This window comes from Ovis aries, chromosome 3, assembly GCF_016772045.2.
Source record: "Ovis aries strain OAR_USU_Benz2616 breed Rambouillet chromosome 3, ARS-UI_Ramb_v3.0, whole genome shotgun sequence".
Classification (NCBI taxonomy): Eukaryota; Metazoa; Chordata; class Mammalia; order Artiodactyla; family Bovidae; genus Ovis; species Ovis aries.
In genome coordinates this window covers 34,057,731-34,196,325 of record NC_056056.1, presented here as the reverse complement: position 1 = coordinate 34,196,325, position 138,595 = coordinate 34,057,731, and the positions used below count along the sequence as shown (strand labels likewise).

At 49.3% G+C, this 138,595-nt stretch overlaps 7 protein-coding genes, 1 long non-coding RNA gene and 3 other non-coding genes across 43 annotated transcripts in view; 3 read left to right on the top strand and 8 right to left on the bottom strand.

The window, feature by feature from the left end:
* The window catches only part of PREB (prolactin regulatory element binding), a 30,940-nt gene extending 18,292 nt beyond the window's left edge, over positions 1–12,648 (top strand). For 2 of the 3 annotated variants that reach the window (XM_042245897.1, XM_004005754.6), the window contains 5 exons: positions 9,456–9,546; positions 10,564–10,629; positions 10,707–10,777; positions 10,917–11,041; positions 11,521–12,648. In XM_042245897.1, coding sequence (XP_042101831.1) covers positions 9,456–9,546; positions 10,564–10,629; positions 10,707–10,777; positions 10,917–11,041; positions 11,521–11,967 — 800 coding nt within the window. In that variant the 3' untranslated portion in view covers positions 11,968–12,648. Of the gene's footprint in view, positions 1–666; positions 9,360–9,455; positions 9,547–10,563; positions 10,630–10,706; positions 10,778–10,916; positions 11,042–11,520 lie in introns of those variants that run through there. The other variant, XM_060411962.1, reaches the window with a different exon arrangement.
* On the bottom strand, positions 9,853–26,621 carry KHK (ketohexokinase). 16 transcript variants are annotated; one of them, XM_042245901.1, is made up of 10 exons: positions 25,996–26,621; positions 22,553–22,669; positions 18,777–18,911; positions 18,461–18,595; positions 16,561–16,633; positions 15,576–15,722; positions 15,170–15,250; positions 14,349–14,437; positions 14,052–14,209; positions 9,853–11,233 (listed from the first exon to the last, which is right to left on the bottom strand). In XM_042245901.1, the coding sequence occupies exons 1-10, from the start codon at positions 26,085–26,087 to the stop codon at positions 11,199–11,201; spliced, it is 1,062 nt and encodes a 353-aa protein (XP_042101835.1). In that variant the 5' UTR covers positions 26,088–26,621; the 3' UTR covers positions 9,853–11,198. The 16 variants fall into 16 exon arrangements, with proteins under 16 accessions (XP_042101835.1, XP_060267950.1, XP_027822407.1 ...); XM_042245900.1 differs by lacking the exon at positions 9,853–11,233 and adding an exon at positions 13,688–13,975; XM_060411967.1 differs by lacking the exon at positions 15,170–15,250.
* LOC114113902 (uncharacterized) lies at positions 17,040–25,613 on the top strand. Its single transcript, XR_003588672.3, has 2 exons — positions 17,040–23,877; positions 24,907–25,613. It is a non-coding gene; the product is annotated as an uncharacterized LOC114113902 (long non-coding RNA).
* A 359-nt stretch (positions 26,622–26,980) lies between the features above and the next one.
* On the bottom strand, positions 26,981–34,960 carry EMILIN1 (elastin microfibril interfacer 1). 2 transcript variants are annotated; one of them, XM_042245896.2, is made up of 8 exons: positions 34,327–34,960; positions 33,259–33,408; positions 32,590–32,816; positions 29,348–31,267; positions 28,846–28,962; positions 28,450–28,467; positions 28,173–28,310; positions 26,981–27,752 (listed from the first exon to the last, which is right to left on the bottom strand). In XM_042245896.2, the coding sequence occupies exons 1-8, from the start codon at positions 34,494–34,496 to the stop codon at positions 27,415–27,417; spliced, it is 3,078 nt and encodes a 1,025-aa protein (XP_042101830.1). In that variant the 5' UTR covers positions 34,497–34,960; the 3' UTR covers positions 26,981–27,414. The 2 variants fall into 2 exon arrangements, with proteins under 2 accessions (XP_042101830.1, XP_027822401.1); XM_027966600.3 differs by having other exon boundaries at positions 33,259–33,384.
* Positions 34,961–42,383: 7,423 nt separating this feature from the next.
* OST4 (oligosaccharyltransferase complex subunit 4, non-catalytic) lies at positions 42,384–43,618 on the top strand. Its single transcript, XM_004005744.5, has 3 exons — positions 42,384–42,467; positions 42,596–42,733; positions 43,381–43,618. Exon 2 carries the CDS (start codon positions 42,597–42,599, stop codon positions 42,708–42,710), a length of 114 nt encoding a protein of 37 aa, XP_004005793.3. The 5' UTR covers positions 42,384–42,467; position 42,596; the 3' UTR covers positions 42,711–42,733; positions 43,381–43,618.
* On the bottom strand, positions 43,482–63,066 carry AGBL5 (AGBL carboxypeptidase 5). Of its 12 annotated transcripts, none has more exons than XM_042245894.2 (15): positions 62,859–63,066; positions 61,290–61,374; positions 59,728–59,988; positions 59,315–59,486; positions 58,912–59,075; positions 58,048–58,225; positions 57,604–57,782; positions 56,735–57,191; positions 56,087–56,256; positions 55,632–55,767; positions 54,739–54,941; positions 53,906–54,120; positions 46,488–46,640; positions 44,944–45,406; positions 43,482–44,450 (listed from the first exon to the last, which is right to left on the bottom strand). In XM_042245894.2, the coding sequence occupies exons 3-15, from the start codon at positions 59,940–59,942 to the stop codon at positions 44,402–44,404; spliced, it is 2,754 nt and encodes a 917-aa protein (XP_042101828.1). In that variant the 5' UTR covers positions 59,943–59,988; positions 61,290–61,374; positions 62,859–63,066; the 3' UTR covers positions 43,482–44,401. The 12 variants fall into 12 exon arrangements, 11 of the variants coding, with proteins under 11 accessions (XP_042101828.1, XP_042101827.1, XP_027822396.1 ...); XM_042245893.2 differs by lacking the exon at positions 62,859–63,066 and adding an exon at positions 62,626–62,677; XM_027966595.3 differs by lacking the exon at positions 62,859–63,066 and adding an exon at positions 62,115–62,460.
* TRNAA-AGC (transfer RNA alanine (anticodon AGC)) lies at positions 61,558–61,630 on the bottom strand. The gene has a single exon. It is a non-coding gene; the product is annotated as a tRNA-Ala (tRNA).
* Positions 61,983–62,071, bottom strand: TRNAY-GUA (transfer RNA tyrosine (anticodon GUA)). The gene is given in 2 exon segments: positions 61,983–62,018; positions 62,035–62,071. It is a non-coding gene; the product is annotated as a tRNA-Tyr (tRNA).
* Positions 63,067–70,029: 6,963 nt separating the features above from the next.
* TMEM214 (transmembrane protein 214) lies at positions 70,030–78,401 on the bottom strand. 2 transcript variants are annotated; one of them, XM_027966594.2, is made up of 17 exons: positions 78,216–78,401; positions 77,022–77,221; positions 76,317–76,467; positions 75,899–76,033; positions 75,571–75,653; positions 75,052–75,157; positions 74,875–74,956; positions 74,497–74,598; positions 73,988–74,129; positions 73,467–73,558; positions 73,134–73,182; positions 72,829–72,942; positions 72,456–72,573; positions 71,849–71,945; positions 71,461–71,629; positions 71,180–71,331; positions 70,030–70,963 (listed from the first exon to the last, which is right to left on the bottom strand). In XM_027966594.2, the coding sequence occupies exons 1-17, from the start codon at positions 78,358–78,360 to the stop codon at positions 70,837–70,839; spliced, it is 2,064 nt and encodes a 687-aa protein (XP_027822395.1). In that variant the 5' UTR covers positions 78,361–78,401; the 3' UTR covers positions 70,030–70,836. The 2 variants fall into 2 exon arrangements, with proteins under 2 accessions (XP_027822395.1, XP_042101826.1); XM_042245892.1 differs by having other exon boundaries at positions 78,342–78,401.
* Positions 78,402–83,157: 4,756 nt separating this feature from the next.
* Positions 83,158–138,159, bottom strand: MAPRE3 (microtubule associated protein RP/EB family member 3). Of its 3 annotated transcripts, none has more exons than XM_015094261.3 (7): positions 137,988–138,159; positions 87,925–88,052; positions 86,822–86,967; positions 85,999–86,200; positions 84,591–84,745; positions 84,322–84,474; positions 83,158–84,083 (listed from the first exon to the last, which is right to left on the bottom strand). In XM_015094261.3, exons 2-7 carry the CDS (start codon positions 88,043–88,045, stop codon positions 84,015–84,017), a joined length of 846 nt encoding a protein of 281 aa, XP_014949747.1. In that variant the 5' UTR covers positions 88,046–88,052; positions 137,988–138,159; the 3' UTR covers positions 83,158–84,014. The 3 variants fall into 3 exon arrangements, with proteins under 3 accessions (XP_014949747.1, XP_027822394.1, XP_014949748.1); XM_027966593.1 differs by having other exon boundaries at positions 86,044–86,200; XM_015094262.4 differs by lacking the exon at positions 137,988–138,159 and having other exon boundaries at positions 87,078–87,977.
* On the bottom strand, positions 98,716–98,865 carry LOC114114217 (small nucleolar RNA SNORA62/SNORA6 family). Its single transcript, XR_003589048.1, has one exon. It is a non-coding gene; the product is annotated as a small nucleolar RNA SNORA62/SNORA6 family (small nucleolar RNA).
* Positions 138,160–138,595: the final 436 nt, after the last annotated feature.

Below are 138,595 nucleotides of genomic sequence, written 5' to 3'. Positions count from 1 at the left end.
AGGGACAGTCTGTGGTGCAGCTGGGATCTGAACCTAGGTCTGGCTGGTGCCATAGCCCTGTCCACTGCACATGCTGAATAGTTGCCTGCGTGTGACAAACACATAGGACCAAGAGGAGGAGAATAAGAGCAATTCATGCAGGCAGGGTTCAGGACCAGGTCATCCTTTTCAGGGCCCACTATTAGAAAAGATTGAGAATTTCAAGACAGAGACAGCAGAGCCTTAGTCTAAGCCCAGGGCTCTTCTAAGAGCAGAGCCCTGTGTGACTGCCAAGAAGCCAATCTATCATTATGACAATTGACAAATCGCCTCAAAGCTTAGTGGCCGAAAACAATAGCATTGACTATGCCTGTGAGTGTACATTCTGGGCAGGACTGTGAAGACAAGCTCAGTTCTGCTCCGGCAGTGTTGGCTGGGATAGCTGGAAGGCTGTGGCTTGAAATCATCTGCAGTTTTGCTCTCTCACCTGCCTGGCCCTTGGGTGGGAAGTGAGCAGCTGGGAGCTGCAGGAATCACAACCAGGACCTGTCAAGCATCCCTCTCCTTATGTGCTTCCCCCACGTGGTCTTGACAGCACAGCAGACTTCTTCCACATTGGTTCAGGGTGTATCTGCATGTCAAGAGAGGGAGAGAGAGAGAGAGCCAGAACCAGGCACAAACCCTGTTGTCTTTTATGACTCAGACTTGGAGGTTACTTGGCATCATTTCCACTATTCATTATAAGTGAGTCCCTAAGTCCGGATCATATACAAGGAAAGGCAAATTTGACTTCAGCTATTTCTCGCAAGAAAGACTTAGTAGATGTGTTTTTCTCTTTTTTTTCCCTTTCCTTTTTTTCTGTATTTTATTTTTATTGGGGTATAATGGCTTTACAGTGTTGTGTTAGTTCCTGCCATACAATGAAGAGAATATGCTATTTGTTGTTTAGTTGCTAAGTTGTGACTGACAGTTTTGTGACCCCATGGACTATAGCCCGCCAGACGCTACTGTCCATGGGATTTTCCAGGCAAGAATACTGGAGTGGGTTGCCATTTCCTTCTCTAGGGGGTCTTCTCGACCCAGGGATCGAAACTGCATCTCCTATGTTGTCAGGCAGGTTCTTTGCTGCAGTGCCATACATATACATGTATCCCCTCCCTCTTGAACCTCCCTTCTACCCCCTCATCCCACCTCTCCAGGTCATCACAGAGCATCGAGCTGAGCGCTCCCTGTGCTGTGCAGCAGCCTCCCACTAGCTAGCTATGCTAGTGTATATATGCCAAGGCTACTCTTCCAACTCATCCCACCCTCCCCTTCCCTCACTGAGGGTAGACACGTCTTTCAAACCAGCGCCGTTGGCCCAATGAGTGACTGGATTAGGGGGATCTGATGGGTGCTTCTCCTTTATGCCTGAACGGCTCCCACCAGTCATTCTTTGTAGTTTCCCAAATGTCCTCTTTCAAAAGACAACTCCTAGTGGTGATAATGCACTAAGCCTGGATAATAGGTTTTGGCAGCTCTGGGGGATTTAAATTATTCCTGTGCCTGCTGTTGGCCCAGGTCCTGACAGTAAACAGATGGGGAGGAGAAAGCAATTTGAAGATATCCAGGTGGGGAGACCAGAATGGTAGGTATATGTGAAGCCCCTGCAAAGCAGTCCAGAAAAACTTCTGGGAGGAAAATGCCTTGTTGTATAATATCACCAGGCGCTGCCTTTTACACATCCTGTCTTATCGAACCTTCACCACACCCTGAGATATGCTCTCGTCATCCTCATGTTACAGATCAAGGTTCTAAAACACAGAAGTCACACAGTTGGTGAGTTGCAGAGTCTGCATTTGAACTTAGGCCAGCCTGAGATTAGGGCCCATACCGTTAAACTTTGGGCTACATCCCCTATTCCTTAGCAATTCTGTGTTTCTGTTTTTCTCTTAAATTGTCGTTTTAAGGTTTGTATCTTTTCCTATTTACATAAATATGTTAAGTGTTACGGAGAAAAAAGAATGAGTAATTTTACCTAATATCATCTTACTTACAAGTTAGTAGGTGCTCAATAAATATAAGAATTGAATAAAGCTAGCCCTTAGTCTATAAACTTATATTGACACTTGCCTTCCCTACGAAGGCTCACCTCCTTGGTCCTTGTCACCAAAGGTCTTGACTTGGGCTGCTGCTTCCCATGGCGTCCTCGGCCGCATCCTATGCCTACTGTCATTCTCCTTCTGGCCTCTTCTGGCCAGCTGGCCCATTCAACCATTTTGTGCCCCTATTTCCACCTTAGAGCCTGGAGCCCTCAGCCTCCTGTCTTCAAACCCACAGCACACTGGGTACCAAGAACTGGGTGAGGCAGCCCTCCTGTCCACTCACCTAGACCCTTGCTAAGCCATTGCTTCCTAACCATAAACCCGCTGTGGGCAGAGCCTTTTCTCTAATCCTCACCCTCACATAATGCTGCAGTTCTTGGATTTTCACTCAGTCTCCATAGGGTTTCCATGGAGATTTCCGTCTCAAAGCCCCCGCTGGGAGTGGTGGTGAACAGCACCATCCTGAAAACCCTAAAGCTTTGAACGCTGTTCCCTCCAGTCCTTCATCACTTGTCTTCTGAACTTGATTCATGGTCTCTTTCATAATACAGAAGTTCATACTTTAAATATACTCAAATATGTCCATTTTTTTCCTTTAAAACAAATTAGAAATATTTATCATCTTTAATGGCTCTGTCACATAGTATGATTTGCTTAGCCTGTCTAAATGTTACACATTCAGGTTGTTTACAGTTCTTTGACTACTATTAATAGCACAGCTATAAATATCTTTATAAGTTCTTTTCTATTTGTGTTCTTCCTTATGTAATCCTCAGGATGATACTGTTGGATCAGAGTTTTATGGCAATTAATTGGCAGGTTGCTCTAGAAATAGTTCAGGTTTATAGCTTTAGTTTATAGTTTATAGCTCTTAAAACAATATAGGTTAATACTCACTAATTCAATTTCTTCAAGGGTTGTAGGACTTTTAGAATTTGCAAAAAAAAAAACAAGACAAAATTTGCTATTTCTTTTGATGTCAGTTTTGATGTGAAGTTTTTCTAGGAAAATGGCTATATCTGCTAAGTTTACAACTTTCTTCTATTTCTACAGTTATGTCTGCTTTTAATTCCTAATGTTGTTTATTTGTGCCTTTTCTCTTTGTTCTTAATGAAAATTGTTGGAGGTTTTCTAACTTATTACTCCTTTTGAAGAAACACAGTTGTTTAGCTTTGGACAATCCTCTGTAGAAGGAAATGACAATCCACTCCAGTACTCTTGCCTGAAAAACCCCATGAACAGAAGAACCTGGTAGGCTATAGTCCGGTCCATGGAGTTGCAAAGTCAAACATGACTGGAGTGACTTAGCACACACAGATAGACGCACACTCCTTTCTATTGTGTTTTAAATTTCTTGTATCTTTTGTTATTTCATTTCTTTTAATTTCTTTGGGTTTATTCTCTTTTACTAGCTTCTTGAGTTGGAAGCTTAACTCATTAGCTTTTAGCCTTTCTTCTAAGTTTTTAAGCCAATTCATTTCCCCTCTAATACTGTTTTAGCTATGTATCTTGCTTTGATGTAAATGTTTCCAATATTATTCAATTTTAAGTACTGAAAATTTTCCATTATATTTTTCTCTGATGTATATTTAAGTGTGCCTTTTACAGTTTTTATATAACTAAGATTTTTTTTTAAGCTGTACTATGCAGCTTGTAGAATCTTTGTTCCCCAACCAGAGATTGAACCCAGACCCTCATCAGTGAAAGCCCAGAGTTCTAACCACTGGACTGCCAGAGAATTCCCTAAATGAGATTTTTTACATCATTTTTGTTACTGATTCCTAATGTAATTGCTTTTAATCTCATAACAGTATGAGACTGATTCTTTAATACTCGTTGAGTCACATTCTTTGGCCTTCTGCTTTTCAGTTTTTATAAATAATCCACATGTGTTGAGAATATGCAGTTGCTAAGTGACTGGAGCTGGGTTCTCTATTTGTCCAGTAGCTCAAGTTTAGTAAATGTTTTATCCAATCATCTGTCTACATTTTTACTAATTTTTAGTCTATTTAATCTTTCAGATACTGTTTGATATATGTTAAATTCTCCCCCATAATAGCAGATTAGATTTTTCTGATTGAGTTTATGCCAGCTTTTTTTCTAAAGACTTTGTTTTAGAGCAGTTCTAGGTTCGCAGCAAAACTGAGAAGTTTCCCATATAATTCCCTATACATGCACAGCCATGTCCATTATCACTGTGCCCCACCAGAATGGTACACGATGAATTGAGAACCTAAATTGACACAGCATAATCATCCAAAGTCCACAGTCAACCATAGGGTTCATCCTTGGTGTTGTACATTCTATGGGTTTGAACAAATTCCCTGGAGGAGGAAATGGCAACCCACTCCAGTATACTTGCTTGGGAAATCTCATGGACAGAGGAGCCTGGCAGGGTACAGTCCCTGGGGTCACAAAGAATTGGGCATGATTTAGCAACTAAATAACAATAGGTGTGTAGTGTTATGCCATTTATCATTTTAGATGTTTTTACGCTATGTTGTTAGGTATCTACAGGTTCAGAATTATTATACCTTCCTAGGGGATTAAATTTTCATGCATTTTATAATGACATGCTTTTATCTATAATAATGCTTTTCACCTTAAGGTCCATTTATTCTAATATTGATAAAGCTATGCTGGTTTTCTTTTCTCTAGTATTGCTTTATGTATCCTTTTCCCACCATTTTGCTTTCAACTTTTCTGTGTTAATCTCTTAATCTCTTGAAAATTGCATGTGATTTGTATGCTGTTTTATGTAATTTTGATAATCTCTATTTCTTAACTTATGAGTTTATACAATTTATGTTTATTACAATTACTGATATACTTGGATCTATTTTACTATCTTATTTTATGCTTTCTACTTGTCTTCCTTTTTAATCATTTAATTAATTTTTAGCTTCTCTTTTTTCTGTTTTCCTGCCTTCCTTTGGAATGATTTTTAAAAATTTCCATTCCTTTTTTTTCTGCTTGTTTGAGGTCAAACATTTCATTTCTGTCTTTTAGTGGTTATTAGAAAATTTTTACATGCATAGTTAACAGTTGATCATTATGTCCACTCTCTTCCCAAACAACTGTCCTCACCTTATATCTTAATGTTGTCCAATAATGTAGCTCACACCATCTTTTTTTGCTCCATATAGTAATATAATTATCATTGTTTAACAATCTTTGTTAGATTTTCCCACATTCTGATTTTGTGTGTGTGTGTGTGTGTGTGTGTGTGTGTGTGGTTGCGCTGGGTCTATTTTTACGAGCAGGCTTTCTCTAGTTGTGCAAGCTAGGGCTAGTCTTCACTGTAGTGCCCTGGCTTCCTGTTGTGATGGTTTCTCTTGTGGAACACAGGCTCTAGGCACATGAGCTTCAGTAGTTGCTGCACGCTGGCTCAATAGTTATGGTTCACAGGCTTAGTTGCTCTGCTCCATGTGGAATCTTCCCAGGCCAGGGATTGAACTCGTGTCTCCTGCATTGGCAGTCGAATTCCTATCCACTGTACCACCAGAGAAGTCCCATTCTGATTTCTTCTTTCACCCTTTTTCCATGCATTCCAAATGTTCCTTCTGGGATCATTTTCCTTCTTCCTGAGTTATATCTCTTAGAATTTCCTTTAATAGAGAACTGTTGGTGGTAAATCCTCTAATTTGTTATCTAAAATTTGTCAAACATTTTTTGTTTAATCTCATTCTTAAAAGATAATTTTGCTGAGAATAAAAATCTAAAATGGCCATTTCCCCCACCCCTTTTTGACACATTGAAATATTATACTACTGTGTTCTGGCATCACTGTTGTTTTTTTTTTTTAATAATATTATATAAGCTTTATGTGTACTTTATATTTATACCTCTGTGTCCCCTACAGTGGGATTACCATCAAAAAATTTAGTTTCCATCCATCAATATACAGTGTATCTCCCTTAGCCACTTTACCCTCCCCCAGGCCCTCCTCTCTGGTAACCATTGTTCTCTTCTCTAGATCTATTTGTTTGTTTTGGTTTGATTTGTTCATTTATTTTATTTTTATTTTTTAAATAATTTTTCATATTCTGCATATGAGTAAAATCATATGGTATTTGTCTGCTCCATCTGACTTATTTCATTTGGTTTAGTACCCTCAAGGTCCATCCATGTTGCCACAAATGGCATTATTTCATCCTTTCTTATGGCTGAGTAGTATTCCATCATGTGTATGTGTGTGTGAGTATACACATGTAAATATATATATATACATGTATATATATCACATGTTTCTATATCCTGGTTATAGTAAATAATGTCATAGTAACATAGGGGTGCATTGTTCAGTCACTCAGTCACGTCCGGCATTTTGCAACCCCATGGACTATAGCACGCCAGGCTTCCCTGTCCTTCACCATCTCCCAGAGCTTGCTCAAGCTCATGTCCACTGAGTCAGTGATGGCATCACTGTTGCTGTTGTGAAATCAGCTGTCTGTCTAATTATGCTTCCTTTTAGGTGATTTGTCTTTTCTGTTTGAGTACTTTTGAGATTTTCTCTTTTTCTTTGTTTTCTATTTTTTCAGAACAGCAATTCTAGATGTGTATTTCTGTTTATTTAATCTGCCTGGGATTGTTGGGCTTCCTGGATGGGAGTGTTAGTGTTTTGCAACATAGAATAATCTCAGCTACTATTTCTTCAAATTCTGTTTTTAATCCAATTTTCTCTATTATCTCCTCCATGCTGCTTTTATATTTTATATGTCTTTGATTCAATTAACTGTACTCTGGACTATTTATTTAGATCTATTCTCCAGTTCACTAATTCTTACATCACCTGTCTAATTTATTTAACTCACTCATTGCATTTAAAAAAGAATCAATCTTTTCTTTGTATAAATTACATTTTGAGAGGATAGCTATTTGAATCCCAACTATATGTAAGGAATCTCCTGTTAGTCTCTTCACATTCAATGGGCCCAAGCATTCTTTATCTCTGGTCTTTGCTATTGCATGAAGCATTCAGCTGATAATTCAAGTTCAGTTGGCTTGGTTTGGCAGATACCCTAGGCAAAAGTTGACTTCAAGCACAGTTTTCCCCCAGGGATTACTGTTTCCACTGTGGCTTTATGCTCTGGGTATTTCTTACTTTCTTGCCAACTAAATGCATTTAAAAATATACTTTCTATTTTTATCTAGCTTTGTGGTTACTTTCATTGGAACGTTTATTCTCATGCTCCCAGACATGGAAGCCTGGGTATTTTTCTAGTCCATCCTTTCACTGAGTGTGTTCCCTGTGGCAGGACCTCTAAAGGTCCCCAAGTAGTATAGAGAGCTCAGTTCTGTCTCCCTTGGATGGGTCCAAGACCTATCTTCTCTCCTGGTTACAATAACTAAAGCCCAAGGATCTACGTTGCCAGCCAAAGTTCATGAACATTCTTATTTTTTTTTTTAACCTATATAGTTACTTATTTTTGGTTACGTTGGGCCTTGGCTGCAGCATGAAGGAACTTCTGTTGTGCTTGGTCTCAGTAATTGAGGCATATGAGCTTAGTTGCCCCACAGCATGTGGGGTCTTAGTTCTTGGGCCAGGGATTAAAACCACGTCCTCTGCATTGGAAGATGGATTCTTTTACTGGATCACCAGGGGAGTCCCCATGAACATCCTTAAGGCAGCTGTGCATCTACTTGGCCACACCAACAAACCATGCAGACTTACTGTATCTTTTCAGGCCAACTTATGCATAGAAAAACGGGGACAGTTTCTATGACTCTCAGTAGCTTCACCTACTCATGGTCTTCCATGCTCAATTTGTGTAATATAAACAGCTCTATTTGTGTAATAGCTACACAAGCATCCACCTGTTGGCCAGATGCTCACCAACTCTAGGAAGATCTCTTAGGAAGATGATATCTTCCTTTGCAGTGGTCCTGAACCTTGTCAGGGTCATAGAACTCCTTGAGAATCGGCTGAAAGCTATGCTCCTTTCTCCAGGAAAATTCAATGCCAGCCAGAGTATAGGGCACTATTTCAGAGGGTTCCTAATTGTCTGCTGTAGACCATCAAGGACCTGTTGATTTGTCTTCCTAGAGATGAGTTTGAGGTTTCAGGCCTCAGCTCTGGAGGGCTTCTGCTTCCTCAGAAACTCACATGATATGTACACGATCCTGGGACTAATGAGAAAGCTTCTTGCTCTGTGCTTTGGTTGATCCCCTATTTGACTATTTTTATTTAATCAGTTGATAGTGCTGCCAATGATCTACACAATGTAGGCCTAAAAGAACATTTTTGTTTTTGTTTTTTTCCTTTCTACTGAGATCTGGTTTCCCCAACTGCATTTAGTAAACAGCAGTTCTTGGGACCACTGTTATATTGACCCTGATTTGTTGTGTTTTCAAGCCCTACCTGAGCATTGACCTATTTCAAAGAGTCTTGAGTTTCTTTTGATTTGTTCTTTAGTGAGTTTTTAATAAATGCAAACAATTTATTTCCCTCCCTATTTAAGGCTTTTTGTGACTCTCTGCATTTCTTTTTTAAAAAATATTTATTTAATTGGCTACACCAGGTCTTCATTGTGGCATGTGGGATCTTTTAGTTTCAGGATGCACACTCTTAGTTGTGGCTTGATGGGATCTAGTTCCCCACCAGGGATTGAACCTAGGCCCCCTGCATTGGGAGGGTAGAGTCTTAGCCATGGGACCACCAGGGAAGTCCCACTCTTGGCATGTCTAGTTCGGCCTTTTTCTTAACCTCTCTGAAGGAAATGGCAACCCACTCCAGTGTTCTTGCCTAGAGAATCCCAGGGATGGCGGAGCCTGGTGGGCTGCCATCTATGGGGTCGCACAGAGTCGGACACAACTGAAGCGACTCTGTAAAATAACTGGACTGAACTAAATCAGACATGCTTAAACTGCACTTCTCTGAGCACTTCCCCAGCCACCCGTTAATGTTACCTATGAAATAGAGATCATTAGCATATCGTTTGTTTTATTTGGGTATCTTCCTCAAGGCTTTGTGCATTAATACTCTGCAGGGGTATGCGGGCTGGAGTAGGGAATGATTATAGGAGCAGCAGTGAGGGCTAGTAGCTGTGACAAAAGTTGCTGTGTAACAGCTTCTGACAGCTCTCTGACATCACGTCTGGAGTGACTTGGGCATGCACTTCTCTGGGGGGAACAGGAGTGGGGTGCAGGGAGAGGCTCCTGTCTGCAGCTCGGCTTCTCCCAACACAGGTCTGCAGTATGCCCTCTACGTGCTGGATCTGAAATAAGATTTACTGGGGATGGCTGACGTCCTGTGTGGCTCCTCCCTGTGCAGGAGTCCTGTCCCCTAGATGGCAGGTAGAGGCAGAGGGAGGCGTTGCTGTCTAATCCACCGATCCCCGCTCTGTGGCAGACCCCTTCCCTCTGCTTCCCTACTCCTGTTCCTACTTCCAGTTACAGGAAGGATGTTACCTGTGATGATGAGAACGTTACTGCTGCTGCTCCTGCCTCTGAGTCAGGCTGCTCCCAAGGATGGCACCATGAGGTAATGGCATTCAGAGGGCAGAGCCATGGGCCGGGAGCAGGGGGAGTCTCAGAGAGTGTAGTGTGGGCCCCTCTGGAATCTGGGAGAGTGGGTATACGCTCCTTGACTTCTGTGTCATCCCCACCACCTCAACCACTGCATTGTGCTTGTCGGAGTATCCTCTCCAAAGTGGGCATCGACATCGGTTTTCTGGATTCACTTGGAACTGGGAGTTCGTTTCCAATGAGGTGTGAGGTTATGTGCTTGGGAAGGGGCTGCCCTTATCAGGAGCTTCTTACAGTGGAAGCTCCAAAGAAATAGAGATCCTTAGCATATCATTTCTGTTTTATTTGAGTATCTTCTTCGAGGTTTTGTATGCGGGCTGGGGTCAGGGGATGGATACATGAGCAGCAGCGAGGGCTGGCAGCAGTGACAAAAGTTGCTGTAACAGCTCCTGACAGTTCTCTGACATCACACGTCTGGAGTGACTTGGGCAAACAGGGATCCCCGTCCAGAACTAAGAGAAAATCTTGAGCGTTATAAAAACCCTTGAGCAGATTGAAACTCTAAGACCAACATCTACGCCTCAACGTGGGGGGTGAAAAGAGTCCATTTTGTGTTATGGAGCACATTGGGTCTATATAAAACTGGGCAGTACCAGGGCTCAGCTAGAGACCCGTCCCTTAGCAACCAACATCACAGGAAAAGAGTTGCCACAATCCACATCGTCCTGCCGCCCACTGTGCTGGTTCCTTGGAGCACTACCTTGTGTCTACTGGGTGTGGCCTCCTCTAGCCACCACCTAACCAGATATTTTATTTGGATTTTCACTTAACATCTAAGCTAGAAATCTGCAAAGGCAGAATCTGGGGAGTAAGGTCGTGCTCCTGAGGTTCCCCCCAAGGCTTTTGGGGACCGGGAGAAGCAGCTCCTTTTGGGCCTGGGAGGTGATCTCTATCAGGAGCTTGGGAGACAAGGCTATGAGGCTGGGCCCTTGGGGAGGCTCTTTGCAAGGCCAGTCCTTCCCTCCCTCTCCAGGTTGGACCCTGAAGCACAGCATCTGCCTCTGCCCAACCCCTTCGAGCCAGGCCAGGAGCAACTTCGGTGAGTAGGCTGGGGTGAGGCCAGGCCTGGGGCTGCAGACTGGTGTCTAGTGGGCTGATTTTCCACTTTTTTGCCAGACTTTTACAGAGCTACCTAAAGGGACTAGAGAGGATGGAAGAGGAGCCAGAGAACATGAGCCGAGAGCAGGGTAAGAGGCTGGGATGATGGGGCCAGTGGACGGGAGGCTCAGGGCAACCAGAGTTGGGACTGATGTCAGGCCATCCCGTGACTCCTGCCTGATCCAGCTGTCCCCTGATGCCTCTTCTGATCCAGCTTCTCTTCCTTAGTTCTCCTCTACCTCTTTGCTCTCCACGACTACGACCAGAGTGGACAGCTGGATGGCCTGGAGCTGCTGTCCATGTTGACAGCCGCTCTGGCCCCTGGAGCTTCTGACTCTCCCACCACCAACCCGGTAAGCTCTTCTTCTTCTCCATGAAGAAGACCCAGCTCCTTGGGGTTTTGGGGTTTATTTTATTTATTTTTGGCTTTACTGGGTCTTCATTGCTGCAGGCAAGCTTTCTCTAGTTGTGGCAAGTCGGGCTGCTCTCCAGTTGTGGTCTTTGGGTTTCTCATTGCGGTGGCTTCTCTTGTCGCAGAGCACTGCCTAGGGTGCACAGGCTTCAGTAGTTGTGGTGTGAGGGCTTAGTTACCCCCAGGCATGTGGAATCTTCCTGGACCAGGGCTTGAACCCACGTCCCCTTCATTGGCAGGGGGATTCTTAACCACTGAGCCACCAGGGAAGTCTGCTTTTGTTTTTCTCATCATGACTTTTTTTTTATAGTGAATCCCCTGTAAAAGGAGGGCTCAGAGCCTGCATAGCAGGGATGTAGGTCGTATGGGGAGGGTCAGGGTTCCTGGGGGCATCTCCAGTCACTACAGACTCTTCCACAGGTGATCCTGGTAGTGGACAAGGTGCTGGAGACTCAGGACCTGAATGGGGATGGGCTTATGACCCCTGCAGAGCTTGTCAACTTCCCTGGAGAGGCTCCAAGGCACACAGAGCCCAGAGAGCCTCCGGAGCCACAAGATGTTGGGATGCAGCCTCTGTTGGCTAAAAGCCCACCGAGACAAGAAGCATATGAAGCTCTGAGTCCTGGAGAAGCAGCTGGAGGACAGGCAGAGGCCAGAATGGAGTTCTTGGAGCCTGTACAGGAGGCTGGGGGACAGGCTGATGCTGTAAGAGAAGCCCCAGGCCCTGGAGGGCAGGTTGGGGGACAGGTAGAGACTGGGGACGCTGGAGGGAGAGCAGAAGAACTTCTAGGAGAAACACTGGGGTCTAAGAACGCCCCAAATGAGCTTGAGATTCATGCTATTCAACTGGAGAATAGTGAGATGTAAACCTTGAGGGTACAGGTTTGCACCACTAGAAGTCTCAGTGTTGGAACATAAGCTCTAAGGGTAGGGTGTGTATATTAGGATGACGACCACCTCTGTGCCCCCTCCTTGGCCCCAGTAGGTGGTAGGTCTTTCTGTGCAGTTCAGTTCAGTCTGTGCAGTTCAGGGAGACCCTAAGTTGAAGGGCAGCTTTAGGGCCCAGATGACCAATAAATAACTGAATGAACCCATCCCCCTGGGCCATCGATCCTCTGGCCCAGCATGCCCTGGCCTCAGACTGCAGGGGTCAGGGACCAGACAGGCCTCTTGGGAGGGCAGGAATTCAGTTTACCCAGTGTTCCCAGACGAGACACAGAAGAGTTCAGCACTAGGCCACAGCCAGCTGCAGACAACTGGGGAAGGGAGCCCAGCCTCTCCCCAGGGCCCAACCGCCAACACACCCTCCTGTATTCAGGGCAGGTCTGCTCCATCACCCTGTATCTGCTCCCCACCCCTGAAAATATTAATAATAACTGCCATTTACAGAGTGCCTAGTGCACACTGGGCATCATGCTGGGCATTTTATAGGTTGTGATTTCATCCTCACCATAATTATATGACCAGATGGAATGATCTCTACTTGACAGATAAGGAAATTGGGGAAGATGGAATTCAGTAACATACCCAAGGTGAAACTGAAAATCACTCAGTTGTGTCCTACTCTTTGCGACCCCATACAGTCCATGCAATTCTCCAGGCCAGAATACTGGAGTGGGTAGCCTTTCCCTTCTCCAGAGGATCTTCCCAACCCAGGGATTGAACCCAGGTCTCCTGCATTGTGGGCAGATTCTTTACCAGCTGAGCCAAAAGGGAAGCCCAAGAATACTGGAGTGGGTAGCCTATCCCTTTTCCAGGGGATCTTCCCAACCCAGGAATTGAACCGGGGTCTCCTGTGTTGCAGGCAGATTCTTTACCAACTGAGCTATCAGGGAAACCCATACCTAAGGTGACATAGGTAATTAGTGGCTGATTTGAATTCAGGTCTGTCTGACTCTAAAACCCATACCTTTGATCACATTCTATGGCCTCACCCTGCTGCCCCAACTCCCACATGGACATCTGCTGATTCCCACATGCCTTCAGTCTGGGTCTCTCCCAGGGAAGGCACCACTGTATCCTGGGTCACATTTGTGGCCGAGGCACTGTCTTGACTCCAAGGAAACTTCCAGAGTAGGGCTTGGGGGCAGTTACTGGGGAGATATTTTTGAATTGCAGAGGCTCCACCAAACCACAGAGTAGGCTCCCTGCCTGCTGGCCTGTCAGGTTGGCTCAGCCACGTGGACGTGCTTGTGGCCACTGGAGTCTTGTGACAGCACCAGCACCCAGAGGAGCTTGTCTCATGGCTTGTGGTTATTGGGAAGGCTCCCTGGGGTGCAAGGGGTTAAGTCTCCCCTCCCACTAGGAAGGCTCCAAGTCAGGCCCTCTTTCCTTGCTTCCTGGGCACTGACACCTACACTGGTGGCTGCTCTTCACCAGGAAGACCTGGGCCTCCAGCAAGGGCACAGCTCATGGCAAGCCTGGGTCGCTTCCTGATGCCCTGGTCTCTGCAGGCCCTCCTCTGGGCCTGGACAAGAGGTGAATTTGGGGAAATAGAGAAAAAGAGGGTGAAGGATTGTTGGATCAAAACCTCTGGAATCCCCAGCCAGAGCAGCTCAGTCATTGAAAACCCACAGACTGCCAGGAGGAAGCTGGCTCTGGGAAGATTTATTTGCTCTGCGACTCTGCCAAGTGAGATGCCAGGTCACAGGTGGAGCCCTCCCACAACCCAGATCGGCCCAGGGAGAAGGGCAGCCCGATGCCAGGCTGGCCGCAGAGGAGAAGGCAACAGGAGCCAGTGACGCCAGCCTGGGGCAGGGTGTGAGCCGGTGCCCACTGCCACAGGGCACTCATACGATGCCATCAAAACCCTGCAGACCGCACTTCTTGCCAGCCACCTGGCAGCCGAACCTCAGAGCCTCCTGCATGCTCTTCCCTGGAGAGAGGGACGAGTGGCCAGGTCAGCCGGGTCTTCCTGGCCCCAGCCCTGTGCCTCCTGCTGGGGTACTCACCCTGGGACAGGCTGAAGATGACTGCCGCGTTGAAGGTGTCTCCAGCCCCCAGAGTGTCCACCACGTGGGGCGGTGGGAAAGCGTCGGAGTGGAGCAGCCGTCCATCAGGGCCCAGCGCGTCGGCGCCCTCCTCCGCCCAGGCACAGACCAGCGTGGCCCTGCGACACCCTCCACTCAGCGAGCTGTTAGCCCAGCCCTGGCCCCAGCCTCGTCCCCCTCCCAGGGCAGACCCTGGATGCGAGGCTCCCTCACTCCTCACACCCGCACCGGGGCGCGGCCTGGCTTCTGCGAGCTCACCCCTTCCTCACGCGGCTATACAAGCCCCTCAGGGCCTCCTCTGCTGACCGGAACCCGAAGTGCTTGGCCACATCTTTGCTGACAAACACCTGTGGGCAGTGGAAGACAGGCTGATGGTCACCTGAGCTCTAGCCCCAGCTGTCCCATACCACCAGCTGCCTGACATTGATATTATAACGCTCCTCCTCCAACATGGCCGCCTAAGCCCTCAGGTAGCGTCCCGCTGTACCTCACGAAAGGTTTTCTCACTCGCTCAAGATATGCTGGAAAGCAGCCATGTAAGCTGTGACACAAAAGTCCCAGCCTATTTGTTCTAAGATCAACGAATCTCCTCACAATTGAAAACCCAGGGTGGGTCTTGAGCGCCATCTTGGGGTGCAGTTTACCATAAGCGGGTTAAATCACGGCTCTGAGGAGGGTTTTGGTTTTGTTTGGCTTTCCTCCTACAACTGTGCCCTCTAAGTCTGATTTCTTCATCTTTAAAACAAAGGGGGGGGGGGCTGGTTTCTAGAGCTTTCTTAACACCAGCTACACATTAGAATCACCAAGGAGTTTTATTTAAAAATACTTCAGGCTCCACCTCTATCAACCAAATTGGAAAAAAAAAAAAAAAATGAAGGTGGAGTTAAGGCATCCACATTTTTTAATGTGCAGCCAAGGGCCCAACCTGCTTTACCATGGTGCTAGGATTATCACCCAGATTCCATTTATGTTCCAAGTTTACATGGACAAGTCCTCTTCCCACCCTCCCCCACGCCCTAGTGGCTCCCACCCCATAGTTGGAAGGCATTGTGCTGTTCTATCCGCTATAGCATCTTCACCTGCTCTGATGCGTTCTGGCCCTGGAGCAGAGCAGGGCAGGGCAGGGCAGGCAGCTCAAAACCAGCCAGGCTCATTCTTCCCTTCCAAAGGAAAAGACAGGAGGCCCATTGAGGAGAGGCTGGCCCTGTGGCTGGCTGTCCTGGCCTTGTACAATCCATCTGGAGATACCCATGAGCCCCCTGGGGTTGAGAAATTTTACTTCTTGGCTACTGTGGAGGTCTGTGCAAGAGCCCAAAGCAGGGAGTCTGTCTCTTTGCTTTGCCCTCACCTGCCAACATCACCATGTGTGAAAGGCAGGATAAGGGAATGTTCAGACTCCATTTAAGAACCAAATTAAGCTGGATGTGGCTGGGAGCTGGGGGGAGTGTGTGGGGTTGGGGGGTGGGTGCTGCAGGGGACGCTTACCACATCTCCATAACCAAACAGCTGGTACAGCTCCTCACGCGGCTTCTCCACCTCCACAGACACCTTGATCTTGCTCTCTGGAGGCTGCCTGGCATTGTGCTGTTCTATCCGCTGTAGCATCTTCACCTGCTCTGATGCATTCCGGCCCTGGAGCAGAGCAGGGCAGGGCAGGCAGCTCAGGACCAGGCAGGCTCATTCTTCCCTTCCTGCTGGAACTATGGGTGATGGGGGGAGAGGAGCCAGGGCTGCTGAGCTGGAAGTCATCCTAAGTCTCAGAATTCCAATGCTGTTATGGACCTTGGAGACCTTATCAACCAGCCCTCCCATTTCACAGATGAGAAGACTAAAGAATAAAAGAGACTTTCCTGGGACTTCCCTGGCAGTCTAGTGGTTAAGACAGCACCCCCAATGCAAAGGGCATGGGTTCAATCCCTAGTCAAGGAACTAAGGTCCCATATGCTACACAGTGTGACCAAAAAAGAGAGACTTTCCTAAGGACTACAATAAATTAAATGACAAAGCTAGGACTAGAACTCAGGACTTCTCAAGATCTCCTTCCATCTAGACTCTAAATGTTCTCTTGGAATGAAGACTCTAGTTTCCTTTATTTGGGAGCTGGGTTGGGGCCTCTCATTCCTGCCTTCCCCAGAGTTAACAGATCAGGTCTCTCACAGGCTGGCTCCTGCCAGAGGCTGAATCTGGAGGGGGTGGGGCAGCCTGTAACAGAAAGCATCCGACTTTGCCTAGAGCCAGCCTCCTGCTTCTGGTGCCTATATCCTGCTGTGTGATCTTGAGTACATTACTGAATCTTTCTGGGCCTCAGTTGCCCACCTGAAAACATAAATGAGGACAGAGAGGGGATGGGTTGGGCAGTGCTGGGCTCATTTATCGCTAAGGAACTCCATGGTTCGAAAACCAAGGAGGCAGAACATGTGGAGGGGCTGGAAGGTTGAGGCCCTCAAAACACAGGTAGGGCAGGTCTTGCCTCAATGTGGATCCACTTGAACCGGGTCAGCTCAACCTTCTCAAAGTCTTTAGCGGACACATCTGGCAGGTTCCTGAGTCACAGAACAGAGAAGGCACAAGGTGAGGTCAGCCAGAGCCAAGATCTCTAACTCGTTGCTAGGGCCCCTATGCCTGGCACTGCCTGCAGCATGGCAGGAAGCTGGATCTATAGCACATGCTTCCGAGGCTCAGCCCTGGAACAGACCCTGTTCCAGGCTAAACTTGAGACCACTCCTTACTCCACTGAGCTCCATCCAGATGGGGGACTGGAGGTAGTTTCCTAGGGTGCCCCTTCCTGTGTTTGAGGCTGTGATATTATCTAAAGGCAAATTCATCCACCGCATGTGTCAAGTAAGGGGCCAATCTGCATGCTTTGGAGACCACATCTCCCCAAATGCTCTAAGAGCACCAGGGACTACAATTCCCAGAATTCCTCTTGCCAGCAGCCCACACAGCTCCCAGCATGCAGTGTCCTGGGAAACTACAAGGGCGACCGCCATTCTTCCTAAAGCTCAGGTCTGGTTCTACTCACTTCTGGCTGCCCCAGCAGTGTCAGCACCACTGTCCTGAGTTTGGCAGCTCCATGTTATGATCCTGAGATCAAGGTTGGTGATTGAGGATGAACTGATTTTTGGCTGACTTAGGTGTGGAAACCTGGGAAGGGTCTGCCTTGATCTTCCTTAGCCAGAGACCTACACACAGCCAGTGGCCTCCCCTCCCTGTTCTGCACTGAATCCTCCCTGGATTTAACTAGCTGCCTAACTATGTCCCTTCTGAGGTGCGTCCCCATTGGTAAACGGGGCTGACCCTTAGCTTAACAGGCCTGCTGCGGCTGGAGATAATGTGTGTGGATATGCCTGGACCGAGGCCAGTAGGCAATAGACAGTTCTCCTTGGAGCTTCTCTCCCTCCCTTCCTGTGAATACCCATATTGTGTCCCTGATCAAAGTTGCTACAGAGTGTTGCTCAATGGGCAGATGACCAAGCATTGCCCAATGGGAAGATTGCCTCTAGGGTATATGCCTACCCACTCTTTCGTTGGGACACAAAGAGCCCAGGGCCACTGGTTATGGCCTATTCTTCTCCTAGAATGACTGCCCCTCCCCCAGGCCCAGTGGTTATGCTGGGCAGTAGGGTCAGCCGGAACCCCAGGGCAGTTGGTCTTGGGCCATCTCAGCCCTAACAGAGTACCTGGCACACACACACTAGGTTCTCAGGAAACTAAACCTCTGAGATTTTTCAGGAGGGACTCTGGGAGAGAGAAGTCTCCCCCTGGCAGCCTGGGACCCTAAAATGACCCCTCCCCCCCGCCACCAGATTAGCAAATCAGATGGCCCTTATCTGCTGACCCAATGTCCCTCTTCCTTCTTTCAGCAATGGCTTTGGATGGTATGTGGTATTTGGTCTAGCCTCATTATGCTGGACCCTTGGGAGTGGCTCATCTTTTTTGAATACCCAAACCCCAGCTCCTGATGCCATGCTGCAGGCTGGCAACCCTGGAAACTCCAGTGTGCCCCCTTCAGGGATCAAGATGGTTTGAATCACATCTCCCATGCCCTCAGAACGACTTACCCACCCCCACACCCAGGCTTCTGATTGGCTAATTATGGAGGAATCACATCATAAATTACATTTTGTACAGGTCTGCCTGCCTCTTCTTGGTGTTGACCAAGGCCAAGTCACCAGGCAGAGCAAAGCTCACCCCTTCCCACCTCACTTGTCCCCTAATTGAAAACAATTCCAAAATCACTGAACAGTATGGCATAGGAACAATTTCTGGTACAAAGAGAGAGGCCACAAAAGGCAGGCAAATGGGATGCCTGTGTGGCAAGTGAGGAGGCTGATTGGTGGGCTATGGCGGGCCAGGCCAGGGGGCCTTACGTGTCGTAGAGTACAATGGTACGGGAGCCATTGGAGATGTTGACGATGCAACAAGAGCACGGGGTCTCCCCTCTGCTCTGCCAGGCCACCTGAGACACATCCACGCCCCGCTGCCTGAAGTCAGCCACCAGGAAGCTTGGTGGGGGGAACCCAAGCCAAGGGAAGGGCAAGGAGACACAGATTAGAGACTCCAAGTGGCCCAGGCCTTCCAGGCCTTCCAGTGGGGAGCACACAGGCCTTGGAGAGAAGGGTCCTGCTCTGGGGGCTGAGTGATGGTGGCGGCGGCAGCTGGCAGGGTGCAAACAGGTGTACAAACCTGTAGGCATGTAGGATGGTGCGGCTACCGCTGGCCTCGCTGATGATGACTGTGGAGATGGGGACGGAGCCCGTGGTCTGAAAGACCATGTAGCGGAGGTCCACAGAATAGCGGCGGAAGTCGTCCAGGACAAAACTGCCAGGGCGGAGTAACCGGGGAGGTGCAGTTCGGCGGGGATTTGGGGATTAGAGGGTAGGTGGCAGGGCCATCGGGGACCCTGGGGTGCAAGCGGAGAGGCTAGGAAGGGACTGGGGTTTGTCACAGGCTTGGGGGGGCAGGAGAGGTGGGAGAGCATGGCTAGAGCTCAGGGAGGAAAACCCTCATGGACATTCTTTTAGGTCCTGACTGACCCTAGCCTTCAGTCTGATTCAAGCAGGAAAGATTTCGCTAGATGGGGTGGATTTTGGGACTGAGGATATGTACACTGTTCGAACCAAGAAGGTGAGGGCACTGTGGCCTGCACTGTGCAAGACAAGGCAGTATTAATAATTACAAGGTGATACTTTGTCCCCCGGAATTCCAATTCAGCTATTTCAAATCCTAAAAGATGATGATGTGAAAGTGCTGCACTCAATATGCCAGCAAATCTGGAAAACTCAGCAGTGGCCACAGGACTGGAAAAAGGTCAGTTTTCATTCCAACCCCAAAGAAAGGCAATTCCAAAGAATGTTCAAACTACCACACGATTGCACTCATCTCACACAGTAGCAAAGTAATGCTCAAAATTCTCTAAGCCAGGCTTCAACAGTATGTGAACCGTGAACTTCCAGATGTTTAAGTTGAATTTAGAAAAGGTACAGGAACCAGAGGTCAAATTGCCAACATCCGCTGGATCATGGAAAAAGCAAAAGAGTTCCAGAAAAACATCTACTTCTGCTTTATTGACTATGCCAAAGCCTTTGACTGTGTGGATCACAACAAACTGTGGAAAATTCTGAAAGAGATGGGAATATCAGACCACCTGATCTGCCTCCCGAGAAATCTGTATGCAGGTCAGGAAGCAACAGTTAGAACTGGACATGGAACAACAGACTGGTTCCAAATAGAAAAAGGAGTACGTCAAGGCTGTATATTGTCACTCTGGTTATTTAACTGATATGCAGAGTACATCATGCAAAATGCTGGGCTGAATGAAGGACAAGCTGGAATCAAGATTGCCAGAAGAAATATCAATAACCTCAGATACACAGATGACACAACACTTATGGCAGAAAGTGAAGAACTAAAGAGCATCTTGATGAAAGTGAAAGAGGAGGAGAGTGAAAAAATTGGCTTAAAACTCAACATTCAGAAAACTAAGATCCTGGCATCCAGTCCCATCACTTAATGGCAAATAGATGGGAAACAATGGAAACAGTGAGAGACTTTATTTTTTGGGGATCCAAAATCACTGCAGATGGTGACTGCAGCCATGCAATTAAAAGACACTTCCTCCTTGGAAGAAAAGCTATGACCAACCTAGACAGTGTATTAAAAAGCAGAGACGTTACTTTATCGACAAAGGACTGTCTAGTCAAAGCTATGGTTTTTCCAGTAGTCATGTATGGATGTGAGAGTTGGACTATAAAGAAAGCTGAGTGCCGAAGAATGGATGCTTTTGAACTGTGGTGTTAGAGAAGACTCTTGCGAGTCCCTTGGACTGCAAGGAGATCCAAAGGAAATCAGTCCTGAATATTCACTGGAAGGACTGATGCTGAAGCTAAAACTCCAATACTTTGGCCATGTGATGTGAAGAACCAACTCATTTGAAAAGACCCTGATGCTGGGAAAGATCAAAGGTGGGAGCAGAAGGGGATGACAGAGGATGAGATGGTTGGATGGCATCACCGACACAATGGACATGAGCCTGAGTAGGCTCCGAGGGTTGGTGATGGACAGGGAGGCCTGGCGTGCTTCAGTCCATGGGTCACAAAGAGTCAGACATGACTGAGCAACTGAACTGAACTTTGTCCCCCGGTTCCCTCTGCCTGCCCATTCCCCGGTACTCCTCTCTTGGAAGTCCTTCCTGTCCTCATGTGATTCCTCTCATTCCACACCTGCCTTCATGATGCCCAGCCAGGAGGTGGTGCTGCCTTGGTGGGGGCCAGGGGCCCCGCTCACTGCCCTCGCCTTCCACAGCATGGTGAGCCCACCCAGTGCCTAAGGCCCCTCAGTATGGGTCCAGAACTCCTGCTCAGAATCCCCTCTGGTCAGAATGAGTTGTGGGGGCAGTCCCTCAGGAAGACTGCACCAGCAAAACAAGGAGACCACCCCGCCCCTCCCAGCTCTTTGGAAATGCAGAGTCCTGTCACCAGGAGCTGGCAACTACACCCAGTAGTGCAGCCACCATCCTGGCCGTTCTCACTATGACTGGACCCCACTTTCAGCAACACCAAAGCTGGACAATACAGATTGGTATAAAGGTACCATATCAGGGCATCATTCTTTGTCTTACACCTTAAGGATCCTTTAAACAGCAGCTTTCCCAGGTGGCTTAGATAGTAAAGAATTTGCCTGCAATGCAGGAGACCCAGGTTCGATCCCTGGATGGGGAAGATCCCCTGGAGAAGGGCATGGCAACTCACTCCAGTATTCTTGTCTGGAGAGTCCCATGGACAGAGAAGCCTGGGGGACTACCATCTGTGGGGCTGCAGAGTTGAACGTGACTGAGTGACTGACACTTTTGTACTGCATGGATGGAAAACAGGATTTGGTTTGCCACATACCTTTTAGTCCCCACAGTGCCAGGCACACGGGAGGTGCTTACACAGTGTTTGCTGAGCATGTGGGGAGAATTTGGAATGGCACACTTATCAGCATGACTGCTACTCAAAGTTGGGCCCGCCACCCAGAGCAAGAGGCCCGATCTCGCTCTAGCTGGAAGGAAAGGCAGCTGCTGAAGAGGGTTGGCAAGTGAGCGGCTGTTGGCTCTGGGTCCCTCTGTCCCACCCCAGAGGGCAGGCTCTAGCCCCATTATTTTCTCCATGCCAGTTCCTAGGGAAAGGAACCTGGCTGCAACTTGGGGCTGGGCTCTAACAGCGTTCAAAGGGCTGTGCTTTCCAGGCCAACAACCTGGCAGCCTGCCCCTGTGCCCACAGTAGGCAAAGTGTGGGCCTCACCTCCTGATAAGTGCTTGCTGAGTTGGCAGTGCCAGGGGTCAAAGAGCTCTTGGGTCCCTGCAGCAGCCAACACAGAGCAAGTGCATGGGCCACTATGGGTGGCAGCCTTCTGGCCAATGGAAGCATGGGTCTGGGCCCAGTTTTAGCACGTGGCATCGGGGTGTCCTTGGGCAGGGAGCTCTTGATGCTTCAGTGAACATCAGGGACACAAACACTGGCCCTGCCCCCTCAGTTAAGAAAGAAACTGTGGGCCTGGACCCTGGGACCACGGATGCAGGACATCCTGGAGGGAGGGTGGGTACAGCATGTCCCTAACCACCTTCTGCCACAAGCACAGGCAGGACAAGGGACGTGAGAAGGGCAAAGTCACATCCACCGCAGAGAGTCTGTTGGAAGCAAGGAAGGAGAAGGTGGGAAGCTGAAGCAGGCTCCAGGGAGTGGTCAAGGAAACAGGCTGTGAAAATGAAACCTTGACAAGAGCAACATTAATGACTGAGCAGCAGATAAGCCACACCAGGGAGAGTCTGGGATGCTGATCCTCCACTCCCCTCCGCCCCACCACCCATTTCTGGAGGTCACAAACCATTTCTCAGAGACTGTCCAAGGCTGTCCAAAACTGGCCAAGGCTTCCTTCTCCCCCCACCCTGAGGGCCGCCCTTCCCTGCTCCCACCACTCACTCCGCAACGTGGCCCGGGGCCAGCGAGCCCATGAAGGCACAGGGGGCTCCAAGCAGGGAGAGGACAGTGCAGGAGTTGGATGCATTGCCTCCACGTTGCCATCTCTGGGACAAGCACCTGCAAAACACAAGGAGGGTCCCTGCAGCTCCAGTAGACTGAGCCCTCGGTAGGGCCCCCAGAATGAAAAAGCCAGGAGGGCCCCTCAGAAAGCATCCAGGCCAGCCTTAGGCTCAGCAAAGGGAAGAGGCCCAGGTGAGGACCAGGTCCATTCCCCAGCCCAGGCTAAATTCAAGCTCACAGTGATTAATATCTGTCTCCCACTATTCTTTTGACATCAGGAAAGCACTCCCTCGGTGTCATCACAGTTTGAGGGTTCCACTGACTCTAGGTTACCTCCTCCTCTTTAACAGTGACCCAGTTCCCCACCTTCCCCCTCCTCCCATCAAGCCTCCTCCTTGAGAGCTGCCTCTTCCCAAAGGTGGCAAATCTACTGCTGCTCCTGCCTTAGGAGAGCCCATTTCAGTAATAATTTAGACTAAAATGATTAAGACAAGAAGCAAACCTGGACACTGTATGATCATTTAAGAAGGTGGGGTGGGGGAGTTGCATGGTAACTTCTACTTGTCAAAAGTTAAAAAGGTTGTTGAGTGAAGACAAATGTTTCTCCATCTTTGTTTTTCTTTTTTTTCAGCTTTATTGTGATGTAATTGATGTATAACATTTTGTACATTTAAGGTGAAGAGAGGGATGATTTGATATATGTATATATTGTGAAATGATTACTACAATAAGGTTAGTTAACACATCCATTCCAGCACATAGTTGCCTTTTATTTTCCTTTGTTTTTCTCCATCTTTACTGAAAATATAACAAAAGGAAACGAAGTCAGGATACACCTGATGGGCTATCATCATCAACAAAAATGATAACTCATGCATATACAGTCAAAGCACTGGAATGATTTTTCATTTGTGTTCCAATAATACTGTGAGGTAAACAGTGCAGGCTGTTATTTATATTCTTCCAGTTTAAAAAAGGATAACAATAATAACTGCGGTAGCTTACCATAAGGGGAACAAGCACCAATGAACCACTAATTAAGAGAAATAAGTAGAATTTTTAGACTAAGGTATATTTGTACACAAAACTTAACACTGAAGTTCCCTTTAGCCTTTGGAAAAGGGGGCCATGATCCCGTGAGAAAGAAGGATACTAATCTGTAAAGGATCCAACATTTCTCAAACTCTGAGCTTTAGAGAGATTTTCATGCTGTGAAGAGAGGAGAAGCCTGGAGGGACTGGACTTGCTCAGAGTCACACCAACAGGTAAGGACAATGCTGATACCAGAACTCAGGTTTCCTGACCCCAAACCACTCCAAATGCTTTGTATTTTTAACTGGGTCCCAGCCCGAGGAGGTTTCAGAGAAAGAGGCTATAACTTTACTCTGTGGAAACCCTTTAAAGTCACATGGATGCCCAACTTTGAAGATGCTTTCTGGAAGGCCCTTTAGGCTTGGACTCTGAGAGGCCAGGCCATTCCTCAGGGGTCTGGATGAGTTCCAGGTAGCACCTCCTGAGGATTCTCTGCTGCCCAGGGAGAGAGCGTAGGACAGGAGGGGCCGAGACACTAGGAAGGCCTGGGTCCCCACTCAGGTCTGCCCATCTGGGAGGCACAACAGAGTCCAGGAGCTGGGCTGGGTGGGATGGACGCATGAGAGAGAGGCCCTGAAGACAAGCAAACTGCTCCACAGAGGAGCAGAACCATGGGTCTGGGGGATGAGGAGGCACCCCCTGAAGGGCAGGGGGCGGGGAGGACATGGTAAGGGTCTCTTCAGAGAGGCACTTCGCTTAGTGCCCACCATTGGAACCGGCCCCCATCGGGGTGACTAGTAGGCTCTGGTCCCAGCCTCCTGACAAGCAAGCTCAAAGGGGCTGGGACTCAGCTCTAGTGGAGCAGGCACTCTGGGTTCCCCCAAGGTCTCCCACAGTTCATGGAGAACCTGTAGCCCTAGAATTCACTGTTCTCCTAAGAGTAAGCCTATCCCTCACTGTGTACCAAGTTCTGGGGCCGACTTGACCTTGGCAGGTGGGTGAGGTCTATACAGCAGCACACCCTTGTGCCCAACCCCCACTGTGCCTTCACCCTTTGTCGGGGGCTCTAAAGTCTGGCAAACAAAGCAGCCCAAAGCAAAGGGTCACCTCCATGAGATGGGCAGCAGCAAAGGAACAGGGAGCACCTGAGAGGACAGAGGGCTGGAGACCTAGCATTAGGACACGTGAGTTTTACTACTGCTTTGCCACTCATTAACTACGTGGCCCCTTACAAAAACTGTCTCATTTCTCCAAATCCTTAGCTTCCTCATCTATAAAGAGAGAACAGGACTGATCCTTACATGCTTTCCATGGGCTGCTGTGAGGAAAGCATGTAATAATGCCTGTGATAGTGCTGTATGGATCCAAGCCTGAACTCCCAGCGCTCTCCCCTCAGTGAGCCTCATGGTTACTGGCACTGTAGCATCTTCCCAAGCTCAATCTTGAACTCGCCTTTCATCCAGTTCTTGGCTGAGAAAACTGAGGGCCAAGAAGCAATTCCTCTCTCTATTCTAAGCACTAGACTACCCCAAGAGAAAGTCACACGTTCCACTGCACTGGAGTGTCTTGGGATAACGTGTAATGGTGCAGTTCTTATCAAGAGTAAATATAGGAACCAACAAACGACTCTTCAACTTCCACCAGACAACCAAGAAGGGTGTTTTTCACTATGCTGTTCACTGAGTACTGACTGTAAAAAGGACTTCTGGTAAACTCCTTTTGGAATTCAGCACAAGGAAAAAGTCTGTATGGCTCATGAACCAACTGGACCATAACTCATAGCATCTCCAAATTTGCCTGCAGCGCCAGCAAGCCCTGAGATACAATGAAGCTCAAAGACCACGGTTTTCAATGTTTTTGAACAGTCTAACTGCACATACTTCTTATTGTAAGCTACCTCGAAAACACTGTTTAAAAGAAACAGATGAGATCTGTAAGTGGTAAATAAATTAGAAGTAAATGCTGGTGATAGGCACGTGCACGGGTCTTGTTAAAAAGGAAGGCACTGCTTTTACACCTTCCTAGCTGTGTGCCCTTCAGTTAAGTCACTGCGTCTCTTAGGGTCTCTACTTGCTTAGTCTACTTGGTAAAATGGGGATAATGATGTCTGACAGGTCCCAGGGTTGGAAATGGGAAGTGGAGAACACAATGCTATCCAAAGCCTGGAGCTTAATACTAAAGGCCTCAATTCTTTCCCCAGGTCCCGGGCAGAGGTCATGAGGCACCGGCTCCCAAGGCGACTCTCATAGCCTCGCTGCGGCCCGGCTTCGCATCCCTGCAGTCTTGGCCGCCTGGCATAACGCGGGGCTGCAGCGGCCCCTGGGGTCACCAAGGGGCCCGGGCGCCCCTACCTGCTGTCCGTGTCCTCCTCTGGGTATTTGTCCATCACATTGATGATGTCCAGCACCACTAGCCCCACGCACAGAATCTGTTTGTCTTCCATGAAGCTGCTCCCGGAGCTTTCTGGCCACCTGGCTGATGGGGTTCCTCCCTGGTTCTGCCTCCTATCCGGGTGAATGGTGTCCCGGCTCCCAGAGTCTGGCTCCTCCTCCGCGTTCGGAGCTCCTCCTCCGGGGAGCCTCCGGCGGCGGCTAGGGGTGCCGTGGGGTGCAGGGGACGGAGCTGGGCCCTTGCTCCCCACGACCACCCACTCCAGAGGACCTGGGAGCGCAGACCGCAAGGTCTCGGTATCTGGCCTTTCCTTGGCAATCTGCGTGGCCCAGGAGATGGCTACGTCTTCCACTTCTTGCCCTCAGTTTCCTCAATTGTCAGAAGGACTCGGAGCTGATGCAAAGCTCTCTAAAGCGTAGCTAGGCAACCTCCTGAACGCCAAGAGAAAGTACAGCAGAAGAGCATCCCGTGCCCCGCCCGCTCCCGCACCAGCTGATTCTCCAGACCCCAGGCCCGCGGGGTTGAGTCGGGCCTCGCAGCTGCGGCCTGACCCGCAAGCATCCCTAGCCGCGGCTCGCGCTGTCCCGGCTGCCCCGCCCCGCCCCCGAGGTCGAGCCAATCCCAGGCCGAGGCCTCGCCTCTGCGGCGGAGCAGCCGGGGCACGCAAGGTGGGCCGCGGCAGTCACGTGACGTGAGACCCCGCCCAGCGGCGCCGAGGTCGCGGGTCTCGGCGCCCTCTGGCGGACTCGGGCGGAAAGGGTGCGATCAGGAGGAAGGCCTGGCTGGGGCTCTAAGCGGGGGACGTGCTTAGCGCTCGCGGGTCCAGAGCAGGTGCAGGCAGAGCTCCTCCGGTCGGAGCTGAGGGAGCGAATCTGGTCAGGGGCTCCCTCACCCCTTCCCCTGTGTACTCCTGTCGACCCATGAACACATAGTAGAGCAGACGGCTTGTTTAGTTTTAGTTTTTGTTTTTTTAGAAAAACCAAGTGTCTTTATTCCTGAATAGTTTAGTATGGCAGTGGGGGCCGGAGCCCCCTCGAGAGAGCCCTGGAGCCGAGGTACTCGGCCTGGAGGCCAGTTGGGGGAGCAGAGGGTGCCAGGATGGGCCCCTCCGCAGTCCGGGTCCTGCAGGGACGGCGATCAGGCCAACGGTCTGGACGAGGGGACCCCAGAGTTCCCGACTCGGTGCACTCCAACCATGGGGAGGACGCCACTCGGCTCGGGGCGCTTCTGCTGCGGCTCCCTGGGGGTCGGCGCCGCGTCCCAGGCGCGACCCCGGGGAGCCCGGCCCCTGGCTGGCTGTTTGGCTGCGTAGACACTTCGGCCCGTGGGACCCGGTCCCCCCGCCCCCCGCAACCCCCGCTCTTCCCCCACCCCGCCGTCTACGCCTGTTCGAGCTCCAGGTCTTCGTAGAGCAGGGCTCCGCTGAAAATGGTGAGCGGTTCCTCCGAGTGCGCCAGCTGCCCCATGACCAGGTCGATGCAGACCGTGTCCCCGACCTGCAGCGGCAGGATGAGGCTGAACACGCCTAGGGCGCCCGGGCTGGGCTGGCTCTCGGCCACCGGCTTATTCTCCAGGCCCTCGGGCTCGTAGCCACCGGAGTCTATGCGAGCCACGCCCAGGTTGGAGCGGGACAGCACGGCCTCCACCTTCTCGTGCCGGTGCCCCGTGAGCACCGCGCTCAGCAAGTAGCGCCCTGCCAGTGGCGCCGTGAACACGCCTGCGGACAAGAGAGACAGTGAGGAGGGGAACAGGTGGCAGGGGCCGGGAAGGCGTCCGGGAGCCCTTCCAGAACTGTACTACGGAGGGACCCTCTGGGTCTTTTCTACCTCTGCTACCAGGACCTGAGCTCCACAGACGGCAGGGGAGTCGGTGTTTTTGTTCATTTCCGCATCCCCAGCACTTGAGGAGTGCCTGGGCAATAGCAAGCCCCCAGAAAGAGCTGTGGAAGGATAGGCTCTTCCCCTCCCCACCCACCCCTCAATCCAAGTTGTGGTGAGAAGGGATAAATGAAGGAGAGAACAGGGTTTTCCTAAACCAGAGAAAGGATCCAGCTTGTCTGAAAGGGAAAGAATGGGGACATATCATCGCACAGCCTCCCCGATCCCCCCAGTGCCCAGCTGCCTGCTTCCAGGCTCACCAGTCTCTGGATCGTAGTAGCCCCCATCGTTGAGCAGGACTCTGTCGAAGGGCACCGTGCCTGGTTCAGACCTGGGCAAGCTCAGGGCAGCTGAAAAGGCTACCCGGGGCACGGAGGCTGCTGGTGCCCCCTCGGGTCCTGGGGTGGGGGGAGGGTGTCAGAGTGGATGCTCAGTGCAGCCCCCTTATTCTCCACCCCCCAGGGCTGCCTGAGGCCCTCCATCCTCCAAATCCTGGTTCGGGTCCCCTCCCGCCAGCACTGAATGAGGGGAACTTACCCTGTTCACCTTGGGGACCTGTGGGGAGAGAAAAGGGAGCAGTGAGAACTAGGGCAGCTCTCGCTGAGTCACTCAGCAAACACCTGCTTTCCCACTGTGCCAGGCGCTATTCAGTCCCCCAAAGCAGAAATGGGGAAGACAGATGGGATCTATTTTTTTCAACCTTGTAGACTCAGCCACAGTCTTCAACACAGCAGGGAGGCCACCCATAGTCAACTAGCCAGCACACTGACTATCCTATCTCCTAGTTACTTTCCTAGTCAATGTCAGCCATGTAGGAGCCCCAGTTCCTCACACTTTCCCCCCTTCTCTGTCAAGTTCAGAGTAGAATGTCAAGCCCAGGGCTGCCCAGGGGGATGGCACCGCTGGCTGCAGCAAGTTTCTCAGCCCGCTCACCTGGTGGCCCCATAGGCCCCTTTTGTCCATCCTTGCCTGGAGGTCCTGGAGGCCCAGCAGGGCCAGGGGGTCCCTGCATCCCAGGAGGCCCTGGTGGCCCAGCCTCACCTGCAGGCCCTACGGTGACAAAACTGGGTTGAAGGAGAGCCATAAAAATGAGTTTCCAAAAGACAAGGAAGGTGGTAGATCCAGGGACAGGGTGATGGGGCCCCTTGCTGCCCATGCTGGGTACCTAGGCAGCAGAGCAGCACCCCACCTCCACCCACAGGCCTGTTTGAGCCATCAAGGAGGGTGGGGAGCTGGGACCTTGGGTCATCTCTTGTGGACAAGCCAAGCCCTGGGACAGCGATGGTTATGCAATTCATGCAGAGCAAGGTAAAGAGCAAGTAAACGAGATTAAGGCTAGGCTGTTGTAGGGTCAGGGGAGGGGAAAGAGAAGACTTGAAAAAGGTCCTACCCGCCCCCCCCCCCCCCGCCCCCGTGCCTCGTCTTGCCCGCTCACCGGTGAGGTCCTTCAGGCTGAACTGGTGAAGCTGGTCCTCCAGCAGCAGCAGGGAGCTATTAAGGGCACCCAGCCGCTTGCCCAGCCCGGCCTGCCCCTCTAGCAGCTTCTCCAGCAAGGCTGCCTGTGTCTGGCTGGTGCTGTTTGTTTCCCGTAGCCCAGCCCAGAGCCCAGCCACATGTCTGGAAAGGCCTTCACGCAGGCCCTGCAGTCCCCCGGCCACCGTGTCCAGCCTCTCACAGACTCCCTCCAGGCGGCCCAATCGCCCCTCTAGGCTGGGGCACTGGCCGGCCTGTGCCTGTCCCTCCTCCAGGCCTCGGAAGCGCTCCTCACTCTCTGTGGCGTGCTCTGTGGCCTCCTGTTGCAGTCTATTGATCTCAGAGATGATGCGGTCCTTGGTGGCTCCCAGGTCAGCCAGATCAGCACCCTGGCCCTCCACGGTGGTCTGCAGCTCATGCAGCGAGTCATTGAGGGAGCTGAAGGTGAGAATGACCTCAGAGAGCTCTCCTTGCAGGGCCTGGAGGGCTGAGCCTGAGCTGCCCCCGAACACACTGAAGCCATCCAGCGGCCCACGGCTCGGTCCCCCGACCCCAGGGCCGGCCCCAGGGCCCCGGGGAGGTAACAGCGGGCAGGAGCAGCGCTCCACGCCATCCCGCAGGCGGCCGAGTTCCTCTTGTACACCTCCGCAGGCGCCACAATCCTCCTCCCCACGGGCCTGCAGCAGCCCCTCCAGTTGGCCCAGCCGTGCAGCTGTGAGATTCAGCTGCAGTGCAAACTCTGCAGCCGTCTCGCCCAGGGCATCGACGCGACCATGGAGCAGGCCCACCGCCCCTTGCAGTTGCTCCAGCGCGGCCTGCTGGGCCTCCCCAGCTGCTCCCAGCTTGTGCAGGTCTGAGCCCACCAGCCTCAGCTGCCCCTCATTGTCCAGCACCCTGTGCTCCAGGGCACTGAGGATCTCCCTGCCCTGGGAGTCCTGCTCCCCAGGGGCCCCAGAGCAGAGCTGCCCACATGCCTGCACTGCCCCTGCCACCTGCTCTTCCAGCTGACTCAGCCGCCCCCCTAGCTCTCCGCTCACATTGGTCAGCCGCCCCTCTAGCTTCTCTAGTTTGCCCCGGGCAGCAGGTAGCCAGTGGCCCAGCCCCCCAGGACGCCCCGGCCAGCCCTCCTCCTGTTCCTCCGAGGGGCCCAAGGTAGAGTTGAATCGGTCCTCCAGGCGGGAGAGGCGGGATGCTAAGCTGGTGTAGCCTGGCGGGTGGCCCCCCTGCCCAGATGCTCCTCCCAGGTGGGTGCCTCGCCGCCCGCTCAGCACTGTCACCGAGCCAGCCACAACGTCCAGCCTCCTCTCCAGCTCGGCCAGTCGCCGGCCCAGCTCTGGAGGGCAGCATTCCTGAGGGGCCCAGCGGCCCAGGGCCTGCCCCGAGAGGTGACGCTGCCGCTCCTCCACGGAGGCCAGTAGCTTCTCCAGCGCTCGAAGCCGCTCCCTGTCTTGCTGCTGCTGCCGTCGAAAGCCATCCAGCCCTGCCAGGCACACAGAGCACGACTCCTGCAGCCGCTGCTCCAGCTCCCGCAGCAGCTCCTCACTGTGGCCAGGAGGGGCCGGGGTGGGGTCCGGAGCCCTGCTGCTGCCGCCGCCACTGTGATGGTTGTTCAGATGGCCCAGCTCCTGGTCATGGGTGGAGACGCGGTTGTCCAGGAGCTGCAGCTGCTGCTGGATCTCACTGAGGGTTTCGTGCACACCCGGGCGGGCTGCTGCATCTGCCGGTTGTTGCCTCCCATTAAAGGCCGTCTCCACGGCCCTCTGGACGTCTTCGGTCAGGCGCCCGCTCAGTCCCTGCAGGACACCCCGAAGGCCCTGAAGCTCCTTTGTCAGGCTCTGCACCTGCTCTTCCAGCTGCTGGATCTTCTCGGACTCCCCAGGACCTGGCAGAGAAGGGGAGGGATAAGGCTGAGGGGCTGGTCCCTACCTCCTAGGGACCTTCTCTCCCCAGCTCCAGCGAAAGGGCAGAGTCCCAGCTGATTTGGCCATTCCTTAGCTGGGTGACCTGGGCAAGAAAAGATGGAAGGAAAGAGAAAGCAAAACAAAACCCCAAAAAAGAAAAGATGGAAAGAAACTCCATTCACTGAATGCCTCTAAGTCAAATATGCACCATGGCTCCTTCCCCTTTACAACTGCATTGCACAAATACCATTGTGTGTTTTAGTCGCTCAATCATGTCTAACTCTTTGCGACCCCATGGACTGTAGCTCGCCAGACTACTCTGCATGGGATTCTCTAGGCAAGAATACTGGAGTGGGTTGCCATTTCCTCCTCCTCATTCCTTCCTTCCCAAACCAGGAATCAAACCCAGGTCTCCCTCCTTGCAGGCAGATTCTTTACCATCTGAGCCACCAGGGAAGCCCATTAGCTTTTCCCATTTGATAGACTGGGAGATAGAGGGCCAGAGAGGTTAATTAACTAGGCCATGGATTACAAGTTTAATATGGTTCTATCATCCAGAATGCCTCCTAACTTTATGGAAACTGTTTCTGCAGCTGAGAAAAAGGAACTGACAATACATCGCTTCCGCAGGGTGAGTGAAATGTGAATGTGGGAGGCCCCTCTCCACACCACCACAGGGACAAACACAACTCTGAGGCAAGCTGCAGGGGATCTGGCTGGGTGTTGGAAGAGTCAGCCAGCAGTTCCTGTTTCCATAATTACAGCACGGCTATCTCCCTGGCAGGCAACACAACACATCTGCAGTGCTGGGCAACGGGGACTGCTGCATTCTGGGACCTGCAGTCTCTAGAGGCCACTGGGGCACCTGGGACCTGTAGTCAGCTGCAGTGCATGCTAGGACTTGTAGTCCCAAGTGTCTATCCCCTTGGACCAAGCTTGTCCAAGGAATTCCCCGTTCCTCCCGCAGCTGTTCCCAACTAGGAAGTATCTCGGCCACACGTGGGCGTGTGCGAGCACATTCTCTTTCTCTGCCTTCCTTTTCTCTGGGTCTCACTCAATCTCTCTTCTCTCACACACTCACACACACATACACACAACCCCCACACAGACATTCTCTCGGTCTCTTGCTCTCAAGTGTGGAAAGGGACCTCAGGGATCTCATTAACTATCTTTTGTTCTGTGCACTCCTCCACTCCTCAGCCCCCAGCCCTGACCTGGAGCAGGGGTCTCCCCATAGCAGCCTGGCTCCATGCTTTTCCCCAGCATTGTCCCCATTCCTCTCCCCAGCAACTCCCATACTCACCTTCCCCTCCCAGTCCACTCAGATGGCTGCCCGCACTGGAGCCGGAGAGGTTGGGGCGGGCCGGCTGGGGCTGGGGCCGGGGCCGCGGGGTGGTGGGTGCGGAGCCCAGCGCCGGGGCAGGGCCCTCTGCACAGTCATCGCCCCCGTACCCCTGGCAGCACCTCCATTCCATATCTGTCACCGTTTTGTAGGCCACGCGGTAGCGAGGGCGGAGGAAGCTGCGGTACCTGGGAGAGGCAGAGGGAGGCCCCCTTACTCCTCCTGCACCATCAGTGATGCTGGCCCCTGTCCTCAGAGATGGGCCGCTGTTCGTGGGCTAGGTCTGTCCCTCAGGCTGGGTCCCCCTTACTGGCCAGCATGTGGCCTTGCTCAGTTGACAGTTGTCAGCCAGTTGGCCGAAGGCCAATCCCTGTTCTTCCTCCCCTTGTTCTGTGCTGGAGCTTTGAACTCCTCTCCTTGAATGTGGCCAGGCCCAGAAGACACATTCCCAAGGCTGGCAGGGTGGTCCAAGTGAGTGTGCCCTCAGTATCACACCAGCCAAAGAGTTGCCTCAGCATCTCCTCAAATGGCTCTCAGCGAAGCCCCTGGTCCTGCCCCTGGCTACCTGCTTTGTACAAATCCCCCAGGTTGGCAGCCCTGGCCCCGCCCCCACCAAGTACCCATCCTCACATGATGCTGCGGGAACACTGGGGCTGGCCCCAGCCACAGGGCTGGTAGTCGGGCTTGACGAAAGTCTCCACTCCATCCTCAAGGACACAGCTGACTGTCCGGGTCACCACATAGGCACACCAGTTCCTGCAGGCACAATCCCACCTGGGTCTGAGGGCCAGAGACACACATTCCGTGGGGAGGCCTAGGGGCTACCAGAGGGGCTGAGGGAGGGTCACAAGATGAAGGGCCTCTGGGGACCAGGGGGAGCTAGGGCTTTGGCAGGGACAGCTCCTCACCCCACCCCACCCCCCACGCCTTCCCGTGTAGTAGGAGGCAATAAAGACTTTTCAAGATGGGAACAGGAGGCCCAGAAAGTAAAACCACAACTACGGGATGTTGATCCTCATGGCTGGGCTGCCTGGGGAGCATCTGAATTCACGCATTCATTCATGTCCCTTTCTGTCTCAACCCCCAGCTTGGCGTGGCCTGTGTGAGCTGGCTGGCCAGGTTCCCTGGTGAACCCCTGGCTTCTCCTCACCCTTCAGGGGAGTGGTCAGAGCAGGCAGGGGTCCAGCTCAGGGTTAAGGAGAGAATAAGCCATTGATGAGCCCTGCCCGCCCTGGGGCTTTCAGTTCTACACTCTTGGCCCCCCACTCCCCCACCCCCGACCGGCCTCCACTCCGTGTCCGCTGGAGAAAGGAAAGGAGCAGAGAAGTGATGTGGGAAGCGTGGGTTTCTGCATGGGGCTGAGGGGGCCCTAGCATGGGATGAAAGGTCTGCCGAGACTCCCAGGCTGGTGTGGGCTGGCAGTGACAGGAAGGCCTGGCCCGTGGCCCTCAGGATAGCTTCCCTGGGCACCTAACGTGGAAGTGATTACTCCTGAGGTTAGATGGGGTAGGGGGGTGCCTATCTACTCCAGGGGGCCCTGAAGGAAGGCGGGCATGTGAAGAGCCACCTGGTGGCTGGGTTTCCTCTTACCCCGTCCTTTGCCCCAGTGGACAGCTCAGAAGAACGTACCCGGGGCAGGGGCCAGGACACCCACCCTCCCACCTACCTCCAGCCTTGGGCTAAGACCCAGACTCCTACCTGTGGCGGCTGGCAGGTCGGGGGGCACTCTGGGCCTGGGTGCCCCCAGAGCTGAGGGCCCCGCCACTCCCAGTGTAGAGGCTGTAGCCGCGAGGCGGGTAGCTGGCTGCCCCCACGGCGGTGGTCAGCAGGCAGCAGAGGTAGCAGCTCCAGAGGGTTCCGGGGGCCATGGTGGGGGCGCTCTGCGGCGGCCCTCAGAGGCACATCCTGGCCTGACCACTGGCGCCTCTGCCTGGAGCGAGGGTTGGGGGGATGCCGCTGCTCTGAGGGACAGCAGGTCCTGTCCCCAGCTTCCTGCTGGCAGCCCCCAGCCACACACCTCCTCCTTGGCTGCCTGGCCTGACCCCTCTCCCCCTCCTCTTTCCTCCTCAGGCTCCTGTCTGTCCCTCCTTCGATTCCTTCCGCTCTCCTCTTCTCCACTTCTGAGGGGAGTTTGTTCTCTGTGCCCCCCCTACACACAGCCCAGCCTCCTGCGCCTGGTCCCTGGCCCTCTCAGATGCTGCCTCCTGGGCCTCCACCCCCTCGCTCCATCTGGCCCTCCTCTGGTCTCCGCTGTCGGTTTTCCCCAGTGACCAGATCCTGGGGGTGACAGGGCTTTGCCCCTGTGGCTGCTCAGAGGCGCAAGAGTGGCTGTGGGGCGGGCCCTGGCCTCCCGCCTCTCTCTCCCTCACTCCCCTCCCTTCCCCCCCTGTCTGGCTGGCGGTCCAGCCTCCCCCTTCCTCCCCCCACCTCTCCAACCATCGTGCGCCACATCTGCTTCTTGTTAACTCCGGGAAAGAGAGAGAGAAAAAAAAAGGAAAAACAGAGAAATGTGGAGTTGCCGCCGGGCTTGGGGCCAGCCTCTCAGACAGGCCACATGGAGCGGAGCCGGGGCCAGAGCTGGGGAGGAGGCTCAGGGCTGGTCACTTAGACAGGGAACGGGAGCTGGAACCACAGCTCTCCTGGGGCCAGGGCAGGACCCCCGCCTCCCCCCTCCCGGGAGAGGAGCCCTAGGAGAGGTGGAGAGGAGAGCCGTAAAAGGGAGAATGAACTTGCAGGGGCTCAGCAGAACTGCCACTCACCATCTAGTCCAGCTGCCTCCTTTTATAGATGTGACAACTGAGGCCCAGAGTGGGAAAGTAACTTGTCCAAGGTAACACCGCAAATCAAGAGCATAGCTCAGATTAGAATCTAAATAGTACCCAGGTCAGTAGCTTGGGAGGAAAGAGGAGGAGAGGAGCAAAAGCTACTGGACCAGGGAGCAAAATGAGGACTCCACTGAGGCTGGCAGGAAATTCAGAGAAGCCAGAGGAAGAAAGGAGTCCGGCAATGGAGAGCAACTTCTGTCAAGCATGGAGAGGACATGGGCAGGAGGAGAAAGACTTCATTCTCCAAAGGCCAAGTGATCATGGGCGTCAGGCTTGTCTTGGTGAAAGCCATGAGTGGGGGAGGGGAGGCAGGGAGATGAGTTGGGCCCTATCTGTTTAGCCTAAAGGAAGTCACTCCCTACTCCAGAGCCAAGTCTGATAGCCTCTGAGGCAGGCAAGGAAGTTGACTCAACCACCAGCCTGTCTGGTAGGCTCCTCGTGAGATGTCCGAATCTGTCAGCTGGCCCCCCTCACCATCTGGCCCTCAGCATTGGGTTCTGTCCAGGTCTCCCTGCGTGGTGGGCCACTTGGGAGACAGAGGCAGAAGTACTAAACTGAAATCAGGCGAGAGTGCGGGGTGTGGGTGCTGACGAGGTGCCCAGGGAGCAAAGGCCCACGAAGGACTCAGTAAGGAGCAGCTGGTCCTGTTGGTGGACAGGACACAAGAGAGAATGAACACAGGCCAGACGGACAGAAGGCCAGGGGGCCAGACAGATGGATGCTGTGCTCCGGTTAAGAGGAGGAGAAAGACAGCTGACTGCTGCGGGGAGTCAGAGAAGAGCTGTTGGAAGAAAGAGAACCTGATCCGTGTTGGAGGGAAAAGTGAACCAGAGACAAGGGGAGGGGAGAGACTTCAGGTTGGCAAAAGCGCTCTGTCTCAGTTTCCTCATCTGTAACATGGGAATCATAGTACTCTCCTCCTTCTTCATTTTGTGATGATTCAGTTAATCCATGTAAAGCATTTGGAATAGTGCCTGACATGTGGTAAATGCTACATAAGTGTTAGCTCTTCTCTGTGTCAGAAAGTCAATTGTGGAAAAAATCAGAGAGAGCCTGAGAAGACTGGTTAAGAGCTTGGGTTATAAGTTTTTAGTATGGGGGTGAATACGGACACAGAAAGAAGATATTCTCGGCAAGAGCAATGGACTGGGTGTGAGAGCACAAGAAAGCAGGTTCCAGCTTCTCTACATAGTGTTATCACTTTGAAAGAATCCCCTGACTCCACTGTGGGTCTGTTGTCTGTCATCTCAGGTCCCTTCCAAATTCTACGTTGCAAAGTGATGCCAACCTGGGAGAGCAGGCTGTGGCTGCTTGGTGAGTGCCTGGGGGATGAGGGACCAGATTAAGGGAGAAGATTCCAAGGTTTGAGCCAGGATGGGAAAGTTGAGAAGAGGAGCTGGTTTGAAAGATGATCTTAGTTTGGGCATTCCAAGTTTAAGAGGAGAGTAACCAGTGATCTTCCCAGTGGTCATGTATGGTTGTGAGAGCTGGACTGTAATGAAGGCAGAACACCAAAGAATTGATGCCTTTGAACTGTGGTGCTGAGCACCACACTGAACTGTGGTGCTGTGGTTAGGCAGCCCATTCCAGTACTGTTGCCTGGAAAATCCCATGGACGGAGGAGCCTGATGGGCTGCAGTCCAAGGGGTCGCTAAGAGTTGGACACAACTGAGCGACTTCACTTTCACTTTTTATTTTCATGCACTGGAGAAGGAAATGGCAACCCACTCATGTTCTTGCCTGTAGAATCCCAGGGATGGGGGAGCCTGGTGGGCTGCTGTCTATGGGGTTGCACAGAGTCAGACATGACTGAAGTGACTTAGCAGCAGCAGCAACTGTGGTGCTGAAGACTCCTGAAAGTACCTTGGATAGCAAGGAGATCAAACCAGTCAATCTTAAGGGAGATCAACCCTGAATAGTCAATGGAAGGACTGATGCTGAAGCTGAAGCTCCAGTATTATGGTCATCTGATGTGAACAGACAACTCATTGGAAAAGTCCCTGATGCTGGGAAAGATCGAGGGCAGGAGGAGAAGGGGGCTTCAGAGGATGAGATGGCTGGCCAGCATCACTGATGCAATGAACATGAACTTAAGCAAACTCTGGGGGTGAGGGACAGGGAGGCCTGGCATGCTGCAGTCCATTGGATCGCAAAGAGTCAGACATGACTGGGCAACTGAACAACAACACATCTTGATGGAAATAAACATCCAAAGGAGATGGTTAGCAAAGTGGGTCTTGATTCTGAGAATCATTTGCAGGGCAATAGTTGGAAACTATGAGAATGGGTAGGGCTTCCCAGGTGGTGCTGGTGGTAAAGAACCCATCTGCCAATGCAAGAGACATAAGAGACACGGTTCGATCCCAGGGTGGGGAAGATCCCCTAGAGGAGGGCATGGCAACCCTCCAATATTCTTGCCTGGAGAATCTCATGGACAGAGGAGCCTGGTGTGCTACAGTCCAAAAGGTTGCAAAGAGTTGGACATGACTGAAGAGACTTAGCACATACATGAGAATGGGTGCCACCATGTCAACGTGACTCTGAATGATGCGCCCCTGGGGTCCTATGGCCCAGAATATGATCCTGAGGACTGGCAGAAATGTTGCCAAAAAGACGTGATGGTGAAAGCAAACACAGAAATGGAAATCTGTGGATGTTCCTTAGAGGTGAGGGGCTCAAACCTAGGAGACTTGAAGGAAATGATCTTGGAAGGTCCTGATTTCAAAGTCGCTTTCCCTGGAAGGCTGCGGCTTTGTCCCTGGTCTCTGCATAAGTTCTAGGCCCTGACTCTGGCCCCGGTAGGAAGCCAACTTGCTTCCCCTCCAGCAGCCTCTGGCAACCTGAAGTCAGCCTAGCCATCTCGTCACCACCCAGTTGTCACCCATTCCTTTGACTGACCCCTCAAGTTAAAAAATCTGTTGTATCTTAAGTGCGTCAAGTTAAAAATGCTGGCTATGAGATATAATGGCAGTAGGTTGCATTTTGTTTAGTCCTGTAATTAGGAGCCAAAATCTAGGGACTGACATGAATGTTTATGAGATCTCAAAGAAATCAGTGGCTCCTGGTTCACTGCCGGCTGTGGGGGGGAGACAATTCCTGGGTTCACTGGGGAGGCCTGAGGTGTTGGACAAGCAGGCTGCACTGGAGACTAAGTTTTCAGGGAAGGCAGTGGCGGCAGCAGTGGTATTGATAGGCAGCCATAAATTTCCAGAGACTGGCAAGAGAATTCTTGAGACCAAAAAAGGCTAAGCGTCCCTGGGGCAGTAGGACAAGGTCTATTTTATAACCACTCCAAGATAGGAAACTGCCAAAGGTCTAGTGCCAATAGGAAATCTTGGCTACAGCAGGGGACTAACTCATTCAGTCAACCATCACTGACAGCAGTAAGCTCCTACATCAGGGCCAGGACAAACAGGGGCATGGGCAGTAAGGAGTGTTTTATGGCTACCGCCCTCTGTCCGAAGGCTGAATAGTGGGAGGAAAAAAGGGGGAATAATATGAACCAGGCCTTGGGTCATACAAACCCAGAGGGGAATTCCAGCTTGTGGGGACTCTTAGGCAAAGGTCCATTCCAGCACAAATACACACACTTACCTTTTCCTTCCAATCCTTCCCACAGGTGTCATATTTAGGAGCCAACCTCCCTGGACTCAGAACCCAGTCCCCTTTTCCAGGTCTTGTTGCTTTTTTTCACTCCTGAGCCTAATCCTGACCGTGACTTCTTGAAAATGTCACATTAATCACAGAGACTAAGCTCCACATTGCCCCACTCTTTGCCCCCCACCCCAATTCTCTCTCTCCCCTAGTGCCCCCCAGGATAAGGCTTCACCTGACTCACTTCCCTCATGCTTTTTCACCCAAGATTTTTTCAGGATTTGTTAGTCCCTAGCTTAGTCCTCGGAGAAGGCAATGACACCCCACTCCAGTACTTCTGCCTGGAAAATTCCATGGACGGAGGAACCTGGTAGGCTGCAGTCCATGGGGTCGCTAGAGTCGGACACGACTGAGCGACTTCACTTTTACCCATTGGAGAAGGAAATGGCAACCCACTCCAGAGTTCTTGCCTGGAGAATCCCAGGGATGGGGAAGCCTGGTGGGCTGCCGTCTATGGGGTTGCACAGAGTTGGACACGACTGAAGCAACTTAGCAGCAGCAGTAGCAGCAGCTTAGTCCTAGGCTTCCCAGGTGGTGCTAGCGGTAAAGAACCCGCCTGTCAATGCAGGAGACATAAGGGATGTGGGTTTGATCCCTGGGTCAGGAAGATCTCCTGGAGGAGGGCATAGCAACCCACTCCAGTATTCTTGCCTGGAGAATCCCATGGACAGAGGAGCCTGGTGGGCTACTGTCCATAGCATCTCAAACAGGGAGAAGGCAATGGCACCCCACTCCAGTACTCTTGCCTGGAGAATCCCATGGATGGAGGAGCCTGGTGGGCTGCAGTCCATGGAGTCTCGAAGAGTCGGACACGACTGAGCGACTTCACTTTCACTTTTCACTTTCATGCATTGGAGAAGGAAATGGCACCCCACTCCAGTACTCTTGCCTGGGAAATCCCATAGATGGAGTAGCCAAGAGTCAGACACGACTGAAGCGACTTAGCAGCAAAGTGACTTAGGACGCATGCACAGCTTAGTCCTAGAGACCATTCTTATTTTATTTAGGTAGTTTTGGCTGCACTGGATCTTTGTTGCTGCACTCGGGCTTTCTCTAGTTGAGGTGAGCAGGGGCTACTCTTTGCTGTGGTATGAGGGTTTCTCGTTGTGGTAGCTTCTTAAGGTTGTGGAGCACGGGTTCCAGGTGTGCGGGCTTCAGTAGTTGCAGCACATGGGCTCAGTAACTGCGGCACACAGGCTTAGTTGCCCTGCAGCATGTGAAATGTTACCAGACCAGGGACTGAACCCGTGTCCCCTGCACGGGCAGGCAGATTCTTCACCACTGGACCACCAGGGAAGTCCCTGGAGACCAGTTTTAACTTGGTTAAAAAGTTCCTCCAGGCACTAGGCCAAGTGACCCATTCAAGGCTGATTAAGACTTGCTGAACTAGGCACAGGAAGTTCTGGGAGGTGAAGGACATTTCTGGATGATTCTAAAAAACAAATCCTATTCCGCTTGTCCCTGACCCTATGCCAATCTATTGAGTCCACTATCTGACAGGGAGTATGGAACAGAGGAGCAGGAATCAGGGGACACTGTCTTTAGCCATTTGTAGAAATTTGGTCAAATCAATTACCTTCTGGGCTCCAGTTTCCTGCCTCATAAAATGACCTTGAAGGCCCCCTTCAGCTCCAGAGGGGAGTTTACTTTGCACCCGGGTCAGCTGGTTTTTTAGGAGAGCCTTGAGAAGTTGAAGCACTTCCAAGGTCTTCCCTCGTGTTCTTTACAGTCTAGAAAGTGTACTTTCTAGGATCTAGCTGTTTCAACAGTAGATCTAAATGTTTGGCTGCACTTGGATCTGCTTTAAGTTTCCAGGAGATGCAAAGCATAACATGTGTAATCCCTTAAGACCCAGACCCTCATTCTCCCAGAGCAGAGCTAGGAACAGACTGCTCACTGAAGGACACTTGAGGGAGTGAGTACACGGCTGGGGTTTCACTTTGTTATGTGCAGGGAACATGGGCTTGGGATTCTAAATAGGAAACTTCTGGGAAATACTGGGTGGGGGCTGGGTGATGAGGTAGGGGAGGCCGGGGAACTACAGACCGCTAAAGGCAGAGACGGAGTTTAGGAGTCACTGGGCTGGAGCGTGGAGGACAAACTGCTGATGGTCACAAGTCAGGGAAGCCCACTCCCGGCTAGTGAGTGCACCCTTCACTCACTGTGCACACAGGGAGCAGTCAGCCCCCTCACCCAGCTATTCCAGCCCCATAGCAGCTCCTGTAGTTTTCTTTGGCTCAGAGAACCAGAGGCGTCCCCTGAGCCCTGGCCCCCCTCTACCGCAAAGCAACTGGCTTCCATTACCCCTGACAGCTCCAGAGCAACAGCCCAGCCCCCGGCCCCAGCCTGGCTTAGTGCCGTTCCCTTTTATGGTGAAGCTGAGGGAAAGCAAGAAGTGAGGGGGAGTAGGTTTGGGCTGGGCAGAGGGTTGTAAAGCCCCGGGCTGCCTCTCCCCTCAGGAGAGACCCTCGGACATCTACTCACTGTCATCTTTTTTTCTCCTCGGAGGCCCACTCTGCTTACCACCCACACGACCCCTTTTGCCGCTCCCAGCCCTTCCTCCTTTCCCCCCTCCCTGACATCCGGGGGGTGATTTCCCACTTGGCCCAAGTCCCACGGCTTGGGTTTTGATTGCAGGAGGGTCCGCCCTATTTCCGACGCCCACCTCTTGGGGTGGGATGGAGGGAGGGAGTCCGACTAAGGGAGGCACCGGTCAGATCACAGGCAGGATCGTTCTTTTTGGCGTATGTGGGGCAGAAAGGCTGGCGCGCCAAGGAGAGGGACCCGGCCGCCCCACTCCAGTCCCCATTCTACACCGCCTCTCATCCCTCTCCCCGCCGCCCGGGCCAGGGAGGGGGCCCTGAGGGCAGGGCGCAAAGGAAGCACCTGGCCGGGCCGGGAAGGGAAGGATGGGCAGCAGCGAGGGGGCCCGGGACAGGAGAGTGGCGGGGGTGGGGTGGGCAGGGAAACCGTCTAGGCTCAAGCCGAGCTCCTTGCCCGGCCCGGCCGCCGCACCCTCACTCTAGCCCACTCCTTAGCTCCAGCGAGGTTGCCCTAGGGCCGCTAACCTCGTTCCGGGAAGCGCCAGCTGCAATCAGCTGCGCCGCGCGGCGTCTGGAGTGCGCGTCCGCCCCGCGACCCACACGACGGCCCCTCCCTCTTCGGCCCGACCCAAGACCCCGCCCCTCGCGAGAGCGCCGCGGGAGCAGGCGAGACGCTGAGGCTAGAGAGCCTTACCGGCCGAGCCTCATACCCGGAAATGCCTGGTTTGGAGCCGAATTGGCGCTGCAGACTTCCGGTCCAGGTTTACTACCTCAAGCTAGTCCCCAGACCGCGTCGGAGCCGAGCCCTGCTGATCAGGTAAGAGGCAGGCAGGCTCGATCCCCGACCCATAGGCGGCGACTGGACCAGGGCGGGGGCCAAGGACGGGTCCTGGTTTGGGCGAGGAGTGCGCTGGCCCGCGGCTCAGGCCCTCCTCTTCTCCTCAGCATGATCACGGACGTGCAGCTCGCCATCTTCGCCAACATGCTGGGCGTGTCGCTCTTCCTGCTTGTCGTTCTCTATCACTACGTGGCTGTCAACAATCCCAAGAAGCAGGAATGAGAGTGGCGCTTTTTCTGCCCCAGGTAACGGTCCGGGGCTGTAGCGCCTAGTCCCTGGAGAGTGAGCGGGAAGGCCGCGCCAGGGCCGGCAGGGTTCCAGACTTCAAATCGGAACGTGTTGGGCCAAGCGTGATACAGTCCAGAAATGGGCCCCTTTATCCGCACAAAGTAGCGATTGCCCAGCCCCCTTCCCCCTTGAACTGCTCCTTGCTAGAACGGAGTGGGTACCGTCAACCCATTCAGTCCCCATCTTCATGTCGTTCCCGATTTCCAAGTGGATAGTATGGGTGCAAGGAGGTACTGGCACCCTAAGGAATAAAGGTAATGAGGATGCCATCCAAGTATGAGGATTTGGGCTCTTCACTTAAAATAGTCCTTACTTTTCCAAGGTTGTTAGGTCTTTAGGCATAATTTTTTTATGGGGGGGTTGCAGAAATAGAGAATTCTATTTCAGGGGCACAGGGCGCTTATGTAGGGGGTGGCTACTATAGACCTAAGTCATAGATAAGAGTGGGATGGGGGAGGTTGTATGAAGGGCTTGTAAACCAACCTGTAACAGTGGGTGAGAACTGTAAGGGGGAACAGGCTGGATGGGAGTTGATTCTGAAGGATAGCCCCAGAGGAAAGCTGCAGCATTTTCCTTACCTCAGGTCTTTCCCCCTCTTTTCTAGGGTTCCAGGACATAGTCTGAGGCAAGATGGAGGGTGTGAGGGGCCTTCACACTTCACTTCATCCCTTCTACCCATCACAGCATACAAAGCAACTACACCTGGATTTTTCCAAACAACTTTTATTTCCTCAAAGTCTTCCTTAACCCTATGGAACAAGAAGCTGCCACTGAATAGGGCCCAGTATAGGGGCTACTTTCTTTTCTACTCCCTCCCCCTAATATAAAAAAATATATATATATTTGTGGTCCCAAAATCTTGTGCTGTGGAGGGAGGGAAGGGGTGGCAGGTCCCTGCTTTGTCCTGTCTCAAGGTGATGCTTTGCAATGTCTCAGAACAGTGTGTTGGGTGTTCTAAGAAGTTACATAGAGTTGTCACATGGAATCAGCAGCTGAAAAAGGGGACCAGCACATTTGTCACTGTGTTCCCCATTGTGGGGTCATATCCTGGGCTTGAAGGCATCAGACCCGGGGAGAAACAGTGAATGGGGGAGATTTAGGGACAAAACAAACCTCGGTTTGGCCCAAGGGCCCCCCACTATAACAAATCCGAGACTGGGAGCCAGACAGACTACAGGAAATAGGAGAAAAGGCGGGGGCGGAGCGGGGCCGTGGGGGCCCGGCCTGAGGCAGCCTGCAACAGAGAAAAGAGAGGAATCAGGGTTGAAAACTCAGCCCTTCTTCTGGTCTTTTAGCCAGGGGCTGGGACATGAGACAGGCAAGATGGGGTGGTCTGATAGGGGTGCCTGAGGCCCTGACTGGAAGTTGTTCTCTTGTCTGCTGAAGACTGAGAGCATGATGGAAAAAAAGTCAGCGACTGGATTCTTAATGGAGGTACATTTAGTCTTTAAGGGGTCAAAGGGAGAAGGGGAGGAAGAAAATAGTCCTGAATGGCAGAAATGGGAATAAGAGGTGGAATGAGGGGCTGGACACTGGTGCTCACCGTGGTGTGCAGCGGGGTCCCAGCTCCGGCTCACTGTTCTTCTTGGTCTGGGGGATAGGGGATGTGGGGCCCGAAGAGCCTCTCATCCCTCTGCGAGTCGGCGGTGAGCCCTGGGCCAACCTGGGCCTAGCCTGTGTGGACAGGGGGAGGCTAAGAGGCTGGATTCTTCCTTGGACATTCTTGCTTCTAGGTTTCCTTCTAGTTTCCACGTGTACGAGTGTAGTATAGGGGTCAGCATGGGTACTAGGACCTTGAGTTCTTGGGCATTATGCCTAGCTGAGAGGGTCAGGCAGGATAATAGCTAAAAAACTCGGGTTCAGTCTATGATTATACAGTCCAAGCTTTACTTAACTAGGGGAGGCGAAAGGACCCAGCATTTATCCTTCATGGCTATACCACAGCCAAGATCTGGAGGAGTAGAAAAGCACGATGTGGAAAGATGTTGGAGTATTAGTAGGTCTGCTTCAGAGCCTTCACTGCCTCAGCCGCTGCTAGAGCAACTTAAGCTTCACCCATCCAGGCAGCTTCTGCCTGTACCCAACTTCAGTCAGCCTAGTATGGGGATCTGGACTGAATCGGGGCGGGTGGCACAGCTGGTCCTAGGAGCAGCAACCAGAGTGTTACCTGGGGAATCCGGGACCCCTCCTGGCGGGTAGTCTCCTCGGGCAGGTCTGGGCAGAAAGAGAGGAGAAGCTAAGGGCAGGGGCAGGCAAAGCCAAAGCTAGCAGGCTGAGGTGAGGGTATGTCTGGCAGGGATGCTGGGACTGGAAGCAAGCAAGAGACCTGGCTGAAGGGGATGGGAGGCACTTGACAGACAGGCATTCAGGCATCAGAGCAGCTCTCTGCTGTGGTTCTGGGGCAAGGATGTAAAGCAGTGCTGGGCATTTTCCCTCCCGCTCCCCAGGTGAATAGCGCCTTGCTGGGCTCTGCCAAGAGTTGTTAGCTGGGGGCTGGGGAAGACCCCAAAATGTTACCTGTAGTCGGGTCCTAATACAGGGGATCCGAGGTCCAGCCCCCAGCAGACCTTTCCCAATCACCATGACAGCCTCTGTCTTGTCTCCTGAAGACAGGAATGAGCAGCTGCTCCCTAGGGAACAAAGGAACCTGGGATCAGGACAGGGCCATGGAGAAGAGGTAACTTCCTTTCCATCCGGGTTTCTCAGTGCTGGCACTGTTGACATTTTGGATTGGATTATTCTTGGTTGTGGGGGGCTGCCTTGTGTGTTTCAGGATGTTTAGCAGCATCTCTGGCCTCGACTCAGCAGATGGCATTTCTTCTGCCTCCTCCTCACTGTAACAACCAAAAAATTTCTCCAGACATTGGCAAATGTCCACTGTTGTGCAAAACTGCCCCTCATTCAGAAGCACTGCATGCTCTAGTCTGGTCCAAGGGGTGGAATGGCAACTTGGAGCTTGACTCAGAACCCACTCAAGCTGAACTGCTTTGAATTTGTTAGTGTTATCCCAGTTGTGTGTGTAAGCATTTAAGGATCAAGCAGCACCAAGACCGGTGGATTCAGGGCTACCCACCGAAGAGTTAACAGGTTGGGAGTAGCAGGCTCTGAGGGAGGCAGAAGATGTCAGACTGGAGTCTTAGAAATCATCCCCATCCAGTCCCTTACATGGCTGGGTCTAGAACCTAAAAGGAAAGGAGATGGTCTAGGCTCTCTATGTGAATGACATGATCCCGTAACATGTGTGGTGATGATGGGTGAAAAGGCCTATGCTGTTTTCATTCTTCAGTTTTGTCTAATGTTGCCCAGCTCCTGGAGTCAGGGAGTGTAAATAAACAGCAGATAGGAAAAGTCCTCAGGTTCAACTGTAAAAATAAGATTAAATGAGATAATGTGCTTAGAGCAGTGCCTGGCACATAGTAAATGCTCAGTAAGTGGTAGCTTATTTTATTATACAAAGACATTCATAAAATTCCAGCTTCCTGTACAAGGGCATGGATATTAGTTTAGGGATTTAGGATAATCCAGGAGGATAACTGACGGCCCTGGTCTGGAGCGGCCTGCATAACAGGAAGTCAAGAAGGAGGTGCAGGTCATATGTCAGCAGAGCTGGAGGGGTTTCTTCAAGCCTAGTCAGGACTCTGGCCTACACCCTGGGAGGTAGAGAAGGAAGGAGGTTGACCAACCCAGATTTCAGTGGCAGTGAGTACAGACCTGATATGCTGAGTGAGTTGGGCAGTAGGCAGGAGCCCATGTGTGAAGAGGCTAGGTTAGAACTAGCAGGAGTTGGGGATGGGGCCAGGCTGCTTGAAGTAGGGCGATGGGTCACTGGCTGATGCCGCTGTCTCCTGTCCTGGCTTCGGGGCTCTGAGTAGAAGGGACACAAGCAGATAAAAGGGCAAATAAATGAGGTATTGTCACTCCACTGCCCCACTGGCTTTCCCTTGTCAGCAGATGCCTGTTTTCCAGCTTGTTATCATACCAGCATCCCTCTTCTGAAGTAAATCTAAGATGGGTAGAAAGACCTCATCACTTACTCCAGCTCTCCTTGTTCATCCAGCCCTCATCCTGCTTTATCTCTGTAGCTAACTAGCCTACTCACACCAGTTCCTTCTTAAGTTACTGAGCTTGGCTTTTTCTCCTCCCTCTAAATGCCCCTCTTCAACTACTTGTCCTGTCCCTAAATGCCAGTATCCCTCACCATTTTATCCTTCTCTCCTGCTCTTTGTGGTCAAAACTAAGTCTCCCTCTCGCCCTTTTTTCCTGAGCAGCAGTTCTGTCTACTGGTTGTTTCTACCTAGCAGTGTCTCATGACCCCTTGCTTCCTTTCCTTCTCCGTATCTTGGTGAAAAATCTGCTAGAAACTTTTGTTTCATCTTTCGACTCCTTCACATTTAGATTTGTATTTAACCCAAAACTGGACAGTTCACCCACTGCCTTCTCTTGAATTCCCTCTTTTTCACCTTTGCCATTACCAGTGTCCAGATACAATCTTTATCTCTTATCCAGGCTTTTAAAAAAATATTCCCCACTGGCCTCCCTAGCTTGAGTCTATTCCCTTTTATAATTCATCCTTCACACAGGTGCCAGAAATTATTATTCTAAAATACAAACCTGATCAAAAATCATTTTGACTCAGACAGTGGGGAGATGCTAAAGGTCTTTTACAGGATAAAGTTCAAACGTTTGAACATGGCATTCAAAGCCCCACCTACTGTGGGTCCAGTTTACACACCCTCAGTAGGATGCTGACTTGATCCTCTGCTATAGCTTCTGTGGCTACTGGCTATGCTCTTCCTCTGCAATGCCTGTTTCTTCTTCCAGTGAACTCTGGACATCTTAATGTGTTCCATCTCAAATGTCACCTCTTTGAAAGCCTCCCTGACCATTAATAGTAAAATTAATTGTTCTCTTTTCTTTAAATGTTCTTTGTTCCCTCAGCAAGTAACTATTTATGGTTTCTGTCTCCTTAACTAAATGTTAGTATATGTAAAGTACTTATAACAGTGCCTGGCACATAGTAAGCGCTCAATAAATGTTAGCTAATATTCTAATAGAAACTTTGAGTTTCTTGAGGGTAGGGACCTGGTCTTTTCCAACACTATGTTTCGAACACTATATCTCAGGGCCTGTAAAGTACTGCCTGGAAAAACAAAGACCTTAAACATTTTGTTTGCCTGGATAGCAGACACTCACTGCAGACCATGAGCTGACTCAACAATCCCTGTCTAAGGGCATATGGTTATACTCTTAAAGGGCAGCTCTCTTGGTCCCTTCTTTGTGGCTAGAGCCTCACTGCTACAGATTCTGAAAGGTGGGGTCCCAGTTGGGTAGATGGTGATGAGAAGGGGCAGGGAGGTGCTCAGGCATGGCAGGTCCCTCTTCGTCATAGGGGGACAGCAGGTACCAAATGTTCTCAAACCAAATGAGCCATTAACTTCTGTGGAGCTGACTTTGATGCTGGTTATAGGATGCCAGCTGATTTCTGATAAAGCAACATGTGTTACGTGTAAAAAGCCTCATGTAAAAAGTAGGAAGTAGGTAACAGTTTTATCTTGTCTAACTACACTAGCAGTGACAAGGGTACTTCAAGAACATTCCCAAACCAAATTTTAAAAAACTGATACTTGTATGAAAAAGGACGAGAAGAAAGGGAGAGATCTCAGAAGGAAGCTACTCTAGCTTTGAGGAGGTTGCCGAGATGCTGGGTACCAATTAGAGTATAAGACCACAGACAGGAGTCAAAAACAACCAGACCTTAGGAGCTAGTAAGAGTTGGCACAGCGATGCCAACAAAACAACCGAAGTCAGGGACTCATGGCCACAGTTAAATAACTTGAAACTTTATCCACCTCCAAAGACTCGAGAGATGCTGCACAGCCTAGATCTTGGTAATGGCTTCAGTTAAAACAGGGATGTCAAGATGATGTCAAGTGGCAGTGCACTTGGGTCACTTCAGATAATGAACCTTATGACAGAGGGAGAAACACCAAGAAATAGATGATCTGACACAGAAGGATGCTGGAACCGTGTTAGGGGATGAAGCTTCACCCTACCCCAATAAAGGATAAAAGTGCAAGCAAGAGAGTGAAGGCCTCTGGGACGTTTGTAGGTTCCAGTAAGGAGCTAAGTGACACTCAAGATACAAAGCAAAATGAGCAAATGATATAAAAAATGCCAAGTGAAATCTAAAGATCAAGGGAAAGATATTAAGGATACATCCCTGGAATCCTGCCACTAAAGAGAGTTTCAGGATAGGAAACAAGTTTGGTTTAGGAGAGAGGCCTGATCTGAAAAATGGGAGGCATTTAAAGGTAGCACGTCATCACTTAAAAGCCTGTCTTAAGATGTGGCGGGGCCCTCTTGTAAATTTGGCAGCAAAAGCACACAGCCCAGCTTCTCATGTTTTGACTTCTGGGCCCTGGTGTCATCTAGGCTTATCCAGTCTCATTGTGAGAAGAATTAAAAGGAGGAGCTCCAATTCTTCTTGGTTCTAAACTATAGAAACGGCAGCTTAAGGCAGAGCGCAAGTGGTGATGGGACCAGCTGTGCATCTGTGACCAGTTCGGAGAGGGTGCAGCATGGTCATCAGCCCCAAGGTTCCATCTGGGAGTGGCAGGTCAGTCCTGGGCAGAGGCCCAAGACGCAGAGCTAGACTGCATCTCACCACCATTTGAGTCAGAATGGATATTCTGAGGGCTCACAATTCTGGAGCAGTTGTGTACCCTTTGCCTAGGTCCGGCACCATCCCCACTTTCCCCAGACAATCTTTAGAACTGTCCCTCCAAGTAGTACTCAGGTCTCACTGGATCCCTAGGACTATCACAGACCTGATTAATGCCCTTTGAGGGGTGGATAGGCAGGCAAGCCTCCATTCACCTCCCAGCTTCTTGCCTTTTATTTGTTCAACAAATATTTGGAAATCATTTAATAAGTGCCAAGCATGTTGCTAGGTGATAAGGGAATAAACAGATGTGTTAGGAAACATTTCCTGCCATCAGGTAAGTTTTAATCTAAGGGCATATGGCTATTTAACATGAAACTTTTGTTTTCATGGGAAAAGGTAAAAGTGGTAATGGAGCTAGAGGCCTGGAGGCTTCCTGTGTCCTTTGACTCACTTCTCAAAGGAACCTCTACTATTCATTGGCCTTGAGGTGCTCCACCAGAAGCTGCCAGCCAGCTGAGACAAGGCATCACGGAGGCCAGGAAAGAGTTCTGGTAATCTCAGCTTTAAGTGCCAGAGCTGGGATGGATTAGAGTGGCCTGGCCGTGGTAGGCTGATGGCTGAAGGCTCCCTGCTTTACTCTTAAGCCCCTGCCTGGTCTTTACACCAGTAGCCTGCTGTGTAGGCCGGAAAGGGAGCGCCTCGGGTGCGGTTTAGGGAGCTCCAGGTCCTTGCCTGATCCTGAGAGCAAGTGCCTTCTTCAGTCATGTGTCCTAGGCAACTCGCTGGTGTCTCTCTCCACCCCCAGCCCCACGCCCGCCAGGCCTTGTTTTCGTGAATGCGTAGCCAACAGGAGGAGGAGCTTGTTTATTCTCCGCCCTCTACCCAGCAGGTCCTCTGAACTGTCTGTCTTTGTTTTCACACCCCTAAACTGCCCACTTCAGCAATGACATTAGCTATTCCCCAGTGATCTGGCACTATAGCCAGGGGGGTGCTGGGAGGCAGGGCCTACTCAGGCTCTTTCAGCTTCCTGCCCCCGCAACATTTCTATTCACCCCAAGTTGGCTACTTTGGGGCTTCTAAAATGTCATTCCCCAGCCTCTGAGGACAGGCCCAACCAGACTAGTTAGTTCCCTGAGGCCCTGCCTTAAGCTGCTGGCTGGGATACCTAAATCGTTTTCTAGATAGCCCAACCTCATGTTCTGTTCTAGCCAATAAAGGACTGCCATTAACTAATCTACAGTTACATGGGATATTTTTTATGTATTAGTGGGAATTTTCTTAAAAATAAGTTCATAAGTAAAAAAAAAAAAAAAAAAAAAAAACCTTCAGCAATCCCAGTTTGGGGATTTGGAAGGTGTATTTACAGATGCTTTTTAGTTAGATCTCCATAGAGATGAGGGTCATGGTTTTCTTATCTTAGAAGACAAAGGGTGCCTAGATGTGGTGAGGGCCCAGAGCCAGGTGTGTAGAACCAGGAGATGTCACAGAGCTACAGCACAGGACAAAATGAAGAAGTTTTCCCAGTGTGAGTTGAAGATGCCAAGTCCAGTACCACAGTATGCATCAGAGGTCCCTATCCCACGCCAAGGCTAGTCTCCCATCCTGGAGTCTTATCAGGGCCTTTGAGATGGAAGTGGCAAAAACTGGAGCAACAGCAAATCCTCAGGAGAACACAGGAGTCAAGATCCCTGGGTCTGCTCTTTCAGCTCCTTACAGTATTCCTGTCTGGCATTATTAGGAATCTTCCTGACCTCTTCAGAGATAGTTTCTTGTTCCTACAAATATTTATGCAAGTCCATAGGGTGTCCTGATTCTCAAACCAGCTCTCTTTCTGCATCTAAGCTCATTTGCTGCTGCTGCTGCTAATTTACCTGGGGGAATATAGCTTCTCACTTGGTTTCACCTGCACCTGTATGTGGAAGACTCTTAGATACAACCCTGATATCACCTTTCTGCATTTTGGCCTTTTCTGCCTGTGAAAGACTCAATTGTGTCCGACTCTTTGTGACCCCATGGACTACATAGTCCATGGAATTCTGCACACCAGAATACTGCAATGGGTAGCCATTCGCTTCTCCAGGGGATCTTTCAAACCCAGGGATTGAACCCAGGTCTCCCGCATTGTGGGCAGATTCTTTACCAGCTGAGCCACTAGAGAATCCTTTTTCTTCCTGTAGGACATCTCCATATAGGTAGCTCGTGATATCCAAGCAGGTCTAAAATAGATAAACAGCACTCTTCTTCAGACAATGTCTTAATGTCATCATGACATACTCCTTTAGCTTGTAACCATGAAGCTCTCTTAAGTCTTTCTCTTCCACCACCACTGAATCCCTCCATTTGTTTCTATTATATACCTTCATAGACCCTGGTACAGGCACTCGTCATCTCATGTATAAACTACTGCAAAGGACCCCATCTCCCATCCCTGCTAGATTTCTATATAAACAGTTCACAGACAGCTTGCTTAAGCAGATCTTTTGTTCCCATCAGGAGAAACACAGTCACTGCCATATTGTCTTTGTTAACACATAATCTTTTGTTTTCAAGACATTTCAGCTTCCTCCTCCCACCTTTCTTCCCGATTTCCACAGGGAAGGGTTTGCTCTTTGAATCAGCTAGTGTGCCTGCTTGTCGTCCTCTCTACACATAGAGGTCCTGGCTATCACTCTCATCTCTGGAGTGTTCTTATTAAACCATAAACCACACCCATTCCTCAAAACCACTTCTCAACTGATCATCCTTTGGGTGATTACTCTTGTGTTTATCTACAACAGTGGCTCCCCACCTGCTTACAGTGCACTTTTCTGCTGTGTTTACAGCCCTGTGTCCCTTAGGAAGTTTTGAGTCAGTCCATCAGCAATTACTCTGTACTGACTGTGCCTATTTTCTATTAGTTATTTGGGGAAAGTAACAAAGAAACAGCATAGGCTTCTCACTCAAGGAGCTTAATACAGCACTCTACATTGGGGTGGGGGTGAGGGGGTGGAGTAGGGAAGATGTTAATAAAATATTGACTAAAAACTGCCTAGAATCCTCCAATGATGACCTAGAAAAGGCTCTTTACTGTTTCCCTTTTGTAGTCAGGGAAGAAGATTTAGGGTTCATATTCCTTCATGAGTTAAGAGGAAAAGAAATTAAAAGAAGAAAAAGTATCCAGATTTAAGATAGGAAACTCAAGTATGCCAGAAGGCAAAAAGACCTAAGTTTGAATAACTACCACTTAATAGCTGTGCAACCTGGGACCAGTGAGCCTTCAGCACCCTCAGCTTCCTCATTAGAAAAATGGAAATACCACCTATCTTCAGGGTGCTTGTAAGGATTAAATAAGTATGTGGTACTATTTTGTTCACTGTTTAACGCTATTTAAATATAAGGCATTATTACTGCTTTAATACTCAAACAGTGTACAAAAGTGTCCTTTCTCAATGAAGACAGACTGTCTTGAGTGGGGCTTGGAACCTAAGCAGAAGGTAACTATGGGGTCTGCCAGGGACAACATCTTATTGGTCAAAGCTGCTGAGGACCACTGCTCTCTCTCCTGTGGCTGCTCTAATTAGCGGTCATTTCCACAGCCAATGACGCCAGGGCATGTTTCTGCTCTGCACCAAAAGCTTTGTTGCAAGCTGAGCAGCTGTGAAGTGCTGACAAGGACAAGTGCAGCTTGAAGACCAGCAAAGCTCAGTTTTTAGTGTATGAACCTCTATACTCTGGCCAGACTGCTGTAGCCCAGAATCCACATACAATGTTGCTTTCTGATCTAGTGTTATTTCCAGGAACAGCACTGTAACAGTCGCCCTACTCCAGTCCAGGTCACTCCCAAGGAACAACTCTGAAGTCCCTTCCTCTTCTTTTTCCTTAAAGGCCCACCTGTTTCTGGTCAAGCAGGGTCTTAATGGCCAAACCTAGGGGCACAGTTGAGGGACTGTGGCTACTGCTGGAAGGGACTGGATTGTAAGCCTAGTACAGAAGCTGTCTGTAGTAGTTCCATGTTTCTTTGGAAAAGCTAGCATCCTTCCAACACTTTCTGAACAGGCTCTGAAGCCAGGAACAAGTTCAGCCATAGAGACCCTGGGTAGGATCTCTGCATGGTGCTGTGACTGACTGTGAGGAAACCTCCTTATCCTTCCTGTTCCCAAGACAGACCAGCCCTGTCCTTGACATGGAGGCTCCATGTCTCAGCGTGACCCTGCTCTGGCCAGTGATTCTTCCTTGGGCACTTCCTGCCTCCCAGCATTGATGAAACCCAAGACCCCGGACTCCCGTCTCTACCACACAGTACCGTCTGGAGCTCGTGCCGCAGGGAACACCAAGGTCGCAGAAGAGGCTGCAGATTCTGCTACAAACTAATTTTATTGATTCACCCCTTGGTCCCAGGCCGAGTGTGCATCTTCAAGCTCTCACTTCCCCCAGCAATGCCCCAAACAACCAAACACCTGTTGCAGGGGCTCCCAGACTAGCTTACCTCTGACGGGGCCCAGCACCCGGTGGCTGACCTTTTGGGTGCTAGAGCCCAGGCCTGGCAGCCCCGCAGGCCGGCTGCCATGAAAAGGAAAGCTGGGGGAGTTCTTCATCTGTGGAGAATTTTGCTGGCTGCTGCTGCTGCCACCAGCACTTGTGCCAGTACTAAAACTTCGTGTGCGGCTCAAGGTGTTTTCAGAGCAGGAAACAGGCAGTCCGCTGCAAGAAGCAGACACCAGTTAATCCTGGGCCAGGAGGTTGTCTTGCATTGTCTTCCCTGGTCTGATACTCAGTACAGCATCACCTCTGTGGTAAAAAGTCTCAGGGACTCATTCTGAGGTGGCAGGGAGGAGTCTGTGTCCATGGATAAGGAATCTAACGTGGGGCATCTCAAGCTGCCTGGGGGCCCCTGTTCACATGTGCACGTTCCTGCTGAGAATATACTAAGAGCCATGTGGGCTAGCCCTGGGCAGCTTTAACTCCCAGTGAGGTCCCCATTGTCACCCTGGTGCTGCCCTGGCCCCTCAGACATTCACAACTACAGGAAGGTGAGACCCACCCCTGGGGACCCTCACCCTAGTTCTACTTGATTTTGAGCTCTGGAGCAGGGAATCCCCTAACCTGCTTTTCCGACATCTTGGAAGTATGTAGTGCTACATAAATGGGAAGAGGATCCCATTCCGAAAAATGCACTAACCTTCCTAATCTGAATTCACCCTGGAAACATTCACCACATGGTTCTTTTGGAAGTTGAGAATCACACAAATTCCTTGGAACTCTTTGCTCTAGAGCCCTGTTCCAGTGCCCCAGCCTCTCCCTCCTCGCTGCTTATCTTACTTGTTACTTCTGGGTGGGGTTCGAGAGCCTCTCTTCTTGCTGACGCTCATGTTCACAGTGGTGCTCAGGCCTCGGCTGCTGCGCACGTGTTTCAGCATCCAGGCCCGGAGGTTTGTTAGGCTGCTGTGCTCTGACAGCACGATCCGGGGCCACGGGTTGCACTCCGCCATGTCCAGAGCTGCAATGGCCATAGCTCGTCCCACCTGTGGGGAGTCCAATTTGGCTCAGTGTCTTGGTCTTCCAACCCAGGAAGCTGTTTCCATACATGGGTGCTGTGTTGGCTTGGGATGCACAGCCCACTGGAAAGGAAGGAGAGGCCAGCCTCACATTTGCTCAATGACTGTGTCAACTGTGGTGCTCAGGCTGTTTACTGCAAAGTGAATTTAGGGCTGTCCCCTAAATGGCTGCCCATCTGGGGCCCTCGTCCATTATGAGCAGGGGCAGGTGGGCTTTCGGGACGGCCCCAGGGAGGAGTTCCACCAGCAGGAGAAGGCACTGGGATCTCTCCTATAACCCACAGTTGTTTCTGTTCCTCTCATGTGCCCCAGGACACCGGGATCATCAGGACCTCTGTAGAGGGGGTACTTTGAACTCATGAGGGAACTATCCAATAGAAGGGGGAAGATAAGCTCACAGGCAAAGAATGTGACTCAGCTGTGCTAGGAGAGTCTCTACGGCAGGGCTGGGGGTCAGAGTAGCGCCCATTCATCCCGATACCTTTACAGTCAGAGGCCTAGTGCCTATTAACTGAGGAAAACCGCCACCATGGTTGAGAGGTGAGATGGCGACAGTGGTGAGCCTTGCCTCAGAGGACCTGAGAGTCAGGTGGCAGAGGTGAAGGCCTTTCCAGACTTTGAGGTTTCCCTTTCCCCACGCATCCCCTGCATTCGTACCTGCTCAAACAGTTCCACAGTGTATCTGGAAGGGAAGGCCGGCGGGGGAGGGGGGCTGGCACGCCCGTTGTCATGGCAGGCGGCAGGGATGCTGTTTACTGAGCGTCCAGTGTTGTAGTTGCATTCAAGTGTGTAGCTAAGACACGGAGACCTTTATCAGACAGAATCTGGACAGAACCATGGGGGACAAACTAGGCGGTCTATGAGACAATCAGCTGGGGTAGAGTGCACAAATAGAAAGGGCTGATCCCCAGCAACTAGCAACTGACCCTGGCACTTCATCACAGAAGAAAGGTCCCCCCAAAGGTAGTGTCCCAGCCTAAAGACAACCACACAGTTGTGAATCTGTCCTCTGGAAAGACTTCATCCATCCCCTGCCCCTCACACACCCTACACTGGGTTATTGTTTTCTTTGGGCAGCTATTTCATCCACTGTATCTCAGTTTCCACCCAACCTGTGGATTATCCCTGAGGCTTTGTAGATTGCAACCCGGCCGCTTCCCTCTTTAGACTGGCCATCTCTGCGGTCTCGGGCATACATGTTCTTCTCTGAGAAATTGCAGCCCTGGAAGTCAAAGTGGGCTGAGTTCAAGGAGATGAGCTTTGGATACAGCATATTTTCCACCTGTTTGGGTGAGGAAAAAGGCAACTCAGACGGAGAGACAGAGAGAAAGAAAGGATGGGGCAAGGAAGAGATGCCTAGTGTGGGGTCATGTGCCTTCACACAGCAGACAGACACCTTCAGAACCCTCAGCAGTAGTCAGCATTGCTTACATCCTCACTGAACGTTTGACAATATTTCTAGGTATTGGGAAGGCTACCTCTTTTTAAGCCCTTCTCTCTGATAATATAAAATTCTCCTTCTCCCCTGGTGTTTGAAACTCTAGAAAAACTATGATGCTAGTAGCTTGACCTTTCATAGGTCATGATGTAACACAAGGTGCTGCCCCTTCTTGGCCCCTGGAGTTCGCTCAGAATAAGCTGCCTCTTGTCAGCCCCAGGCCTTCCTGCCAGAAGGCCCTCTTTCCTCTGTTCATAGCCTGAACTTCATCTCCTGACTTGTAACACTCCCCACACTCACATGACATTCTGCAGATTCCCACCTGGGTGTTCTCGTCACTAAAGCTGTTTCCATACATGAAGCAGCCCCTTTTGGAAGCATGTCCGTGCAGGTCCACGTAGTAAGCAACACCACTCTCTCTTGGGGGGATGGCATCAGGGGCCGGCTGTTCCACCTCAGCTGACTCCTGTGGCGTAATCCACACGCTGTTGGGCTTCTGCTCGGCTGCCTCAGTCTGTGTCCACGCCTCAGGTTTATCCCCGCTGGACGAGCGCCCAAGGTGAGCTCTGTTTTGGAGACTGTCAGCTTTCTCAGGGTCAGAGAGGGGAGCATCAGGAGGGAGATGGGAACTGTGCTGGTGCTCAGAGGGACTCTGGGAGTTCAGCCGGGAATGCACGTGGTGGTAGAGAAGCACAGCTTTAGCCCCATAGATGGCCGGGTGCAGGACTGCATCAGGCTTCAGGTACTGACGGTTCAGATTCACTCCACGCGAGTCTGTGCTGCAGGGAGACAAGGACCAAAGCAGGGGCTTGAGGGCTGGGCCAGTGAAGGAGACACGTGGCAGATGGAAAGGAAACTGACTTATGAAACGAGAGGCTGAAGCTGCAACAGGAAAGACAGAACTGATGCTGGCCCTCTCCCTGGTCAGCTGTTATCCCTCCTATAGAAAGCTAAAAGACAGCTCCCTCTACCCAGACGCACCTATGGATATGCTGGCTTTACTCCCCTATAAAGTGCCACTGGATGGGATCCTATTTGTTCTCGGCTCACTGGATGATCACAGGGACCTGCCTGTGTTAGGGTGCAAGAGGACTGGGAACACAGACACTACATACGAGGCTAACAGCTGGCACTGAGATTCAGGTTATAAGGGGACTGGGATCAATCCACGTGGCTGGGCACGCCTCTTACCGGTAGTGACCCCGGACGACCCCATCAGGATTCAACATGGGAATCAGCTTAAAGACAAACAGGCGACGTAGGGTTTGGGCCCGGGGGTCGTCAGGTCGAAGAATGAAGTCCAGAAAACCGTTGAAGACAAAGCTAGATGGAGTCTCCCCGGGGTGTACCCTACTGCTTAAGAAGAATATCTGAGGTGAAGAGGAGAGCAGTTATTAGGTCATTTGCTCTATATACCAGGGTAACCATGTGGGGATGGCGGTGGGATGAGGTGCAAACAGCCATTGGATTTCCAGCTGGTTGAGTATGCAACTGGAATAGGAGCTGTCACACCTGCCTCAGAACGCAGGCTGAGGTCGTGTCTACGGGGCCAAGGGATAATATGGCCTCAACCTACCAGCAGTGCCTGCGGCTGGGCCAAGGCCAAGGTACTACCTTTATGCTATTTCTACTCACTCTCTTGCCTGTGAAACGGAATGGTCGGGGGGTGCTGGCATCAGGAAATAGCTGCTCTAGACGGGGCTCTCGATCTTCTCGAAGCCCATGGCAGGAACTGATCGTCAGTAGATCTACACGAAGTCCATCCAGAGAATAGCAGAGGGTCTCCCGGTGGTAATAGATGGTATCCAGGGGGCTGTAGATGTGAAAGTCATGAAGCCAGAAGTCCCTGAAGTCCTACCAACCAGTGGGCATGGTCACCAGCCCAGGATTTGTAGGATCTGGTCCTTCACCATAACCTTTGGGGCCTTCTAGTCCCTCACAGTGTTAAATGAGCCTGAGGATTTGGGTTGGGTCTAAATTGTCAGTGGAGAAGAAAATGGCAACCCACTCCAGTATTCTTGCCTGGAAGATCCCAGGGACAGGGGAGCCTGGTGGGCTGCCGTCTATGGGGTCGCACAGTCAGACATGACTGAAGCAACTTAGCAGCAGCTACATTGTCAGAATGCAGGGAACAGGACAGGATGAAGTTAAAGTTCTATTCCCCAGTTTATGGTGCCCTAAGGTAGGCTACTTTGCATAGACACAACAGGTGGCCTCTCTTGGGGCAGGAAAAAACAAATGTGTGCTGCACAGTGGCAATGCTGGCTAAATTCTGGGTGACTGATGGGAGCTGGGATATTAAGAGACTTGAAGTAGGCAGGTGATGAGTGGATGGTGGGATGCCAACGTCAAGGTCACACAGAAACATCTGTCAGGGGTACCCGAAGTCCCACATGCTGTACAGAGGTTTGGGGTCAGGGCTCTGAGGGCAAGCTCCAGGAGTACCAGAGGTGCTCTGCGGTCCAGGACTATGTGACAGGAAAAGAATGGGGTTGGCACCTGCTGTGGGTAGGGCTGTTCTCCAGAAAGCGCTGGTCTAGCTGGCTTAGCAAATCCTGGCAGTCACTGTAGGAGAACGGGTAGCAGAAGGCGAAGAAGGTGGTAGCCCCACGGCCTTCCACGAAACGGTGAATGAAGGATAACACAAACTGTGTCTCTGTCATCTGAGGAGCAGAGGAGGAAGAGGGAGGGGCAACACGCCATTGGTGTCAGAACTAAGAGCCTACTGGGTCGACCACCAGGAGCTGACCTCACACCCTCATCACTTTTACCAACACTCTTCCCTCTGCAACACGCCGTGACAACCAGCTCCTTCTGGGCTTCCTGAGGCAGGGGCTTATCATGGACTCCAGCTGGCACCAGAGGGACCCAAGTCTGTCTTTCCTCCTCATGGAAAATTTACCTCAAAGGTGGGCCGGTCTCTAATGCGTTCCCAGCGTGGCCGAGTGGGCAGTGTACGCACAAAAGGAGCCATGCCCTGGGAATACAGCTTGCTTTGCTTGTTCATGTTCATGATATTGATCTTGATGAGTTTCCCTGGAGTTCCTCCTCGGACGCTGAAGTAGAACCACGACCTGAGGGCCAGAGTAGGAGAGACATATCATTCTACACAGGAGGGTTGGAGAGGGGCTATGTAGGGGGGGTGGGAGTGGGGGACTGGAGCAAGCCAAACTGGGAAAGGGCTACTGGGTAGAGAATGAGGGGGATGGGGTGGGAGAGGAAGGGTGGCGTGCTGGCACGAACTCTCAAAGGGCTAACAGAAGACGCAGGGCCCACCTCTCTTCCTTCTTCCACCCTCCATTACTTTCTTCTTACCTGTTCCCATTCTCAAATTCTGTTTCAGCACAGTCTGGTCGGGTCCACACATTGAATTCATAGTCAGGAGAAGAAGCAATGCTGCTGGTGGAGGCTGATGCCCCACCCGCTACTCCTTCCCCATCATTAGACACAGATTCCACCTTCTCCACATGGGCTAGGTTCCCTGAATCAAAGCGAGAACTGAACAGCAATCCCCCACAGCGCAGCTCCATGATGGGGCTGGGAAAGCATCCTCCTGCACCACTCAGGCCCTGAGAGCTGGGGAAAATGTGGGGTAGGCAGGAGAGGGAAGAAAAATGAAAACGTGTTCTTTGGATATCGCTGGGTAAATCAGAGCTCCTCTAAGGGAGTACCATAAGAAGAGGCTCTCTTCCCCTTTAAAAAAGGAACATGTGGCCCTCCAGCAAAGGCCAAGAATAAGCAATATTCTGTCCCCACACTAAGGATTATAACTGACTTCAAAGGACCCTATTTTACCACAGTGTGGCTATTCCAAAATGAAATACTCAATGACTTAAGTATGTCGAGAAACACTAGACTCTAAGCTTCTTTGCAGCCCTAAGATGAGAGTAGAGAGGTCCAACCGCCCAAATCTAGCCATGATACACCAACTACAACATAACGCCAGCTTGAAAGATGGGCCACTCTGTACCTCCAGTTAAGAGCAGAAGGGAAAGAACCAAGTTTCTAACTTGAGATTGACAGCGCTCTCTCTCCACTCCTCTGCTTTCCCAAGTACTGACCCGGCATTTTTCTGCTGCGCCCTGAGCCCTGGAAGGGCTGGTTCTTTTTTTTTTTTTTTTTAACCCCATGCCTATTAATTATGAAAGAAAACTAGACATGTGGCCTTTGCCAAGCCAAAGTTAACTGGGCAGAAGCCACCTGCTCACATGGAGACTGCAGCTTAATCCCCCTAAGGGTGTTCCATACCGCCCCCTAAGCACCGAGGCCCCTGAAAAAGATAACCTGGTAGTTGTGGGTCAGTAATCGGTATTCTGAGCATCTCTAAACAAAAGTGGCCCATAGAGACCTACTTGGGGACAGGGGATGGCTTCTCGACCCACGACTCCGAAGGACCCTCACACCAGGACCGAGCTTGCCCCGGCTCGTTGGCTTGGGATGGGTAGGGGCGGACTCACACTCGAGGGAGGCTAACAAGGCAGGGCGTAGGTGAGGCCACGGGAGTGGGGGCGGGGCGGGACCAGCCTGAGCGAGGGGCGGGGTGGCCCAGCCGGGTGGGCTTCCAGAGGGGCTGCGGGCCGCCGAGGGCTGAGAAGGGGGCGGGGCCGGGGCCCGCACGCCACGCAGAGCCCCTCACCTCTCTCCGGGCCGGTGATCCCGCTCCCTCTCCCGCTAGCGAGGCGCCACCTGGGCCCCGGCACCCGGGCCCTCCACCCAGGACCCAAACAAAACCCGAGCGCCGCGGTGCCGGGACCCCGCTCTGCCAGGAAACAAGAAGTCTCACGCCTATTGGCCACGGGCACAGCTGGCTACCCGCCCAGTAAGGCGCGCTGCCATTGGTCAGCACACCGGGGTTCCCTCGCACGTTTAGCGGGTACCTGAGCCGGTGTTTGCGGGCTCGACCCGCAGGCGCGGCTGGAGGATTCCACCTGCGTCTTCTCGGAAGACGGTTAACGGCCTTTGCTACCGGGAGGAGAAAAAGGCAGTGATCAAAAAGGACCCTGGAAAAGACTCACCTGCAAAATAAAAGGACCGCGTGTGAAGCTGGTCATTGCCTACCGTACTCCTTTGTGTATTACAAAACACCCACAAGGTTCAGCCACTCGCGGTTGGGGAAGTCTTCCAATGCATGGGGCAAAAACCGATTGGAGGATGCGGGCATCGATCCCGCTACCTCTCGCATGCTAAGCGAGCGCTCTACCATTTGAGCTAATCCCCCAGCTGCTTTTGGCTGCTTTCCTTTTGCCTTACAGGTTGTTCTGCAGTGTCCGCTGACCAGTGGACCCGCCGTGGTTGGGGAAATTCATTTGGCTTAGCACCGAGTGCAGTGGGACCCCGGACAGGATTTTTAAAAGCAGGCATATAATAATTACACATAAGCAATAATAAACCTTATTTAAAAGCACAGATTAGCAGCAGTCCTTTGCATGTAACCCACAAGACAGCATAACCGTACCTCGAGTGTTTACCGCATATATGTTTCAAGGAACACCGGCAGTGCGCAAACTCAGTGGGTTTCTAGGTAAGCTTTTCTCTTACGAGGAAGAGAAGGTTAAAAAGATCTTACGAAGTCCTTCGAGCCGGAATCGAACCAGCGACCTAAGGATTGCCACAGCTCACTCACTACAGTCCTCCGCTCTACCAACTGAGCTATCGAAGGCCCCGCTGCTAATGGTGGCTGCTGCTGTCCCTCTAATACTTACCAAGGCCACACTCCAGGGTCTCAAAAGCTTTGAGGAGGCCTAGCGCCCACCTTCTAAAGAAGCTCTTCCAGGCTGCACAGAACAGAGGAACCTGGAGGCAGAAATGCGAGCAAAGGACTCTGCCAAAGGACCCGCTTTCCAACCGGGACCAAGGAAACACGGACCACACAGGTCCCTTCCGTTTCCGTGCTTTTTACAAAACGATAGCCGCCGACACTCCACCCGCGGTGGCTTCTACAGTACTGCGGACGCTTAGAGACCCGGCCCACGACCCTGACTTCTGATCTCTCCAGCCTGGCCAGCATGCCCACTTGCTCTACTCTCGCCAGGCGCCTGCGGGGTTTGCAAAGCCGAAGGCTTACGTTCGCTATTTCCGCCCCTCGTTTCCCTCCGCTGTCTCCGCGGTCGCTAACATAGTCCTACTTTCCTCCTGATAGGAAGGACATTCATTCAGTCAATTAACCCATGTTTGTCGGGATCCCTTCCTCCTATGAGCAAGAAAGATACAAACCACGGAGCTGCTGGAGGCGAGCGGGGCGGCCCAGGGGCGGACGGCGCGGGACGCCGAGGGCTTAGCTACGCCCGACGCGGCCGGGGGCCGGGCGGGAAGTCGGGCCGCTTGCCTCCCCTAGACCCTCGCCCCTGCCGGCCTCACACCTGCGTCTCCTTCCAGGGGCCTGGCGTGCCAGCCCACAATCCTTTGCCCACCAGAAGCTCCCGTAGTTTTAAAACAAAGAAACGCACCTAGAACCCATTTCCTGTGTGCGGCTCGGCTTTCTGTGTGGCAGGGTGGGTGTGCGGGGAGACCGATCTCCACTGCCTGCTCTGCGACCACCGCCTGAGCTACCCCGGGTCACAGTCTCCCCGGGCGAATCCAGGTCAGACGAGGGTTTCAAGCCCCTGGCGACTCCGACATTTTGTGGGGTCCCTCAGCTCAGTTCAGTTCAGTCGCTCAGTCGTGTCCGACTCTTTGCGACCCCATGAACCGCAGCACGCCAGGCCTCCCTATCCATCACCAACTCCCGGAGTCCACCCAAACCCATGTCCATTGAGTCGGTGATGCCGTCCAACCACCTCATCCTCTGTCATTCCCTTCTCCTGCTCGCAAACTTTCCCAGCATCAGGGTCTTTTCCAATGAGTCAGCTCTTTGCATCATGTGGCCAAAGGATTGGAGTTTCAGCTTCAACATCAGTCCTTACAATGAACACCCAGGACTGATCTCCTTTAGGATAGACTGGTTGGACCTCCTTGCAGTCCAAGGGACTCTCAAGAGTCTTCTCCAACACCACAGTTCAAAAACACCGATTTTTCTGTGCTCGGCTTTCTTTATAGTCCAACTCTCACATCCATACGTGACAACTGGAAAAACCATACCCTTGACTAGACGGACCTTTGTTGGCAAAGTAATGTCTCTGCTTTTTAATACGCTGTCTAGGTTGGTCATAACTTTCCTTCCAAGAAGTGTCTTTTTATTTCATGGCTGCAATCACCATCTGCAGTGATTTTGGAGCCCAGAAAAATAAAGTCAGACACTGTTTCCACTGTTTCCCCATCTATTTGTCATGAAGTGATGGGACTGGATGCCATGGTCTTAATTTTCTGAATGTTGAGCTTGAAGCCAACTTTTTCACTCCCCTCTTTCACTTTCATCAAGAGGCTTTTTAGTTCCTCTTCACTTTTTGCCATAAGGGTAGTGTCATCTCCATATCTGAGGTTATTGATATTTCTCCCAGCAATCTCAATTCCAGCTTGTGCTTCATCCAGTCCAGCATTTCTCATGATGTACTCTGCATGTAAGTTAAATAAGTAGGGTGACAATATACAGCCTCGACGTACTTCTTTCCCTATTTGGAACCAGTCTGTTGTTCCATGTTCAGTTCTAACTGTTGCTTCCTGACCTGCATACAGGTTTCTCAAGAGGCAGGTCAGGTGGTCTGGTATTCCCATCTCTTGAAGAATTTTCCACAGTTTGTTGTGATCCACACAGTCAGAGGCTTTGGCATAGTCAATAAAACAAAAAGATGTTTTTCTGGAACTCTCTTGCTTTTTCGATGACCAGCGAATGCTGGCTCTGGTTCCTCTGCCTTTTCTAAAACCAGCTTGAACATCTGGAAGTTCATGGTTCACGTATTGCTGAAGCCTGGCTTGGAGAATTTTGAGCATTACTTTAGTAGCATGTGAGATGAGTGCGATTGTGCGGTAGTTGGAGCATTCTTTGGCATTGCCTTTCTTTGGGATTGGAATGAACACTGACCTTTTCCAGTCCTGTGGCCACTGCTGAGTCTTCCAAATTTGCTGGCATATTGAGTGCAGCACTTTCACAGCATCATCTTTCAGGATTTGAAATAGCTCAACTGGAATTCCATCACCTCCACTAGCTTCGTTCATAGTGATGCTTCCTAAGGCCCACTTGACTTCACATTCCAGGATGTCTGGCTCTAGGTGAGTAATCACACCATCATGATTATCTGGGTCGTGAAGATCTTTTTTGTGCAGTTCCTCTGTGTATTCTTGCCACATCTTCTTAATATCTTCCTCTTCTGTTAGGTCCATACCATTTCTGTCCTTTATCGAGCCCATCTTTGCATAAAATGTTCCCTTGGTATCTCTAATTTTCTTGAAGAGATCTCTAGTCTTTCCCATTCTATTGTTTTCCTCTATTTCTTTGCATTGATTGCTGAGGAAGGCTTTCTTATCTCTTCTTGCTATATTCTTTGGAACTCTGCTTTCATATGGGGTATATCTTTCCTTTTCCCCTTTGCTTTTCGCTTCTCTTCTTTTCACAGCTATTTGTAAGTCCTCCTCAAACAGCCATTTTGCTTTTTTGCATTTCTTTTTCTTGGGGATGGTCTTGATTCCTGTCTCCTATACAATGTTACGAACCTCCATCCACAGTTCATCAGGTACTCTGTCTATCAGATCTAGTCCCTTAAATCTATTTCTCATTTCCACTATATAATCATAAGGGATTTGATTTAGGTCATACCTGAATGGTCTAGTGGTTTTCTCCACTTTCTTCGATTTCAGTCTGAATTTGGCAATAAGGAGTTCATGATCTGAGCCACAGTCAGCTCCCGGTCTTGTTTTTGCTAAGGTCTTGTTTTTGCTAACTGTATAGAGCCTCTCCATCTGTGGCTACAAAGAATAAAATCAATCTGATTTCGGTGTTGACCATCTTGTGATGTCCATGTGTAGAGTCTTCTCTTGTGTTGGTGGAAGAGGGTGTTTGCTATGACTAGTGTGTTCTCTTGGCAGAACTCTATTAGCCTTTGCCCTGCCTCATTCTGTACTCCAAGGCCAAATTTGCCTGTTACTCCAGGTGTTCCTTGACTTCCTACTTTTGCATTCCAGCCCCCTATAATGAAAAGGACATCTTTTTGGGGTGTTAGTTCTAGAAGGTCTTATAGGTCTTCATAGAACTGTTTAACTTCAGCTTCTTCAGTGTTACTGGTCAAGGCATAGACTTGGATTATCGTGATATTGAATCGTTTGCCTTGGAAACGAACAGGCTAAACTTTAAATCTGAGGTTTGTGTTGTTACCGAACGCACACCAGGGTTCACGTCTGTGGGCATCCACAAAGCAGGTTAACCTCTTCCCAATGATTTAACTTCATTCTGCTGCTGCAAAGGCTACCTACCATTGTGTTGGAGAGCGTTAGCTCCGGGCGGTTTTCTTGGAGCGATGTTTACCACGCTCTCTTTCTTGGGAGAAGGTGGCGTCAGAAAGCAGAAGCTATTTAATTACGTTGCTTGGGGCTTTTGTTTCTGAGGGAAATTCACATAACATACAATTAACTATTTTAAAATATGAACAATTCAGTATCATTTAGTACATTCATAGTGTTCTGCAAATGATCACCTCTCTCTGATTGAAAAACTTTTTCTCACTCTGGAAGAACACCTGTTAACCCTGAAAGTAAGCACTCCCATCTGCATTTCACCCAACCCCTGGCAACGACTAATTGGCTGTCTCCACGGATTTACCTTATTCTGGAGAGTTCATATAAAACCATAAAATATGTGACCTTTCGTGCTTGATTTCTTTCACTTACGTTTTGAGACTCATGGACATTGCAGCATGTACTGGTACTTTGTCCCTTTTATGGCTAAATAATATTCCATTCGGTTGTCCATTCTTCTGTTTATGTCTTTCCCCACCTTTTGGCTTTTATAAATAATAGTGCTACAAACATTCATGTACAAGTTTCTATGTGGATTTATATTTTCATTTGTCTTGGGTACACTTAGGAATGGAATTGCTGAGTTTTATGGTATTTGTATGTTTAACTCTTTGAGGAACTGCCAAACTGTTTTCCACAACTGTTGAACAATTGTACATTCCCACCACCAATGTAAGAGGGTGGCGATTTCTCCACATCCTCGTCAACATTTATTTTCTGTATTTTTTATTGTAGGCCACGTTTCAATACGTTGAGCTCAATTAGTAATAAGCAATTTTCTGTCATTAAAGCTTTTTAAATCATCATTTGACTAGTCATTTCTCATCTGCTTTGTACCAAAATTTACTGAAATATTCATCTTATTGTTGGGACAATTTATATCCAAAATTTTCATGATTAATACTGCTACAATAAATGTTATATGTAAATCTTTGTTCACACTTCTGTTTACTTCTGTATCTTCTAGAATATATACATAGGAGTGGAACTACTTGGTAAAGTAATATGAAACTTTCTAGGCTTTTGACAAATGTTACCAAATTACTTCCTAGAAACATTATACCAGTTTCTATCATAGCATTCTGGAGAAGGAAATGGCAACACACTCCAGTACTCTTGCCTGGAAAATCCCATGGACAGAGGAGCCTGGTGGGCTGCAGTCCATGGGGTCTCGAAGAGTCGGACACGACTGAGCAACTTCACTTTCGCTTTTCACTTTCATACGTTGGAGAAGGAAATGGCAACCCACTCCAGTATTCTTGCCTGGAGAATCCCAAGGATGGTGGAGCCTGGTGGGCTTCCATCTATGGGGTCGCACAGAGTCAGACATGACTGAAGCGACTTAGCAGCAGCAGCAGCATCATAGCATTCACTGAATAAATCACTGAAAAAATTTTTTTGTCAACATGAGAGGCAAAAATAAGTGGTTATCTTAAATTTGCATCTCTTTGGCAGTGAAATGGACTTTTCCTCCCGAGTCTATTGTTCATTTGCATTTCTTTTATAAAGTATCTTTCATCCACATTTTTATTGTTGCTTAGTGCTTTTCTTACTGCTTTGTAATTCTTCAATGTTTATGATAAGCTCAATAAGGCAACAGAGGCCTTGACCAGCCTACCAACCAGACCATTCCATCTAACAACAGCAGAATACATATGCTTCTCAAGAGTACATGGAGTATTCTCTAGGATAGCCCACATATTAGGTAATGTCTCAATAAATTTAAAAAGATTGAAATCATGCAAAGTATAATTAAGGTAAACTACAGACTTCAGATGAGTGCTGGGTGATAGTGGCGTGTCAGTATAGGTTCACTGCTGTTTACAGTGAGGGAACCTGAAGTGCCGGGGCAACGACACGGTGCTTTTTGCTGAATTTTGATGTGAACTTAAAACTGCTATAAAAAAAATCTATTAAAAATTAATAACTTGTGTACTAAAATAGTAAAAGTATATACTGAGGTATATCCAACATGTTTCAACTCTTAATTCTAATAGGTAAAATATTCAATAGGTATTTGCTCATACACTGAATGATGAAAATTCTTTCTTATACCTCAGGTCTGGGCAATGAAACCACAGCTTAAGAACGGAACACGAGATACAGAAAAGCAAGGTCCTTTGCACCCTCAAGTCCTTCGGGGAGCAGAACCAGGAAGGTGATTAGAAAATGAATTCATCACTTTAAGTGTTCACTTAAATCCAAACTCCTTCAGGAGAGATAAGACATATTAAAATGCTCAGAGGTCCTCCAACCATTGAAATTTCTGTATTATTGACAACTGGGTCACTCTGGAATAGGGCAGAGCAGGAATGCCTGTCTTTGTGGGCAGCGCTCCATTCTGAGAGTGGTGACATTTGGGAACAGGCTGGCAACGCCACAGGCATGAGTCCAGCAACATTATCTATCCATAGTAAGTCAGGCTCCCCCTCCACCCACCCTGCTCTAAAGCTGAAGTTGTAGACAGGGTACAAGTAGCCAAAAGAAACCAAAAATATGCATTGAGACTTAGATAAATGGAAAGAAGTGTTGAGATATAATATGCAAGAATAATATGTATTCTGCTGTTGTTGGACAGAATGGTCTGGTTGGTAGATTGGTCAAACTAGTAACTAAAGCTAGTAAGAGATAATAGTACTCAAACTGCCCTTCAGTTACATGATGTGTTATCTGTAGAACTCCAGCTATGTGTGAAAAGTAAAGTTAAAATGTCTAGAAGTGATCTTCAAGATGTCAGTTGACTTCCAGTAACACCAGTCGTCAGTGTGCCTGCCTGCCTGTCAGCACCAGTGTACTCCACCAGTCTATACTCGTGCAGCTAACTGGCTTGGCTTGGATCCCTGCAGAGTTGTGCTAAAGTGAAATATCTACATGTCTGATCTAGCTTTAATGGATAGCAGATGCAGTGGATAGAAGAAACATTCTAACCATTCCAGTATCAGGTATCTATCCAAAAATGCCGATTGAGGTGTCAGTAGCGTCCCTGTGAGAGGCTGTGGAGAGCCCAGTTAACCTGAGTTAAAGAAAAATGTTGTATCCCAGGATTACGTTAGACATTAGATGACTCCAATAAGGTAGTAGTGTACACACTAGAATCCAAGGAAGCACTTGTAAGTGGGATTCTCTGAGTTGCTGGATTGAAAGTCCAGTCCAGCAGCCTCGGTTGGACTTGATGTCATTGTACGGGATGGCCCTGCACTGGTGCCAACCCAAGCTCACACCGGCTCATTTCCTTCAATTTGTCTTGAATTCAGGCCAGTTACTAGGATTCACTCAAGAATCGACGCCATCCAAAACTGATTTTAGGTAAAGAACTGAAGCAATGGAACATGTCTGGGGACCTGTGGACAGTCCCGCCGGCAGGCCTACACTTTGGTCCTTCGTGAGGTGGGGTTTCTTTTTTTTTTCTGGGAAAAATGGCTGACTGCCACTACAAAAGCAGGCTTCTGCCCAGTGTGGTAAGTTACATCCTAACAAGGAAAGGAAGATGTTAGTCCTCATGACTTCCCTTTGTGTCAAAATTTTGCTATGCTTGTTGCTGGATAACCCTGGCGCTGAAAAATGGAGGCAGCACCACAGGGCCACCTGTGAAAGGGAAAGTGGCAGCTGGCCATCACCCCTGCTAGTCATCCCAGGCATTCGTGATGGAAAAGGAACTCAACCCATGGACGCTGAAGTGGGCAGTGCACCTCTAGGACTGCTTATATTCTTTAAACACTCAAGGAAAGAAACTTCAGGCGAGAACTGAAAAACCCGTGCAGTTAGCTGACTTGTAGTCTCAACTCAAATTAAAAGGGACATGGGTGATAAACCATTGACTCGTGTGTCTCTTGGAGTTCTGAATCTTTCACTCACTGCCTATAAAATGAACCAATTAATAAATGAAGGTCCTGGCAAGGAAGGAGGCATCCTCTGATTGCTGGCCAAAAGTCCTCTAGGACACTCTCCCCGACTTTTCCCGGCATATAATCCTCAAGCTACAAAGGCAATCTTGGGACATGAATCATAGGACAAGTGAGACGATAAGTGAGCAAGTAGGGTGTCTAGAACCCTCGACAGGCCAAACTTTAGAATGATGGAAGCAGGCTTTCCTTGCCAGAAGCTCAACTACAGCCAGAGGCTACAACCTTTGGGAGGGCAGAGGGCCAAAGAATGTGTAGGAGCTCACATTTTGTCATCCTGTCCACAACTGTAGGAATTTCTATATGAAACAGCACAGAGAAAAACCAGAAATCAAATCTGTGTCCTTTATTCCACCAAGTGGGCACATCCACAAGCCACATGCTGTGTCCTGTCTCAACAGGTTGCTGGATGGTTTCCTGGGCCTGAGGAACATGACGACCTGGGCTCTGCTCTCCAGACAGATGGCAGGGGTGGGCAGCAGAGAAGGGCTGAACACGGAGGTTGAGACCTCCCCAGCACTGAAGGGGGACAGAGAGCAAGGATGCAGGACCATGATGGCAGGGACAGTAGGCGCCTTGAAGGACCTAAGCTGAACATTTCGAGGTGAGAGGCCTCTCCACCCAGGCCTCCATGTCCACGGACAGCCACACCCAGACTGTCAGTAGAGACAAAGCTGCTACCACTCACTGTGGTGCTACATTCTTCTAGATTCTTCTAGAAGTCCCTTTTTTTTTTCTGCCGTGGTTAAGGTCTGGGAGCAGGAATCATTTGTCAGAATGCAGAAGCCACTTGCTGAAGTCCACCTTTTCAAGATGAGCTGTTTGAGGCTTCAAGAATGAGAGAGAAGGAAGTGGAGAGCAGAGACAAGAGAGGCTACCAGGCCCAAGGACAGAGGCTGGGAGCCATGTGCAGTCGGGCAGAGCAGTGGTCAGTGGAGTCGTGGGTTGGAGGCTGAGATACCTCTGGGCTCATTGCCACCAAACCAGAAGAACCGAGGCAAAGGCAGCCTACCACCTGCTGAGGAGATAGAACTCAGGCACCAAGTAACAAAGACTCCGCTGCAGAATTGCCACTCTCTGCCCCAACAGTCTCCACTGGTCTGCTCCAGACAGAGCCCCGTGGCCAGGGAGGCAGGGCCTACTGCTGGGATATCATGGCAAGTGCCCAGTCCAAGAAAGCCACTGTGGTGTCCTGTAGTCTGAGCCAGGTCCAGTGGGCAGCCTCACTGAGCTGTGTCTTCATGCAGTCCCAAGTCACCTCGCCTCTGGGAGGAAAGCAGACATTTTGGGGGTTGGGAAATTGTGATGTGCAGCTGTGTCAAGTCAAAGAGCTCTAGCTCATACTCACAACCGGATCCCAAAGTGCCCAGGGGATGCACAGGGGGCAGGGCAGAGTGAGAAAACCAAATGGGGAGCTGTGTCCCTGGAGAAAGGGCCTGGGGCCACAGGCCTCCTGCTGGAGCCCTGGGGTAGGGTCTCACCTGCATGCCTCGTGGCAATGCTCCTGGATCTGGGCCAGGGCCTCAAGCAGCATGTGCCATGTGGGCAGCAGGATGCTATGGTAAAGAAACAGGAGCAGCTCCCTCAGAGAACGGACCAGCTGGTTCAGGGTGTCAGGGAGCTGGGTCTGCACCTGGACCATGGAGAATGGACAGGTTAGAACGACAGGGAAGGCAGTCCACGTGGGGCTGCACCTTCCCAAGAACACAGCCCATCTGGCGAGAGGTCAGAGCCTTCTCCGACCTCTGTGTCTCCGGCTTACCCTCTGGAAGAGGTTAGCGAGGCTGTCACTGAACCAGGCAAGGTGTGAGGCACAGTGGGCAGAAAGGAAGCTGACGGTGGCATTGGTGTGGGCCCAGGCCAGCTGCAAGCCAGGCCTCACCACAGTCAGCAGGTGGGAGCCCCAGGCTGGCAATGTCTTCTCCAGCCAGCTGTAGGGGAGACACAGAGGGAGGAAGAAGGTGTCTGGAGTTTCCCAAGCAGGCTGGCCTAAGAACAGCTGGGGCAAGGGAGGCCTTGGGAGGGGAAAACCACAGCGGCTTCCCATTGACTGTCAATGCCATCACCACCCTTAACAGGCAAGCCCTCTCTCTTCCACGCCTCCCTCTCCCTGCCAGGTCCCCTCCTACCCCGACCCCCGGAGGTCTCACCTGTAGCCCTGAAGGCTGTAGGAGTAGATCTTGGTGCATGCTTGTTGGCCAGCAGGCAAGATACCAGATGACTGAAGCAGCCGGCCAGAAAGGGAGGCTGCAGAGAGGGGGCCTCGGGTGAGTGGGGAGGTTAGCGGGGCAGGGACTGCGGAGGTAGGCACTACAGGCCTCAGAGCAGGCCCAGTGAGGGATGGGGCAGAACTGGACATGCTCACGGGGTCGCAGAGCTGGCTCCACTATGCTCTGGAGCACATGTGGAGGGAGGGATGCAGGCCAGGGGAGCAAGAAGGGTGCAGCCAGGTGGAGCTGTGGACTTGGGCATTAGGAAACCTCGGGTTTGAGGGTCAGCCTTTCTACTTCCTAGCTGTGATCTTATGCTAATTGGTAAATCTTTCTGAGCCTCAATTTCCTCAGAAATTAAAAACAAGATAACACTACTCAAATAAGACCATGAATATGCAAGGATTTCTACAATGTAAAGCACAGACACATCTGTTAGAAAAATGTCTGTTCTGGAGTGTGTGCGGGGGCAGGGAGTGGTACATCCAGCTCTGTGTCCCTACAAAAAGCCCCTGGCTATCTCCTTTGCCAGCCAATCCCTGCTTACCCTGGAAAGAGCTGTGTGACCGGAAGTCATGGCATAGGAAACCTATGGCAAAGACCAGCACCAACAGGAGTAGCCGTGTCCAGGGCAGCTGGAAGCCCCGAGCCTGCTGCAACAGACTCTAAATACAAGGAGAAGGGGCAGGTTGCAGTGGTCAGAAGGGAGAGGGGCTGGCCCTGGCCTCCTAAGGCAGGCCTCAAGCTAGGCCTTCCACAGAGAGGATCCAGCCCTCACACTACTCCAGAGGTGGTGGGGGCTCCAGCGGCAGGTGGGGCAGGAATGTTATACAGGTCCAACCCAGGGTGTGCAGAGACCACGAGGAGAACAGTCTATGGGTGGTGGTGGGAGGTGAGGGCAGCGGGCTGGGCACTGGCACCTTGCAGGCCGAGTCACAGGTGACGACATCCTGATTGCTACCGCTGCCCTTTCTCAGTAGATCCTGGTTGGTAAGCTTGAAGGACTGAATGGTTTCTTGCAAAGACTTCTGCGTCTGTAGAGTAAGAGAAGTCTAGGCTGAGAATGTTAAGATTTAGCCCACGAGGGAACCCTGAGCTTCCATTCCGCTTAGTATTCCACGCCAGAAGTGCTAACAGAGTGCCTTCCCAGAAAGTGGGGCCAGTGGCGGAGGGTACAAACCCAGAACCCAGACGAGGCCTAACCTGCCATGTCTTCCCAGCTCACCTTCTTGGGAATACGCTCCCAGGACCTGAGCAGGTGCTCCAACAGCAGGCTGTGGGGAAAGCACAATCCTTTCCCATCAGGAGGCCCACCTGGCCCCTCCCGTCCTCCATAGGCCCCAGCTCCTTCAGGTTGAAAGACCCCCCCTATGCCCCGTCCTCCACCCCCACAGAGGAGCAGCTTCCTGGAAGCCTCCCTGCAAAGCCCCCACAGGTATGAGCCTGAACAACAGTGATAAACATCCCCCTTCTGCTTTCGGACAGGACACATCACGAAAAGTGAATTAAGGTTTCTCTGTGTGGATCGGAGGCAGGTGACCCCCACCCCCCCACCTGCCTGGACTGTGACAGGTGCTTGGGATAGAGCTGCCGCCATACGCTGGTGCTGAGGGGGTCCACCATCAGGCACTCGGTCAGGCTTCTCAGGAGCTGCACAGGAGATAGAAGGGAGAGACCGCCGGACCCCGGGCAATGGTGGGGAGTGCTAAGAGCTAACTCCCCCTCTTAGTGCCAAGTGGGGCCCCCCAGGCAGCACTCCACCCTGAAGGGTGGAGAAATTGTGCCCATACCCTCAAAATCTCCAAGAGGCTGTAAAGGGGAGGAAGGGGCTCCTGAGATCAAAATTCACTTGTCTGCAAGGGACCATGAGAGACTGGTCAGATCTGAACAGGCTGCCTTTTCAGCTCCATTCTTCCGAGGGTGAAGCATTAAGGGAGCCAGCAGTTGGCTGTTGGGACCAAGCTGGGGAGGGGGGCAGAGAGGGGAGAAAACAGGCTCCCAGTGGCAGGGCCTGTCAGCAGATAGGGACCTCACAACAGACCCCAAGAAGGAGAAAGGCACCTCCCACCAGCTCCTCACCTCTTTCTTCATCTCTGGAGGGCAGCCAGGGGTGGCTCTGGACAAGAAGGAGGGGAAGTAGGTATGTAGTGTGGATTCCGGCTTTGCCCCAAATGCCAGCACCTTCAGTCGTGGGTACAGCTGACATAGCTGCTCCTGCAGGCTGTGGAGAGGGTTGAGAGGAGAGCTGAGCATAGACTCTAACTGGCTTTGTGTGCTGTGTCCCTTGTGCCTGCTGCAAAATCCACACCCTGCCCAAGGTGGTGGTCATGAAGGGCCTTGTAATGGTTCTGCATCTTTCTAGACTCAGACTTCTTGGAAAATCTGCTCAGTCATGGGTCCCCTCCCCAGAAAATGCCCACAGGCCAATCACCATTGAGGGCCCATGTAATTCCAAGGGTTCAATGATCCCGTGAACATGTGGGTTGATAATCTCAGACTGAGGGTGGCAGGAGGTGAAGGGACAGATGTAAAGTCCTAACCCTCTGCTGGGGTCCTTCGCAGCAGGTTGTGCCCTGGGACAGCCCTACCTGGGAGTCAAGGAGTTGTTGGGCATATAGGCAAAGTCCAGAAGTGGGAAGAGGTCCTTGGGGCCAATCATGCCAAAGCCCTTGGTGAGGTTGGGGTGCATCCTGTGGGGGAGGAAAGAAACAGGCTTACTGGGGAACACCTGCCCTGGCTACGGTCCCAGCTAAGAACATCTAAGAAAAAGGGCATAAACTCCACTCTATCCCCCCAACTTCCTGGCTCCCTCCCTTTCCTTCTTCACCACCATTCTGACTTGGGAGGAGCTGGTCCTGATGCTTCTTCATATCTATGGAAACCAGGATCACAGCATCCCATTTTGCTGAAATAGCTACCTGAAAACACCCTGGGCTTGCTCTTCCCCTACACTCCCAATTACTCACAGGAGCAGCCGATCCAGGTATGCAATGGCGAAGGGAGACAGAGACTTGATGCCCAGCACAGGCAGCATAATCCCCAGCCACACTGTGGAAACAAAGGTCAGGGAGGAAGCCTCAAGCCTGGATCCACTGGGGACATTAAAGAGGAACTTCCAGCTTCAAAACGTTTCTTTCTTTTACCTCTCAGTCCCTCGGTGAGGTTGGTAAAACCCGCTTGACCCAGGGCCCACATGATGGTCAGACACTTGGCTGGTCGGCTCTGGTGGGACCTCAGCAGTTCTAGGAACTGGGGAGACCAGTGAGGGAGGCAGGTTGGGAAAGGGCAAAGCACCAGAAGCACCCCCAAAGCCAAAGAAGACAGAATTCAACTGGGAGAGGACAATGGAGCCGTGCGGTAACGTGGCGGAGTGACTCAGAGCACAGACTCTGGCACCAGGCTATGGTCTTCGCTCACATTTATCACTTACTAGTTGACCAACTCTACAAAGTAACTGACCCCTTCTGTGGCTCAATCTTCTCATCTACGAAATGGGAACAACAGCGGTACCTACCTCATATATGCACATAGTGCTAATGCCGTTAGCTAACTACTTGTCTTACAGAACCTCCCGCATCCCTTAACTGGGTTCAACAGAGTCAATTCTGCCCAGTCTCCCCAGTCCTGGCCTCCCAATGGCCCCATCACAACCCTGAGCTCACCTTGCCTAGGTTCGTGGTGACAATCTTGGGCTTGTCTTGCAGAATGGCCTGGATACAGATGCGGTAACCGTGCAGTGACTCCCCTGGAGATACACATTCTCAGACCCATATATACTAATCAGCACCCCAAACCTGTAATCTCCCTTTTAACAGCTGAGAGCCCAGAACCCAGACCCAGGGAGTCCTAGCATCCTCCTTCTTTTCCAAGAGTGCTGGAATTAGCATGTTTCTCTGCTGAAACAGAACCTCTTCAGGTACTCTAGAAGCAGGAAAAAGGGGATTAGGTTCCCAAGATAGGACTGGCCTAATTCTCAAGGGACCCTCTCACCTGGAGTCTTATCCAGTTCTTGTAGCATGGTGAATAGACAGTGGTCAAAAAAGAGCTCCAGGGATCCTGCAGCCTTTGCCAGTAGCCCTCGGATGATGCCACGCAGCTCCCGGCTCACCAGGCTGTAGGGATAATCTGGGGTCGATAGGCCTCACATGAGAGCTAGCACCAGAAGCCTCTGCTAGCTCTGAGGCCTCTGCTTTGCTCCCTGAGAACTGTGAGGGCAGAGGTCACTGCACTGTGGCTGGCATCCTCCCTATTTCAATGAGGCCCAGAAACTTTGAAGCCATGCTAATCTGAGGACAGCTCAAATCACCCAGGTAAGTCAGGGCAGTGGGGGTCATGGGGCTCAATTACTAAGTAATGCGCTTACATACAGCCCTTTCAGAATTTTCTTCAACTCATCTGGAGAACTAACCGTGAGGATGCTGGCTAAGTGTGGGTTCACTCGGAGGTACTTGGAGCTTGTAGTTGAGATAGCTGGCCAGGTCCTTCAACCACACAGATGGGTTCCCAGAGAACACACTCTGGCTCTTGTCCAGTTCCTTCTGCAGATCTGCCAGGTCCAGCTGCCAGGAACACAGGCCCCTCATGGTGAATTGCGGGTGTAGAGTAATGGGGTAGAGGTGGGGAAATGGCTGAACTAGGTGGTGGCAGGAAAAACAAAGGGTTTCTGCTTTTCGATGCAAGTATGTGGAATGCCATACTTTTGTTGCATCCAGATCTTCAGGAACTAGAGAACAAGATAATTGTAACTGGTGATCTCAAGAACTAATACTCTTGGGTCCCTCACATGTTCAAGGGGAGAAACAGAAGACCGAAAGTGAAAGATCATTCCTTCCTTGGCGGGAGGAACCAGTTTTTCTAAACCCTCTGTGTATCTCTGGATTTTCCAGGTTTTCCTCTCACTAATCTATGGTTCTCTATAAACTCATTCCCTTTCTATCCTAAGCGCGGACACTGCATCCCACTGGGTTTCCATCCTTTCCTGAAGGCCTCCTCTTAGTCAGCAGTGTCCCTCATCCCACAGGTCCCTCAGCAGCCCGTCCCTGTCCCACTTCTTTCATCCTCTCTACTCCTCGGGTCCTCATTCTTCCCCTGCCTAAAGTCTCGGCACACTCACAGCTTTCAGTGCCTCCTCCAGGCTGCGAAAGCGGCCCTGCTTCTGGTTCTGGTTGGTGAGGGTCGCCACCTTCTTAGCCTGCTTCTTGTTCCCCGGTTTCTTAGGCTCCACAGCAGGAGGTGGAACCTGCTCCTTATTCTGCCGCTTCATGATTTTCTCAAAGCCCCGCTCATACAGAGTGCTTGTCGTCTGGATTGGAGCTGGGGTAATGACAGGCAGAGAAAGGGGGGCAGCCCTGAATCAGGAGGGCCTCACAGAAACAGTGGTCCCTCCCCACACACTGGCACTTAATCTCCAGAGAGGAGCCTGCCTCAAAGCCCCTTCCTGCATCCTGCTTAAGGACCCCTCCTGGTGGCTTCTTTCAGTTCCCACAGCTCTTGAGTTCATGGGCTCTTTCAGAGATAAGGCATTTCTTTATTAGGAAATCAGAGCATGGGAAAATTGGGCAGGTGGGCGGTGTCCAACACAGAGGGCTGGCTTCTTTATTGAGTGGCTACCAGTTTGGGAAATTAGTTTTCCCATCTTGGTTCTACGCCAGTTCCTCTTGGTTCTGATGTGACAGTTCTATAATCAACAAGTGGCAAACATTCTCTGCTCCTCCAGGAGGCTTTGAGGAAACAGGCACCGCTTGGAATAATACCTGATGGGTGTGGAGATGCGTACGGTGGATCATTTTCTCCCACTGCCGGGCATCATGAGCGTCCGGGTCCCCACGCCCACCCTCTACCTGCAGGTTACTTAAGGCGGGGGCCCAGTGTGTGATGAACCAGACAGCCTCTCCGCAGTTCCCGGACACCTGCCCGGCGAGGCCAGGCTATAGGGCTCGGGGACAGCTGGCAGGGAGTGTGTGCTGTCTGCTGAGAGTCCAAAGACCGGAATCCCGGTCCCCTCAAACAAGTGATCCTGGGCAAGTCGTCTAACTTCGTTGGGCCTCAGTTTACTCATGTGAGTGGCGAGGACGGCGACCTCCCTCGCGCTGTCTACCTCTTGTGAGGGTCAAGAGAAACGCCAGGGGAGCGCCGGCTGAACTGGGAGGTACCGATCCGCAGGAGAGCTCGCGACTCCAGGAGCTCAGGGGTGTTTGGACCATCTGGGTCCCGGTAGCTGCTCGCTACCACCCGGGGTGGGGAGGTGGGCGGCAGACCTGGGGCGGGGCGAGGGCTACACGGGGCGGCGGGCTGGGTGGGTACTCACGGGTCAGGTCGTACTTCCATACTCCGTTCGCCTCCCCGAGCGCCCGGCGGTCCCCTCCGCCGCCTTTACCACTGCCGCCGGCCCCAGCCCGCCGCCCCTTCTTCACCACCTCCCAGCGCCCCCCACCTGCCGTCTTGGCCGCCATGGTTCCGACCCTCCCGCCACGGCCACCTCCCCGAGCTTTCCGGTCCGGCGCGGACGCGCCGCGCTCTGCCACGTCTCCTCGCAGGGCTTCGCGGCGCGTGACGCCACCCGCAAGGCAGCTTGGTACTTGTAGTCGTTGGTGTTTGCCGGGTTCTTCCACGCTAGGGGTCGGCGCGGAGTCAGGAGCCTTTCTCAGCAAAACAAAACAAAACAAAACAAAACAAAACAAAACAGCCAAGCAAAAGATATTGAGATGAGAGGCTACTGCTTTCGGACAACTTTTATTGAGCCAACCAGTCCATCCTAAGGGAGATCAGTCCTGGGTCTGATCAGTCCTTCATTGGAAGGACTGATGTTGAAGCTGAAACTCCAATCCTTTGGCCACATGATGCGAAGAGCTGACTCATTGGAAAAGACCCTGATGCTGGGAAAGTTTGCGGGCAGGAGGAGAAGTGGACGACAGAGGATGAGATGGTTGGACGGCATCACCGACTCAATGGGCATGGTTTGGGTGGACTCCGGGAATTGGTGATGGACAGGGAGGCCTGGCGTGCTGCGGTTCATGGGGTCGCAGAGTCGGACACGACTGAGCGACTGAACTAAACTGAACATGGAAGTATTGGGTGACTTGGTGAAAATTTAACTGTTTCTGGTTTTCTTTCCGTTCTAGCTGTGCATAAAGGATGGAATGAAAATAATTCTTCTCAGCTCCTGGGAGAGTTTGTGGATGAAATGCTCCCTTTCTTCCAGGAAAGTGCTAGTTTTTCTGTTGCTAAAGATTAAACTTTGAGTTTAACGAGCTATTGAAAAAAGCTATTGTGAAGGAACAGGGAAGAGAGATGGAGCTTGAGGATTCCTCGCCTTGAGGCAGTGTTTGGAGTGGGGTGGGGCAGGAAGTGGAGTGCGGAGAGTCCTTCGAAAGGAGGCAGAGAAAAGTTTTGGCCCTGGGACAGCCAGCGCTGGGTTTCCCCTTGTGGGAAGTGGGAAAGAAAAGGCTCTGACTCCTTCCGCAGAAGTCAGTCCCAAGTCCCAGGTGTGGCAGGGAAGCGATCAAGAACAGAAGACCTGAGGAACTACTTAAGCAGGTTACCTGCTCAGACACTCCCTATCTCTGGAGGTCCCTTGGGCCATGCTTGTTGTATCACGTGAAACCTCAAAACTGGAAGCATCCTGGCAGAGGAGTATGAGTGAACGTGAACTAGAAGTGATTTATCATGATTAAGGAAATGTGCTATTTCATATGCCCTGCCATGCCAAGTTTTTTTCAGTCCTATCTGACTTCATTTGATCCTATGGACTGTAACCTGCCAGGCTCCTCTGTCCATGGGATTCTCCAGGCAAGAATACTGGAGTGAATTGCCCTTCTCCAGGGGATCTTCCCAACCCAGGGATCAAACCTGCATCTTTTAAGTCTCTTGCATTGACAGGATGGTTCTTTTTACCACTAGTGCCGCATGGGAAGCTTACTACTTAATGTACAGTCCCACATTTGACTATGAGATTCATACCTGCCATACTGAGGAACAGGCCAGGCAAGCATTTATCGTAAGAACTAGAGTCCAGCTTCCCACAGGATGCATAGTTTAGGGAGTGATGAATTCCTTAAGGAAGGAGATTAGAGAAGGCTTCCTAAAGGAGATGACACTGGAAATGTGTCCTGAGGAATGGGCAAATAGTCAATGGTTGGGGATTAGGGCAAGTGGAGAGAACAGGCCAGGTGTGTGGACTTGATGTAAGCAAAGGCCTACAAAGGTGGGACAAAGCGGGGCAAGTCTGGGAGACTGGAAGTAGTTCAATGTGACAGTGCTTCATGGATTTTGGAGGTGATGTGGTTGGACAGGGACCTGAGCCCTTATGCCAAGGTCCTTGCCTGTCACATTTTAACTTTGTCCTGCAGATCGTGGGAAGCCAGTAGGAAAGTGGCATACCTACTTTTGGAAAAGTAAGCGGGGACAGGTAAAGGATGGGGTGGGCTGGAGGCAGAAAGTAGGAGATAACCACCTCTTGCTTCCTTCTGCCTGCCCTCCAGCCCCTGCAGACCTGACCATCGCTGACTTTGCCTCAGGTCAAAGGGTCTGAAATGAAGTGCTTTTGCCTAGGACCATATTTGAGATAAGCATTAATCAATTCATTTTTTTCACATAATTGGTTTAGCTTTCCTCAGACACTGTCTTCTCTTTGTTCTACCTCTTCTGTGTTACATGTATGGTCACAAAAGCGATACTGATTTTGGAAGAGAAACAGAAAGGGCTTTCCAGAGAGGCAAAGAAGGGGGTGTTCCATGGTGGAAATATAGAGAAGGGTGGGGAGGGGCTTTATTTCCTGTCTTAGAATAGTCCAGCAGGTCATCAATTGCACCTTGGCACCTACGGGATAGAAGTCATTCACTTACTTATCCAGTAGCATTTCCTAAGCCCTTTCTGCACCTAATAAGCACTTAGCACAGTGGTAGGTGGGAGCTAGAGGACACATGTTACTTGCTTGAGAGGAACTTGAGAAACCTGTGTGGGAGACAGACAAAGCAGAAAATTGTAATTCACTGTCTTAAATGTTCCAGAGTTTGGGGAGAAGGCAATGGCTTTACATCCTGGAGCTCTAGGTCTTCAAAGAGCAACCTTAGGCACTAGCCATGAAGGGTGGGCTTGGGCAGGTACCCATGGGGTAAAAGGGAAGAATCAAAAGACTGGGTCAAGTTTGGGATGGACATGTTCTGCTATATTTAAAATGGCTAACCAACAAGAACCTACTGTATAGCACATGGAAGTCTGCTCAATGTTATGTGGCAGCCTGAATGGGAGAAGAGTCTGGGGAGAATGGATACATGTATATGTATGGCTGAGTTTGTTTGCTGTTCACCTGAAACTATCACAACATTGTTAATCGGCTATACCCCAATACAAAATTTTTAAAAGTTAAAAAAAAAAAAAAAAGACTGGGTCAAAGAGGATGGGTGGCTGTCTGGTGTGGGGACAAGAACAGTAAACTCATTGAAGCAGGTTGACCTCCTTGGTTTCCTATTGCTGCTATAAGAAATTGCCACAAACTTACTGGCTTAACACAACACAAACTTCTTGTCTTATAGCTCTGAAAGGCAAAAGTCTGTCAGGGTCTCACTGGGGTAAAATATGGTATCCATAGGGCAGTGGTCCCTTGTGGAGACTCTAGGAGAGATTCTGTTTCCTTACCTCTCCCGGCCTCTGGAGGCTGACCAAATTCCTTTGCTCATATCTCCCTTCCATCTTTAAAGCCAGCAGCAATGGGTCAAGGACTCCTCACATTGCATCACTTTGACCCCTTGCCCCGCCCATCCCAATTTTATGGACTCTTGGCAATTACACTGGGCCCTTCTGGATAATCCAGGATACCCTCCTTATTTTAAAGTCAACAGATTAGCGATTTAATTCCATCTGCACCTTAATTCCCCTTTGCCATGTATTAATAACCTAACATATCCACAGGTTCTGGGGATTATAATGTGGACATCTTTGGAGGGAGGCGTTATTCTGCCCACCACACCCATTTAACCATCAGGGTGAGGTCCCAGCCTGAAGATGAACACTGGGCATCACAGAGAAACTACCTTCTCCTTTTACTGTATCTACCTGGAATAGCCTTTAAAATTAGGCAGAAGAATTAAAAATGGGAAGATTTAAAAATCACTAAGATAAAATAATTTTAATCATAAAAATAAAAGCAGGCTAGGAACTTGGAGGAGAAAAACAGGAGAATAAGGAAATTCAAAAGTCTCTGTATGTGGGGAATATGAGTCAAATGGAGAAGGTGAAGTGAATGAGGAATGAACAGACATGGTTTGCTTATTTCAGGTTTCTAACGAGTCACTGGAGAAATGCTGGTGGTCTGGAAGGAGGGTCTTGGAGCAGGGCCATGGAAGAAACAACATCCCAGCAGTGTCTTGGGCACACTCAGGACCGTGAGGCAACATCTACCACGGCTGGTCAGAAGCTAGAGGAGAGTTCTGGAGGTCACACCTGTGTGGTCTTTGGGGATGAGCACAAAACAATGAGTCAGGAGGTCTCAATTCTAGTACAGGTTTTTACCACCTTGAGCAAATCATGTCACATGTAGGTCTCAGTCCTTTCCTCAGTAAATAAGTGGCTGTTCTAAAGGGCAATCAAGACTCTGTTTAAACCGGTCTGGTACCCACATTCAGCTAAGTGCCCTTGGTCCCTGTTGAACCTTCAGGACACTGGTTATCATGGCCCTTGGCCGGCACGCACCAGGAATGCAGGGCTGTGCAAATATGATGGGACAGAGTTTCCAGCTCCTGGCTCCCATGAGAGCCTGTTCTGTGGAAGCAGCCCCTTGGACATTGCTTTCCTCCTGGGCTTCAGTGCTTAGAGCCCTTGCTCTTTGTAACCCACTCAGCTCTGTCACGTGAGCCCTTGTCCCCATATGGATCACTGACATTGGGTGTGTGGACTTTGACAAGGGTGGTGGACAGTATGTGGTCATACTGGCCCAAAGGGACAGAAACAAGGCACCTCTCAGCCACGGCCCCCTGCCACCCGACAGCTGCTTGACTGGGTTGCCCATTATCACAGCCATGGTCTTGAATTCTGTTCCTCTTCGGGCAACGGGAGTTTGGGTCTCTGTGCCTTCCCTTAAAGCCCTGGTACCAGCATTGGGAGATGGGGGCTGGGTCAAGCCAGTGAAGCTTTCTGGGCCTAGGGGAGGATGGCAGTGGTGCTGTGCCCCGTGGCTATCACCTCCGGGGAGGGGGTCGCTCAGAGAAAAGCGCTGAGACCCAGGCTGTGGCTCAGTCGAGGGAGACATAGTATGGACTTTTACCACACAAGTTTATTTAAATAAAAGTGAACACATATGCAGGCTGGGTGGCCCGAAGGGCTGGGGTTGGGGAGGCGGGCAGAGAAAAGGCAGACGTACAGGAGGTCCGGGCAGAGTCTGTGTGGTATGAACCAAGCTGCAGGGGAGTGGCTGGGAGCCTCAGGGCAGTGCCGGGCTGTGGTGCTGGGGGCCAAGGGTGGGCGAGCCTGGTGCCAGGAGGTTGTTTTCATCCCTCACATGCTCCCCTCCCTCTCCCTGACCACCAGGGCCTTAGGTACCGCCCCCGCTCAGTCCCCCATCCCTCTCCTGACATCAGCCTTTCCCTCAACTACTGGGAAGTCGAAAGACAAAATAAATAAGAATCGGTGAGTCCAGTCACGGCCCTGGCAACGGGGAAAGGGAAGCCAAGCCAGGCACGCTGCCCCGGAGCCCGTGCTGCCAGCCCTGGGAAAAGAACAGGTAAAGTGCAAGGAAAATCCAGTAAGTAAAAATATACCAATGACTTTGTCAAATATACAGCTGCTGGCTGTCAGGGGAGCGGGTGGCTGGCTGGGCGGGTGGCCATGGCACCCTGGGGGAGTGTTGGCCGACACAGCATAGAGACAACGGAAATAAATAGGGGTGGGGAGTGGGCAGGGGTCCTGCGCACTGGGCCTGTGCCACAGGAAGAGGGGCCTCCGCCTGCTCACCTGCCCCGTCCCCCTAAGCCCTGCTTGCCAGGCTCCCCAATGCCGCGGCACTGACACAAAGCACCGGCCGACTGGCTGTCAGGAAAGGATTATAATGTAGGGGTGGGAGCAGGGTGGGGAGGCACGGAAGCCGTGCAGTCAGCCAGGGCTGGGGCCGCCCTCAGTACTCGTCCTGGTCCTCCTGTTGGTGTTCCTCAATCTCATCGTCCTCAGGGGGTGCAAATCCTTCCTGGAGGGTGGAAGGGAGAGAGATGCTGAGCCAGGCAGGCAGGCCGAAGCTGCGGACTCCTGCAGGTGGCTAGGAGCCGGCCTGGGTTCTGGCCCCCTGCCACTGCACATGCTCTGTAGGACCTTGGGCTGGTGCCTTCAGCCGGCTGCCCTCACTGGCCCATGCTCCCCAAGGCCCCTTCTGGTCTCAGGGTCTGGTGGGAATGGGAGAGGCCCATCAGGTGCCCAACAGGACTCACCTCCGTGGCGTAGAGGATGCCAATGATGCCCGAGATGACGGGGCTGTTCTCACTTTCGTGTTCCTGGCAGATGAGCTCAATGTCTCGAAGTTTGCTGAAGTAGAAGTCGCGCTCCTTCTCCAGCCCATCCACTGTTAGCTTCAAATCCAGTAGCTGCTCGGGTGGGGGAGAAAGTGGTGTACAAGCAGAGACCCCGGTGCCAGCCTCCCTTCCCGCCCTGACGCCCCAAGGGCCTGGCTTTCTCAGCTGCCCATGCACACGCCATTCACCTGCTGGTTGAGCTCAAGAATCTGGGCATCAGTCTCGTGGCCACCATTTCGGGCTGACGGAGGATTCTTCCGGAGGATACAGGGGGGAGCCACGTTGCTCAGCCGGCCGGAGGTCTGCATATTTTTGGGGCCTGTGGGGGACGTCCTCTGTGGAACTGTCCAGAGGAGGAAAGTCAGATGGGGCTGCATGAACCCACAGCCCACAGACGTGGCATGAGACAGCCTGGTGTGATGGCGGGGCAGGCCCATGCGAAAGGCAGGCACTCTTGCCCTCCCCTCCTCTCCCACTCTACATCTAGGCCTCAAGCCACGGCCACACGCGACACCACAGCAGCTGGGCAGCCCTCTGGCAAGCCTGGGACAGCAGGGATGACAGGGAGCTGAAGAAAGTGTAAGGTGTGGGGAGGGAGGGGAACTGGGACAGCGAATTTGGGGAGTGGGGCTGGAGGGGTGAGGGCCCTCCTGTACTGACAGCTGGGGCCTGAGGAAAAGCAGCGGGCACAGGGCCTCAAGTCTGGCTCTTGCTGGGTCTTTCCTAACAGAAGCCCCAGCCCACAGCCACCCTCTCTGGGGGTGACTTCAGAGTCTCAAAACTGCAGGAGACCACAGAAACCTTCCCCTGCCCCTGTGGGTTGCCCGGGCCTCAGGATGGGCTTGGTGCCCTCTGCTGGGCCTGATTCGGGCATCCCAGCTCCTCCCCCGCACACCGTCATGCTTTGGCCACTTATTTTCCAGCTAAAGGCAGCTCCCAGGACAGAGCCTCTAATGCAAAGCAAGCAGGAGAGTGGGAGCAGGCCCAGGGGGCAGCAGCGCACACGGAGGAGCCGCTCTGCTATGACGGGTTCAGACGCGGGTGGGCTGCTCCTCTTCCCTGGCCAATTCTCTTGTCTCCCTGAGGCCCTGTTGCTTTTCCCCCTTCTCTTCTAGAACCCAGACAAAGCCTCATTTCCAGAGATTGTCTCTTGAGGACTTGGGGCTGTGAGATTCTGGAAACGTGGGAAGATTTGGTCCAGCTGGGCAAACTCCCATCCCCGGGGAATCAGGTGGGCAGAGGGCAGAAGGAGTCCTTTGTGCCAGCCCCAGGTCCTTGGCTGAGATGACCTGGACACAGGAACTGTGCCATGGGCTGCCCCGTCACCTCAAGGTCAGCGAGTTAGCTTGGGCGGCAGGAAGAAGTAGCTTGGGTCTCCCACCACCAGCAGCCACCTGAGCGGGCTCCGGGGGCTCTCCTCCCACTGTGACTCCCCCTGGTCTAAGTGGGCAGCAGGCGGCGTCATCTGAACTCCGTGATAACAGTCTCCTTTAGGCTGGCGGGGGCCGGGCGGGCCGGTGGCCCAGGGGGCGGTCCTGGCTGTAGAGCCCCGCCGGCCCGGCCCCCCACACCCTCTCCCCAGCTCGGGCACGTTACCTGCTGTGCCAATGAGTTTCTTGGATTTGTTGAAGATCTGATCACCTGGGTTAGGAGGTGGTGCTACGTCCTGGCCCTGCCGCGCCAGCAGAGGGTTGTAATCCTTTCCATCATAGTTTGCGTCAAAGAATTTCTTAAACCACTGAATAAACTCAAAATTATCTTGGAATTTTCCTTTCACTAATTTCTCTACAGGAATGATCTGAAATAGACCACAGAAGCAGAGAACTTTAACCTCTGGCTGCTGCACAGCTGCCGTCCTTTGAGGGAGGGCTGCTGCTGTCAGGAAGGCCAGCCCTGGGGCTGCAGTGGCCCCACCTTCTCTGGGGCTGCCCCCCTCCCGTGCCAACAGAGCCAATGCGTAGGCTCCAGAGCCCCCCGCCCAGGGTCCAGAGACAGCCCTTTCCTCCAGACACAGGAGGAAGTACGTGGGGAGATGTCCCTTGGTGCTGCTCCCTGCACGTGGGGTGGGGGTTGCTGGAACCGGGGTCCTGGGCCATCGAGGCAGCAGTGAGCCAAGAGACTTCTTGGGCCCTACAGAGGAGGAACTTTACAGAAGCAGTACACCGAGACGCTCAAGTGTAGGATCCAGAGAGGAGGAAGGGATGGGAATGCGGTCGGGATGGGAATGGGGTCAGGATGGGGTGTCAGATGTTGTGGGGTTTTCCACTGAGCCTTGAGCTGGGGAAGCACTCCCCCTGGAGAGGCAGTGGGTGGAAAGTGGCATCAGAGCTGGAAGGACCCCAGCGGCCCCTGCTGCGGGCCATCTTCTTCCCTGGGGTCACAGAGCTCCTCGGGGGACCCTCAGAGCTCAGGCACCTACTTTGTCAACACCCATCTTCTTGAAAGCTGCTTGCAGCACCTTGAAGTTATGGATGTATTCGTGCTCTAGCTTGGCCTGGAACTTCACCTTCCTCAAGTGCACGCAGCCGGGGAAGAGCATGTCCATGAACTGGCAGTAGGCTGCCCCTGCAGAGCAACATGGGCAGCTTGCTTTCACTTTCCTGGGCCCACTGGGGCTACTCCCCCAAACCTCCCCATTTCCTCTTCTCTTTCTTTGGGGCCAGGGCCAGTCATACTTGCACAATAGTGAAGGGAAAGTCACTCAGTCATGTCCAACTCTCTGTGACTCCATGGACTGCAGCCTGCCAGGCTCCTCTGTTCATGGAATTCTCCAGGCAGGAAGACTGGAGTGGGTTGCCATTTCTTTCTACAATACTTGCAGGATAGGCACAACCAGAATTCCCAAGAATGGGAGCAATTACTATATAATGATACAATGAGGTACCAGCACCATATCAAACACGGGCTTCCCCTGGTGGTTCAGGGGTTAAGGAATCTGCCTACAGTGCAGCAGATACAGGTTTGATCCCTGTGTTGGATAGATCCACTGGAAGAGGGCATGGCAACCCACTCAAACCCCATGGACAGAGGAGCCCGGTGGGCTACAGTCCACAGGGTTGCAAAGAGTAGGCCATGACTGAATCGACTTAGCATGCACACACCATATCAAACACTGAATGTATGGCATTCAGTCCTAACAGCAACCCTACTTATACAGCTGATGTCATCTCCATTTATGGACCGCAAAACTGAGACCTAGAGAGGGGTGCTGACTTGCCCAGGGTTGCACTACAGGAAGAGCTGAGATCGGGATCTCCTGAGTGGCTGGGCTGGACCTGGTGCCGGTGATCTCAGGTTCACTGCTTGCCTCTCCTGCAGCCCTGCACTGTACTTCTGCTGCTCTTTGCTTTGGACTTTTTCCACCACATGGAGACCCCCATTTCCTTCCTTCAACTCCAGAACCTTGGCTAGTTGAGGGCTCTGCAGGCCTCCTTAATCCTCAATGTCCACTGAGGCTGTTCTGCCTCCCGCCTTCGCTGCCCTCCCCTCCGTAGTCCCCCTTCCCCGTTCCCAGCCTCCAACCTGAGCAGAGCTGTTCTATCTTGGTATAGTTGAGGTGCAGGGAGTCGTTGACCCATGCAAGCATATCATGGCGACTCAGATTTTCACTGGTCACAGATGTGGAGTACACATTGACGGCCATGCCCCAGCTGCAAAGAAAGAGGAAAGGCAAGGTCAGCTCCTGGGGGCCTTGTGCTGTTCTTGGGCCCAAAGGAGAGAAGGGGCTGGAGGGTCCCTGGAAAAATGAGAAGCATCTTCCTCCAGACTAGTAGCTTACCTCCTGGAGAAGGGGTACTTACTCACCCTTGAACATCTGGTGAGTACCTACTATAAGATCTCCTGGAGAAGGGAATGGCAACCCATTCTAGTATTCTTGTGTGGAGAATCCTACATACAGAGGAGCCTGGCAGGCTATAGTCCATGGGGCCACAGAGTCAGACACGAGGAGCACACACACACACTATACAGGGTGTGTGTGTGTGCTCCGCTGTGTCTGACTGTCCATGGAATTTTCCAGGCAAGAATACTGGAGTGGGGCGCCACTCCCTACTCTACGGGATCTTTCGGACTCAGGAATTGAACCTGTGTCTCTTGTGTCTCCTGCACTGGCAGGCAGATTCTTTACCACTTTGTTGTTACTCAGTTGCTCAGTTGTGTCCAACTCTTTGCAACCCCATAAGTTCCAATATTTTGGGCACCCGATGCGAAGAGCCGACTCAGCAGGAAAGACCCTGATGCTGGGAAAGATTGAGGGCAACAGGAGAAGGGGGCAGCAGAGGATGAGACGGTTAGATAACATCACTGACTCAATGGACATGAGTTTGAGCAAACTCTGGGAGATACTGAAGGACAGGGAAGCCTGGTGTGCTGCAGTCCATGGAGTTGCAAAGTTGGACATGACTGAGCGCGCGTGCGTGCGCACACGCACACGCGCGCGCACACACACACACACACACACACAATACAATGGACCTGCGCTAAGAAGGGGTGAAGTCAGAAGTGGTCTCTGCCTCCAAAGGATTTACAGACAGGCAGATGTCCAGAGCAGGGAGTGATGGGGCAGGAAAAGCAGGACAAGCAGAGTTCAGGGGTGGCACAAAGAAAGGGGTGACCTTTTCTGCTTGACAGGGTCAGCGAAGACTTCAGAACAGTCTGAAAGGGGTAGGAATTTTCTGAATGTATGGAGGGATGGGGTGGAAGAGCTGTGCAGGCCCTAGGACTAGCAAGAACAAAGTTATGGCTTATTGCTGGGACTCTGAGTTGTTCAGCAGGCAGGGGAAATGGTGTTCATGTTGGGGTGTGGTACAAAGAGGCCCAAAGGGGCTGGTTGCCCAGGGCTTTGTTTACCATGAGGAGGAGTCTGTTTAAACAAGGAAAGCCATTAGAGGATTTTAAGCAGATTTGACCAGATTTGGGTTCTAGAAAGCTGACTCATCTTCACATCTGCTCTGACTTCAAACTCTATATCCCTGTGGCTTGCTGATGGATCCACAGACACCTGGATTTCGCTTATACAGAAACTTCCCTTAATACATGCTCTGCTTCTGTATTTGTTATCCCAGTGAATGTCACTACCAGTCACCCCATCACCCATGCTGGAAACCTGTGGGGTCAGTCCAGATAGCTCCTCCCCTTCATCCTCAAAGTCCATCATTCAGCAAGTCAGCGCTGCCCTCCAATGTGCCTGCTGCCTTGGGGTTTCTACATATCCATTCTCTCTGGCCAAGGCGAGCAAGAGCCTCCTAGGGGGCCCGTCAGCCTCCAGGCTCTCCCTTGCTTTAGTCCATCGCTGACACTGCTGCACTCAGACTCTTGGAAAGCAGCCCTGGTCTCTCCAACCCCTAGCTCACAAACGAGCTAGTCACAAACGAGCTAGAGACACAAACGAGTGGTCACAAACGAGACACCCAGTGGCCGGACTTGCCTTGCAGACTTGAACGGTTTAGCACTCACAGTGTTGGAAACATTTTTGAGTTAGTACTCGAGATTTTTCTGGAACAGAACTGAACTCAAGATTTTAAAGTTGGGATGTTCCACACAAGCAAATTGGGATTTCTGGCTTCTTTTGGCAACCCTGAGTCCGTGTTCCCGTGCAGCAACCTACAGCTGGAGCTGAGCAGAGGCGCCCCTCCTCGGGCCAGTGGGTGTGAGCATGTCCTTACCCTCCCCTCATCCCCCCGCACAGAGGTCAAGTGTCGGTTGCTGTTTATTACTGTTAAGAGGGAAAACTTTCTTGTAACTAGGTCTTTTATCAGAAGTGGAGAAACAGGACTGCATATTCCCAGAATTGGGAGAGTACGTATTTCTGGAGTGAAGAGTATTTTTTAGGTTTAATATGCAAAGTGTCTCCCTGAAGGAAGAATACACCCACCCCACTTCCCCATCCAGAGGGCATCTGTTCTTGTAACGTGACCTGCTTCCCACCACTTGCCAAGCTCATCAGTGGGCCCTCCCTCTCCAGCCCTGTCTTCTCTGGTCCCCTGGTTGGGAGTCATGGGCAGCTCTCTACTCGACTTCTGCCTGGAATGCAGTCCCACCCCCACAGTTCATTCATTCTCTGCTCTGCTGCTGCTAAGTCGCTTCAGTTGTGTCCGACTCTGTGCAACCCCATAGATGGCAGCCCACGAGGCTCCCCCGTCCCTGGGGTTCTCCAGGCAAGAACACTGGAGTGGGTTGCCACTTCCTTCTCCAATGCATGAAGGTGAAAGGCTCTCAAACTGTGGTCCCTGGTGCACCATTGGTGCTCTGTGGGCATCAGCTTGTTAGAGATGTCAAGTTAGAAATTCCTGTTTTTGAGCTTTGCCCTCGACCTACTGAGTCAGAATCTGCACTTGACCAAGAGGGTCTACAGGCACAGTCAAATTAGAGAAGCTGTTTTAGAAAGGAGGCTCAGTTGGCATCTGCTGGGCTGTGCTCCTCCACAGCCCCACCCAAGTATAGACAATGGAACTTCACTAGATGCACATTTAATTTCAATATATTTTTTGAAAAAAAAAAAAAAAAAGGACACCCTCCTGTATATTCCTAGTCCTTCCTCCTTTTAAAAATAGACTTTGTCCTTCATTGCCTAAAGGAAGGAAGGCCAAGATAGGGCTGGAAGGCCAAGGGAAACAAAAATTATTGTCTTGGGAGCTTCCAAGGACTCAGGAGCTGACAATTGCGGAGATTTCTGAGGGTAATTTTGACTGCACTTGAGTGTCCTCTTACACAGCGGTTCTGAACCACTACCCTGTAATCTGACCATTGCACTAACCACTGGACTTGTTGAAATGCCTGCTTCTCTCATCAGTAAGCACCTCAAAGCCAGGAGTGGTGTTTCTAGGCCTGTCACAGGGAAGGAAGGTATTGAGCAAATTTGTTGAATGACTGAGTGACACCTTCTCTCTTCTTTCTGAATCCTCGTATATCACCTTCTGGCCTGGACCCTCCCTCCCCAACTCAACCTTCAGGACTTAGCTGGGGCTCTAGCTCCTCTAGGAAATGTTCTCTGGGCCATTGCACAGGGAGACATGGCCCTGCTCTGTGTCTGTCGCCCTGAGCATACTCAATCAATGCCATTGATTCAATTCCCTTGAAACCACTTGTGTGTCTGCCCCTTCTACCTGACTGTAAACTCCTCAGTGACCAGCCTGTTTCATTCACTTTTGGGTTCTAGATAATTCTCAATGAACAATAATCACAGAGATTGGAGTTGGGAGAGTGCCTCTTGGTTTCCAGGGAGCTCACCTAAAGTAACTTCAGCAGGCAAGGCAGGAGTGTGTGGACACCAGACCTGACTAGGGAGGCATGTGGGGAGGGTCCCAGACTTGACTGGGGAGGCAGGTGGGGAATGTCAAGGCAAGGGTATTGTATTTTGATGAGTATTTAATTAGGAACTCTGAGAAATAGATTTGCCCCATCCTCAAAAAGTTTAGTCTTACTGGGAGACCAACATACAGGAGAACAAAATAACCAAATGCCCCAAAGTGTGGTAAAAACAGTAGATGCTCCAGGAAGACAGGATGGAGAAGAGTGTGCAGAGCTGGAGAGTGGATTTGAACGACCCTAATATGAATGGTCAGACCCTGCCAGGCCTTCGGGGGGAGAAGGTGTGCAGAGGCCTGCAGGACCTGAATGCAGAGGGGACAAGGCTTCTCACAGGCTTGGGGACTCATTTCTCCATGAAGCCTTGGGGGCTCTTCTGGACCTGGGCTCCTGAGGCAGAGTCTGAACTGGTCAGGGGTGGTTCTGGGAGGCATAGGGTGGTCTTAGGTTGGTCCTGGGAGCTCCTGAGGCACTTTAGGGATTTGTTTTTTCCTGTTTACTGTGTATGGTCTTCAAGTGCTGATTATTGAAAAAAAGCAGAGGCACTGGTCCCTGTCTAAACTGGTCCTCCAGTTTTTGACTGAAATCATTTGAGCTTCAAAGATCTTCCAACCCGCGGGCAGCCTTCCTGTGGGTCCTCAACATCTCTATATTATATATGGCCATTCATGTGTATTATTATATAATATATATAGTACACTATATAAATATACATTAATTATATTTATATATAGGTGGCTAAAATGGTAAAGAATCTCCCTGCAATGCAGGAGACCCAGGTTCTATCCTTGGGTTGGGAAGATCCCCTGGAGAAAGGAATGGTTACCTACTCCAGTTAATATATAAGTTAAATAAATCACCCTGCTTATTTAACTTACATGCAGAGTATATCATGCGAAATGCCAGGCTGGATGAAGCACAAGCTGGAATCAAGATTGCTGGGAGAAATATCAATAACCTCAGGTATGCAGATGACACCACCCTTATGGCAGAAAGCGAAGAAGAACTAAAGAGCCTCCTGATGAAAGTGAAAGCGAAGAGAGAAAAGGCTGGCTTAAAACTCAACATTCAAAAAATGAAGATCACGGTATCTGGTCCCATCACTTCATGGCAAGTAGATGGGGAAACAGTGACAAACTTTATTTTCTTGGGCTCCAAAATCACTGCAGATGGTGACTGCAGCCATGAAATTAAAAGACGCTTGCTCCTTGGAAGAAAAGCTATGACCAACCTAGATAGCATATAAAAGGCAGAGACATTACTTTGCTGACAAAGGTCCATCTAGTCAAAGCTATGGTTTTTCCAGTAGTCATGTATGGATGTGAGAGTTGGACTATAAAGAAAGCTGAGCACCAAAAAATTGATGCTTTTCACCGGTGGTGTTGGAGAAGACTCTTGAGAGTCCCTTGGACTGCAAGGAGATCAAACCAGTCAATCCTGAAGGAACTCAGTCCTGAATATTCACTGTAAGGACTGATGCTGAAGGTGAAACTCCAATACTTTGGCCACCTGATGTGAAGAACTGACTCACTGGGAAATACCCTGATGCTGAGAAAGATTAAAGGCAGGAGGAGAAGGGGATGACAGAGGATAAGATGGTTGGATGGCAGCACCAACTTGATAGACATGAGTTTGAGCAAGTTCTGGGAGTTGGTGATGGACAGGAAAGCCTGGTGTGCTACAGTCCAAGGGGTTGCAGAGTCGGACACGACTGATTGAACTGAACTGAACTGACCTACTCCAGTTTTCTTGCCTGGAGAATCCTATGGACAGAGGAGTCTGGCAGGCTACAGTCCATGGGGTCTCAAAGAGTCAGACATGACTCAGCGACTAAACAATAATACATAACATAGTACATATTCATATATAGTATGTATATATGGTATATATGAATATATTTATATATGATATAGTTGGCTGTCAGTGTCCATGGGAGATTTGTTCCAGGACCACTGTGGATACCAAAATCTATAGGTGCTCAAGTCCCTTATGCAAAATGACATGGTATTTGCAAATAACCTCTGTACATCCTACTGTATACTTTAAATCATCTCTAGATTATATATAATACTTCATACAACGTAAATGCTATGTAAATAGTCGCTGTTTCATGGTAAATTCAAGTTTTACTTTTTGGAACTTCTTGAAATTTTTTTCAAATATTTTCCATTTGTGGTTGTTGAATCCGTGGGTACAGAACCAACAAATATGGAGAGTTGACTGTGTAATATATTTGGTGATACACACACACACACACACACACACACTCACACTCACTCACATATAGCTTTTATGTCTATATAATTTAAAATATACTCCTGATACACAACCCGGTATTAGAACCACAGTCCTCATCTGATGCATTGCGTGGCCCACACTGCAACAGCACAGGCTATATATTGGGGGGGTGGGTCGCATGAAGTAGGGTGGCAGGGTGGGGTGGGTACGGGGGGGCAGCTGATACGTGGAACAGAGCCTTGTCTCCACTCAGGACTGGCTCTGGTTCTTTCAGGTGATGCTACCCTCTGGCCCAGCTGGGGTTCATTTTGGCTGAGGACTCAACCAAGGCACTCAGGGCTCTTTGCAACGATCTCCAGTCACACTTGCTGGGGGTCATGAAGAAACTCATCTCCTTTTTCTCTTATTCCTTGTCAGGATGTGGTGGGAGGGGAGGATACCCTTCTTTTAATGCTCCTCTCCTAGATTTTGCCCTATAAATACAGCTTAATTGTGACCAGCAGGGGGCACCAGGTCCTGGGCAAAGACTCCTTTAGAAGTTTCTCCCATCCTTAAATTCCTTTCTCCATAGCTCAATTCAGACAAGGAAGAGCTCCTGACTTTGACCCTATCCCTCAAAGAGGAAGCCTGGTTGGGTCAAAACGTGGTGGTACCAGGACAGCGGCTTGAGTGGAATCCTTGTTCTTGACCCAAGTGCCCTCTAAGAACTGAACGAATTGGAATTGGCTAGGGCATTGGGTCAACTCTAAGATTCTGGACTCAACTAAACCAACCCCCCAACTCCCCAGAGCCATAAGTTAAATGCATCAATGGATCCAACTTCCAATGACTTTTTGTACTAGGGGTTGACTCAGGCCTAGACTCAAGCCAGACCAGCTTCTTGGGGTGAAGGTATATAAAGCATCCACCCAGGTATCTTGCCCTAAGTGAACCAGTTACCCACCACTGCAGCTGAGACAAAATCTGAGACAACTCTTACAGTGAATGCACTTGTAACCAAGGGCTGGGTCACCTCCCCTGAGAGAACAGTAGGCAACACCTAGAGGAGGCAGGCTCTGTTCCAAGGGCTACAGTAGCCAGGTCTTGTTCCACCCCCATCCCTGTGTTTCTACCCTGGCCTCTGCCACATGGTGACTGTCAGGAGAAATAGCTGACTGGGTTGTAGCATGTCACCAGCCAGCCTGAAACCCCATTCAAGAATCAGACTGAGGATAATGGCCTTGGGAACAATCTGCCCTGCAGGGTCTTGACTCCTGCTACCAGGACTGCGGTCAAGGGAAAGAAAAGTTGAGGAAGTTTAGTCTGGTGATATGCAAAATCACTTCCTACGCGAAGACCGTCAGGTTCACGATGCAGTCACTGGTAATGGGATAGACAGTTATCACTCATCAGGAGAGGTGGAGCTGTCAGTCATTCCACAGCCGGAGGCTTCCAACATGGTCATCAAGACCAAATCTGAACATCCCGTGGCTGGAAAGAGTTTCTAGAGACCATCCAGTTCCTTCCCAGATCCCTAGGACTATACTTAGAGCTAGGCATTTATAATGCCTAATCATAAATAAGACTGCATAACCCTGAAAGCTCACATTCTAATGTTTAATAACCTTATCACTGGCCTAAATCTAACTTTGACTTTTTAAGTCTTCAGTGGAGCTCTACCTTGCACAAATATGTCTTGGAGATCACCCAGGGGTTATCTGCTCAGTCTTCTCTAATTCTTTGGTCCCTAGAACTCCTTGCAGTTCCCAGTTCCTTCTGCTCCCCACAGCTATGAGGGACATACTGGGTCTTTCAGCCCTGTAGTGGGTGTTGGACCTGCCTCCAGCAGGCTCCAAAATGGTTGCTTTAAGAATACCAGATCTCCAGTCATACACCTTGAGCTTAAATCCTGGCTCTAACATTTCCTAGTTGCTTGACTTTGGGCCTCAGTTTCCTCATCAATAAAATGGGGACAATGAGAGTCCCCACTTCACAGAGCTGTTTCAAGAACTAATTGAGTCATGTGTATAAAGTTCTGGACAGAGCCTGGCACCTGGTAAGCACTTGGTCAGTATTATCGGCATTATTAAGGCAGACACTGAGATCTAAGGTCACATTCCTGAGAAGCAGGCGCCCAACACACATCCAGCTTTAGGCCTCCAAGATCCTGGAATGCCAGTCTAGAAGGGAGACAGACCACAGAAGTGTGCATTTCTCTGCCCTTTCTACCTGGGAAAAACCATCTGGGCTACCTGAAGCTGGGGCTTCTAACCACGATCCCTCCCCAACTCCAGATTTCCCATACATTCTGCTTTGTAGATGCCATCCTACCGGTCAGGAAAACTGGAACAGGCACTGTGGGATCAGAGGAGAGAGAACTCTGAGGAGCTTGCCAAAATGTTTCCTGCTCCTGACATGGGGCAATGCCCATTGTCATCGGGTTACCCCTTCCTGCCTGGGCCCAGGGGGCTGAAGTCACCTGTTTGGAAAGTCTGCAATATTGTTACCCCTTGCCCCCTGGGTTACACACCCAAGTTATCCTGGGATTGCATGGAGGCAATAAGTTCAGGCAGGGAGGCAGGGTTCTGAGGGACTGGAGGAGCCCTGCTGGCGGGTCACAAAGCCCTGGCAGACCCAGCCAATCACCTTCTTCTCATGGTTGACCCAGGATCTGACCCATGGGGAGGCTCAGCCTCCTGAAGCTGAATTTAAAAAGGAGAGATGGGGCAGGAGTAGTTCCAGGGCTGCTGGGGAACACGCCCACTCCAGCAGATCCAGGACATGGATCTGGACCATGCAGGCTCAGGTAGGAACTGGAGCTGCTCCAGGATTCTGTTCTCATTGCACATTTAGGTCATGTAGCTCTTCCCCAAGATCCTGAACCCTGCTGAGGTCCCAGCCACTGGAGTTCTGAACACGCCTTGCTGACTGTGATCTGAATTCTAAAGAGGCAGGTCCACATAATGGGGCTCTGCCCTTGCAGCTGCTGTCCCAGGGAAGGTGTCCTTTGGGGAGTCCTAGCCAGATTGCTCTATGTGGTCATTACTCAAAGGGTTAATGGAAATCCAGGAGGGGAGTACACAGAACTCCTCACTTGCTAAAATTAATCATTATTTGTAGGGTCTGTGTCGGTGGGCAGGTAGAAAGGCAAACCTTTCTTTCCAATGGCTCTCTACTGAAGATCTTTAAGTTCCACAAACACTTAACTTTTTAAGCCAACAAACTTTCATGATGGGATCTGCCATCAGAGCAAGATTACCAGCAGCAGACTCCTGGAGCTGTGGGATGTGGGGAAGCCAGGTTGAATGGTAGATGTGGCTCAGCTATGGGCTCTGCCACTCACTGCCCGTGAGACTTTGAGCAAGTATCGAGTTGGCCAAAAAAGTTCATACTGATTTTCTGTAACATGTTGTGGAAAACCCAAATGAATTCTTTGGCCAACACGATAGTTTGAAGTATCCAAGCCTCAGTTTTCAGGTCTGAAGGGTCAGGATGATTCTCTTGAGCATGGCGTAGCTGTGGGTTTAATAAGATACCTCGTGCCAGAGGTTCATCATCTCCCCACTTTGGGGGTTGAGCAACCTTGATGACAGGCAGAGGATGATCGATGTGTCTGACTCATGTTCTTCTTCCCAGGACCCTGGCAAACTCCCCACAGAGCTCCCCAATCAGGTGCTTGAGGAGGGGGAGAGTAGGGGCAGGTGTGGCTTTAGGTTGTGGTTCTTCGGCAGCTGTGGTGGCACTCTGGTGCCCGTTTCTTTCCTTCACTAGTACTAGCCTGGGGCCCTGGACACAATAGCTGCTCAATAAACACTGCTGGATGAATGAATAAATGGGAGCGGCTGAACTGCAGTGTGGGGTTTCAGGTGGCAGGTGGGTTCAGAAAGGGTGGTTTTCTGGCCATATTTCCTTTCTGTTGACCACAAGGAGCAGGAGAGGAGGAAACAGGCTGCACCTGCTGGCCACATCCAACCAAATGCAGCCTGAAGCCCCTGTATGCTCAGCAAGAGATTGAAAAAGACCTCTTCCTCTGATACAAGGAAAAGAGAAATGAGGTGAAGTGACAGTCCCTCAGTCGTGTCTGACACCATGGACTGTGGCCCGCTAGGCTCCTCTATCCATGGAATTCTCCAGGCAAGAATACTGGAGTGGGTTGCCATTCCCTTCTCCAGGGGATCTTCCTGACCCAGGGATCGAACTTGGGTCTCCCGCATTGCAGGCGGATTCTTTACCATCTGAGCCACAGGGGAAGAAGCCCATATAGCTGCCAGACTCCCCAGAACAGGGCTCTGGGATGGTTCTGAGAATAGAACTTGATACCTGTTGGGAGGATGCCCCAGTTGGGACTGGCTCTCAGTCTAGCTCTGTGCACACTTCAGGGGAGGGGTATGCTAGCCCACCTGCAGCCTGAACGTCGAGAGGGAGGGGGCTGCAGCAGCAGCTGGGATGCGTGGGGTAGAGAACATTCATGTCTGCAGCCCTAGTAGGCTTGCTGTCTCCTTCCTGATCTTTCATGCTTCAAAAGCAGCTCTGGTCTTTGGGGGCACATTCAAATCATGTCACTTAATCTTTTCACAGGCTGTTTCTTCAGACTGTCTGTATGGCTGACAGTTGTCATCTGGCCAAGAGGCATGTTCTCCCCTCCTCTGAAACTAGATTCTATGAATCATTCAGTCTATTCTCCCTCCAGTCCAGGCCCAGGCCTTTCTCTGCTCTCAGAGCCCCTCTCCAATTCCCCCACCACAGCCAATCCACCAGTTTTATTTCCTGGCCTTTTATTAAAATAAATACTCTTGTAGCAAGTATTATTATCAAACTCCACTCATTGGGCCAGCAACCCTTGTGGTGTTAGAGAAAAACTTGCCTCTCACATAGCACACCACCTATACTTGTGAGTTCATCAGCCAGCGGCCTCGGCTCCAAGCTCTACTAATGTGCATCTCCTCGCCTTTTGGACAGGCTGCTTATTTCATATTCTGACCTTTCCACCAGCAGGTCTACCTGACAATGTCCAAAACAAACCTGGCAACGCTCAACATCTGAGTCTCTTCCTCTCCTGCAGACTCTCATTCTTCACATCCCCAAGACTTTACCTGCCCCCACTGCGGGCAACAGTCATTCCCCCTCAATGAGGATGTGCAGTGAGGGGTACCTTCAGGCCTGTCCGCCTTCAGATAGCTTCTCTCCTGATCTACCATGGTGCTTGATGTTGCCACCACGAATGTCACTCTTGTGAATTATATAGCATTTGTCTCCAAAAAACCTTAGTTATTATCTCAGTTTTAAATATGAAGAGATGAAGTTTCTGGGTTCAAGGTACTCACTAAGATTTAAGATCAACGACTGGTGAGGCCAGACCATGAACCCGCCATCTGCACCCAAATCCTGTGCTCCTCCCACATCATGGCACTGAGGCAGGAAGACTGACTTGATTTTGCACAGTGCTAGTGCAGGATGGGCGGAGAAGGCAATGGCATCCCACTCCAGTACTCTTGCCTGGAAAATCCTATGGACGGAGGAGCCTGGTAGGCTGCAGTCCATGGGGTTGCTAAGAGTCAGATACGACTGAGCGACTTCACTTTCACTTTTCACTTTCATGCACTGGAGAAGGAAATGGCAACCCACCCCAGTGTTCTTGCCTGGAGAATCTCAGGGACGGGGGAGCCTGGTGGGCTGCCATCTATGGGGTCGCAAAGAATCGGACATGACTGAAGCCACTTAGCAGCAGCAGCAGCAGTGCAGGATGGGGCTGCTCTGGTCAGTAAAGAATCCGCCTGCAATGTGGGAGACCTGGGTTTGATCCCTGGGTTGGGAAGATCCCCTGGAGGAGGGCCTGGAGAATCCTATGGACAGAGGAGACTGGAGGGCTACAGTCCACGGGGTCGCAAAGAGTCGGACACTACTGAGTGACTAAGCACAGCACAGCGCAGGATGACTTGTCCCGATTTCGGCTCCTGAGCGTTAGGAGAAAGGAAAGGAAATGTCAAAGGTTTTCTACTTTATATTTCTCTTTCCAAGCTACTGCAGCGCATTGCTCACTCAGCAAGGGTTTATTGACCATTTCTGTAATGTGCTAATCCCTCCACGAGGTACCATGAGGACACACGATATTTTAAATCATGGGTCTTCTCTTCAAGGAGCCTTTGTTTGGTTGAAGAAACAGGAGTAACTCATAAAACAGCACAAGATTCCACAAACCAGAATATATGAAGCACTAACTTGTGCGAGTGCATTTGGCTTTTAAGTGCTCCAGGAGAGTATAGAGGATGAGAGGGGCCTTAGTAGTTAAATGGCTTCTGGGGGAAAGTGGCACCAAATTTAAGACTTTAAAGATGGCAGGATGCTAGAGAGAAGTGAAGAGAAAATGGAAAATTTGGGACATGGGAAACATGTTTACGATTACTTTCCTTTGAAAAATGAGCATGAGACCAATGATCAAATCTTAGAGGAATGTTACAGGATGCGCTCAAGAGAGGAAATGGGAGAGGCAGGTGGTGTCCCTGGTGCCAAGGGAGCGACCAGTTTCGATGAGGAGGTTACCTGCCCTGTTTAATGAAGTTACCAGACCTTGGATGGAGAAGTAGTCATTAGATTGTGCAAGGAGAAATGATGAAACTCTGAGTCGTCATGTTGGAGTGTGAGGACTGAATCTCGACCTGAAGATGATTATGGAGCCCCAGGTGATTTGCCTGAGGATGTGGAGGAGAGAAATCAGGGGCTTGTCACCAAGGCCGGTGGGTCTGCTGCAGCACGGCAGGTGGACTTGACAGCTTGCGAGGTGACCACCTTGCTTCTTTCAGCAAAATCTGGAAAAGTCACATCCTATCCTTAAATTCTACGTTGTATCTGTCTAAGGAGGCTCATGAGTGCAACCTCATGGTCTTTCTAAAGTTTTACAACATGGTATCGTGAAAGAATGGAGAAGGCAATGGCACCCCACTCCAGTACTCTTGCCTGGAAAACCCCATGGATGGAGGAGCCTGGTGGGCTGCAGTCCATGGGGTTATGAAGAGTCGGACAGGACTGAGCTATTTCACTTTCACTTTTCACTTTCATGCCTTGGAGAAGGAAATGGCAACCCACTCCAGTGTTCTTGCCTGGAGAATCCCAGGGATGGCGGAACCTGATGCGCTTCCATCTATGGGGTCGCACAGAGTCGGACATGACTGAAGCTACTTAGCAACAGCAGTAGCAGCAGCATCATGAAAGAAATGAGGGAATGAACAAGAAATTCAACATAATAATGTCTTAACTAAGTTGAACATTTGGAGAATGTTTTAAATATGAATATACTGTTATGTTTAACTGTGGTTAACCAAACCCCCTTTTGGGGTTTAGTTTTGAAAATTACTCTATTAAAGTAGGGTTACTAAGGACTTTTCAGAGCCTCCGATTCACTTACTCACTGATCACCGTTTGTGGAGTGTGTGTTTCAGGCACTGAGCCTGGCATAAGGCCTATAGGAAGGAAGGGGACCTACTCTGTGTCCTTGAGGATTTCATAGACTAATCAGGGAGCTAGACAAGTGGACGAAATAAGCAAAGGGTGACACATTACACTACAACCCCAGATGCAGGAAAGGCATGCTGCTGGAGTCACTCTGCTGTCTGGGTCAGGGCTTCTAGAAAAAGCATAGTTTGAGTGGGGTCTTGAAGCAGCAGTTTATCAAGCAAACAAGAGTCAAGACAAGGGAAGAACAGACTGGGAGGAGGGAGTGGATTTTGAATAGTTTACCCCAAAACGTGTGCTGGAGGCAGAAGAGGATGTGGTTAGTGGTAGAAGCTACAAGCAAGAGCTCCATAAGAGAACTGGGAGTTATTTCATCCTGGGAGAAGCTCATCAAGGGATTTTTTGCCCCCCACGTATACAAGATATTTGCAACAATGCAAAAATATCCCTTACACTACTATAGTTAAAATAGTTGAGCATCGTTTCCAAATCAAAAATACAGCAAATGAAATTACAGTGCTTAGAAACTACATTAAATGTATAACTCTTGGGGCGTTAGCTTATATTATCTTTTCTGGCAAAAACTGAAGCAATTTCCAAGTGCTCCTTGTAGAAATCAAGTGTCCCTCCAAATTTTTGTCAACTCTTTATTTTGAAATGATTTTAGACTCACAGCTGCAAAACAGGACAAAGAATTCCCATGTATCCTCGTCCAGCTTCCCCAATAACATCTTACATAACAATTGTTAAGGCCAGGAAATTGACGTTGGTACATTATTTACTGAGTTACAGACCTTATTTGGATTTCATAAGTTTTTACACACCCTCTTATTTTGCTGCTGCTGTTGTACAGTCTAAGATATGTTATCACTGTATAGATTCATGTCCCGAGGACACAGACTGTTCCATAACCTCCAAGAAACTCCCTCATGCTACCCCCTCATAGGCATGCCCTCCTCCTACTCTGATCCCTGGCAACCAGAGATGCTTTTTATCACTATAATTCTGTAATTTTAAGAATGTTATAGAAATGGGGGCTTCCCTGGTATCTCAACTGGTAAAGAATCCACCTGCAATGCAAGAGACCTTAGTTCGATTCCTGGGTTAGGAAGATCCACTGGCGAAGCGACAGGCTACCCACTCCAGTATTCTTGGGCTTCCCTGGTGGCTCAGCTGGTAAAGAATCTGTCTGTAATGTGAGAGACTTAGGTTTGATCCCTGGGTTGGGAAGAACCCCGGAGAAGGGAGTGCTTCTGGAGTACTTCTGGTACCACTGGAGTGGCGACCCACTCCAGTACTCCAGTGTTCTGGCCTGGAGAATTCCATGGACTGTATAGTCCATGGGATGGCAAAGTATGGTCCAAGTACATTGCTGAATAATGGTGCAAGTGTGGACATACCACGGTTTATCCATTCACCCACTGAAGGACATCTGGGTTGTTTCGAGTTTTGGATGATTATAAAAAACCCTATGAGAACCTTCCTCAGCTTTTCTTGCTTTGTTCATGACAGTCTAGCTTTGGCAGTTCAGTTCAGTTCAGTCGCTCAGTCGTGTCCAACTCTTTGCGACCCCATGAACCACAGCACGCCAGGCCTCCCTGTCCATTACCAACTGTCGGAGTCTATATCCAAACCCACGTCCATTGAGTTGGTGATGCCATCCAACCATCTCATCCTCTGTCGTCCCCTTCTCCTCGTGCCCTCAATCTTTCTCAGCATCAGGGTCTTTTCAGATGAGTCAGCTCTTTGCATCAGGTGGCCAAAGTATTGGAGTTTCAGCTTCAACATCAGTCCTTCCAATGAATACCCAGGACCGATCCTTTAGGATGGACTGGTTGGATCTCCTTGCAGTCCAAGGGACTCTCAAGAGCCTTCTCCAACACCACAGTTTAAAAACATCCATTCTTCGGTGCTCAGCTTTCTTTATAGTCCAACTCTCACATCCTTACATGACCACAGGAAAAACCATAGCCTTAACTAGACAGACCTTTGCTGGCAAAGTAATGTCTCTGCTTTTGAATATGCTGTCTAGGTTAGCCATAACTTTCCTTCCAAGGAGTAAGTGTCTGTTTATTTCATGGCTGCAATCACCATCTGCAGTGATTTTGGAGCCCCCAAAAATAAAGTCAGCCACTGTTTCCACTGTTTCACCATCTACTTGCCATCAAGTGATGGGACCAGATGCCATGATTTTCATTTTCTGAATGTTGAGCTTTAAGCCAACTTTTTCACTCTCCTCTTTCAATTTCATCAAGAGGCTCTTTAGTTCTTCTTCACTTTCTGCCATAAGGCTGGTGTCATCTGCATTATCTGAGGTTATTGATATTTCTCCCAGAAATCTTGATTCCAGCTTGTGCTTCCTCCAGCCCAGCATTTCTCATGATGTACTCTGCATATAAGTTAAATAAGCAGGGTGACAATATACAGCCTTAACGTACTCCTTTTCCTATTTGGAACCAGTCTGTTGTTCCATGTCCAGTTCTAACTGTTGCTTCCTGACCTGCAAAGAGGTTTCTGCTTTGGCAGAGATCGCTCCAAACTTTTCTGTCCTCTGGAACTACAAATCTGACTGGGTTCTGTAGGTGGGGGACCTAGGCAATAGGTTGGGGAGAAGCTGAGAAGACACAAGTATACAAGCAACTCTTTGGACTGACTATTCCAAAAATTATGGGTTTGTCTCAGTTTAAACCTAAGTTTGTGCCCCTCAAGGCCAGGCTCCTACTTCTGGTATGGTATGGCTTCCATACCATAACCCAAGTCTGTGAACTCATCTTTCTAGATGCATGATTTCAGCAAGGATACTTGGGGATCACAGTGGCAGTTCAGGCAGCCTTTAATTTGAACAAAATTGGTGGCTCAGACGGTAAGGCGTCTGCCTGCAATGCGGGAGACCTGGGTTCAATTCCTGGGTCGGGAAGATCCCCTGGAGAAGGAAATGGCAATCCACTCCAGCACTCTTGCCTGGAAAATCCCATGGACAGAGGAGCCTGATAGGCTACAGTCCTTGGGGTCACAAAGAGTCGGACACGACTGAGCGACTTTCACTTTAAAACAAAAGGGGGACAAAGCTTCAAACATCCAATTGATTGCAGGAGCATTGGAGCTGAATCCATTAAGGTTCAGAAAGACCTGTCTAAATTTCTACCCAACTTGCACAAAATCTTCTTAAATCAGAAGCCAAGGAAAGACTAAAATAGTCAAAAGCATAACAGAGAAAGGACTCATCGTACCTTGAACAAGAAAGTCTTCATAATACCTAATGTGTGGGGATACAGATTTACTCACGACCTTGGGGTAATAAATAGGATAGTAATTTCCTGACCAGAACCAAATACTCTTTCATCTCTAGTGCCTCCTGAGATTGCATATTTTACAGTCACAGATTCATGTTCTGCTTCCTTAGTGTTCCTTTAGGTCAAAACAGTCAATATTTGTTTGCCTCTTTTGGGGAAAATCAACAATTTACCTGGACTGTTATACCTAAAAGATTTACTGAGGCAATTCTTACTTTTTACAAGTCCCCAAACACAACCTCAAGGATCTTAAAATTTCCCTGTGATTCTTTATGTGGTTGACCTTCATGTCCGACTCTTTGCGACCCCATGGACTGTAGCCTATCAGGCTCCTCCATCCATGGGATTTTCTACGCAAGAGTGCTGGAGTGGTGTGCCATTTCCTTCTCCAATGATGAGAAAAGCTCTAAGACTGATTCTAGCTAGCTATTGTTCTCTTTCAGAAAGAGCATAACGTGTTTTGTGTGTGTGTGTGTGGCCGCCCCGTGTGACATGCGGGATCTTAGTTCTCTCTGACCAGGGATTGAACCCATGCCCCTGCAGTGGAAGCACAGAGTCTTAACCACTGGACTGCCAGGGAAGTCTCAAAGCGCATAAGGTTTTTTAAGAGAAGTTACAATTTTGTCCAAGTAAAGTTTATTATGCAGGCATGATTTATCCCAGAAAGGTAAATTCTTTACTTCTGATTATAGGCCATTTAGAGAGTTCCAACTTTTCTGAAATTATGACACTTACAACTTAACCACGTCCTTGGTATTCAAGTCCCTTCCTCGGGAATCTCAATATGAAGAGGCCTTTTGTGAGTTAAATTAGCCCTTCAGCAGCCTCCTACTCTGGGCTCACCTAATTATCATAAACATTTCTGTCTGTGTTTTGTGAGATCTGGACAAACTGTTGGTGTTATGAGTCACTTTCACGGGACTCATCAGACATCAAGTCTACCGCAGACTCTCTTGACTGTGGCAAGGCCTGCCTACTCAGCTCTCTTAAGGGAATTAGCCCTCGTGGCTAAGCTAGTGGGGGCTTTTGTCCACTTGGTTTCAGGGTGTCCTTTAAATCTGATGATCCTTCATGCTGTACAGTGTTTGTAGCTCACTGAAAATACACGTGTCTCAGTAGGCAGGCTTATCCCCAGTGAAATCCTATTATGTTCTCTCCCACATACTTCAATTCACTGTAGTATTTCTTCGAATTTTGCTGCTCTACTTTTACATGTCTTGTTCTCAACGAGGTCATTTTGGTCTATTGGTTTCTGCTCTAGGAAAAAGAAATTGCTGGATAATTCAAGGAGAAAAACTGGATCTTGATTTAAGAAACAAAACTTTGGCCACTCAAGGGTAGGCGGGCTTTCTATTCTTGTAACGCCAAAGGTCTTGTTTAGACCTCACATGTACATAAACATATTCTTCCTTTCTTTTTCCTCATGGTGGTAATAACTGAAGGTAGCTTGCCCTCAGAGGGACTCAGAGAACTCAGTGTCCTTAGGACAGTGCTTCTCACACTCTGCGTGCCACCTCTCTGGAGGTCAAGGTAAGGTCATGATGGGACCATCTAAATAGCATCCTTATCATTTCCTTCCTGGAATCACGATTCTGGAGTTTTTTCTTAGTCTGGATGGCGGTAGTGTGGTGGTGGGGCCTGGTCTCACTGAACACAGACTCACTTGGGTTCATCAGTCATTTATTTGTTCACACATGAATCTCTGCTTCCATGAATGAGTAATGAAGCACCTACTGTGTACACAGACATGACCTGGCCAGAGGAATCCTTCTTTCAGCCCTAGATGACTTCTCATTTGAGGAGGAGGGCTGTACGCAGTGGTTAACTGCTGACTAGTTAATAACTATCTCGAAGGGATGTGCAGGGATAAGTCACTTTTCTGGCTGCCTCCCCAGGAAACTGCAGCATGTCCCAAAAGCAACTTCATATGATTAAAATCCCCCCTCCACCACCAACAGGCAGAATCTACCAATTCTGTCTTCTCAGCCTTCTCTCTGTTACAGATGATGAAATAGGTCTGGAACGCCACCTCACCTGAGGTACCTCACGATGTGGGGGTGTAGGGCTGTTTCAAAAGAGGCCAAACCCCAGAAGCACCTCAGTCCCATGCAAGCCAGGATGGCCTTGACTTAGAACTAAGATGGGACAAATGACGACTCTGGAGTGGCAGAAAGGACTTTCAAAATAAAGGTAGATGAATGAGGCACGTGCCCAACATCACAAGTCCTCTGCAGGATTCGTCAGGACAGGGACCTGCATCTGCCACCTGGAAGCACAGAAAGCCCTGCAGACCCGCACCTCCGGGCAGGGGCTGGCTGAGGTTCTCAGCGTCCCTGCTCTGGGCTCCCAGAGGCTGTGGGCGCTTCAGTCTGGTCAGGGCTAGAGCAAAGATAAATCCATGTGATGGTCCTAGGATAACAGCTCAGTGACAAACAAAAACCTGCTGTTGTGAGTGCAGGGGACTGTACTCCATTAAACATGGTTGGTGAGAGTGGAATTCAGTACAATCTCTTTGAAGGGCAATTTGGCCAAAAAATGGTATTAAAAGCCCTTCACATTTTTGGTATACTTTTCCACCTTAATTCTACTTATAGAATTAAGGAATTTTACACTAAAGCAATAATTACGGGTATACATAAAGCTCTTATGGTCTTCTCTGGTGGCTCAGACAGTAAAGAATCCACCTGCAATGCGGGAGACCTGGATTCGATCCCTGGGTTGGGAAGATCCCCTGGAGGAGGGCATGGCAACCCACTCCAGTATTCTTGCCTGGAGAATCCCCATGGACAGAGGAGCCTGGCAGGCCATGGTCCACGGGGTTGCAAAGAGAGTTGGACATGACAGAGTGATTAAGCACAGCACATAAAGCTTTTATAATAAAGAAAAACTGGAAACAAGTGAAATGATCAACAACAATGAATTGTTAAACTAATCATGGTACATCTACACTATGCAGCTGCTCAGGACAATGGTGCTGTAAAAGAATATGTAGCGACTCTTTGGCATCACTCGCTGGCTGGCTGGCTTAGCACCCACTTCCGACACCCGTTCCCCTCGCCTTTCTCTACTAGAGAGGCCAGAAAAATGAAACACTTGTTTCCCAGCCTCTCCTACAACTAAGAGCCACCTTGAGACATAAGGTAAAACAGGCTACTGAGCTGGGCTCTCCTTGATGACATCCTTGAATTGTTCTCCCAGCCTGGATCTCCTACTTTCAGACTCTTGTCATATGAGGAACATATTCCTATTATTTGTTTAAGCCACTCTTGGTTTGTTTTAGGATTTGCTATTACCTGTACCCAAACATAATCCCAACTGAAAGACATGGAGAAATGTTTACAATATATTAAATCGGGGGAAAGTGTTACAGAGCAGAAGTATACCCACAGGCATAGAAGAATAACATGAAGGTGTATTCTAAAATAATAATCGTAGTTCTGTCTGATTTGGGGGTTATAGGGGATTTTGATTTCCTTCTTTGGGTTTATCTGGATTTTCTAAATTATCAAACATGGATAATTCCTGTGGCAAGGAAAAAGCTCAAAAAAAAATTAAAAATAAATAAATAAATAAATAAATAAATAAATATATTTTAAAAACAGGGTAGAGAAGTAATGGAAGAAACTTGTGGTCAGGCAGCAAGAAGTCTTCGACAATAATTGCCCAAATAATCATTTTACAGCTTCTATTACTGTCTGGGTGGTTCAGGCTCCCTGGAGTGGTGTTTCTTACCCTTTCTTGCTGGTTTCTCTGGTTTTGAAAGGCCCCCACTGGGTTATAACCAGGCTCGCTGAGGCCCACCTCCACCAGCAGGGTACCATCCACAGGGACAACCCACGAGGCCACATGGGCTCTGAGCACTTTCAACACATCTTTCTCTCCTCTTCACTGAGGGGCTTGCTTCCCATCCCCTAACTTCATCTCATTTCTTGCTTTCCCCTAAGCTTCTTGGCAGAATCAAATGAGACAACTTATCTAAAAGTACTTTGTACAGTATAAAGTGTAACAAAGTGTAAGTTGTTTTTCTTATCTCTGTCCTTTCTGCCTCTTCTCCCTCCCTGCTTTCACTCTTTTCTTTCTCTTCTTCCCTTGTTCCTTTTCCCATCCCCTCCCCCTGCCACGGTATAACAAGGACACGAGGAGCCTGCACGGCCTTGAACCTGGACTTCTGTCATACTTCACATGATCCTGTCCTGTACTTATTTGCTTACAGGCTTCTTGCCCTTGCTCAGCAGTGAGCTCCTTGAGCAGGAACCATGTATTTCGACCCCCAGAACCTTCTAACACCTGGCTCACAGTACACTCCTGGAAAATGTTTGCCTGATATCACTGAAGTTCATTTTTAAGATTGTTTTGTTATCTGGATAAAGCACAAACACTCACTCAGTAATGTCAGTGTAAAATCAGTCTTCCATCTAAGTAAGTAGAAATGTGTTACCTGCATCTAAAAAATTAAAGTCTCACAGAGTATTTTTAAGAACTGAGAATTGACAAGATTAGCAGGTTGGAAAAACTAATTTTCTCCTTCCAAACTACAGTATTGATAAATGTATTTAAAACCAAATGGGAACATTAATGATAACAAACATTTCATGGTAAAATATTAAAACTAATTTATAGTTTAAATCTGTTATACACTAAAATGCCAAAAAAAAAAAAAATCTGCAAGGAGCCATGAAATGCCACATTAAAAGAACATGTATTTGAATCCAATCCAGCGTCTCCCATTCTGGCCAAATTGTCAAACCATTTTTCTCATCCATCTCATCCTTTCCAGTCTCTCTGACATCATCGTTGTCCAAACTGTGACTTTGTGACTTGATGGTATTCCTGCCTTTAGTTTCCTTTAAACTTTTTCACCCCTCACTGCAGGACAAACTTTCTAAAAACATCGCTTTAATCACCCCGAGCCATGTGTGGTAAGTCTCTTCAGTCATGTCCAACTCTTTCCGACCCTATGGACTATAGCCCGGCCGGCTCCTCTGTCTTTGGGAGTCTCCAGGCAAGAATCCTGGAGTGGGTTGCCATGCCCTCCTCCAGGGGACCTTCCCCACCCAGGGATCGAACCCACATCTCTTATGTATCCTGCACTGGCAGGCAGGTTCTTGACCACTAGCGCCACCTGGGAAGCCCTTTAATCCTCCCACCCCCTGCTAAACCTCCAGGGGCCCTTCACACGTATGCGTATTCTATAGCATAAAAACCAGACTTCTTGGGCTGGTGCTCACAGTTCCACTCCATTCCTTCCCTCCCATTCTTTCCTTTGGATTCTCCATTCCTTAGACTCTCAGCCTCAGACTGGTGCTCTCTTCCCACCAATCTCCCTTACACTGAAGCTCTGCTAGCCCTGATTGTACCCAGATGCCTTCTTCCTTTTAAGGTGAGGCTCATGTTCTGTCACTTTCTCGACCACAGCTGAGAGAGTCAGGATCCCAGATTGCTGTGATGGGATAATGGCCAAGAGGCTAAACCATTCAAAATACACGAGATTCTGCATTTGGATCTTATAAAACCAAATCTAAAGAAATGATGTGGCAGGGGACATAAGGATCTGCAAATAGAGTGTGCAAACATGTAAGGGGTTTGAACTGATGGCAGCTCCATGGGAGTTGCCACTGTGCTGGGACTGACAGAAGGCAATGGTGGCAGAGGCTGGGGAAGAGGACCCCACTGACTGAGCCCATCGTGGCCCTGACCTACTGTGTATATTATTTACCTCACTTCTCACAACATGGAGAGTACCCTGGGCTGAGGGTACCATCAGCTCCATTTTCTGGGCTTCATATCCACTACTTTGCAGACTACTATTGAAGTAACCCCTGATTTAATGTCTTCCATTGCCCTCTAGCCGGAGAAGGCAATGGCAACCCACCCAGTACTCTTGCCTGGAAAATCCCATGGGCGGAGGAGCCTGGTAGGCTGCAGTCCCTGGGGTCGCAAAGAATCAGACACAACTAAGCAACTTTACTTTCACTTTTCACTTTCATGCATTGGAGAAGGAAATGGCAACCCACTCCAGTGTTCTTGCCTGGAGAATCCCAGGGACGGGGGAGCCTGGTGGGCTGCCGTCTATGGGGTCACACAGAGTCAGACACAACTGAAGCAACTTACCAGCAGCAGCAGCATTGCCCTCTAGCATGTTCCCCATGATGGACACCTGTCTGCCTCTCCAGCCTCCCACTACCACACCCACTCCCCACACCACGTTCCAGCTCTAAGGCACTGTACCAGGCCAAGCCAGACTTCAGCGTTATTCGTTCACACTTCTGTTGGAAACGCCTTTCCTTCCTTGCCACTGATCTTCACTTGGAAAGTGTCAGCCTAACCTCTGGATTCATCTCAAGTGTCAGTTCCCTGATTCTCACCCTCTTCTGCTGGGCTGAGTTAGGTTGGCCTTCTAGGAGTTTCTCTTATACATGTTGGTGCACTTCTAACACAGTAATTATCTTTTCCTTCCACTTCACCACGACCTTTCTGAGGGCTGGGATTAAGTCTCTGTATCCCTATTGTCCTGTGTGGCACCCACCACTCGGTATGTTCTGAGATGTTAGCAGAACTACACTGAGGCTTGGAGAGCTTAAGTAACTTGTCCAAGGTAACAGAGCTGGTAAGAACAGAACTAGTTTGAAGCCAGATACCTAATTATAAAGTCCTTCTTCTAGGATGAAAAAATGATAATATTGCTCCCCTTATCAGACCACACCTGGAATACTGAATTCAGTTTCAGGAAGCAAACTTTTAGAATAACATTCATGAGCAGGGGTAGGTTTGAAGGAGAGTGACCATCATAGTGGATGCAGTGAATATACTCAAATCCAGGTCACGTGAAGATCTGATGGAGAAACTAGGGGTTTAGTTTAGAGATGGAAGAAAAACTCAGACTGATCCGAGAACCTTCTGTAATGACCTGAAGAGCTACCAGGGGAAGAGTAAGAATTAGACTTCTCTGTGGGCACAAGGGATGTAATTCTGACCAAAGTGTTGGAGGTACAAAAAGACAGATTTTGACCAACTGGAAAAAAATTTCCAGCGGAGCTAAAGGCAGCATAGCTTTTCCAGGAAGGGGTAAAGTCCCATCACGGCAAGTTCTGAAGCTGGATAATACCCTCTGGGGATGTCTTAGTGGGGCCAAGAACCAGACTGAAGGCTGGACTAGGTGAGTTTTACTTTCAGGTGACCTCTTAAGATCCTTTCCAATAGATGCTGACTATATTACTCTGTCTTCTCTGACCTCTCCAGCCTTTGGCAAGCCCTTTACCCCTCTATATTGAAGGAATTTCATGAGTTTACATAGTTCACTTGGTGATTAAGTATACATGTGGCCTGCCACACAGCATTTAAGGTATCAATCTATCCTTTATATTGTCATTTAGCTTATCCACAATATCTTTCCAAACAGATATGTGCCTTGAAGTCAGGGATCACATATCATGTAATATACATCTTGGGCCCCACATATCTATAGTTGTTCAAGCAAGAAAAAAAATGTTTTAAATGCTCACTTTACAACTTTTTTGCTATAGGGTTTGAACTTTTTTCCTAAAAATTCACTGGAAAGTAAGAACTAATTCTTCACTACTTTTTTTCCAGGTTTTTTTTTTTTTAATAATTATTCGTTTTGGCCGTGTTGGGTCTCTGTTGCCGTGTGGGCTTTTCTCCAATTGCGGGGAGCAGGGGCTACTCTCTACTTGCAGTCCCCGGGCTCCTCACTGCTGCAGCTTCTCTAGTTGCAGAGCAGGGACTCTAGGGTGCGCAGGCTTCAGCAGTTGTGGCTGCTGGGCTCTACAGTTCAGGCTCAATAGTTGTGGTACAGGGGTTAGTTGTTCTGCGGCATGTGGTATTTCCCCAGACCGTGGATTGAACCTGAGTCTCCTGCATTGACAGGTGGATTCTTTCCCACTGAACCACCAGGGAAGCCCCTCTTCCAGGTATTAATAATTTCTGTTCCTCAGGTGAAGAGCTTAAAATGGAAACATTATAGGAAGTGGTCTCTGCTAGTTAGGGAAACTTCAGTCTCTATTTCTTATGGTTGCCCAAGGACCCCAGAGGCAAGAGCTCTACTTCTGAACCCACCAGTTGCCACGAAGACCAAACACTCTGATAAGGATAACTGAAGGACTAGACATGATGGGCAGGCATGAGTGAGCCAAGCACACTGAAGACACAACCCTTGCGTCTGCTGTCTTTCCATTGCGCTATACAGCCCACACATCAGTGGTCTCCAAACAGGGAAGCTCAGCAGTGTCTCCCAGAAAGAATTCTTCCAACACACACACAGCCCTCTCTAGAAAGAGGCTTGGTATGTGGAAAAGCTCCCCAAGTGATTCTTATTTGCCCCTCAACCTGTGTGAGAACCATGTTTTCCTCCTAACACCATCATTAACCCCATCATTCCTCCTCCATTTATTTTTCATTTATCTCTTTAGATCAGTACAAACTCATAGATTATTTTTATTCAATGGGCTATGATACATTACTATCATTTATTCTGATGCTCAGACTGTGCCAGTATTGGCCACTGGGAGCCCCCTTCAGCTGGCTTTTCTGTCTTCTATGACATACCCCCATCGTTCTTGGAGAAGTTCCTTAGTTCCTGGTGGTAAATAATGCTCAAGGCTCAACTTGCACTTCTCATGCCTCCATCTTGGAAGAAGTCATTTTTCTAAGGATTCCTGGTCCTCTAAGGGGAGAGTAAAAATCTTTTTTGAAGACTTAAGCATCATATTAATATTTATGGTAAAAGAGGACTGAAGTAAAGTCAAGAAAGGACAAGAAAGAGCCCCCTCTGTGATTATGACTAACAAATAGGGGTCAGCACTTAAGAGCTAGAGCTCCTTTTTTTTTTTCCAAACAAAGCTTTATTGGAAGACAACCACACTCACTCAACTGTACACCCTACAAAGTGTAAAATACGTACTCTCTGGCCCTTACAGAAACTATCTATTGATCCCTGCTAACACGTATCTGCACATTACAGACAGGATTACCTAGCATGAGGAATAGTGAGGTTTGGAAATATGTAAATAAGACATTTCCTTAGAGGTCACAAGGCAGCACTTTTAACAATGCAAAAGAAGCTACAAACTTAGAAAAACTGCCACATGTCATCATGTAGAATCTGGTTGAAAAGGTAATTATAAACAGAGGGCTGGTTATTGTGGAATCTGAAAAAAAGATGACCGGAAAATAAAACTATGTTACTGCAACTTCAACATTATCCAAGGAGTGGAACTCTGTTTAGTTGGCATTGGCATTCTGGTCACTAGGACAGTGTCTCTTCTGGCAGAGAAGGGGGAGTTAATCAAGCTTGACCACAGTGTGGATGATACATCTTTTCTTAGCATTGTGCAACTGTACTTGCTCTGATTTCACATTCACAAAGCAAGCTCTGATTATTTTTCTTATTTTCAAGGTATCATGATATAGGGAAGAAGGGTATCCCTTGCTATATTAAATTTACTTTCTGGTACAAATGTGCCTGAGCAAGTAAATATAAATCACTTTTCTTGGGACTCAGTGACCTTAAGGAGAGCTGATCTTTATCTGTCTTAATAATCAGAGGACAATTGCTTTACAATGTTGTGTTGGGTTTCTCCCACACAACAATGTACATCAGCCGTATCTTCCCTCTTGAGCCTTCCTCCCACCCTTCCCCCATCCCACATCTCTAGGTCATCACAGAGCACTGGGCTGGGCTCCCTTAGTCATACAGCAACGGAGAGCTGATCTTTAAAGCATCCAATATGAGGACCTGAGAGGCTAGATCCCAAACTGTGTCAGTTCCCTTAGAACAGGGCACAAAACAAAACAGTCAAAACAGATTGTCACTACATTTCTTTCAAAGTGGGCAGATGCAGGGAATTTCCTGGTGGTCCAGTGGTTAGGACGCTGAGCTTTCACTGCTGAGGGCCTGGGTTCAATCTCTAGCTAGGGAACTACTACTACTACTAAGTCGCTTCAGTCGTGTCCAACTCTGTGCGACCCCACAGACGGCAGCCCACCAGGCTTCCCTGTCCCTGGGATTCTCCAGGCAAGAACACTGGAGTGGGCTGCCATTTCCTTCTCCAATGCATGAAAGTAAAAAGTGAAAGTGAAGTTGCTCAGTCATGTCCAACTGTTAGTGACCCCAGGGACTGCAGCCTACCAGGCTCCTCCATCCATGGGATTTTCCAGGCAAGAGTACTGGAGTGGGGTGCCATTGAGACTAGGGAACTAAGATCCCACAAGTTGTGTGGTACAGCAAAAACAAAACAAAACAAAAACAAAAACAACAACAACAACAACAACAAAAACGAAACCCCAAACCAAAAAAAACGAAGTGAGCAGATGCAAAAGTCTGCTGAAATGTTGGACAGCTCCTACCTGTAAAGATTAGGGCTCAAGCCAAACTCTGGGTTATCCTGGAAGCATTCCTTAAAGTTAGTGTTCTCAATAAGTCTCTGTCTTGTGAGAGAAGCTCACCCTCTACTTAGGAGAACATGGTTCTTAAGGTGTCCATTATAGTTCTGGCTTTCCTGCTAAGCATGAACTTTCAGACCCAACCAGTGGCCAAGACTAAGCTGGGCCCACACTAGTGGGATAAAAGACTGGAACTGCCTTACTTCCTAAACCTAGCAAGCATCAGTGTTGGTAAGGCTGAGAAGGGGGCAGAGGGCTTAGCAGCTGATCCTCAACCGGTCATGTTACTGGGCAGGGAATCATACCCATGTGCACCAAGTGATTATAGCAGAGTGTGTTAAAACTACAACATGAACTTGGGGGCAAGGGCAGTGGCTCACATTTGTATTTTTAATTCTAAAGCATGGTTCAAAATAAGTGCCATCGTCTTTTGAGTGACCTGTTTTCTCTTCCCCTCAAACCATCCATCCATAACTTCTAGAACAGGTTAGTATTAAAAAAAAAATCTAAGAACATTACTCAATGAGAATGAGTGTCCTGCTTTCCATAAAATAGGACTTTAAAATCACTTTCTGGACAAAATGTATTGCTGCAGCTTTTAGATATAAATATAGACATGTCTCATATATTCTTCTCCCTTAATTATAAAACGAATAACAGCTTCTGATTTCCACAAATCATGAGATTAAACAACTATACACATCCAGTTTCCAATAGGAAGCTGGCACAAAGGAAGGGTGTGTGGGTTGGTGGTGGTGATGAAAGACAGGACATCAAGTCTCACTTATGCGGTCCTGGGGCTGATCAACCAAACCTTCCCAGACTCTGTTTTTGATCTTTTAAATTCAGTAAGTACATCCTGTGCACCCACCATGTGTCAGGGCCAGTGCGGAGCACTGCCAACAAGCAGATGAACAGGATGAGGCCCCTGCCACCAAGAAGCTCACATCTGAGCTGTGGAGGGAGACCTCGCAGAATGACATGCACAAGGGCTATAACATCAATCCATTCTTCCCTGGTGATCCTTTGAGCAATTACTCTCTTGGTAATCACTTTAATCATTACTGAATTTGAAAAAGTAAAAAAAGTGCTATTGAAATTAAATAATATACATGGGTATAAAATAAAAAGGTAAAGTTGCCTCGTATCAGGTATGTGTGTATTCTTCAGATCTTTTAATATAGATACTGAAGTTAGGTATACATATAGTTGTTCCATTGTTTAAAGAAAATATAAATATTCTGGGACTTCTTTTCCCTTTAAACGTATCATGGTTACTTTTCCATGCAGTGCACAGAGATTCACCGCATTGTCTCACGGTTACATAGCCTTTTGTACCTAAGAATCATTCATTTCTCTCAAAAGGTTAGGAAAAGTTTGGGGCAAATGGTGATCTGGCCTTGAAAGGCGAGCTGGAGTTCATTTCATGGTAAGAAAAGCCAAGAGACGATTCTTGTGATGCAGGAAGTGGGTGGGGACAGCCTGAGTGTGCCTGGGAGGTATGGGGATGGTAGCATCCTTGAGGACCCTCAGCGGTCTGGGGAGGACATGGTATTCTCTGAACTTTGGTTGGCATCATAATCATCTTGAGAATTTCTTAAAATTGTAGCTATGCTGTCTCCTACATTGAGACTCAATAGGTTCGTGACCCCTTCGTCTTTGCTCTTGCCAGGATGCTAGTCTGCCTTCCCTTCTACAACAATGTGTACTCGCACCATCCTTCATAAGATAAGCGAGGCAGATGAAGGCCCAGAAAGGCTCCATGGCTGCCTGTGGGAAAATCCTAGCATCCTTACACTTTGCTCTCACTGGCCATTTCAGTCTCAGTCTTCTCACATCTTCTCCTTCACCAACTTTTTGCTTTGTAGTTTTATATCATCTTTCATCTGAGATGTTCAAAGTATTCCCAATGCTGACCTCATGGTTGGGCAATGGGAACAGGTAATGACCTAATTTTATAGAAGGATAAACAGAGGCACTGGGAACCTCACTTTCCTACCACGGTGAGTCAACACTGAAGCTGAGAACAGAATCCAAACCTGCCTTTCGTTCTGCTCACGATATTATTGTCCTTTCCCCTGAATTATGGATTTTGGATCACTTTTCTCATTAATCGAGGCAGGGTGTGGAAAGCATCCTGCATAGCACCCAGCTCACAGCAGAGACAAGCCATTTCTCTCCTCATGGCAACCAAGTGGAGGCTGCCCACAGCCTCCAGAGCTTAGTAGGCAGTGTTTCTTTATGTGCTGCTCAGTCCAGTGGACCAAGAGACATACCAGGAACAATGGCACTGGCGGTCAGAGCCTGGCCCCCAGCAGGTCTGCCTGCTTCGGAGGTAAGGGTAATGGTCTACAGAGAGGTGGGCCTAAGTGATGGATTTCTTCTCGTCCCTTGAGCTTCATGTGCTAAACTACAGCATGGACCCAATAAGCTGCTTCTTTTTAAAGTGAAATTTTCATTAATTGGAGTCTCAGACCTTTGTGTTGTGAAGAGAGGAGCTGAAGCAGAATTAAGCCCGTTTAATTATTTGGCGAGGTTCCGAGGCCCTCACCAGAACTTCTCATTGTGTTTCACCAGCATGTAGGGCACCTCTGTTTAATGCTTTGTCCTAGAAATGAGTGGTTAGGAACACAAACATTGCTGTCCTAACAGACTCTTCTCTGATCTCTTTACTGGTTGTCAAATCTCCTTTTAAGATTCTCCAACTTTATATTCAACCATGAAAACCCTTTTCAAAATGGGCCTTGAGTGTTTTTTAGTAGATAATGTTAACGCTGAGAATTAATTATCTTCCCTAACCCTAGATCCACTTCTTTGAAGTCAGCCTTTCATCTGTAGATATGAAAGTAAACATTAATAATTAACGATTTGTCATCCTCTCCAAGTAGGAAGTTTTATTTACTTCTGAGGAAGAAATAAGTATTTCCTAGAGTCAGAGAGACAGGTAGGAGCAGAATGGGAACGTGGCTTTCGATGTTCTTCATGTGGATTCAAGCTGACTCAAGTAATTCCATCTGCCTTCAGGAGCAACTGGGTCACTCTGGAGTTCTGACACGTCTCGATGGAAATATGCTTTAAATGGTGGATCTGCAGCTTCTCATTCTCCCTTCTGACCAACACCCCTTGAACCACTTCCTTCTTTTCTGGGAGCATCTCCCACACGCCCTGTACGCTCAACTCCCCAAGCTGGCACAACGCACTTGCCCCATTACCTCTAGACCCAGTACCATGTATACTTCTGGTGACTCATCCTTTGGTTCATCTCTAAGAGGCTTTGTCTCCATAGCAACAGTTCTATGACTGATGGCTGCATGAAATGCCCTTACAGACCCATTCAGCTAGCTGGCTTGATAAGCATCAAAGGCAAATGCTGCAGGAGACCCTCCTCCTCGTCACACACATACATTATCATCACCTCAAAAGCTTAAAGGGAGAACTTCATCTTGCCTATGGAGAAGGAAATGGCAACCCACTCCGGTATTCTTGCCTGGAGAATCCTGTGGACAGAGGAGCCTGGTGGGCTGCCGTCTATGGGGTCGCACAGTTGGACACGACTGAAGCGACTTAGCAGCACCTCGTCTAGCTCACCTTCGTACTCCATCTTAAAAAAAACCAAACAACTATTTATTTATCTATTTATTACCATCATATGCCTGGAAGAATCCCTTCTGTAAATGTGAGGGTAACACATTCCATGTTTACCTCTGCAAAAGAAATGTTTCCTTTGATACTGCATTTCTCACTTCAGGGAATAGCATCTAAATTGAACACTCAGGGATGTGGTAAACAGTTCCACCATTCCTATCCACACCCCTTAGGATTTGCAGATGCCCCCATCCCCACCCCCGCCAAATGTCCCTGTCCTAATCCCTGGAACTCGTGAATATGTTATCTTAAATGGCAAAAGGGGCTTTGCAGATATCATTAAGTTAAGGATTCTGTGATGGAGAGATCAGCCTGCATTATCCAGGTGGCCCTAACATTACCACAAGGGTCTTTATAAGGGGGAAGGGAGGGGTCAGAGAGAAGATGTGACGATGGCAGCCTAGGTCAGAGTGATGCAGGGCTACAAGCCATGGAATGCAGGTAGCCCCAAAAAGCCGGAAAGGCAAGGGCAGGATCCTTCTCCTGGAGCCTCCAAGAAGGAACAGAGCCTTGCCAACACCTTGATTTTAACCCACGACTTTAGCTTCCTGTGGCTGCTGTTGCAAACTGTCACACACGGGAGAGCTTAAAAGAACAGAAATTTATTTTCTTACTGTTCTAGAGGCCAGAAGTCCAAAATCAAGATGTCAGCAGGGCTGTACTCCCTTTGAAGGCCCTAGGAGGAACCTGTCTTTGTTCTAGTTTCTCGTGGCTCCAGACATTCTTTAGCTTGTGACCACATCACTCCACCAGGGCCCACCCAGATAATCAAGGGTGAGCACCCCTTCCCAAGATTCTTTTTTAAAAAATTAATTAATTAATTTTTGCCTGTGCTGTGTCTTTGCTGCTGCAGGTGGGCTCTTCTCTAGCTGCCACGAATGGGGGCTACTCTCTAGTTGCAGTACTTGGGCTTCTCCGTGTGGTGGCTTCTCTTGTTGCAGAGCATGAGGTCTAGGAGTAAGGGAGCTTCAGTAGTTGTAGCTTCCCAGCTTCAGAGCACAGGCTCTTTAGTTGTGGTGCACGGGCTCAGCTGCCCTGCAGCATATGGGACATTCTCAGACCAGGGATCTAACCGGCGTCCCTTGCATTGCAAGGTGGATTCTTAACCACTGGACCACCAGGCAAGTACCCCAAGATTCTTAATCACACCTTTGGTCATATAAGGTAATATTCACAGATTCTGAGGATTAGGACTTTTGGGGAGTCAGCATTCTGCCCACTATATCTACTTCAGACCCCTAGAACTATAAGATAACAGATTTACATTGTTCTAAGTAACTACCTTTACGGTAATTGTTACAGCAGCGATAGAAAATAAATATGCAGACCAACTGTATTTCCTCCCACTTGGACTCTGTAAGCTGAAGAGTCCCTCTTGTTCTCCCACTCTGTGGAGATTGCTCTGGTCTATGGTGGTGGACTGGGCCTCTTTAGAGCCTTCTTCTGACACCTTACTTCTATAAGGCAGGCCTCATCTGCTCAGATCCACACTGTCAGAACATGGAAAAACGAGATGTACGGAAGAGAACTCAGAACTAGAATACTGTGAAACATCGCAGCTGGGAGGAGGGTCCATGTGGAATTCCGACTGACTGAGGAAGAGCCATCATCCTTTCCCACAGGAATGAAAAGAGTTCCAACAGCACATATCTTAACCCCTCTTGGGGCGGAAGCACATCTATCTAAACGATACGAAGCAGCTGACAAGCAGGCTGGGGAAGGAAGCATGCAGAATCTGGGAATGTCCCTTCTGCTCCTTTCCAAGTGTTTCAAGTGCATCTAGGCAATTCAACCAGTAACCCCGACACATTGAAACATCTGCAGGTCCAGCTCAGGCAGAGCTTTATTCTGATCTTGAACAAGTCATTGGCCCTGTGTTTCATCTCCTCCACTAGCATAGTGAAAGCATCTTCCAGAGATGGATTCAAAACAAAGTTCCCTGACATGTTATTTCAGTGTCTTGGAAACAGCGCTACTGGGGACAAAACTAAATACAATGTTAGCTGGGACAATGGAAAGTGCTTCCCACATATGTCTTGCATTGGTTCTTGAACATGACTACCGGAAACCTTATAAGTGGACATGATTTTAATGTAGCTGAAAACTGGAAGAAAGGTGGCAATGCATTCACCATAGTAAACAGCCATAGTGGCAACAGGTTTTGTGAGTGGAATGGCTTAAGGGCTGGTAATCTGGTGGGAAGAAGGAGAGAAGAGGGTCTTGAAACTGTGTTTGCAGAACCAGCATATGTTGTATTTGAATGACAGGTCCACCTGGGGCAGCTCTGCAAGGGGGCAGTACTAAAGCCCACCTTGGCCACTCCTTGATGCCACTACTGTTTGAGTGGTAGAATTACAGCACTTTTAATGGCCACATTTAATTTTTTCAATATTCTTCCATTTTTAAAAATAAATGAAAAATAGTAGAATCCCATGTTTTTAGAAAGAAGTAATACATTAGTATGTGTGTAGGAAAAAAAAAGTTAGAATATTCAACAAAATTGTGGTGCCAGTTTCTCCTCTGGGGACAAGGTTATGGAAGACTTCCACTTTCTACTTTATGCATTTCTGTAATGTTTTAATTTTTAAATATTTTAAAGGCTATTTTGATTTACATTGATGCTAAAGCTGAAACTCCAGTACTTTGGCCACCTCACGCGAAGAGTTGACTCATTGGAAAAGACTCTGATGCTGGGAGGGATTGGGGGTAGGAGGAGAAGGGGACGACAGGATGAGATGGCTGGATTGCATCACTGACTCGATGGACGTGAGTCTGAGTGAACTCTGGGAACTGGTGATGGACAGGGAGGCCTGGCGTGCTGCGATTCATGGGATGGCAAAGAGTCGGACATGACTGAGTGACTGAACTGAACTGAACTGATTTACATTTATTATCCAAGAAAGGATTTTTTGATGACTACTATACACTAAAGGCATTAAATGTACATTGTTCTTAGAAATTTTGCTGAAAATATGGGCTAGAGTTTTTGGAATAATTTTTTTTAAATTCATGGAAAAGCTAATGCACGGATAAAAATTAGGATATAGAGATCATTAGGGTGAGAGTGAGATAAGTGATACAAAAAGTCTCAAGAGTGTTTTTCAGACAAATGCCAGGATTTGGTAGCTGTTTGAAGAATACTTTTCCAAGCCCTAAATCCCCAATAGGCGGAAAGGACCAGAGGTGAGAGGTGGCTGCTGCCCAGGGACAACCTGCAGTCAAAGGCTTCTTGGTGATTTCTCTTAACTCATCACCTGCCCTCAACTACCAACTGCTGTTCAAGAACCTGAGAAATCTTCCTGAAGAAGCCAAGAGGCAGCCTCTTTGGAGAGGCTGTTAGAAGGCGCTGACAATTCCAGAAAACCAAGCTGAAGGCAGTGTATAAATTAAGATGCTTTGGGACTTCCCTGTCTGTCCAGTGGTTAAGACTCCATGCTTCCACTGCAGGAGGCATGGGTTCAAACCCTGCTGGGGGAACTAAGATCCCACATGCTGTACGGTGCAGTCAAAACAAAATTAAGATGCTTTAGCTCAGAGTTCTGAGAACTCTAAAATAACTAGTTATTATTCCCTCATCCCTCCCAAAGAGGTCATCTGCTCCAGGCAGGAAGTAACATAATTTCCACACAACTAGATGCTGCCAGAACCATCTGAGTTCAGATGATGAACTTTGAAGATAAAGCAGCAAATCGGACTTTCTTAAAGACTCCAGACAGGGCCTGTGTTATCACTGGGTTTCCAACGCCCTCAAGCGGGCCTCAGAAGCAAAGACCTCTTAAGTAATGACCTTTGGCACATCCTGGACCGGCTCTGGGCCGAAGCAGTGCCTGGCTAGGTCTTGCTAACGGAGGCTTACAAGCTATGGGAAGTCCTCTGGGCTACAGAGACTTGTTACATCTGGGAAGGTGCAGGATACTCATTCTACCTGTTGTGAGAATGACCAGGTGCAGAAAGATCCCTCAAGAAGATCAGTTATCCGAAGTGTTGGTGGGTGGGGTTGGGGTGCTGCAGGGAGAAAAGGAGTTCAGGAGTCTGCCCTGAGGGCACTAAGCACTCCCAGGTCGAGGGCTTGTCTCCTGTACCCAGGAGAATGGGAAATGAGCCCCTGGGAGAGCTTATTATACTAGGCAAGTGGTCACTGTCTTTATGGGAGCACAGAATATGCAGTTGTTTCAGTCTCTGAAGATCCTCTCTGTGTTACTGGAAGGAGATCTCTGCCTGAGTGAGGCTTTGCTGCCAAAGGAGCTGGTATCTGTTCTCCTCTTCCCCTCTTCCCTTCTCTCTCTCAGGGCAGCTAGCTTGGCCTTCCCAGTTTCTGGCGCCCCTCCTTCTCAACATGGAGACTGAGAGACCCAAGAACCACTCTTTCTGTCACTCTTGTCCAGCAGTGATGAAGGTAACTGGTTTATTACTGCAGCCACGATCTACCACTTCTAAGAACTGCCTCATAGAACTGAGGACCAACAGCAACAAAGTACTTCTCAGAAATCCACTCATTCAGCAACTAATGTTGGGCCTAAACAATTTCCAGTTCTTACAAGGGTGAATCAGTCAGTCTTGATCCTGTACTCATGGAGCTTGTTATCTAGTGAAATAGCCCAGCAGTAATGAAATCACACAAATAACTATGTAATTATGATCACATTAAGTGCTGTAGAAAAAACCTACACGATTAGGGTGTTTTGAAAGCAAAGACTTTCCATCTCTTATAAAAGATACATTTTACATTCAATCTAATATATTGATATATACAAACACACACACACGGACACAGATAATAAAATATAAGTTCCATCCAACAATTCTTACTACGAGTGATACCCTCTGATATTTTCTGGTCTTTTCATTTGGAAAATGCTGGTTACAACCCAGTAAATTGATCTCACAATCAGTTAGTGGTTGAAATCCACCACTTGAAAAACTCTGTCATGGGGCTCCCAAACTGGAGTGGAGATGGGCTGGAGGTCATGGAACACTTCCTTGAGGGATTGCCATTTAGGCCAAGGCTTGGTGAGGTCACGGAGACTCAGTCTAAAAAGGCCACGAAAGAATGTTCTGGACAGAGGGAACAGCATATGCAAAGACTCCTCACTTAACAGAAAAGGAAAGTGGAGGTCAAGGAAGAGATGTGCCTTGTTCAAGGTCACATAACTCTAAGTCCTGGTCTCCTGATTCCGAGCTCATAGTTCTCAAGTGTACAGCCACCTCTCAGTCATAACAAGTCTTCCTCTTCATTTTACTAACAATGAGCCAAGAGAGAATTACTCAGACCCAGGCTGACTAGGAGGAAAGAGAGAAGATCAACAGCGGGGGGTCAGGTTTACAAAAAAGCCTGTTTAATTCTCCATGCAAAACAATGCACCTTGGTGCCTACCCCACCTGGCTTGGGGCCTGCACTGTGTGTTCCTTCCTGGTAGGGACTGGCTGGGAACCATACTCCTGCTTAGTCCTGGCTTTAATGAAACATCACTTATTGATATTTCAGAATGTTCAGGCAAGGTTTAGACTCAGCTGAAGGCCCTGGAAAGGATACAAGGTACTGGCCTGGGCTTTTTCACATCCCTGTGTTGATGATGCTGGCACTCACTTTCCATGTGTTTCCATCTTGCTCAGGCCCCTACTTGGCCCTTGTGATTGCTGTGCATGGTTAGCTGTGTAAGGGGCTTCTGCTGAAGCATGGAGGTAATGTGAGTCTGGCAAGTGACAGACAGGCCACAACCAACGGTGTCAGTCAGAGTCAGGGTCAAAGTGGATGGTTGAGGAGGACATGAGAAGGAAGAGGGGTCAGATGAGGCAAGGGCCTTAGGCAAGTTTCAAAACAGGCAAGAGAGAAACAAGGCTGCGATATACAGGTATATAGTTTGCACATTGCACAGAGCACCCTGGGAGGGGATGAGTGAGGCTGAGGTGGAACTCACAGCCTGCTCACAAAACCGTGTTCTTGGCAAGTTGCTTTCTGCCTGGAGGAAACATCTTCATGGACAGAGGTCAGAGAGGAATGGCTGAGTAGGACATTTGGGCAGAGTGGGAAACAGCCAGGCCCACACTATAGGACATCAAAAATATGGCTGCCAAACCTAGGGAAGGTTGGCCTGCTCAGGTTTTAAATGCTAAAATTGTGTAGGTGGATACGGACTGGTGGTTGGGTGCCACTCCACTCTGTAGTGACAAGCTGCAACCATGAGCGCAATGGCTGACAAGCAGAGACCCCTCAGGGTGCCAGCACCTTATCAAGTCAGACTCTGTGATGCTCTTCCATCTTCACTTCTCCTTCATCAACCTCAGCATAATCCTGCCACACCCTGGAGGCACAGCTCCACTCCAGAGATTTCAATTAGTTAAAAAAATGTTGTTGGTAATATGTGCCCATGTTAAGAAGAAAAAACATTCTACACACACACACACACAAAAAAAAAAAAAAAAAAAAGGAGAGAGAGAGAGAAACCAAACATTCTACAAAGGTGAATAAGTAAAAGTAAAAACAGGGACTTCCCCAGCAGTCCAGTGGTTAAGACTCTGCCTTTCAGTGCAGGGGGCATGGGTTTGATCCCTAGTTGGAGAACTAAGATCCCATATGGGACGGTGAGAAACTACAAATGGTGCTGGAAAACTTGAATCAGTTCAGTTCAGTCGCTCAGTCGCGTCCGACTCTTTGCAACCCCATGAATAACAGCATGCCAGGCCTCCCTGTCCATCACCAACTCCCAGAGTTCACTCAAACTCATGTTCAGAAACTTGAATACTTCTATGCAAAACACAGCAACAGCAACTGATCATACATTGCATCATATACAAAGATTAACTCAAAATTGATCATAGATATAAATGTAAAACCTAAAAGACTAAGACTTAAAACATATAAAAGTAAAAACAGCCTTTGCCAAAGTTTAAAATTAAAACCTTCTTCTGTCAGTAACCTCCTTCCTGCTCATCCCTCATTTTCCACACCCCTCTTTCTGTCCTCACTGGAGCCTGTAATGACTCTCCCCCTCATTCCTTTGACAACCAGCGCCTGTCTTCAATTTGCGGTGCTTCCCTCCACCTCTGACCTCAGGGCCAGCTGCTCCACTGCCATCTCAAACTCTGCCTCCCCAGAAACCTTGCCCTGAGAATGCCAAGTTGCCCCCTTCCTTGTGCCCCCCTAGTTACTGTTGCTTCTCTAGACTACAGGACTTCAGAGACTTAGCCCATTAGGAATTCATGGGTCCAACTCAGCCCCCACCCTTGCACAACAAGACTTTCATTCATCTCTCAAACGCCCAGGCTCATTTCTCACAGTGGTTAATTCAGACCTTCAGGACCTCACTCCACCTCAGCAACTGGCCTTGGCTCTATCTCACTAAGGAAAAGGTCTTTTATTAGCAGGAACTCCAGCCATTTCCCCTGGACTTCACTCTGCAAGTCAGGGATAGAAAGAGCCCCACTCTCTCCTCCTACCAGTCTCAGAGGAAGGCAGCCCTTCCCTCTCCTACAAAGTTACCCCTGCCCTGGTGTCCTCAAGATTACTCCTGTTTCCTCCCCTTCTCTCTTGGGTTTTTTTTTTATGTTAAAATGTTTTTTTATTGCATCTGAAGCCACTTTCAATAAATATCTTGAGTTTGGGGCCTTGGCTAGGTAACCATTTTGCAATAGAAATCAAGACTTTTTCCCTCAGATAACCCCTTTTCCTTCCCACCATCAAACATGCTGAGATCTTCTTATTATAAGAAATCATTCTAAGTTGATACCAAACTCTTACTCGGATTGTAAGTTAGTCGGATCACCATGGAGAACAATGTATAATAAGCCTATTGAAACAACAACATGAAAGCAATCTAACTAACCATCAGTGGATGAATGGGTAATGAAACTGTATACATACACAATGGGAATATTATTCATTCATAAAAAAGAAAAGGAATCTTGCCATTTACAACATGGATCGACCTTGAGGGCTTAACGCTAAGAGAAATAAGCTGCACACAGAAAGACATACTGTGTTATCTCGCTTATATGTGAGATCGAAAAGCACTGAACTCATAGATACAGATAACAGATTGGTGGTTGCCAGATTGGGAGTGGGGGAGTGGGTGAAGGTGGTCAAAAGGTACAAACTTCCAGTTATAAAATAAGTAAGTGCTGGGGAATATAATGGACAGCATGGTGACTATAGTTAATAATACAGTATTGTCTATTTGAAAGTTGCTAAGAGAGCAGATCTTAGAAGAGCACAACAAAAAATCTGTAACTATGTGTGGTGATGGATGCTAACTAGATTTATTGTGATCATTTTCAGGTATATACAAATGTTGAGTCATCAAAGCCAATATAACGTTGCTATGTCAATTATATCTCAGTTAAAAAAAACACAACATTGTTTGTGAGCTTTGCCTCAGTAATTCTACTTTATAGGATATACCCCTGACGAAATAGCCCACAAAAGAAAGAGTAATCTATACAGTGATGTTCAGAGCAGAGAAATTTACACTTGCAAAATGTTGGAAACACCCCAACTGCTCAGTAATAGATTGACGGTTAAGCACATTTTGGTATCAATGTAATGGAATACCACAGAAGGAATGGCATATTTGAAGTGATAAATATAGGGCTTATGTTGATACAGAGAAATCTATAGATGAAGCATACTTTAATACAGAAAAATTATATAAACAGAAAAAATACATGCTGACTAAAATTTTATATCTGTTTGCTGATCAAGAATACAGTTACAACAAAACAAAAGTTTGATCTGCTGCTTCTGGTCACTGCTTTCCTCCCCTTCTCTGCTGCTCTCTGGTGACCACCATCGCCTCTACTTTCTCTACACCCAGGTCCCGCTTCACCCTATCCAACTTGGCTTCCAACTCCAGGGTTTTACTGGAACAACACTCTTGCCACGATTTTCATCTGGATAAAGCCTTGAGTCTAGTTGAACCGGCCACCCTGAAGTGCTCTGCCCTTGCTGCTGAAGCCTCCTACTTCCCACAGTGCTTCACTTTTTCCCTCATTATGGGCAATTCTCAAAGCTTACTACCAGGAGCTCTGGTCTTTGTGCTCTGTACCCAAGACCCCTGGAGAGACCCCCCCTCCACACCCCCCGCCTTTCAGAGAAGCCAGTGTTTCTGTATTGTTGACTCTCACACCCACGGCTCCATCCAACCTCACCCTCAGCTTCTGGGCTTTTGGGATCACTCCACTTGGATGTCACCAACTGTCACCTTTAGCTCTCTGTGCCTAAGCCAAAACTTATCTTCAAACTGTCTCTCCAACTTCCTAATTTCTGACTGTTACCAATGTTGTCCAAATTCTCAGACTCAATCTGATAAGGGTGACCTACTTATGCTCCTCAGCCAGCCAGTCCTTCCAGGACATGGCCCCTTACCTCGTGGAAAGCCCTCTCTGGTGTCCTGCTCGTCTTCAAGATGAGCTCAGGTTCTGCTTCCTCTCTGAAGTCTTTTCTGATTTCTCTGGTTCACAATGATTGTTTTCCTCTCAGAGTCCTTTTTGAGTTTAGACTCTACAGTGCTAGTGACTTAACACAATACTGTTTTTTTCATTTCTTTTGCCTGAACTCTCTTACTCATCTGTCCTCCGGTGGGCGGGACCCTCTGTCAACCCTGCCCATCAGCGGTGATGTGCCTCCCTCTCTGAAGCCTTCCAGGGTTCTTACAGGCTCAGAGTCACTCTTGTGCCCGGGGTTACCAAAGCACCCCTTCCCATCACTGCTGGAGTTTCCATCCCCTGGTGTTATAGCGATCTATATAAATTTGTGTCCAATTCTCTCGCCAGAATGTTAGCTGAGTTCCTTAAGGGCAAAGACCGTGTCTTACACAACAAAGATATATCACCGATGTCCAGTGTTGTCATGCACACGGGTCATTCCACACATCCACCTTATCTTCCAAACCAGACTGCAGTCTCTCATGGATAGGGGCTGAATCTCATTTCTTTTACACCCCATAATGACTCAGAATGCAAAACAGAAAGTATACTTGTTGAGAGTACACTTAGAATAAGCCCTTGAGATGACAATATGTAAATTTATATGAATAACCTATAAACCTGGAAACTATACCTCCTGGGAAATACAAGTCTTATCAAGTCTCAAAACACTGCACCTTGCTATTTTAGGGCCAGCATAACATGTCTCTTCACTTAGCAGTGGTCCTGTCACTTAAAGGTGTTAATAGGATGCCCAAACTGGGAGCTTTCAGCTGTGAACTCTACCATCTAAAATCAGAACAGATCAGAGACTAAAGCTGAGTCCCTGATAAGTGGCAATAATCTGCAGGGATGGGAGAAGGGGCTGACCGCCATCTGCCAAGAGTCTGGTGCTACAGAAAGGTCTAGCTACACAGTCTGTATTACCCTAACTGGAGATACTCCTCACACAGGAAGGGATATTTAATTTCATCCAGTGGTTCAAAGCCTGCCCCTTTCACATGGCACAACACACAGTAGTTCAGCTAGGATACTGCTGACTCAGGGGAGCTAAGATTTCATTTCTTACCAGTTAGGAAACAACACTGAAATTACAAAGTGACCAGGACAGTAACACCCTCAAGAGAAGATGAATGCTTCTTCCTCAATCACTCTCTCCAGGTGGTGGAGCATCTCCAGCAAACCATACCCAAAGACTTGCTCATCAACAATTCCTGAGGGCAGGAGAGGCCTCCACCCCGTCTGGGGCGGTTGTTTGGGGAGTCAGAACCACTTGGAAGAAGCAGCAGATCCTGCTTAAGAAAACATTTTATATCACAACACAGGCTGAGCTGTGTGACAGGCCACACGGTTCCTCAAGTCTACGTCTGGGCTCCCCAGTGCTCAGAGGTGGGCAGACACCACCGTGGGTGGAGGACAGTGATCAGCCCATTGGACAGGCCATTGAGATGATGCACAGTGTGTGCGTGGATGGGAAAATGAGCGAGAGGACAGCTGCCGGGCCAGCCTGTCCCTTCACAGCCAGCAGCTCCAGGGACTTGCCCAGTCCATCCCCTTGAGGGCTTCTGTCATCAGGTGGCCACTGGCGGGCACCCAAAATTTCCACGCTTGCAAGAAAAAGGGCCATGGCAGAACAGAATATGGCCAAGGGCAAAGGGAGAGAGGAGGCTGCCGGAGGCCTGGGCACAGTCTTTCAAAACAGGTAGTTCAGATAGGTACACAACCACCAAAACAAAAGTGGTGGTGGTGGTTTAGTCACTAAGTCATGTCCAACTCTTGCAAGAGAGAAAGCCTCAAATCAGACTCCTGAGCCATGGGGGAACCACACCACCAGAGAATCTTTAAAGACTTGGGAAGAAAAAGCCCCCCTAAAATGGAGCCCTGTGCCATACAGGGTTTTACTGAAACCTGATAAGCTTAAACAGCAAAAGTTAAGAGGCAAAGAAGACTATTTTGTAAGACATTCTCTTTTTATAATTTTTTTTTTACATCTCATTTGAGTCAAGAGGAACTATTTCATTTGGGTGATTGGACTTGGGAGTCTCTAGGCTGTGTTTTTAGTCACACACCCACACAGTCATACTCCCGGCATGCTCTCTCTTAAAGAAGAAATGAAGCAGCATCCAAAGGAACGCCTTTGAGAAGTGTTTATCTTTAATCAAAACCACAGTGAAACAAAATTGTAAAAAATTAAATACCTTGGGGTTTTCTTAGAGATTGCTCTACTTCCTGGAATCTATACATCATTGGTTTAAAAATTTTGTAATAAAAGTTATAGCTGCTTAATGCAGAAAAGTTTGGAAAACACTGAAAAAGCACTCAGAAAAAAAAAGTATTCCTGTTACTTAAAGATAATCATTGATGGTTTTGGCATACACCCTTCCAGTACCTCTTCATATCCTTTAAAGTAAAACTGGTATCATTCTGGACACAATTTTGTATCCTTTTTGCATTGATTATATCAAAAGTTTCTGATATCAGTAAATATTCCAGGAGATTTTTAATGCCTGTGCAATATTCTATCTGGGTGAACTGACCAAATGCCTAATTGTTGATCCTTTTGGTTGTTTTAACTATTTGATTATGTTAATAATGATTATAATGAATAATTTTGCATTAATAAAAATGATTGTATAGGTACTTTTATATACAACTCTGATTTTCTCAATATTCCTAGAACAGCAATTTCTGATCTAAAGGTATGTTCCTTTTAAGGCTTTTGATACATACTGTCAAAATGACAGGGCAGATTTGAAGACATGCTCTTGCTCAGTTATTTTAAACATATCACACCACTGGCATGCATCTCCTATATACAGGAAATAGTTTCAGGAAAAAAATCATTTTGCATTGAGTCGAAACATTGAGATAGACCAAATCTTTATTTACTTCAGGCAAATGACATGTCCAAAGCTCAAAACACCAGTGTTATATTACTCCCATTTAACAAAGTTGGCAGGGCATGATGCTAGTAAGAACAAGATACTAGACTGAAGCTGGTATGGGGCAGTCAACTCTACACAGAGGAAAAACCATCATTGGCCAACTGTCACACAAATTTGTACTCTTGGCCAAAGGGAGGGTTGGGTGATGGAATGTGGATTACTCAGCACAACCCATGCTAGCTCTGGGCTAAGTAAGTCAAAGCACGTGTCTGATGATAGGTGTGTCATCTTCCTATAATAAACAGGATATCTGGCTAGAAAACAGGACTGAAACTTATGAGAAAATTAAAGCTCAACAATATTTAATAATTCTGTCAGTTATCAGTGATTCCTAGGAGAAGTGGTTAAAAAATTGCTGTGCAAAGTTGTACTCTATTGGCCAGATCCGATCTGAAATCCAGCTACCGTAATAGAGGTCGTCAGCATTTCAGATGCACACCTATACTTCAAGCCCTCTTGATGCTAAGTAAGGGGCATGGATTTTTCTTTAAAAAAAAAATTATTTTGTATTGAGGTACAGCCCATTAACGAGGTTGTCATAGCTTCAGGTGAACAACAAGGAGACTCAGCCGTACATATACATGTATCCATCCTCCTCCAAACTCCCCTCCCATCCAGGCTGCCCCATAACATTGAGCAGAATTCTGTGTGTTATACAGTAGGTCCTTGTTGGTTGTCCATCTTAAATATAGCCATGTGTACAGGCAACCATAAGTTAAAGATATTAAGTCTGTGAGTCTCTTTCTGTTTTGTAAGTAAGTTCATTTGTATCATTTTTTAGATTCCATATATAAAAGATGTCATACAATATTTATCCCTCTCTATCTGATTTACTTCACTCAATATGACAATCTCTAGGTCTATCCATGTTATGGCAAGTGGTATTATTTCATTCTTTTTAATAGCTGAGTAATATTCCATTGTAGAAATGTATCACATCTTTATCCATTCCTCTGCCGATGGATGTTTAGGCTGCTTCCATGTCTTGGCTATTGTAAACAGTGCTGCAGTGAACACTGGGGTACAAGTATGCTTTCAGATCTGGAGAAGGCAATGGCAGCCCACTCCAGTACTCTCGCCTGGAAACTCCCACGGATGGAAGAGCCTGGTAGGCTGCAGTCCAGGGGGTCGCTAAGAGTCTGACATAACTGATCGACTTCACTTTCACTTTTCACTTTCATGCACTGGAGAAGGAAATGGCAACCCACTCCAGTGTTCTTGCCTGGAGAATCCCAGGGATGGGGGAGCCTGGTGGGCTTCCATCTATGGGGTTGCACAGAGTCGGACACGACTGAAGTGACTTAGCAGCAGTAGCAGCAGCAGCATCCTTTCAGATCATGTTTTTCTCTGGATATAAGGGGCATGGATTTTTCATAAAGGTCATCTAGTTAGATGCCATTTTCATCAGTAGTTGAAAGTTAAATTAGCATATTAGAATAGCAATGATTACATCAACCATTCAAGAGAAGGAAGGGATCATTCTCAAGAAGGGAATGAAAAGACTAGGAAAAGGCAGTGAGGTAGGAGGTCAGTGATGAATACTGGGCTGCCAGGAAGCAGCCACTTTGGAAGGTCCTGAGTTTACCTACAAGTCTGAAAGTGAAAGTCGCTCAGTCGTGTCTGACTCTGTGCGACCCCATGGCCTATACAGTTCACGGAATTTCCCAGGCCCGAATACTGGAGTGGGTAGCCTTTCCCTTCTCCAGGGATCTTCCTGACCCTGGTTTGGTACAAACAGCTCAGCCTGTTGGAAGGAAGTAGTCTAACCCTATCTGCCCCAAGCAGTGCCGGCTCCAAGTAAAGGCATTTGCTTTTTGCACACCAAGATGTGATTACTGGAAAACAACCACTACCAACCCTGTTGGTCTTCATTAAATCACAAAAGCATTTTGTTGTTCATTGTTCAATCACTAAGTCATGTCCGACTCTTTGCAACCCCACGGACTGCAGTATGCCAGGCTTCCTTCCCTGTCCTTTACTATCTCCCAGTTTGCTCAAACTCATGTCCATTGAGTCGGTGATGCCACCCAACCATCTCATCCTCTGTCACCCCCTTCTCCTCCCAACCTCAATACAAAAGTATACCTGCTTCTTATAACAATTCACTATAGAATTACATGAAAAAAGGAGAAATCACATATACATAGAATTTATATATAGAATTATATATGAAAAAAGGACAATTCACATATAGACAGAATTCACATATAGAATTATATATGAAAAAAGGAGCAGTTCTCCCTTGAGTCTCCTTTTCACTCCTCCACTCTCAAATTCCACTTTTTGGAGGTAAAAATTATTGTGTTTTAATTTTCAGTTTTTACGTGCCTATTTAGGAGTATTTTCTTTCCAAATGAGACTTTTTTAGGAATTTAAGTTCATTTGTGCTCCACCTGAATGGCTTGTCCTGGCTCCCTAATTATGTGGTTGACTCTACCTGGAACTGGTGCCACCCCAAATGACCTCTCTTTACTCTGCTCACTAGCAAGGCGGTCTCCCTCTGAAGATGGATTGTTCCTCTCCCTGGCTCTCCATGTCTCCCAGATGCAGAGCTGATCAGAGCACAGTCACTGATGAAAGCAACGCCTCTAAGAGCAGAGGAACTGAATGAAGGCCACTGCAAGCTTTACTCACGAGGGACAGCTCAGCAGCTTTTCCATTTCAAATTAAGATCCCTCCCCAGACTGGCCTCCCCAACGGAGGACTAACCGCCCCCACAACACACTCAAACACACCAAGTCTGTGCTCTCCTCCTCAACTGCTCCCACCCTGCCAGCCTTTCAGATAACCAGGTCAGCTGAATACATGGAGACAAAGGGGCAGTTCATATACTCCTATTTTGGCAGTTGAAATAACACTGCAAATGCCAGGTCTTCACAGGATAAAGCCCTCTGTGCATGTCAAACAAACCGAAAGGGCTGCTGGGAGATGGGGGGTTGCTCAATTGAGGGTCCAAGATGGACTTGGGTCCTGATAAAATTTTGAAACCATTATTTTTTATTTTATACTTCAGTAATATAAATGGATGGTTGCTATTCTTTATTAAGCAGGTACTCTACATAGTTCCTTTCATTTAATCCTCACAACCACCCTGTAAAACAGATGGTTATCATTTCAGGCTTGCAGATGAGAACACTGGCACTCAAGGTCCGTAAGTTACCCAAGGCCACACGGCCAGGAAGTGGTGGGACTGGGACTTGAACTCAGGTTTGTCTGCTTCTAGAGGCCAGACCATCTCCCTTTCTCAAGAATGGTGTTGTTTAATCACTAAGTCACGTCCAACTCTTTGTGACCTCATGGACTGTAGCCTGCCAGGCTCCTCTGTCCATGGGATTTTCCAGGCAAGAATACTGGAGTGGGTTGCCATTTCCTTCTCTGGAGGATATTCCAGACCCAGGGATCAAACCAGAATCTCCTGCATTGGGAGGTGGGTTATTTACCACCGAGCCACAAGGGAAGCCGGGGACTAGAATTTCTATGGCTTCCGGGAACCACTGAAGGTTACATTCTGGGAGCTGGAAGATAATCCAGTTTGTGCCTCCTCTCTGCCCCCTTTCAGCCCTCTCCACCTTGTTTCCTGGAATACAGCAGTAGCCTTGTAGATAAGAAGCTGAGATGACTTCAGATACCCACCTTTTGCATTTGCTTTATGTTAAATGATTCAAATTTAAGGAAGGAAAAACTTTCTTGAAGTGGAAATGCATGAGGGAAAATGATTATTTTTAAGGTGGCAAGAATAAATAATTAGACAGTGTGACACTCAATTTCACCTGGCTCTGTGACATCTCAGACAATAAAACAAGCCCTTGTCAACAGGGCTAATTACAGACTACTAAATTACTTTTATTAAAACCCTCTGGAATATTAAAAATGAAGGATGAGGTAACATGGCATTGAAGAATTGCCCTAGACTGGCAATCTGGGTGCTAATCCTGACTCAGCCACTAATAACTACTAATGTTAATTTGCACGCTGCATACAGTTGACAAAGTGTTTTCACATACTTTCTACATTAGTTGGGTGACCTCAGGCGAGTCACTAACTCTTGGTGTCCCATGTCAAAATCTGGAAATGACAATACTGAATCATCTGAAGTCCTCTCTACTTCTAATGTGCTATGGGAGGAGGACATGTTTCTTAGGATCTTTACAAATGTGTCTGTAAACAAATCAGATGATTCTGATTTGAAAAATTACGCTTTCTGTTCAGCTCCTGAGAGATGTTACTTGGCTATTTCAGGTATAGCTCATAAGATGTTTGCTGCCAGCTAGTTGGCTCCGCTTCTGGAGGGTACTATATGAAGGTCTTGCATTAGATTTCTACACTGGAACTTTCTTCTGTTTAACAGCTAACTGCCATGCCTAACTCCAGTCAATCATCTTACACACATAACTCCAAAAAGTAGGTGGGCTTACTAAGTAGAAAGGACTTAAGGAAATCCTTCCTCACAATGCATGCGTTCTCAGGATAATCATGTACCCAGGAATATTATAAATACCATTCTCAGTTCTAAGATATGCAAATCCCTCCTTCAAGTCTTGCCACTTCCCAGATATTTTAATGTTCCTGAAATTAGGATGCACCTTAAATTCAACATATATATTTTGATCTGGTAGTATTAAATGAATTTACCTAAAAGCTGCTGGTAAACTGCTGGTGTGTCTTAGAATCAAGGAAATGTAGTGCTGTAAAACTACAACACAGATCACATAGACGTAGGTCTAATTTGGTTCAAATCATGTCCCTTTCCTTGATCCTAACAATTAGACTCAGTGACAACTGAACAGGCAACGTATAAGGCACAGGTATTAGTTTCCCAACAGCAGCAGTTTAAAAGGCATTCCATCATTATCTCATAAAATGCTGGTCTGGATTTCAAAGGCAAATTAACCCATATAAAAACCACTGGGATGCTCTGAAAATGTCCTATGCCACGGCAAACTGCAAAGGGAACATTTTACTCACACCCTCCTGATCTATCTAGCCTTAACACATTTTCTTGCTTCTTAGTTCACCACCCTCCACCCCAGTAAATATTACTGATTCCCAAAATACACTCAACCCAGGAGAAGCAGCTCTCCAGCACAGCTGTCTGCTCCGGCCCTGCCCGGGTATTTCGGTGAGCTATGCGACAGAAAGAGGACCACACAGAAGGAATGTAACGCTCAGGCCCTGTGGTTCCCATCAGCCCACAGGCAGGTGCATCCCGCCAAACCCCAGACTGGCATTTGAAACAGAAGAAACTGCACTGTTACATGGGGGCAGTAGTCTTCCTGAACTTCATCTCTATGTTTAAAACTAGGGCGACAGCCGTCCTTGCTACTGTAAACTAATCTGATGGGCATGGGGGTGGGGAGTGGTTCTGAGGAGGCTGCCAATAGGCCATGATTGAGCAAAGTCAAGGAGCTAAATTGTTATTCCTCACTGTTTGCAAGCCAGAAACTCCAAATCTGTGTGTCCTTCGGCATGATTTTTTAGAACCGAACCATCTACTCTTTTTGAGCCTGAAGTCAATAAAACTTGAGCTGCTTCTACAATTTAACTGGCTGATATTTACACATAGTTTCTGACAGTACACTAAAATCTAAAGCCAAAAAAAAAAAAAAAAAAAGAATCAAAGGAAGTTGGCAATGAGGTACACACAGTAAGTAGTTAGGAGCCTTCGAGTTGAGGCATGTTGATTAAGAGCTTTTGGCTATGGGCACCAACTCTGACTTCAGCCTTAATTCTCCGGGAAAAAGAAAACAATTTGGGCTCCTCCTCTGTTCCAAGATCAGGGAATGCACGATGGGCAGGTGGATGGGCAGCAAACATAACCCTGGGGAATTGTTCACATATGCTAGAACCCCTATCAGGTGACAGCCCCCAGAGAGACTCACAGCTGCAGCAAGCAGGGAGTGCAAGCCTCAAACCTATACCAGCGAGAAACCTCAGTTCTGTTCCTCCTTTTCGGCTCTGCACGTTACCTTAAACTCACGCCCACCAGTTGGTTACCCCTTGGAAGTTATAGGTATCAAAGATCAAGTCCTGCCACAAACCCTTCAACATACAAACAGTTAAGCACTTGCTATGGCTATCAGGCCTGTTTCCAAACCTCCCATTATTACACCAGGTTGTACTGCGGGGGCGTGGGGGCCGGTGAAGTGGGGGAAAGCATTTTAAAGAGTACTGCAAGATGCTTCTTCACAACACCACACTGGAAGCGCAGGAACTTCAGCTCCCAAACGCAACCTTTCTCCCCCCTCCCTCCAGTCCCTCTCCACCGCGCCCGCCAAAGCCAGAGCTCAGCCCACGGAAGGCCACCGCGCTCCAGCGGGTGTCCACTGAACAGTAGCTGATCACGGTGATGGGGCCGGAAAGCCCCACACGCTCTCAGCAGCCAGTGAGAACTGTCCAGACCTGCCTCCCCACGCCCGCCGGGGCAGGAGCGTGTGGGTAGGAAACCTAAGGCCCCAAGGTTTGGGCAGGCACAACGTCCCCCCCTCCCCCAAGTCTGCCCTCGCTCTCTCCCTTGTCACTCTTTTTCTGGCATATCACTGGGGAAAACCGGGGAGGCCGGAGATGTCAGGCCCAAGAAGAGTAAGGAGAAGGGACAAGGGCGAACGGGAGGCAGTATTTTTTGGTGGGGGGGGAATCTGTCCAGAGCGGAGGTGCGGTAGCGCCGCATCTCGCGGGGAAGAACCCCCAGGTGAGTCTGGAGGGAGAAAAGGGGAGGCCTGACCGCCGAGGCCGCGGGGATCCCGGGAGAGCGGGATGGAGGAAGGGAGGCGCGGGCGTGGGGGAGATGCGGTTGGGGGGCGCGGGGGCGCGGTTGGGGAGGCGAAGGGGGCAGCTCGGTTCCCCTCCCCCAGCCCGGGCCCGGGCCTCCCGCTGACTCAGCCCCACGGCGTCGGTCGCCTCGGCCCGGACTCACAGTGCGCGAGGTGGCTCCGGCAGAGGCGGTGGGGGAGGGGGCAGGCGGTGGGGGGGGGAGCACTGCGGCTGAGGCTGCGGCTCCGGCCGGCGGCTCCGGGGCGGAGGGTCCTAGTAGAGGCCGCCGCGGTCTCCGGCTTCAACGCACAGAGACTGCGGGGGAAGAGAGCACTGCGCAGGCGCGATGCGGCCGCCGCTGTCAGTCCGAGCGGGGCGGGGCCAGGGCACCCGCCGTCTCCAAGGCAACTGGTTGGCGAGGGAAGAAGCGCCCGTACCTCCACCTTGTCTTAGCAACGGCGACGGGATGTGGGGTGGGGGGTGAGGGACGACGAGAACAGTCCTTCTAAGTTGCCACAGCAACAAGGAGAGGCCACCGTCTCATAAATTTACGGCGGTATCGAGGGAACGCGCTCACCTTGTCACCATGGCAACTGGGAACAGCCCATTCCTTTTCCCTTAGCAACAGGGTAACAATTCCTCCGCCCTAACTGAGGACAGAAGGAACAAGCACTTAAACCCGATTCCTAATAGCCAGATGACGGATTCTTATCTGTCTCACGGCTACTGCAAAGGAGAAAGAGAATAGTTCTTTTTCAGCGACACGAGAGT

Bases quoted from the DNA above. Each gene is read 5' to 3' on its own strand.
- KHK (XM_060411963.1), bottom strand. From the start codon at position 26,087: ATGGAAGACAAACAGATTCTGTGCGTGGGGCTAGTGGTGCTGGACATC. The intron at 16,634-18,460 runs GTAAGGCCCCCT...TCTGTGACTCAG, and splicing joins ACCATTGTACTCTACGACAC to GAACCTGCCAGATGTGTCCG. The intron at 15,723-16,560 runs GCAAGACCTGCC...GCTCTGCTCCAG, and splicing joins TCAAGTGGATCCACATTGAG to GGCCGGAATGCATCAGAGCA.
- EMILIN1 (XM_042245896.2), bottom strand. From the start codon at position 34,496: ATGGCCCCCGGAACCCTCTGGAGCTGCTACCTCTGCTGCCTGCTGACC. The intron at 32,817-33,258 runs GTGAGGATGGGT...TGCCTCTCCCAG, and splicing joins CAGTGTTCCCGCAGCATCAT to GTACCGCAGCTTCCTCCGCC. The intron at 28,963-29,347 runs GTGAGCGGGCAA...TTGTCACCGTAG, and splicing joins CAGCCTGAAGGACCTCACCG to GGCCTGCAGGTGAGGCTGGG.
- OST4 (XM_004005744.5), top strand. From the start codon at position 42,597: ATGATCACGGACGTGCAGCTCGCCATCTTCGCCAACATGCTGGGCGTG.
- AGBL5 (XM_042245894.2), bottom strand. From the start codon at position 59,942: ATGGAGCTGCGCTGTGGGGGATTGCTGTTCAGTTCTCGCTTTGATTCA. The intron at 56,257-56,734 runs GTGGGAATCTGC...TCACCCAAACAG, and splicing joins TTAGTGACGAGAACACCCAG to GTGGAAAATATGCTGTATCC. The intron at 55,768-56,086 runs GTTGGGTGGAAA...TCCGTGTCTTAG, and splicing joins GCCTCAGGGATAATCCACAG to CTACACACTTGAATGCAACT.
- TMEM214 (XM_027966594.2), bottom strand. From the start codon at position 78,360: ATGGCGGCCAAGACGGCAGGTGGGGGGCGCTGGGAGGTGGTGAAGAAG. The intron at 77,222-78,215 runs GTGAGTACCCAC...TCATTACCCCAG, and splicing joins ATGGAAGTACGACCTGACCC to CTCCAATCCAGACGACAAGC. The intron at 71,332-71,460 runs GTAAGCCGGAGA...TCCATGGTCCAG, and splicing joins TCGCTAACCTCTTCCAGAGG to GTGCAGACCCAGCTCCCTGA.
- MAPRE3 (XM_015094261.3), bottom strand. From the start codon at position 88,045: ATGGCCGTCAATGTGTACTCCACATCTGTGACCAGTGAAAATCTGAGT. The intron at 84,475-84,590 runs GTGAATGGCGTG...CCACCCGAGCAG, and splicing joins TTCTTGAGCTCAACCAGCAG to CTACTGGATTTGAAGCTAAC. The intron at 84,084-84,321 runs GTGAGTCCTGTT...TCCACCCTCCAG, and splicing joins GCATCCTCTACGCCACGGAG to GAAGGATTTGCACCCCCTGA.